A 144,179-nucleotide genomic window follows, 5' to 3' on the forward strand; every position below is an offset into this window, starting at 1 on the left:
TCAGCCTATCTCCCCAGCATTATGTGTGGCTGGCTGTAATCACAAGATAAATGCAGTGTGCTGATCTATGGTAATGTTCAATAATACATTCTCCGCCAGGCTCAATTCATCAGGGAGTTTCAGTAGGGGAGGTATTTGTTATTGGCTGTCTCTGAACCTCAAGGATAACATTTCTGTCCTTTTGATTGGCTGCCTCGCTGCTGCAAGATTCTAACCGTCTTATTTTGATGATGAATATGAAGGCGCGCTAAGCCGGGCTGGAGCGGAGTGTCTCCGAGGCTGTGCTCCATTCAGAGCCCAAGGACTTACAGCTTCCTCCGCTGCCTTCCTGTGCCAACGACCCCCCAAAAGTTGTGATGCTTTTCTTTACACAGTGCTTTGGGGCTGTGTTGGATCTCATTCACCTCCGGTTTCAGCACTACAAGGCTAAACGGGTTTTCTCTGCTGCTGGGCAACTTGTCTGTGTGGTCAACCCCACCAACAATCTAAAGGTGAGTCACTTCCCCTCAGCTTTCTGCCATCCCCACGGGGCCTCCAGCCCTTTCTCAGGAGACTTCTATCAGGAGCTCATGCAAATAGTTTGCTAGTGCTAGGACCCCGGGCTGGGGGATGCTTGCCTCATTCTCGCTCTCTGGGTAGCTTGGTGACTGTGTGGTGTTTTCTGGACTGGCAAGCAACAGAAGAGTGGGCATGTAGTGGCTTCCGCACACGGTCCTCCGGGGGGCGGGGAGGGGGGAGGGAAACAGGGGGAGGGGTAGAAGGGAGGGTGAAGGGAAGAGTAGGGAAAAGGTGTCCTTACCTCCCTCCCAAGCATTTATGGGCCAGTGCCGAGGAGGAAAAAGAAATCTGAAAAGTTACCGAAATTGCTGTCTGTTCCGCTGGTCAGTGCAAGGATTTGGCCATGCAGGACTGGGGCGCTTTAATACAGGACCCGGGAGTTGGCAAGGGGCCGTTTCTGCAAGAGTTTGCCCTTGTCCTCAAACTGTGTCAAAGTGTGTGTGTGTGTGTGTGTGAGAGAGAGAGAGAGAGAGAGAGAGAGAGAGAGAGAGAGAGAGAGAGAGAGAGAGAGCGCTGTGTGTTGCTGCTGGGAGGAGTTTAGCTCCTTTCCCTCCTGCCAACTAGATGTGAGCCTCCACTGAGGAGAGCAGTCAGAGGAGGGCTTCTCTTCAATTGTGTAATGAAACCAGCTAGGAGCTGCTGCGGCTGCCTGGAGCCTGCAGGCGGCTGGCTCCTGAGCTGCCAGTGTGGCTGCCTCACCTGCTCGCTTGGTGCTGCCTTCTCCCTGTTCACCCTTTTATGTCAATGTTCTAAGGCAAAATGCAGGGCTAGAAGGACCTCTACATGTCATGGTGCAGATGAAGAAATTAATGAAGAGACACTGCCTAGGGATGTGGGGAAGATGAGGAATGGGGAAAGAGCATGCTGGGACAGTACAGCTAAACTCCCCAAAGGTGGAATTGTCTGAAAATCAACTACAACACAGGAGTCATTAGACAGCGGCTTGCCTACCTTCACTGTACGGCGCACTGACGACAGGGGGAGGGGCTGTGTCTGCAACTGAGTGTGGGACTGTCTAGGAGACTGAGGCTGTGATTCTGACCCCTGTGGTTCAGCGGTGTTGAGCGACGCTTGTAGTGGGTTAATGCTGTAGGATAAACTCTCATGGTCCGATGGATGGTCCTCAGCCCTCTTGCTGAAGACTGGTGTTTACAAGTGTTCCCACCTCCATTCCTGGAAGTCTTTAAACTGACAGCTATCTGGAGCCTCTGAGGTCATATTCCAGGGGCAACGTGATGGAGGGAATGTGGACTATACTGAGAACCCAACTTGCTTTCCAGTGGTACCCAGGCTGTGACAAATCCTCGAATCTCGCCGAAGCGTCCGTGTGTGCTCTCCCTGTCTTATGCTCGCTCATTCGTCTCTTTCCTCTTCTGTTTTCTTTTTTTTTTTTTTTTTGTTTTGTTTTGTTTTTATGGCTTGGTTTTATAAATGAGGATTCTCCTCCAGCCATCCTTGGCAGAACAAGTACACAGTAACCATATTAAAAATACTCTTGAATTCCATTCCAGGGCCACTTTGGAGACCTTACTCCATCCCATTATTTTGTCAACTCCTATTAGTTACTTCCCTGCGGCAAGAAATATTGTTTACTCCTGTTTTGCATTTTAATACCTTTTGAAATTATGTGACATAACAGCTGTAAAGTTTGAATTTATATGGCTCACTGACTGCCCAAGGATGGGGAAGGGAGGGCGCTCGGGTCCTGCGGGACAGCAAGGGGAATCGCTTGTGTATGTTCTGTAGTGATGACTGCTTATTGACCACAACAGTCTTGTTGCCCCAATGCAGGGGCCCAGGGTCAGGGTAAAAAGCTTTGAGTTACCTTGGACAACAGTGTAACTGAATGACTCAACCTTTCTCAGCCTTCCCTTCCTCATCTTGAAGACAAACCTAGAAATATCTGTCCTGCCTTCTCCATAGTTTTCTGAAGCTGCCAAGAGATAATATGGGGTGAGGGGAATGAATAAATGTGTTTGTAACAGTCTCTCCTCTAAATACACACACACATAAATGCACACACATATACACACACACATACATACATACATACATACATATACACACAAATACATGCACACACATACACAAACACACATGCATATATAAACAAACATATGCACGCACATGCACACATACACATATACACATACATACACATACACACATACATACACATATACACAAACATGCACACACATACACACACAAACACATGCACACACATACACAAACATATACACACACATACACACATACACACACAAACACATGCACACACATACACACACACACACACACACACACCCTGCATGTAATTTATAGGCTTCTCAAAGAGTGTCACTTAAAGCTTTAAGATAACTTATGCTCCCATAATCAGGAACAGAAAAACATGTCATTTGCTTTTAAGGAGTGATTGTTCATGGTGTAGTGTGTGTGTGTGTGTGTGTGTGTGTGTACACGTGCGATCATTTGGCTTTTCATTTTCCATTAAGTTCCTTAGGAACTTAGCTCATCAGAGTCTCACTGTAAGTAAGCATAGTGTTGTAAGCCACAGTATTTGGGTCCCATACACAGGACTTGGAGGGCCACTGCTGGCAGAGGGACCTACCCAGCAGCCAAACTGCTCTGGGGGTCTCTGTCAGCTCAGCTCCAGCACCCAGGTGACAGAAGGTCAGCAGACCCACCTTTCAACCTGAAGCTAGCAGACCTTAAAAATAAAAGCACCATTGCCCTGCTGATTAAGCTAAAATGTGCACACAAATTCAAAGAGTTCTCTCCCTAAATGTTCCATAAATAGACCACTCCCTACCCCCAAAAAGTCTTTGCTATAATAAGCTGTGATCTATTGGGGGAGGGGATTCCTTTTTTGGAGGAAAAAAAGCTGTGGCAATGTTAACCCAGAATAGCTATTGATCTGTGGTGCATCCCCGCACTTTAAGACTGGCTGGGACATGAAGTGGTGACCTGCTATGTCCTATGTGGCTATGGAGCATAACCTTACTCTCCTGGGCTGCCTGGAGCTACAAAGGCCGCTGTGAAGACTGTTGGGAAACAGATCTGCTCTTTCCTGAGAATCCTAACAGCATCTCAGGACCGCAAGCAAGTGCTGAGTTATAATTCACCAGCTGCACAGAGAACACCACGCAGCTTCTACAGGTCACCCTCATTAGCAGTCTCGCTAACCCAAGAATCCTTTAAGCTGATGCCTTTCCTTGTAGATGGAAAACGGAGCCTTCCAGGGATTGCAGATACTGTGGCTAAAGCTGTCATACCCATAAATCCATTCTAAAGGGTCCTACAGAATGTACAGCCAGCTGACCTGAAACACTGGGCTTTAAATGCCTGCTTAGAAATGGGAGCGCCAGACTCACTCCTTGGATTCCTCTATGTCTGTTTTTGTCTATCTGTACTTGTAACACTTTGCCTAGATCAGGATTTCAGATGGTGCTCACTCCCTGCTCCCATTTACTCTCCACCTCATGGAGAGTGCTTCTGAGGTGGCCAGCTTTCAGGCTACCATCTCCAGATGCTGCCCATCCCCACACAAAGCAGCCTTTCTCTCCTGGTTCATCTCCCATTGGCCTACCCACCAGAAGCCCTGCCCTGTCTGCAGACACATCCTTTGCAGAGTGTCCCAGCCAGTTCCTGCAGCCAGGGTTCTCCAGAAAAGGGTCTGCAGGCTCAACAGAGCCCCTCTGATCCTAGCCCTCAACCCTTCCCAAGGCCACAGTGAGCTGAGGTGGCTGGGTGACTTCCTCCTCTTAACCACGGCTTTGATAAATGAGTTTTAAAAAAGAAATGCTAGCAAAATGCTTTCTGGCAAACTTCCGAAAGGCCCTGTCTAATGCGCCACCCAGTGTCCTCCTCTGCACTGGACTGAAGAAGATTAGTACCCCACTTCCCTGTCTTCATTCAGCTAGATCCCTGCCATTCTTCTTATAACCCATTAATCTTAGATTTACAAACAGAACACACACACACACACACACACACACACACACACACACACACACACACACAGTGGTGGTGGTTTTAATTTAAGTGCCTGGCAGATGCGAAATCTGAAACTGGAGTTGTTCCAGGTCCATTCCTTGCAGCATCTATGTGCCTTTCGTTCTGAGAGCAGCTTGTGTGGGTGAATGTTGAGCGCTGTGCTGAGGGAGAAGAGAGGGTTGTAAGAGGTGGGAAAGGGAGGAGGGGGCAGGAGATGAGGAAGAGGAGATTAGAGTGAGAGGGAGATTAGAATGGGGAGGGGCAGAAAAGAGGGGCCAGGAGAAGAAAGAGGGGAGAGGGGAGGAAAGAGGGGGAAGGTGAGGTGTGAGACTGGCGAAGTCCAACACGGCTTCTGCCTCTGTTGTGTGGAGATCTTTGGAAATGCTAAACTGCCCTGGGCCTTCGCTTAACTCCTCGGGACAGCACAGCAGGGCGTGTAAAGAGAGCAGAAGACCTGAGTGGTTTTGGAGATTGAGAGGCAGGCAGCCTTTGGAGTGATCATCGCGAATGCCCACTTTAAAGCAGTTCAAAGCTTTGTGACAAGATTGCTGAAGAGCTGGTATGTGGGTTACCCAGTTCTTCCCTGCACGGCCACATCAGAGGGTCGCTGTTCCCAGTCTCTGACATCTCCCCAGGTTCTCTTCCAGCCCAGTTTAGAGCTCTTTCAAGGGTGTTAGGACTGAGAGGTTGGGGAGGAGGGGGCGGGGAGGGAAGGTTAAGGTCCACACTCTCCCACTTTTAAACCAAAGGCTCCTTAGCCTCTCTCAGCCCCTTGGTTTCTGCAAATATTCTATGACGCCATGGGCACCAAAAAGCTACACAGCTTTTCTGGTTAATGGTGACTGCAAATGAGGCTCCTGAGCCGTGTAACAGCCGGCCCAAGGCCCCGGGCAGTAATTCAGTTAGCCGCGTGCTAGCGATTCTGTGTCAATACAAGCAGGAAGCTGGACAGAGGTGGACAGAGGTGTGCAGACTCCCTCCATTCTGCATTTACCCAGCATCCTCCGGCCCATTTTGTGAAATTCCCCTAACGAGTCTCTCTCTACCTACAAGGACTGTCTGGGGAAATGACACAACTGATAGCTTAGACTCCCTCTGAAACCCACAGCAAGATCAGAGATACTCGAGCACTTTTCCCAAGTCGAGACAGACTACTTTCCTAGCAATTAAAACGGAGAGAGGGTAGGGAGCAACTGTCCAAGACGGTGTTTTGTACTTAAAAAGTCATCTTGCCCTAAGCAGTGCAGTGACCTGTTCAGATACACAGTGTCATAGACAAGATGTCCTGGGGAGGGGAGATGTGCCTCCACATGGGTTCTGTAGCTCTAGGAATGGTTAAGAGCTCGCATGTCAAAGCAGGGAAGCTACAGTTCATATGCAGCCAAGGAAGGTGGGAGCACAGAGGGGGGCTCCCCGTGCTAGTTTTGCTAGTTGATGCTGGTTCCTGGTGACTGCCACTAGCCACCAATAGCAGAGCTGGGAAGGAAGTGTAGTGTCTGAGCTGACTGTGTGGATCCAAGGCCACTTTCCTTGAGCATCTCTCTTCCCAGTTCTGAATGGACGTGCAAAGTTTATATACATTTCTTGGATCCAGGACAATAACTCAATTTGTTACATGGTGCACCACGATCAAATCATAGTCATTACCATTTCCAGCACTTTCCCGGCTCCTCCAGCACTAATTATTTTGGGGTTAGGGACCCCTGAGTTTGAGTGATAGATATCTTTGACCTTTGTGAACCTTGTTTCTTTTTATTTGTGAAAACGAAGGTGTGTGTGTGTGTGTGTGTGTGTGTGTGTGTGTGTGTGTGTGTGTATGTGTGTAACAGTATGGCTCACTTCCCTACCATTACCATTGGTGATCATGCCTGCTGTCAGTGCTGTTGAGCGAATCAGAAATGCCCTTCTCACAAATTAATGGTATACCATGGCTCATCCCAGGGTGGGCTGGGATCACATTCTGAAGCGTTTGGCACAATGTAAACACAACCCAGTCCTCGAGTTAAACTCGGATGGGTAAACCAACCCCTCAAATTCAATGTTAGAAAGCATGGTAGTTTGAAAGAGATGTCTCCCAGAATTCTCAGCCCTCTGAATACTTGAGCCTCAGTTGTTGGCCGTTTGGGAAGAATTAGGTGTGACCTAACTGGAGGGGGAATGTCCCTGGGATGGACTATGAGGTTTCAAAAGACTTGAGTCACGCCCAGTGCTCTCTGGGTCTCCCCTTTATGGCTCCCGATGTGAGCTCTTGGCTTCTGCTCCTGCTGCCCACCACCTGCTACCTCGGTTCCACCATCATGGACTCTAACCCTGTGGAACAGTAAGCCTCAAACAAACTTCTCCTTCAGTGTTGCCTTGACCATGATGATCTGTCACAGACAGGAAATTACAACAGCAAAGCTAGGGCAACTGAGGGACAGTGTTCCAAAGCATGCTCTTTAAGGGAGGAGGATTAGAACAACGTTCCAATTCAAGTCTAACCCATGAGGCTCCAAGAGCAAGCATCTAGGGGCTGGAGAGATGGCTCAGTGGTTAAGAGCATTGACTGTCCCGCCAGGGGTCCTGAGTTCAATTCCCAGCAGCCACATGGTGGCTCACAACCATCTGTCATGGGATCCGATGCCCTCTTCTGGAGTGTCTACAGTGTACTCACATATATAAAGTAAATAAATAATTCTTTTAAAAAGAAGATCAGGCATCTAGTCCAAGGTCACAGCTGGTGGAGCTGCAGTAGGCACAGGTCTGACATACTCCTGCTCTTTGTTCTGACTCTGCCTGAGGCAATACCATGGGAATGGGCACTTCAGTGCAGGAAGGTCCTAGAGGAGCTTAGCTCTCAGGACGTTGCCAGTGGGGCCACCATGGGGCATCAAGAAAACTGTTCCTTATACCCAAATTGCTGATGCGGACACATGACTCAGGCACAGTGAGGGTTCATAGGAAGTCACTAGAGCCAAGCAGCCACCACTTCAGTTAGTCAAATAGCGGGACAGATCAAGTTCTGTTACCAAAGGCTACATTTTCACTTTGGCCATGAGCCCAGAATGAAAGCGCTCTCTCTCTCTCTCTCTCTCTCTCTCTCTCTCTCTCTCTCTCTCTCTCTCTCCCTCCCTCCCTCCCTCCCTCCCTCCCTTCTTCCCTCCCTCCCTTCCTTCCTTCCTTCCTTCCTTTCTTCCTCTTTTTGTGGATAATTTAGAATTATGGTCTAAGTGGCAATGTCAGTTATACTTTTAAAAGATATTGTATCTCTTAATATAATTTCTGGGTCCATTGAAGTATTGTTAAATCAGGAACCCATAAAGAGGAATGTGCGCTGTGCTGCCAGGCTATCTCCACTAGCCCTGGCATCAGAATTCCATCAAGAAGAGAGTTGTAAAATGGGAGGGGTAGGCCTCCCCCCCCCAACAAAGCAGGAGAGGGTACAATGTGGGGCATCATCAAAAGCCAATATTTGGGGGCTGGGGATTTAGCTCAGTGGTAGAGCGCTTACCTAGGAAGCGCAAGGCCCTGGGTTCGGTCCCCAGCTCCGAAAAAAAAAAAAAAAAAAAAAAGAACCAAAAAAAAAAAAAAAAGCCAATATTTGTAGACGAAAAGACAAGATTATCTTACCTGGAAGGTCCCACAGAGACAGAACCCAAACCAGTACAAAATAGGTTTTACAGCAGGCCGACCAGCTAACCCTACTACCTCCCGGCTTAGTACCCAGACATCATGGCTCCTCAAAGTATGCCAAAGGACACGGCCAAGGTGTGCCAAAGAGTCCTAAGCAAGTAGCCACTCAGAAGCTCAGTTCCCTTTGCCTAAATTAGGTACTCATGTGACATATTACAGGCTGAGCCAGGCCACATATCCTGAAACGCACACAGTAGTTTTCCATTGTCTTGTACATACTAAGGTTAATATGTCATGACAATAATAGTCACAAAAAAACTACCATGTACTCAAGGCCAGCTGTGTGCAGAACTGTTTAGTGCAGAACTGAGATTTAGCTGTCTCTAGGAAGGGGTGTATAATTATCACACTTCACCTTATATAATATCAAAGCAGAAAGGTTAAGGTGCTGACCCAATATGGGTGAGTTCTTGGTGAGTAAGCTCTCTCTTTCTTTGATTAAAATCCCATGCCTTTTGACACTTCTTGACATGGTTCCGTGTCATAGCTTACAACCCAGGCTACTTGCCAAGAACTAATATTGAATACACACACACACTCTGCATGCATGCGTGTGTGTGTGTGTGTGTGTGTGTGTGTGTGTGTGTGTGTGTGTGTGTAGAATATCGAGCTGAGAGCTGGTTTCGTTCATCCTCATGTATATAAACACGGGTATGATACTCTAGCCCCTGCTGGGCAATCCTGGGAGGTTTTCTCTGTGTCTCTCAAGGCTACAGGTGGGGCTAGACACCTGCAGATTGCATTAACTTTGCTCCCTTCCTCTGCTTGCTACAAACTCCCCCAAGTCAACTATTGCCTCAGAGTCCTTATCTTGGCTTCTGTTGTTGGGGAAGCCTGTGCGTATAGATTTTAGATTGTGGATTTTTAAAAAATTAAACTACATTTATTGAGCACATACTAAGTACTAAGGACCATGCTACAGAGTTTCTGAATTGCTTTTAACAACAAAAAAAGGGGGGAGGGGAAGTGCTTGTAACCCTTTAAAGACAATTAACCAAAGGGGTTGTGTATATCTTATTGATATTCTTTGTAAGAGAGCTCAGAAAATTGGTACTGAATTCCTGTCCTCCCAGCAAGCAGGAGAAGCAGGTAGATGTACGTGTAAAATTACGGGAATGTGGATTCACAGTGATGATTCTAGGGGATGCAGCTAGGTCTGCAGTTTCTTAACTCAAAGAAGGGGATTGCGTAGTCTTTCATACATGGGAGTGGATGCTAAAATTCGAATGTATGTGTACAACACCCATATTTCAGCCTTCTCTGCATGAGGTCACACCACAAATTATTTCTAAAACCAGAGAGTATTGAAGTTGAAAGGAAAACTATGTCACCTGCTATTCTGCCACTCTACTTGGAGTCTCTGACTAATACACAGACTTGGTTAGCCAATGGGAAGAGGATTGCCCAAACACGATGCCTCTCGCAGGGTGAGCCCCATCAGAAACTTCATTGAAAAATAGCAAGGATCTCAGAGCTCACCTCTGCTTTCCCTGACAACAGCCCCTCTCTCCCAAGACTGTTAGCCGAGGCCCTCACACCGGCAGGCACAGGTCTGCAGAGTGCTGTAATCATCCAGACTCAAGCAAATGGCCGAGCCGTTCAGAAAACTTACATGGTATTGATTTTTGAGAGACTCGGTACAAATTTCACCGAGAGATGATAGTTAGGAGTGAACACGTGCGAGCGCGAGGGAGGAGAAGCCAATCACCAGGCTTTTGGATTGAGCATGATTTAAGTCCCTCTCAACAGACAATTTAAAAATAATCACAAGCTATGAACATAACTGCGTCTGGAAGTGACATTCAGTGCACCTTTTCCAAAAGACCACTTGGAGAAAAATACTTATTTTCTCAAATACCAGTTAATTGCTAGGTTTGATGGCTCATACCTGTAATCCCAACACTTAGGAAGTTGAGACAGGAGAATTACCATGAGTTTAAGACCAAAGTGGACTACCCTAGTGGCTTTCAGGCCAGCCTGAGCTACAGAGCAAGATCCTAGCTCAAAAGATAAATACGAATGTATAAATAAAAATAAAAGAATCAGTGAATTCTCATATGACTTTTTAAATATCTATATTAGAGTCCTAATAAGTTGTAAATTAGCAAGATTGTTCTGTCGAATGATCTGTATTTATATAAATGTTAGTCATCTCAGTTCTTAAATACCAAAGCAGCAAGCAAGGTCAAGAGCGTCAATGCAATTACTTTATAATTAGGAGATGGTTCCAGTACCATTTGTGTGGCTGTGATAAAACACTTTGACAAAGAACAACTTAAGCTTGAAAGGGCTTGTTTGGTTTATGATTCCAGGCCCATGGTCCTGGGGAGGTCAAGGCCGGAATTCAGTTGGAGCAGCTCTTCCCCGTTCATCCAAGAACAGAGAAGGAACAAATGTAGACAAATGCATTGTTCGCTTGTTCTGAGTTCAGTCTCTCCATTTCTATATCGTTCAAGAACACCCTGTCTAGGGAATGGTCTCGCCCACAACACCAATGAATCAAAGACAACCCCTAGAGATACGCCAACCACCTGTAGACATTTCTTATTGGGGACTCTCATCTCAGGTCATTCAAAGTTGTGTCAAGTTAATAAGCTAACCATCAAAGATAAAACAGAGGCTGGGAGGATCTTCCCTCAGCATAGCTATTCCTCAAAGTGTTCCCCGTTTTCACCCCATCTAAAGTGCATTTTCATTTAGGAATAGAATTGGTTTGAGGCAGGGTCTCTCTCATTGTTTCTGCTACCTGTGTACTCCAGGCTAGCTGACAGGTGAACTTCTGGGTTATTTTCGTCTCTATCTCCCATGGGGCCACAGGAGTGCTGGGGTTACAGATGCTCACCAGTGCGTTTGGCTTTTGAGGGATCTGAGAATTGAATTCAGGTCATCAATCTTGTCTGGGGAAATGCCTTAACCTGATGAGCCTGGTGATGGGTCTCACCAGCCCAATGAGCTTAGCAATTTAACCAGAGAATAAGAATGTGGAAGGTTAGATTGTCACCTATATAACCAGACTAACATCCACAAGACACAGGTCGATGGTGTAGCTCAAATTCTATTCCTCTCCTACGATGTTTGTCCATGTGAAGGTCCTTCTCTTGCTGATGTCTGCTTTCCAGTGTCAACTTGGGCTACGTAACCTGTGCACTGATAAACCTTTACAACTTTTAAACTTCCAAATAAAAAGTTTTATCAGCTAGATGGGTTCCTTTTAGAAAGCTTTTGAGAGTATTATTCACATTAGCAAAAGCTTTCTGTTAGAAAAAAGTGAAGCTTATGGCTGGCGGCAGTTCTCTACTGGAACCTCTCACTGGGATGTGTTTTACACACACACACACACACACACACACACACACACACACACACAATCTACATTGTGCCTTCCAGTTAATTATAAACTGGAAATTACACAGGAGCCCTTACTTTTCTGTAGTTACATTGAGGAATGCCCATAGAAGAGAGGTCCCTTACACAGAGAAGCAAATATTGTTTATAATGTTAATGTAGAAACAAACACACATTAATAATCTGATGTATTGTACAATATCACACATCATGCAGCCTCTAGAAGATGCCACTTGAAGTTTGAATGAGACTGGCCTCCAGAGGCTTATGTGTTTGAATACTTAGCCCCCAGTTGGAAGAACTGTTTGGAAAGGATTTGGGGGTGTGTCCTCATTGAATGAGCTGTGTCACTAAGGGTGGGATTTGAGGTAGCAAAAAGCCCAAGTCATCCTCATTTCCAGCATCTCTCTCTTTCCCTGCCTCCTACTTATGAATCAGCATGTAAGCTCTCACATACTGCTCCAGGGCCACGCCTGCCTGCCTGCCTGGTGCCATGCTTCCAACCACAATGGTCATGGACTCGCCTGCTGAAACTGTGGGTAACAAAAAAACTGTTTCTTTCGTAAGTTGCCTACATCATGGTATCTTAGTATAGAAATAGAAAAGTAACTAAGAAACCATGACACGCGCATGAATGTTGAAAACGAAGAGTATGACATGTATAATTGTCATGAAACGTGTTTGGTCATTCCAGACTTCCTGAACAGATCCAGGACCCAGACGCAGTGATGTTCCTGGTGGTGTACTAGCCTTAGGATCACAGACTGCTGGTTACTGCCTCCTTCTACCAACATTCTGAAGCACTGTATCAAAGGTGGGGGCCACCTTTGTACTCCGGGATGAGCTTTTGGGATGTGGTAGAGTTTCTGTTCTACATAAAGCCCTGCATTAGCATCTCCCTAAGACAATAAAACCCAAGAATGACAGGAGACAGTGTCACATAACCTGCCATCCTGGACCATCCCTTCCTTTGGAAGTCTACTTCAAAGGTGCCTCCTTCCCTGGCTCCCAGTCTGTCACACAACAGAGGTCTTTGCATGGAACAGGGAGGGAGATAAGAAGTGCCTCTCCGTTTTGCCCGGGAAAACACATAATAGAAAATAAATACTCACTGCTGACAGTGTTTACACAGCAACATCTGAGTTGGCTCTAGTGAAACAGAAATAATGACTTTCTCACCAAAACTTCTGAAAAATGGCAAAATCAATGAATTTTACCTTTCAGATGGAAAATAAACTATGGTGATTGGAAATCTGTATCACATAGGCCTACTATAATGAGTTTTATTACATAATTATAAGCAATATTTGTTTTCCTGCATATTTCTACAAGGGAACTCTCTTATAAGGGTGTTTCTTAGGCACCTACAGAAAAGCATCCTTAGTGTCCAGTTTATAATTAACTAGCTGGGGGAGGGCGAAAAAAATAATTAACTAGCTAGAAGACACAATGGAGATTTCCTATATATGTATATACATACATGTATGTAAAACACACACGAACACAAATAAATTAACAATAATAAGTTTAAAATTACTATGCTTCTCAAGGTCAAAAACTTACAATCATTCAGTATACTCTTCATGGTGTTTGTATATAGAATGTGAAGTTATACATTAATTTTAGTGATTATTTAAGTATTTAATATCTTACTAAAGTGTTTTGGTACAATCGGTTACAATTGGTTAAAACACTGTGCCTAAGGATAAAATGTCCTTAGACAAATGGGCCTACAGAATATAATTTACATTTGTTATAAAATAGTCTCATGTAGATTTAAAATATCCCAGAATAAAGCCCCAACTCTATGCCTCATCTCTTTGGTGCGGATTTGATTGCCATGAGAAATCACCTTGACCAAAAGCAACTTTTGGAGATAAATCGTATTTCATTTTACATCTTGTCACTCATTAAGGGAAGTCTGAGCAGTCACTTAAGGCAGGAACCTGGAGGCAGGAGCTGAAGCAAGGCCATGGATGGGTGCTGCATACTGGCTTGCTCCCCATAGCTTTCTCAGTCTGCTTTCTCATAGAACCCAAAACCACCTACCCCAGGGTAGCACCACCCACATGGACTACGCCCTCCTACATTAATGAAAAAAATGTCCCACAGCCTGACCCACAGGCCAATTTAGTAGGGGCATTTCCCCAGCTCCTGAGCATACCTGGTGAAGAAAGTCCACCTAGAGTACAAGGGTAAAGCCGAACCAGCTCTCCTCCTTGCTCCCCAGAGGGGTCTGAGCACTCAGCCTTGGTCTCTCCATCTGTCAAGTGACAGGGGTGACACTTGTTCTTTGCAACCCTCCAAGGCAACCTTGCTGACCCGAGCTGGAGATTTGCTGTTGGACTTTAGACACTGCCTCTATTTAAAAGAAAATTGAAAGCTAGATATGGTGGTGCACACCTCCCATCCTGCTTGTGAGACAGAGACACGGATATCAGAAACTCAGTGACAGTTTTGGCTACATAGTGAGTTAGAAGCCAGCCTGACCTCCGCATGAGAGCTAGCTTCAAAAACCCCAAAACCAATCAGTTTAAATTTGAGGTAATTTGCACCAAATGGTGGAGTGATAGGAGAAATGAGATGAGAATGGATGGAAAGGACAAATAGGCTGATTGTACAACTTAATCCATTTTATTAAAGGTGACAGAGATTTAGTAGGAAAAATCCAAATATATGTTGAAAAGATCAAACACTGTAGATGGGTAGCTTAAATTGTCAACTTGACACAATCTAGAATCACATGGGAAGAGACTCTCAGTGGCAAATTGGTTTGGCCTATGGACCTGATGTGGAGATTGTCTTAATTGTAGTAACTTATGTGGGAAGACCCAGCCCACTATGGGTGGCATCATTCCCTATGCAGGATGTCTTGAACTGTTTAAGAGTAGAGCACAAGCAAGCAAGTATGTATGCATTAATTTCTTTTCTGCTTTTGAGCGTGGATGTGATATGATTAGCTGTTGGGAGGGGGGTGGTCCTACCTTGAATTCTCCACTGACCTATAAACTGAAATCATAAGCTGAAGTCTGCCCCTTCTAAGTTGTTTTTTGGTCAGGGTATTTTATCACAGAAACTGAAATAAAACTAGAACATATACCTTTGACTCAAATGTGACTTCAGGTTTAGTTCTGATGTTCCTAACTATGGCAAGTTACTTACTCACCCCGAATTTTGGTTCCTTCATTTGTAGTGAGACACAGAATATGAGGGTAACAAGGGCAGATGAGGTGATTATATATCACTGAACCTAGCAAGTACCTACTCAGTACCTGGTACATAGGCATGCTTATGAAAAATTTCTCTTTCACATTCTTCTCCCATGTCAAATAAAGAATTGTCAGGGAAATATCTTCCCTTATTCAATTAGTAACCTCAGGAAGAATTTCTGGGACTGAAAGTTTCAAATTACGGAAGGAAGTAAACCATATCCCTAAGGAAGCTGCAAATTTTCAATGCAGCAATGTCTGTTAAGTTAACCCATCATCCCCAGATGTGTCTGTTAGAGCCTTTGAGTTTTGTTTGATTGTTATATACATATATCAGATATATCAGGCAGCTGAGACTGTCTCGCTACGTATCCCTAGCTGAGCCAAAATTCTCTATGTAGCCCAGACTTGCCTCAAACTTACAGCTATCCTCCTGATTCTGCCTCCCAAGTTCTGGGATTACTGGTATGTGCTCCCACCCCGTGTCTGGCTTATTTCGTTATCTTGTTGAAGAATTAATAAGATTGGTTTCTTTGTGTATTCCTCTGCACATCTCCCTAAGAACTCCCAGAGTAAAAACTGGAAACTAGGAAGATAATTTCCCTCCACGGAGCTGGGAAAATTTGAGATAGACATTGTTGTAGTAGGCCAACGGACACAAGTCCAGACGGATGTGTCTGACTTCACATTGGACAAACTTCATACTGGACAGCCCAGCAGGCTCTGAAACCTGCTCTTCCCCCTGTCTGGAGCTGGCGCAGGAGTCTGCATAGTTACCACTAATCTCACAGAGTCAAGATGGCAGATGTGGCAACATAGTCTCTGAGGTCTGAGGACTGGGTCTATATGAACAGATTGTGGTGTCTGCAGAGTGGGCACCAGCGAGTACCTCAGAGAACTGGGGACGTCCAATGGTAGAGGGCAGGGCCATAGCCAGAGATTAGAGCCAACAGTGGACTTTCCAAGACCCAGTCCTGCCTCCTTCAGCGAAGGCTTTCCTGACCATCCTGTCTCAGAGGAGGATCAGGCACTACTTTGTCTTGGGCCCAGGAGAGCTTCAAAGCCCAGTACTCAGGCTTCATCCCGCGCTTCATTGCTGTGGCTGTGTCCTTCTCAGATGATGAATCCCCAGGGCCCATAGCCTGAGCTTGTAGTGTAAACAAAATGACTAGCACAGGGTGGGCTCTTAGCAAATGGACCTAGTGTTAATAAACAGAAGCTAGTGGCTACAAGAAGAAGGCAAGAGGTGGCAGATATGAGGGACTTGAGATGTGCCTCAGCCAGTAGAATAGTTGCCTGCTATGTGCAAATCCCTGGGTTCAAGTCCCAGCACCACCACCACCAAAAAAAAAAAAAAAAAAAAAAAAAAAAGAGGTATAGCCTCATATAGACCTGCAGTTCCAGTATGTTGAGTATGTTGGAGGTGAAGACAGGAGAATCACAAACTCAAGGTCATCCTCAAATGACCCATCCTATCCCTCCCCGCCAATAAAAGAAAGGTAAAAATCACCTGAGCAGGTGAGCTTGTCCCCTGGAGCATGCTATGACGTGAAGTGGTAGTGAGTGGTAGGTTCAAGGCCAGGGGTGGATGAACAGTAAAGCCGCTTCCCACCGCTGATGTCAGCCTTCACTGTTACACAGAGCAGAGAAGCCAGCAGCGATGAACTCATGCAAAGTGCCAAGCACAGCAGGTTTGCTTACAAAAGCCTGGAATAATTGCTTCAGCCTCATTGCTGAGAAAATACGCGGTTGAGTCCAGGATAATTCTTGTACGAAATTGGCATTCAGGGATTAATTGTTTAGGTAGTAATGACTGCTGCAACCAAACTAACAAGAACTGAAAGGTTTCCAATTTGAATATCATGACGGAAATGGGCTTTGCCAGGCTGAATGGGACTCAGAGAGTAGTTTTTGTGGGAGGTGGGGGATGGATTTTTTTAGGGGGAGAGTTTTTTGGGAAGACTAGTGAGAGCTCATGCAGCAGCCTCAGGAAAACTCTTGATTGATTGTTGCAAGCTTGGCTGAGTTCTTACCAGAGGCTCTGGGCAGCTTTGAGTCAACAGGGCCAAAGTGAGTCATCTGCTTGCTGGGAGAGGAGCCCATTCAGGGCCTGGAGTCAGACCCTCCCTGCTCTACTAAGACCTGACCTTCACCAGACACCTTCCTGTCTGCAAAATCCAGCTGGATGGCAGCACTCACCTTGCCAACCCCCGTGGTGGATTGTGGGTAGCAAATAAAACTGTCTGGCACATTGCTCAGCACCTCGGATCACTAGGCAGTGTGGGGAAGGTGATAAAGATTCACACATCACCCATTTCTGGTCCTCTTCTCTGCCCTGCTTTGTTCCAAATGGGACTCTGACCAACCTGCTTGTGTGTCTGTAGCTTCTTCTAGACCTCTGAGCACCGTGAAGAATAATTGGAGTAGCGAGCAAAGATTCAGAATCAAAGAGACCTATCCTGGGCTCAGGTGGTGGTTCGGCAGGTAAAGTGCATGCTGGGTTTGCTCGAAGACCTGAGTTCAACCACCAGTACTGTCATACAAGGCCATGTGCAGCAATGTGTACCTGTAATTCCAGCAGTGGGAGGCAGGAACTAGAGAATCTCAGAGCAGGGGTTGGGACGTTAGAGCTTGATGTCCTGTTAGCTTAGGAAACTACTGAGCAGTTTCAGCAAGAGACTGTCTCTGAGACAGACAGACAGATGAGACAGACAGACAGATGAGAGAGACAGACAAATGAGAGAAACAGACAGACAGATGAAGAAACAAAGATGAACAGACAGGGAGTCAGAGACAGACAGATGAAGAGAGAGAGACAGAGAAAGAGAGAGATACAGACAAACAGACAGATGAAGAGTCAGACAGACATGAACAGAGAGGGAAAGAATCAGAGACAGAGAGATGAAGAGAGAAAAAGAGACACGGATGGAGAAAGAGAGAGAGAGAGAGAGAGAGAGAGAGAGAGAGAGAGAGAGAGAGAGAGAGAGACGTGGGATGGCTTGCTCAGACCAGCTAGATCATTCACTGAGAGCCCCGGAAGGGACTTGGTCTGCTGAAAGGAGCCTGAGAAGACTGAGCTTAGGTTTTGCCTTGATTCAGGGACCTAAAAGTACTGCAGATCACAGATGGAGGAGAGGTGGGGCACAGACGATGGAGCAGCTTACGTGTTCTACGTTATGTTGTTGCCTTGAGTAAGTTTTTATTTATTCTGTTATGAGGAATAGAGCTCTAATGGGAGGTTGAAAGAGTCCTTAGAAGATGGTCCCTGTAACAGTCATCTACTGGGGAAGTCCTGAGTTCTTCACCAGCCTTCCAGTTCTATGGCACTTTAGATATGAAATGTTCTTGGAGGATCAATGTTTGAATGCTTGGTCCCCAGGGTAGCAAAGTTCAGATGTGGAGCCATAGAGCAGGCCTCTGGCCTTGTCACTGAATTAATCTCTTGAGAAATGGGGCCTAGCTGAGAAAGTCAGTCACTGGGGACATGTTCTTGAAGCACCTCTTTTGTCTTTGGTCTATCTCCCTCCATCGTCTCTCCCTTTTTCCTATCCACTGTGAGATAAATGGCTCTCTGCACTGTGTGGTCCCCACCAAGACCTTGCCACAGCCTAAGAGTAGCAGAGCCAGGCAACATGGACTGAAGCCTCTGGTCCCATGAGGCTGACCCAGTTTCTTACCCAGTGTCCTCCTGGTTTTGATTCTTTCTATCATTGGTGATAGGAATTCAGAAGGGGTCTCGAATTTTCCCACTGACCAGAGGAAACTGAGGGCTCAGTAGAGACTGCATACTTGGGTGATCAGAGGTTCTAAAGGGATGTAGACCTGGCACACTAAAGGTACAGGAGAATGACAAGAGATGCCAAGAACCCAGAGAACTTGGAACCATGATACATTGTTGGAAGGAACGAAAATGACCCAGATGCTATAAAAAGTCATGTGGAGTTTCCTCTCCAAAAAATTAACACAGAATTACCATATGACCTAGAATTTAGCTTCCAGCTCTATACCTCCAAGAATTAAAAACAGAAACTGAAATAAACATGTATGCATGAATATTAATCACAACATTACCCACAATGGCTAAACAATCTATATTCCCTTCAATAGATCAACCAACCAGTAAAACATAGTAATATATATAGTAGAATAGTATTTAGCCATAAAAATGGAATTCTTATGTACTCTATATCTGAAAGATTTAAACCTTATGCTTTATGAAATATGCTAGAAACAAAGAAACAAGCAATATCCATTTCCATTTGTACGATTTATATAAAATAAGCGAATCTATAGAGACATTGGGTAGGTAATGAAGGCGAGGGGAGGAAGAAGTGGGTGTTACTGCTGGTGGCCACAGCTCCTGTCTACAGTAACAAGCCCCCTTTGGGGACAGTAATGATGGCTGTGTAGTGTGAACTCAATGCCACTGAATTACACACTCCCAAGCAGTTATGATGCTAAGTGTTATGCCAGATACATTCACCAAAATAAAAACGTGCTCTCTATTTAAGAGACAACAACAGCGGCCACAGAGGATGGGAAATCAGACTCCTACAGCCCAGATGGGGGTAGTGGCAGGGAATCTCCAGATCAAGCTTGCCTTGCTAGCCATATTGGTAAGCTCTAGGTTTATGTGACCCTTCCTCAACTAATTAGGCAATGAGTGATTGAGAATGGTTTCTTTCATTAACCTCTGGCTTCCCCCATACACTTACACACAAGTACACAGACACCCACACGCACGTGTGTCCACATGCATGGCACATCACAAGTGCAGGGACTTGGGGGGAGCATGGGGAATGAGTGGCAGAACAACAGAAACATGGTCCCTGAGTCCGCATGGCAGACCCCTGCCTGCTGGGTGACTTCAGGCAATAGCTCACTGCCTGTCACCCTCCAGTCACTTAGTACAGTTATTTCTCCTTGACACCTCCTGCCATGGGCCTAGGAATTTTCTTTAACCCCCACCCTCACCCTCAAAGCAACCTTTGCAGATACCAGTCTAGGTTAAGCTCCTTGGCCATACTCTGTCAAACACCTCCCTTTTCAGAATGCAACCTAGTGGTGGGCGAGACACATACATGATTCCCACTATATCCCATGATGGGGATATTGTCTGAGACGAGCAGGAGTTGGCAGTCCCATAATCATATGATTATCGTAAGAATATTTGACAAACTGGTATAGGGCAGTCTAAGTTTACATACCTGGTACAGCTTGTTGCTCTTAGGGTACAAGTCTATACAGCATGCTGCAGTACGGAATGATGCAGGCTTATACCACACCGCTATTTGCATATTTAGACCACATCTATACCCAGAAAATGTACAGTAAGGATACTAACCCATGAATATCATTCAGCTCCATTATAGTCTAATAGAACCAGTGCCTTGAACACCTATCATTGACGTATGTGTTCCAGTGTGGTGCGTGACTTTTAAGCAGTGTCTGAGTCTGCCATGAGACACAAATGCCAAAAAGCAGGACTAACGTTTGTATCATCTCTCCGTGCTAGGAACACTTTCCTAGGCTGGCCCTCGGTAAACACATACCTGCGGCAGAAACGCACAAACAAATGAGCTTCTCTGTCGTCTTTGATCCTGTCTCCTCTGTCCACTCTCTTCTACCAGCCATCATCCACCATACTTATGTCCATCATCTTTAGTTTGTGTTATTTATGCCTATGATGTCCCTGCCTTCTCATTAGAATGGAAACCCAGTGAGAGCAGGGACCGTCTCTGCCCTTCCCACAGCAGTATCTCTAAATAGATCAGTGCCTGGCATATCCCAAGGGCTCCATGCATATTGATTTAATCAGTTAATAATCAGGCTTTTGTTAATCCTTACATACCACACACACACACACACACACACACACACACACACACACACACACACACCACGGCGGGGGCTGGCCTTGAACTCCTTATCCTCATTTCGATGCCCATCCCATCACTGGGTTTACAGGGTACACTACCATGTCCAGCACTTCCAATTATCTTTCTCTCAGATCTTGCTGTATTGGTTTCAACACCATATATCTACATATGTCATTTCCTGCCTGTCCTGTGCTGCCAGAACCCGCCCCCACCCCCGTCTCTCTAAAAGGGAGACATGTGCCTGGCCCAGGCTAGCCTCTTGTGTTTCCTATCTCACAGACCACCCACCCCACCCCCAATGATACAGACTTTACTAGGTACAGCCTTCTATTCTCCCCACAAAATACCCTTCCCTGCTTCCTCGGTGAGTTCTAGCCCCCAGGACCACGAGTGTGTCATCTCAGGCCAGAATCTCTCCCTAAGTATCTTGTCTATACGTCTGTCATGGTACAAGACTGCTAAGCTTCTGCTCTCTCCTCCCACCAAAGTGGAGGCTCTGAGAATCTGCTACTAATGAGTCCATCTTCACACATGGCCCATTGTCTGGTGGATGCATGGCCAGCTCTCAGTGAAGCTAATTGTTGTGGTTGTTGTTATGAAGAGAATCCCCTCCTGACTGAGATGGATGGCCTCATGCCTGTAGATCCACTCTTGTATGAGGTGCCTGAGATGATTCTCTGAACCTCACGCTCTATAGGGCTTTGCTGCACTTTGGGGACGAGGAAGGCTCTCTTGTACCCCAACCCCTTCTTCTGGGTCCCTAGAACTCATCATCCATACAATCCCCTGCTCCAAACACGAACTATGCCAGCAGCAAGCATGGCCCTCTGCCTGATGGCAAGACTGGACAGACCTCAGATGCACATCCCAGGTGGAAAAAAGCCAGGACTTGGGACAGTCGTCGGTGTTGCACTATCTCTCCTTTGCCACATGCTAGAGCATTATGCATGGAATCTTCACAGTCTCAACCCAAACGTGGTCCTCTAAGATGCCCTTCTCACAAAGCACGAGGGAAAAAATGCTTATTTATTTATTAGTTTAGTTTAACAGTCTGCTGGCCTAGTTTATTAACACCAAAACATTTAGATAAGTACTGTATGGGTCTTGTAGATGTTAGAGGTAGACAAAGGGATAGAGACACAGCACACGTTAACTACTGGGCATAGCTCTCCTGTCCTCGTTTGGTTCTTTTTTTTTTTTTTTTTTTTTTCCCCGGAGCTGGGGACCGAACCCAGGGCCTTGCGCTTCCTAGGTAAGTGCTCTACCACTGAGCTAAATCCCCAGCCCCTCCTGTCCTCGTTTGTATCCGAGAGGATTAGCCAGCTTCAGAGGCTGCTGCCTATTGGTCTTCTGTGAGGGACAAACAGTGCAGACAAAGAAGGAAGCCAAATTTACCTGACAGTCGTTGCTGAGGATAGATGTCAGTGTGTGTGTGTGTGTGTGTGTGTGTGTGTGTGTGTGTGTGTGTGTGTGTGTGTCAGTGTGTGTCTGTGTGTGGGGTGGGGGCTGCCTCTGTTTTAAGATGCAGCATGACAGACCCTTCTAGCCAGTAGCCAGTGTTCAACCTCAGGGCCTGAGTAACAATTTCTGGAGCACGTGGACCCTGCGGTTCTCAACACTACATACACACTTGAGATTCGTGCACTCCACGTGCAGGCATGGGCTTGCTTGCCAGCAAGCTGCTCTTAGGTAAGTGACTGGGCCTTGGAAACCTCCATTAACTTGATTGCAAAGTGGGTTAGACCAGCGCACCGCCCTCATGGCACTGCAGAGACGACAGGAGTTGGTGGTGGCAACTCCATGTTCACCGCCATTGAAGTCGCTGTGTAGGCTTCTCTCGTACTGAAACACTTAGAGTGGAAAAAGGCAAGCTGTTGTTTAAGGTACAGTTTTTCTAAATGAAAAAGAAAAAAAATGTAGTTCTTTCTGTCCCCAGAGTCTCCCCTGTACTGTCTGCCACTATTTTCTCTATGACCAATTCAGTTTAAGCCACTAGGTCTAGATGCTGACTTCTTCCCTGGACACTATCAGCTTCTTGGCACAGCTTCAGCAGCCTGAGGAAGCCCCAGTAGCTGCAAAGCTGCAAACACCTGAGTTCTGAGGAGAGAGCTCTGAGGAGAGAGCTCTGAGGAGAGAGCTCTGAGGCTCAGCAAGGCTAAAACATGGCCTAGTTAGTCTCCAAGTGGAAGCTGGGCTGGCCATGTCATTGGTGGGATGCAGTGCAGCAGAAAAGCAGGGACTTCTTGGTGACAATGAGGACTCTCACATCAAGTCAAGGGAGGACAGTTGTAGACCCAGGCCTAGGAAGCGCCAGTTGGATGTCCACAGAGTCTGCCCAGTGTGCAGGACCAGCCAATGCCGGTCAAGAACACTAGTAAAGCAAAAGGCTTTATTGGCGGGGAGCAGCAGTGAATCAGAGGAGGCTCCAAGTCTGACAAATGCTCTTTTTACTGAATGAATCAGAGCACATGTAAGCAGGAGCTTCAAGGTCTCCGAAAGCCTGTGAGGCCCAGGAGTCTACCCTGCAGCAAGCCACCTGCACTGAGGGTGGCTATCAATCCCTGTTATCTAGAAGTCTCCACATCCCTCAAAGGACTGTGAACTGCTGGACCATCTCTAGGTCTTGACTGGAAATGACATTGTAGATCTATATCACTTAATTATAAGATCAATCATAAACAACAGGACAAGCAATGACATCTTAACCAAATGAAATTTATTTTCTTGCAAAACTGAATCTAGGGGGTGGGGCTGAGCAGATGGCTTAGAGGGTGAGAGCGCTTGCTCTGGAAGCACGAGTCTGAATCCCCAGCAGAGAAACCCACTGGTCTATATATCCATCCATCCTGTTATTCTTCTAGTCACTCGTCCGTTCATTCCCCACTCACCCGTCTACCTACCCCTCTCTCCATACATTCACTCACCCAGCCACCCAGCCAAAGAATAACTTCTTAGCACCCACTGTGGGCCCAGCCTTAGGAGTACGGTAGTGTGTGAGATAAACTCCCACAGAGTTTACAGTCCAAAATCAGAAAGGAATCTTTAAAACATAATAGACAAATGTATTGGGTAAATGTATTACGAAGTATGAAAACAAACCTTTATGGGCCGGATCATCCAGGCAAAGGGGTCTCTAGAAAGGAAATGAGAGTAGCTGAATCACAAATCCGGGGTTTGACTGAGGAGTCCTGCCTCAAAGAAAAAATGGTGGGAGAGCCACCGAGGAAGGATGGGTCTCCCTTGTGAGGAACACACACACACACACACACACACACACACACACACACACACACATTTGGAAGAAAAGAAAGACAAGAAAAGACACAAAAGAAAACGTGATGTGAGCTCACATCTCATGCTGGGGACCAGAAAAGGAAGAAGAGTTTTCCAATGTCGTAGGGTCTGTGTTTGAAGAAAAGCAGGATAGTCCAGCAGGCCAGGGAGCAGTAGAGAGGAGTAGCCATCCAAGCCTACCCCTTGGGAACTCCAGAGAGAGTACTGTGTTAGCAGCGAGGAGGGCCTGGAGGTGAGGTAACTGTAGACTGCCACAATATCCAGAGGGATGGAAGGACCTGCATCCTAAAACAGGTGGCAAGCACTGTGAGTGCAGCAGCTAAGTAGGAGGTAGGAATTCGGCAAGCCATCTTTGAAGGCTGTCCTCCTGGAACGTCACCTATTACAAATGTATCCACAGGCTGCTGAATAAATGCATGGGTGAGGAGCCCACTCGAGCTGAGGGGCAGCAAGAGGAGAAAGAACTGCAGAAGAGGACATGCGATCTCCTCTGTCGCTCACAAAGACGCTGTGTAAAGGCACCGATGTTCTGTTTCTTTAGCAGAGAGGGAGCTGGGAGAGGGCTGTTTCCAGAGGATGAGCCTCTGGAGTTTTAAGAGGATCAGCCCAATGTGGTAACCTGCACTGTTACACTGAGCTTGGGCAGGAGCTCTGCTCCTGGTGTCATGGGGTCAGTCGATTCCTCTGCACTTCCTGTGAGGGCTGTGGGGTAAGGCACTGGTGTCAGGGCCACACATCCATCCCTGCCTCCACCATTCACATCCCCTTTTATTAGCATCATGCTCCCAGAGTTGAGATAATGATTTAAAAGCTCTAATTGTGTTACATTCCAAAGCCTGGCTGCCATCAAGGCTGATTGTAATGAGATTTGGGAAGGAGCCTGGCTCTTAGCCGGGGCCAATTCATCTCGGGGAGAAAGTGCTACCATCACGACACCCAGGAATTATTAGCACTTAGAGGAAAGCTGAAGAGACCTATTAATGTGAGGTGCCTAGGGAGGCCTGAGGTGCGAGGCACAATTATATTTCTTATTTATTTCCTCTGGTCTCATATTTAAGGGTGAGGAAAAGATGGGTAGGTAAGACCTCGTGAGGATCAATAAATATGTATTAAGCCCTATAATGCTGTCATGCTGCCTTCCCAGGCATGGTGTCAGCATCCTCTAGTGCAAGCACATTAGCATACCACCTTGCTCTCTCGGTTCTCGGTGCCGCCCTGAGGAGTACAGACTGGTTGTTATTTATTTTATTTTATATTTCATAAACAAGGAATCTAAGGCTCAAAGAGAATAGGTCCCTCTCCCTACTAAATGTAGACTCAAATTTTAGCCTAGATTTTCCAATTCTGGCATACAGTTTTCTAAGTAGACTCCCGGGGCTTCATGTGCCAGGTGGTGTGTGTCTGGGGACTTCAAAGACATTTAGCACATGGTCTCCTCTCCAGCAGTGGTTTTTCAATCTGCCAGAACGTTATTACCCTCATGGAGGAAGCTGCACACAGAAGCAAAATACTGAAACCCGGGCCCCGTCTCATAGGCACTCTGCTTTCATCAGCTGAGTCTGGCTCCAGAGCTGTCAAGTGTCTAGAGAATAGGAGAGCAAGGGGAGACTGGTGACTGACAAGGAGAGCGTGTCCCACGCCACGTCGGCCACCCTCTGTCCTCCCTTTTTATTAGTAGCAACACTGTATTGCCAGGAATAACAAGCAGCTGAGTGCCCCGCCCCACCACACACTATCCTTCCGTCAACTCTTAGACACGGGGACACGACCAGTGCCTTTCAAAACCCAGACATGGCACAGTAGGCAAGCAAAAGGCTTCTAGAAATAAAGGAACTGGAGGAATTGACTTCAAAAGCAAGCTGGGCCCATTTCTACTCTGCGAGTTTGCAGCTCACACTGATGGTCGCAGAAAGCTCTCTGAGTCAGACTTGCAGTGTAAAAGCTGGCCCTAAGGTACAGTCTTGTGGACACGAAACGGAGGCAGGTGTGGATTTGGGCTTTGTAGGGACCACTATGGAGACCATTAAAGATACATTCTCAGTGCTCCTGAAGAAGCAAGAGCTAGGCCTTCAGCCCCGGTTTCATCAACATCAAACCCCACACCACAGAGCCTTCTAAAGAACCAGAAAATCATTTTCCCAATCCCTGCCCAACCCTGGCTGCATGAAAAAGAGGATAAGGTTTTACCAGTACCAGAGACACGAGAAGGCTCTTCTGGTGTCTTTGTAAAAGGAGAACGCTGAGACCAAAATGTTCCAAACACTCACGGAATGAGAGTACGTCGGGCTCTCAGGAGCTAAGAGTTTCTATTCGGAGTTTTAAGGCTGAAGGGTCTATCAACTGTAGGTTTCATGAGAGAAAAGAAAAATTGAAGAAACTGCAGAGGCAGAATGAGGTTTAAGGTTTTAAAGGAGCTGCTATAAAAAGAGCTGCCTAGGGAAGTAGGGCAGACCTGTACTGAGTATAAGGATTAGCTGAGACAGTGGACAGGACAGCTCTCTGCACTGGCTGCATTCTGAAATTGCTGACACAGGAGACCCAGCACAGACTAATTGAGTCAGCATGGTAACACGGGCAAGGGCTTTGGTATAAGCTCCTGGACCTTTGTACAGCTGGAGTTGAGACTCCATCACTCTCAAGCATCCTGCGAATATGAATTGTAATAATTTGGTTTGAGCAAGCCCAGGCTGCCTTAGTATAGGATACTACCTTCTACTGAGGCTCACACAATACCTTACAGCATCATCTCTCGTGCAGGCCTGGGCTTAACTAAAGGAGGAGATTCATGTTGAAGTGAGGTTAGGAACTCTCCAAGTGTTTGACTCTCTCTAGGGCATTGGTTCTCAACCTCTGGGTTGCAACCCCCAAAGGATTGCTTAATAGATATTCTGCATATCAGATATTTACATTATGATTCATAAAAGTAGCAAAATTACAGTTATGAAGCAGCAAGGAAATAATTTAATGACTGGGAGACACCACAACAGGAGGAACTGTGTTAAAGGGTCGCAGCATTAGGAAGGTTGAGAGCCACCATACTTGTTCCTAAATAAAGAAAGTCAAGAGACTCTCATAAAGTGACTTAAAGCTGGGGCTGGGCTCATGGGAATAGAGGTAGGTACAAGAAGATAGCAGCTTCAAATACCTGCCAACCATGTATAGGAACATATTCTTGAAGGAATGACTTTTTTCCTTAATATATATATATATGACTATGTATATATAAATACATGTGTTCATTTTAAAAATAGGAAATTAAAAATGTAAGAAATTAAAATGACCCACAATCCTATTTCCCATAGGCAATCACTATTAATACTATTTTTGGGGTTTTTTCCCTAATCTTTCCTAATCGTATTTGTTAAACTTTAGCTCACTTTTTCATTTGATTTTATTGCTTTTGAGTGATAATTCAGAACTTAGCTTCCGTCAGAAATTCCAAATTCAAATGCAGTTTGCTTAGCTACAGATCAGTTCCTCTCGTTCTAGTCTCTTCCCAAATGGGAAGATGCTACCTGCACTCTGGGCTGAAACTGCTCGCCTTTAGGAAGACTGTATCAGAACAGAAGAACACAACCCCAGACCACCCTCAGAAAGCCTGCCTGTTCTGGGTTAGGGCAGTGGAATACTGCACAGGTCAGAGTCATGACCCCCGTGTCTCAAGAAAGCATCCTTTCTGAGCAGGTCCTGGTGAGCACGGGCCACGTTCTTCTGAGACACCAGAAATCCATTTGTCATTTACAGTGGGAACACATGGTATGAGAGCATAGGCAGGTAGTGCGGGCTACAGACACACGGGTGTGAACATCCTGACAAGTCACTCCTGACTGGCACCCAGACCTTCATCCCTGGACTATTGGGGGGGGGTGGTACTGAGGCCTCCAGACATCAGTTTAGCCTGTGGAAGAGACTCTCCAATGATCCTAATTCTTTCCTTCCTCTACTGTGGGCATGGAAGCTCAGGAGGCTGTTCTGTCCCAGCCTCATTGATTAGCAACCCAATGATTGAGAACAGCTATTTCCTGGGGGTAGGGCACATCTCCATGATGTTATAATTAAGAGGGTCACAGGGTTATTTGAATAGCACTCTCTCATAATTAGAATCTTTGTTGAAGTTAATTAGGACAATGGTTATGATTCTCTATGGTAGGGGTGTGTGTGTGTGTGTGTGTGTGTGTGTGTGTGTGTGTGTGTGTGTATACGTATGCACAGAAAGGCCTGGTGTTTTCCTCACTCACACTCCATACACTTTTTGTCTGGTTGTTTGATAAAGGGTTTCTCAGTAGCCCGAAACTAGGCAAGTTTGCTAGCTTTGCTGTCCAGTGTGACTTAGAGATGTGCTTGTCTCTGCCTCCCCAGTTCTGGGATTGTAAGCCTGTTCCACCACACTAGTCAGGTTTCTACACAGATTCCGTGAATCTAACTCAGTTCCCTGTATTTGCAAGACAAGCACGTTACTGGCTGAGGATCTCCCTAGCCCAGGTTGTCCACTGTGAAGACGGCTATTTCCACAGCACCAACACTTATTGACTGCCTACTGTGTGTCAGGCACTGCACTGGGTATGAAGGCAATATGTCCCAAACCCTTCAGAGGTTGATGGTATAGTCGTGGAAACAAGGTGTCTCAGTTATTGTTCTATTGCTATGAAGAGAGACTGTGATCAAGGCAACTTATAGAAGAAAGCATTTAATTGGAGGCTTGTTTATGTTTCAGAGGGTTAGTCCATGATCATCAGGCAGGCAGTGTGGCAGTAAACAGAAAGTACAGTGCTGGAGCAGTAGGGGAGAGCTCATACCTGATCCGCAAGTTGCAAGCAGAGACACTGGGCCTGGTACTGGCATGGGCTTTTGAAAACTCAAAGCCCACCCCTCCGGAGACACGCCCCTTTCCAAAAGACCACATCTCCTAATCCTTCCCAAACAGTTCCACTAACTGGGGACCAGACATTCAGATATATGAACCTTCAGGAGTTAATCTCATTCAAACTACTATACAAGGTGTCAGCCACATGCTGTGATTACACTGTCAGGACAGGTAAGCATGCTTAGCAGCAGAGATGTGCTCCATCCCGGCACGTCCCAGCATGCACTTACTCAGACCTAGGCAAAATAGCACATGCATGCAATGTAGCCTCTTGGTGCATGCAGGAGACCCTGCAAGTGATGTATGTAAGGCTGCTGTCAACAGAACATAGCACTATCTACAGTAAATGGTTTCTACATGGAAAGGGAGCACTCTAGTGATAAAATGTAATAAAGGCATAAACAGTTCTATAGTCATTTGTTATTATTGTCAAGAATCACATGCTGCTCACAGTTTTCATGCGCTATATTTTCACAAAACTGATGGCACAGTAGGTATGTTTACAGCGCGTTGACACTAACATGTAAGTAGTACGGTGCACTATGGTCCTGGCATAGTTACTGCAGGCACTGTATAGGGACTTTTCAGATCTACCACAGTATTACAAGCCTCTGATGACTGGAGTGTCCTGTTATTCTTCAGGTGACTATAACTTAGTCACTTGGACGGTAAAGCTTTAGGATCTCATGGTCCTGGAAGCTAGCATTTAGAAACCAGGTGCTGGCAGGCCTGGCAGCTTACCGCAAGTTCCTATTCACTGTAGAGCTCTGCCTCTTTTCAATGAAATAATTACCTGGATGCTAAGAGGCACTCAGCACATCTCTGTGAGTTGTCATTGTCACCACTAATTGCTGTTACTTGTAGGCAATGTTAGTTACAGCTTTCTTCTCCTGGTGGTTGACACCATCCAGGCCGTCATGCTGGCTTGACTGTCCCAGAGTAGCTTAGAACAGTTAGGAGCCACACAAGTGTAGGGAGGCCTGGGCAGCCTCGGTGGGGGAAGCAGGTCGAAGTAAGCAGAGCGAGGCAGATGCACTCTACTGGAGGATGTGTAATTACAGAGTCCTGCACAGGCTGTCGCTGTGAGGGTCATGTTGACATTTACATCGCTGTGATTGCCCTTCCTCTACCTTTTATAACACCGCTGTCCTAATTTATAACAGGACTTTAAAAGTAGATGTGCATTATTCTTCAGTGCAGATGTTAGTGGAAATGACTGACTATCACACACATTCTTCTGGAGCTGAACAATTACCACATTTTACTGGGTAGGTCTCTCAGCAGAGTCTTGACTGTGGTCTAGCCATTGGCCTCTCAGGTGGAAATCCTAGCAAAACCAAGGCCACTGGGTAGGAAAGTCCCTTGAGGTTGGGTGACATGATGGCACAGAGGAGAAACGTCAGTTACAGTAATGTGAGCTCCTCTTGGTGTTCATCAAAGTCCAGCAGATGTGGGAAGCAGAGGGCCCAGCTTGGACCACAAGGTTCCCAAGATGCACCCAGTTGCCTATGGGAGAACACCTAGGCCAGGCAGCTGAGATTCTCTGGGCCTCAGTTTCCTTGTCTCTAAAATGGGGCTGATAACGACTCCCAACTCTTGCCTCTGTTGTGAGAACAAATGAGAAGATACGTGCAATGTGTTTCTTGTGCGGCTTGACTCCTGGAAAACAGGATGCAGGTCTACGTGTTATCATCATACTGTATGAGCCCACCTAGTGCCATGTCACGCTAGCCTTCATTAACTGGGTCACAGACAAAGAACCCCAGGAAATTCATCAACTGGTCTAGACTGTAGTCTAGACCGGGACAAGAATGGGATTCAGGGGTGCCCCACCACAAATTCTCAGATCACACTGTGAACTCCTGAAATCTTCAGGAATCTTCAGCCAAGGAGCCTGGATCTTCCCCAGGGTCAAGATGTGAGAATTTCAAATGTTAAACAGCCTAAAGTGCTTGGGCTGTTGCAGGGATGGCCAAGGTTCCCCAGGGAACAGACAGTGAGCAGGTACAGACAGACAGACAGACATCCTTCAGTATAGGGCATTGGCTGCAAACCCCAGTATACCCAAATCCACAGGCTCTCGTCTGTCTACAACTATACAACACATATCCTATATACATTCTTCTCAATATTTGTGGATCTGAATTATTTGTAAAAGATAATGTTAGAGCCTTTTGAATGGTTGTCACTGTTGTATTGAATAGTGGTAGAAAAATTCACACTCATGTTCATGAAAGACCATCACAGGCCTCCATATAAGCTCTACCTGTAGGCAGTCAATCTTGAAGATTCAGAAATGCTGTATAGATTTATGGATACACTGGCGTTACATGTACACAGTATGGATATATTGGTCCCCTCCTGATTCATAGATCAAGACCTACTCTACACCGTGGTGGTATTATGAAGTGGGTGCCCTAGTGGATAGCTTCACATCCATGCATATATGAGACGTACTCACTGGATCAAGGGGTTGTTAACCAAAAAAATTAGAACCTGAAATTGAGAAGGATATGGCAGAGCTCTAGGAGAGACAGACTGAGGTGTGGCCGATGGATATGGCCAAAATGCATCAAATAAATATATAGAAATTTCAAAGAATGAATAAAACATTGGAGAGTGCTATCTTGCCCTGTACTGCTAAAGACTTGATCTTGAACTCGCAGCCTGCAGAACTCTGAAAGAGAATAACCACTGTTTATATCAATTCCTCTGTTCAAGGTATTTTATTGTAGTAGCTGGAATGGACTAAGTCACATAGATGACCACAGGCACACACTACAGACACACGCAGTTAGAGAGAGGTTGACCTAAGGCATTAGTTCATGTAGTTGAGAAGTCCAGCAAATATTCAGGGTAGGCAGCTAGAGACAATGTTAGAGTTTGAGTTGAGAGATAAACTGAAGGCAAAATTTCCTCCCCTTTTCAGGATCTCATCAGTCTGTTCTCTTTTGAAGCCCTCAACTGACTGGAGGAGGCCCACCTATGTTGGCTTTATTGTAAGTCTGCTGGCTGAAATACACACCTCAGCTAAACACTACTTTCACAGGACAATTAGACTAATATTTTACCAACTCTCTGCTACTGTGACCTCACCAAGTTGATGCATAAAAATTACTCATTGCTTCCCCAGACATATACAGCAGTCCTCACCTGCAAGAACAAACCACGCTGTTTGCTTTTCGTTCATGCGTGACTCTGAAGGCAGTAAACCCGTGACTTCCCAAGTATTCTAGAAAGATCCAAGCAGTGTAGTGTTATGAGAAAAGGATGAGAACCAGAGACAGTGAGAAGGAGGTGACGAAGGAGGCTACCTCTTCTTGGCATGTGCTGCAGCGGTGTCTGCACGCTGCTTTGCTCACCTTTGCTTCTCTGGCTTTTCCTCACCCGCCCACTTGTCACTTTGAAACCCTGGGATAGTGCTGTCTCCTGCCGAGCCTCCCCTCCAGCCCCCAGCTCCTATGTCCTGCACTTTTATATAATTACCTGTTTACTGGTCAGTACTCTGAACTGTAATTTTTTGTGGAGTATGTGCCTAAAATATGCTTCAACAGCTGTAGGGTTGTTATGGACTGAGAAACCACATTCCTTCAAAGTCATTTACTGAAATCCTAGCCCCTGCTGATACGAGACTTTGCAGAAATAATTAGGTTTTGGTGAGGTTATGAAGATGGAGCTCTCTTGATCATATTTCCCTGTAAGAAGAGAAAGAGCGCAGAGTGCTTCCTACCTCCTGTATCTCTCTTCTCCCCCCACCCCCATTCTCTCCATTTCTCCTCTGTCTGTGTCCCCATCTCTCTCCTCCTCCTCCTCCCTTCCTCCCTTATGAACCAGGAGAAGAGTGGGGATGTGCTGTCTGTAAACCAGGAAACGGGTTGCCCAGGACACCCATCTGCCTGGGTCTTGATCTTGCACCATAGCCATCAGAACTGGGCAGAATCATTATCTGTTTCTCAGCCACCCAGAGTGTGGCATTCTGTTGGGGCAGCCTGGACTGACTGAGACAGAGGCTAGGTGGGAAGTCTGTGACCACAAGGCGTCCTGGGCAACTGGACCAGGGACAATAACACTCAGGACCCTAGAGACAACGTTCTATAGGTGCCTTTGACACCAAGCCATGGGCTCCTCCTCTCTGCACTACTGAAGCCAGCAGGCTGCCTGCTCGACTTCTCCTTCTCCTTCATCTTCATTTCTGCCCTGTGAGAGCCACTATGAGAGACGTGGGGACAGCTGCTACTGGGACATGGTCCTGAGGGGGCTACACATGATCCCCTAGGCTTGCCTTGGTCTCTTTTCCTGTGTTGATAGTGCAGACAGCTAACGAAGGTACCCCTCACTGCCCTACATCCTAGTAGAAATCTAGAAGGTCTAGTAGGCTTCGATACCACCGACTCCCTTCCCATTTCTGGGAAGAGTTGTAGCCCCGGTTTGTAGCCCAGGATGTGCTCAGCAGCCACATGTGTTGCCTGCATGCGAGCTTGTGGAAACACCCCAAAACCTTCCTTGGATGTGCTACCTCCCCATGCCCACTCCTGGCAGAGCCTCTTCAAAGGCTTTCCTGTCGCTGGTGCACCAGAAGAATCTTAAAGAACTCCTGTGCTTGGACCACAGACCGTGTCCTCATGGTTCTTAAGGATATTTTGAAATAAGAGTGTCTGTATCACACACACACACACACACACACACACACACACACACACACACTCGTAAGTATACATGCACCTACGCATATACCAGGAGAATGTGGCATTAAGAAACTGTATCCCAGACTCAGTGACGGGATGATGAGACCGATCATTCTAATCTTTGTATATTAGTCATATGTTTCACATACATGTGAAGGTTAACAAGACGCCTTCCATGCTGCTGTGGGAATCTTTTGGAGAAAGCTCTTAAGCAAGCATTATTTTTAATCTCTTTTGAAAATGTTTTAAAACACGGTGGCTCCCATTTACCCACTACCTGCCATGTCCTCCGTGGGGTACTTTAAGCCTGTTGTGTCATTTGTAAATTCAGCTCTGGGTCCTGTCTGTCCTCACAACACCTGGGATTTGGGCAAGGATAGAATGAGAAGCTGTGAGTGACTGTCACACAAAGACCACAAAGCCAGGGTTATTACCATGCCTCGTCCTGAATCCTCAAGCCAAGTCTCTCAGTCATACAGCGTGGAGATCGCTGGTCGTTTGTCTTCAGTTATCCCTGTGTCTAATCCACATACTCAGACTAGGGCAAGAACAGCTCTCTGGCTCCCCGAAGATGGGGCTGCCTTGCCTTCAAGAAGCCACCTCCAGGGGTTGGGGATTTAGCTCAGTGGTAGAGCGCTTGCCTAGGAAGTGCAAGGCCCTGGGTTCGGTCCCCAGCTCCGGAAAAAAAAAAAAAAAAAAAAAAGAACCAAAAAAAAAAAAAAAAGAAGCCACCTCCAAATGACCTTGGACCCCTACACCAGCAGAGGAGAGTGCTCACAAGGAGAAACAAGAGCCCAGAGCAGTAGATTCTAGCAGACTAGCCGGGACATTCCGGAAAAGAGTGAGAGTGGGTGTCAAGGCAAGTGGCCACACCTTCCTACACTGCCCTCAGAGCCAGCATGAGAGAGCAGCTTCCCTGGTAGCAAAGTGTCACCCAAAGAGTTTCATTCAGAGGCCAGTGAAGCTGCTGACCAACACATTCCCTAACAACAAAGCCTAATTCTAGAGCTCTTAAGATCTAGTCAAGCTGGAAACACTCATTTCCCTTGAGAAACATTCATTGCTGCCACCATGGCCAGAGTGCTCTGCGTTTCATCTCCTCACACTTCTGCCTCTCTGAATTCGCAGAGGAACCATGGCAATGGCCAGCACCAGCACTGGCACCGGCTCCAGTGCCAGCGCCACCCCTCACTTACCATGTCCCAGGAAGTGTGCTTACTTAAAAGGGAATCTTTTAGTTACTGAGATTATCCCATGACAGAAACAGGCAAAAAGTCTGTTTTTTTCGTTTATCCTTCACAGATAAAACTCAGAGAGGTTAAGTGTTCCTGGACCACACAGCACAGGAATGACTGCACTAGGACTCCAAGCCCATTCTCAAAGCTTCTACACTGTTTTGCCTCTCTTGGGCACCTTCATCCCCATCCCCTCAGAAGCCAACCATTGGGTAGTGGTAAGCAAGCTTCACATGCTTGCTTTATAGAATGCCTGTCCGAGGCCCTCGTAGGTAGTGCGTATGCCAATGTTTGCTCTAACTAAAAGGTCCATGGTGACAACCAACCAGCGAAATGTGCCTTTTCAGCCCCAGAGGTGTGTGTAACTAACTAGCAGTGACAATATAGAGCCAACCTTTATCAGTCAAATTTATTCAAGTTAATCATTTGTTGACAGTCCCACCTGTACAGCAATATGCTCTGCTTCTGACTAAACCCAGCGTGGAGAAACTGACCAGCCCTACGCAAATGCACTGGCCTAAATTTCTTGTTCTCACTGGCCCCAGTCACAGAATTTCCAGAGGACAACTGGAACTTATTCAGGCCACACCACTAGCCCCTGTCTGAGCCACTGAACACCAGCTGCTGGTGTCAGAGTTTGAAAATCACCTCTCAGGTTTTAAGCATCCAGAATGGACTGCAGGGGTACTATATCAGCCCACAACACATGTGAGAGCCGAGATATATGTGAGCGCCTGGCGTGGGCAGTTCCTCACTCGGACGCCCGTGCTAAATACTGGTTCATCCATCCCTTCGCCCACCAGCAAGAGTCAGTGAATGTGGGGTGGTGCTGATCGAGCCTCTCTCGCTTCCATTGGCAGTTGGAGGTGGGTTGAGCATCTGAGGATCCTGATGTCTCTTATGGGAGGGCACAAGGCTCTAGGTGTAAAATGTCAGCAGCAGTGGCTTTATCTGAGCTCCACTACGCTCAGTGGCCTGCACCTTCAGCTTGGTGCTGCAGCATAGGATGCAGGGCCATGAGTCAAGGCTGAGCAACAGGCATTACCATCTTTGGGTTGTCCTTCCTTTGTTTCAGGACTCCTCCCTCAACAACATTATATTTAAAATAATGCTTATCTTTTTCCAACCATAAAAGTAGTGTGCTCATGCTTTGTAAATACATGTGAAAATATTTGAGAGCCATACTGCCTGTAATTCCCATCCCATTCCCCGGTGTTGGTGCTTTTAGTCATTTTTAAACATAGTATGTCTAGGTTTTGTAAGAGAGATTACATTACCCATGTATAGTTATGCATTGCTTTGTGTGTGTGAGCGTATGTGTGTGTGCGCATGTGCACGTGTGCATGTGCGTGGGGGAGGTCTTTTCATATGCATGTGTTCAGGGACAGGTAGAGGCCAGAGGTTAACTTCAGGAGTCTTTTCCTCAGACTTTCATCTTATTTTTTGAGACAAGTCTCTCCCTGGCTTGGGGCTTAATAAGCAGGCTAGGCTGGCCGGCCAGGGAGCCCCCAGGATCCACGTGTCTCTGCCTCACTGGACTTACAGGTCCTCTCTGCCATGCCTGGCTGTCTCAGATGGAATCAATCTGGGGACCTAAACTTACTGTGTGAGTACACAAGCACCACCCGAGCTAGCTCCCTAGCCTCCCGTCCTGCTTTTTTTTAAAGGTGATTTGTTGTGCCCAACTTTATGTTATGGAAACAGAGCCTTCTCTGGAGAGTAGCCTGAGGCCTTGTCAGCTCAGAATTCTTTCATTTGAGGCCTAACCAATCTAGAGGTAGATGACCTAAGCCATTGATCCTGTCATGCAAAGTACCAAAGACTCCAGGCGAGAGCAGGGGCCATGCCTGACAATTCTCCACCAAGTACAATCCCTAGTGAGCACACATGACTTATCCGGGGCCTCTGTTACAATATCCACAGATTCTGAGTCTGTGGGTCTGTCAACCCAATGAAGCATGCTGCTAATGCTTTCCAACTCACAATCTACAAATTCTCAGTGTAACCTGAAGTACGGAATGGTAATTATGAAGTGTATTAAAAGGTCTCGGTTCTATGGAACCCCCAACACCCTCACTTCCCTCCAGCAGCTCAGCCAATTACCTGAAGGCAGCAGCTGCTGAAAGGTCAGAGGTCAGGTGGAGCAGCCTCAGGATTTATATCCACTTCGGGATGCATTGACCCACATCAGCTTCTTTTATGAGTGGAGACCAGGCAGGGACCATCAATATTGTTACAACAGGACTGTAACAATTCCCTCCCCAAGCGGAGCACAGCGATGGTGGTGCCTCACAGCCTCTTTGCTCAACTCAGCCTCTGGATGCAAAATGGGAATAAACTCTGAGGACACTCAGAATTGGAGATGTGCAGTAAAGGGAGTGTCTTAGTCAGGGTTTCTATTCCTGCACAAACATCATGACCAAGAAGCAAGTTGGCGAGGAAAGGGTTTACTTAGCTTACACATCCACATTGCTGTTTATCACCAAAGGAGGTCAGGACTGGAACTCAAGCAGGTCAGGAAGCAGCTGATGCAGAGGCCATGGAGGGATGTTACTTACTGGCCTTTCTTATAGAACGCAAGACTACCAGTCCAGGAATGGCATCACCCACCATGGGCCCTTCCACTCTTGATCACTAATTGAGAAAATGCCTTACAGCTGGATCTCATGGCAGCATTTCCCCAAGGGAGGCTCTTTTTTCTGTGATAACTCCAGCTTGTGTCAAGTTGTCACACAAAACCAGCCAGCACAGGTGACATCCTTCCCTTTAGAGCTGAGTTTAATTTGGAGTAGAAACTTAGTCTAGCCAAATTGGAGATCCCTAACTTTGCTCAGAATAGGGACCAAGTTTTGGAGACATGTTAAAGGACATTTTGGCAGATGTTTAATAATTGTCTCTTCTGGAGGAAAATGTGTGCATGTGTGTTTGTGTGCGCGTGTGCACGCACGAGTGCCTGTATTTACATTAGCATGCAGATCTGTGTGTGTGCAAGTGTATATAGGTACCTCTATGTCCATGTACACAATTATTATAAAATTCGAGAACATGATAATTATAACACAATGTACAAGTAATAATGACATGCATGATAATCTTCATTTAACTTTATGTCTGTGTGTGATGTGTGTGTGTGTATGTCTGTGTGTGTTTGTGTGTGTGTGTTTGTGTGTGTGTGCACATGAAAGCTGTAGGTTGCTATTATGTGTCTTCTTAACTGCTCTCCACCTTATTTTTGAGACAAGGCCTCTTCCTGAACCTGGAGCTCACCGGTTTGGCTAAACTGCTATCCAGTGAGCCCCAGGGATTCTCCCGCATCCCCCTCCCCACAGCTGGGATTACAGGCGTCGGCCACTGCACCTGGCTTCCCACATGGGTGCTGGGGATCTGAACTCAGGTCCTCACGCTTGTACAGCAAGCAGCTCACTGCCTGAACCGTCCCTCCTGATTCTCTTCATTTTAACTCCTGTAAAACCACACAAGAGCCTTCACTGGTTCCCTTGAATTCTTGTTTTCAGACCCAACCTCCACTGTGCTGTAACCATCACATAACGATCTCAGACCAATGATTCTCTAGTGTAGGAAGGAAGTCACCGTGTCTCGTGTGTAACTTCAATGGGAATGTTAGCTGACATTTTCCTGTATGTTAACAAGGTAGAAGTGAAGGAGCAAAAACACACACCAGTCTATCACCCACTCCTGAGTGACAAGACAACTTCTGAGCTAATCACATGACAGTTTTAGACACAGAAATAACATGTCCTCTGTCATTTGTGCTATCCAAAGCCACTTCATCCGAACACACAGCGTACTTTTAAGTATTACTACTTTGGCTGATTTCAAATTGCCAATGTCACATTGTAGGACATGAAGTTAGGAAGCAACGCTTAACATTACGTAGCTGCAGTGCCATCAGATGCCATCAGATGTAGATACGGCACAGACTTACAAGACAATTAAATAAGCTTAATGTACTTTGTCCCTGTATTTTTAATATAATCTGAGTAATTCTACATTTATGTAATTTCATTTTAACAATGGATATGCACACGGACGGATACATTGCAGACAAAAGTGGATGGATTTGGTAACATCCTTTCTTGTTCCTTTCCTTTATCTAAAAGCAAATCATGCCATATGTAGACTTTTGTAACTGAGTTCTTTCCCTATCTTGAGGGGTCCAAAGTTTACACATGTTGTCGCAGATAATAATAATGGTGATAATATTGATATATAAACAATAGCTTACAAAGAATGATGAGACCACATAAAATATAAAGTGCTTCTAATTTTTAAAATATAATATGCAAAAGCATTCTATTTGTCAGCGTTCCCAGCACAGTTTACTTCTCAGGAAATCTACTTATCTACTCTTCTTTCATTGGAAATAGATTATTTTCATACAATATATTCTGATTATGGCTTCCCCATTCTCAGCTCCTCCCAGAGTCTTCCCATCTTCCCTCCTGTCCAAATCCGCACTCCTTTCTGGAGTTAGAAAACAAATAGGTCTCTAAAGAATAATGGTCAGGTAAAACAAAAACAAAAAGAAACCTGAATAGGACAAAACAAAAAAAGAAAAAGAGCCAAAGAAAAGGCATAAAGAATACATATAAACACAGATATGTACACAAGCAGATGCACACACAGAGAAATATCGTAAAAACACAAACTGAGAAGCCATCACGTATAGGCAAAGGAAATGCAAAGTTAAAAGAAATTATCCTACAAAATATCAGCCAGCGAAGCTCCAAAGATGACAACGAGTTTGTTTTGTGTCGGCCGGGCATGGGGCCTGCCGATGAGACGTCTTAAGCCTCGTCAGAGGAAGCGAGTTTCCATTTGTGAGTGGTTGTCAGTTGGAGAGACTGGCTTAGGGACGGGCTTGTGTCAACTTCTCTCAGCACTGGGACCCCCTCAGACACAGACCCATGCAGGCCCTGTGCGTGCTGCTAGTCTCTGTGAACTCTCGTGGGCTTCCTTTGGTCCTACTATGCTTAGAGGGCCTTGTTTCTTCATGATCTCTGTTCCTTCTGACTCTTACTGTCCTTCCACCTCCTTCCCATAGAGGTTCCTGAGCCCTAAGGGGAGGGATTTGTAGGTCTCCTACTCCATGCACCTTGTCCAGTTGTGGATCTGTGTTTATTCCTGTCAAACTTCTCTAATGAAAGTCAGCAAGAAACTGACTGACGAGTACAGCAGAATGTGATAAGAAGTCATTTGACGGCTATGTTCCTTTAGCAGAACTGTAGTACTCGGTCTTCCCCTAGGTCACTGGTCTATGTGGTCTCAGGTTCTCAATGACACCAAGAGTGTCAGGGACGGGTTCCATCTCATTTACTCCAGCAGGCTTTGTGCCATGACTGCAGGAGCACACCTTACAGGCAGATCAGCTCGCTAGATTAAAGGCTTTGCAGCTGGGCTAGTGTGCCCCCCAAGCCCCGTGGTAGTGTGCAGAGTATCTTTACCATAGTCACTAGCCTATAGAGGCGAAGATTTTAAGAGGTCAGCAGCTCACCTTCTCCATGTTCCGTGAATTGCCTATGTGTTCTCTTCAGCAACAGGGCCTTACCGTCAATTTGTGGAGTGCAACCCATAGCCGTTTTGTCCACAGATGCTTCAGTATCGACCCATGTTCTACTGCCTTTTGTTTTGTTTTGATTTGATTTGGTTTTAGTTTTTGAGGCAGGGTTTCTCTGTGTAGCCCTGGCTGTCTTGGTACTGAATCTGTAGACCAGACTGGCCTTGAACTCACAGAGGTCTGCCTGCCTCTGCCGCCTGAGTGCTCGGATTAAAGGCGTGTGCTCCCACTGCCCAGCTCCTGTTTGCTGTCTTGAACTTCCTACGCATGGTGAGACAGCCGCTCACACAATGCAGATCTGGAGCCAACTTGGGGCTCCGGTGAACCACACCAAGGCTTCTGGTCTACAGTTGAGAATTCAGCATAACCAGCTACTTGTCCCAAGGAATGAGCTCTCGGGGCTCTTGGTGACAGCCAAGAGAGAGTTCCTGTCCAGAAAAAAGACTAGCTCAGCAAAATTCAATCCCTGCCTTGCTCCATAATAGCTCAGCCTTTGTCATGCAAACTCAATGACTGAGAGAAAAATAATCACCACTTAACTGAATGTTTACGTTGTAATAGTTCTCTTGAGAAACATCGTAGTTTCTAGAAAAGATGTTTTCATCTCCAGCTACCTGTGTCATGGATGGGCGTGAACAGACAGCATCTCCACAAAAGCTTACCTCACCACCCTCTTATGTCTCCGTCAGCTGGCCTAGACCAATGCCTAGGACACAGAGACTGCCAGTTAGCAGTGGTCATCCCCTGGTCATCCCCTGAGCAACTGTATTGGTAATTTTTCTTGTCTCTGTCACACAACACTTGACAAGAACGACACGAAAGAGCAAGAAAAGGTTTATTTCATTTCAGTTTGAGAGTTCAGCCAGTCACAGTGAGGAAGTCATGGTAATGGGAATGAAGCAGCTGCCCTCAGCCTGTTCACATGGAGGCATCAGGAAGAGATGGGTGCTGGACATTCTTCTCATTTTCTCCTTCTTATTCAGAGATGCAAGTCCATGGGGTGGGTTGTAAAGTCAGTCAAGTTGACCTGAAGATTAACCATCACTGTAACCAATGCCCTTGGTCTTGCCTAAGAGATTATAGGAGACACCAGGTATGAGAACACTTTATATTACTGAAATGGCGTCTCAAAGTAATAGTTCTTTATAGAGATATCAAAAGGATGCATGCAGCTCCATGAAAGGCTATATACATACTCCCATTGGCACATGTTGGGGCTGGAGAAATGGTTCCATGGCTAAGAGCACTGGCTGTTTCTTTAGAGAACCTGAGTTTAATTCCCAGCACCTACATGGTAGCTCTCAACTGTCTGTAACTCCAGCAGATGCACATATGTAATGTGTGTGCAGATAAAATATATACATACATGAAATAAAATAAATAAATCTGCTTTTAAAGGTCATATGTCCACTTGTATATCTAACATATGGACCAACTAAAAGTGTGAAGAAAGCACTTCCACTCTTTCAATTCTCCTCTGGCTTTTAAAGTGCTCTGTTCAGATGGTCCCAAACTTACGGTCTTTCAACTTCATTAGTGTGTCAGGAGTAATGCACCTTCGGTAGAACTTGTACTCCGAGTTATAACTGTGGTCTTTCGGGGTTGAAAGGGAAACGATATTCCACATCAGAAGAAGGCCTCTGACCCTGTAAGCCAGCCCCAATTATTAGGTTAGATATAGCAGGCATACTTCAGACTCAGGAAACATTTGCCTCATGATGGGACTCTTAGGACATAATGACATGGCAAACTGGGGAACGACCTTAATCTGCCTTGTTTCTCTGTGTTTTGCTGGAATCAGTTTCGGAAAAGACCAAGTTCTCCCTCTCCCCAAGATGTTTCCCATCTGTGCTGGTTTAAATGAAAATGACTCCCATCAACTCATGGGGAATGATACTATAGAAAGTACTAGGATATACAGCCTTGTTGAAGTAGGTGTTGTCTTGTTGAGGTTTCAAATGTTCAAGCCAGGCCCAGTCTCTCTCCCCCCCCCACCCCACCCCACCCCGCTGCCTGCCCGTCCAGATGTCTACCTCTCCAGCTACCTCTCTTGGCTACTCTCCAGCACATGACTACATACTGCTATGCTTGTAGCCATGGTGATAATAATAGACTAAACCCCTCAACCTATAAGCCAACCCCAATTAAATGTTTGCCTTTAAAAGCTGCTGTGGTCATGGTGTCTCTTCATAGCAGTGCAAACCCTAAGATACCATCCTTTGACAGTTGCTTCCCACCCACAATTTAGACTAACTTTTTATCCGAGGCTCATTTTATTGTTACCTCTTACACAAGCCCTCCCTGAACATCTATGACCGTATCCCACTCAACATTTCTAGTACGTTCTAGGTGCTCCGCAGGCATAGAGAAGTTATGCTTGCCTGTAGGTTCATAGTCATTTCCCCAGGGTCCTGAGGGAACCTAAAGGTCAGAAGTGGACCCTGGCAGTCTGCCCTTCCCATGGGGTGATTGTGGAAGGGAATCTTCACCCCATTGTCTGCTGTGAACACAGCCTTAGGAGAGGTTACCCACAGAGACAAAGATGTCCTGTCTCTACCAAATTCAGTTCCCATGGAAGCCTTTGCCAGGACCCTTAATTTCTTGTGTTAAAACAACAAACGGGGTGACCCCACTACAATCTCTAATAAGTAGCATGGGTCAACAATTATTCATTTGAACTAGAGCTTCCTTCTGCCTGACAGGCTAAGATGAAAATTTGTGTTCTTACCGGCAAGAGCTATAAATTAGTTTTATGCCACTGTTAAACCCAGAGGCAAAACAAGACAGGATTGAAAGTGGGGGAGGGTCAGCATGTAAAGCCTGACTGCTTTTAACCAGCCACTTTGGGGACCATGTGGAGAAGACAGAATGAAGCAGGAGAGGTCAATGAGATTGAGACAAACAGAAATTCACACAGGGACTCTGGGAGAGGACCTTGTCCTCTTGGAGGATTTGAACGAAACTTCTGTGTTCTGTTTTAATGAATGACCAAATAGATGGTGGGCAACATCAACCAATCCCATATACAAATAAAGCCAATTATATCCCACCCGTGTAAATTACCCTTGGGTTCTCCAAGTTCAAGGGAGCCCGTAAAATAGTGCTTTTTATTTACATTTTTGACACATTATTTCATGACCATCAAATTGCAAAAGTAGTTCCCAAGAATATCCATGCAATATCTAGGTATTTGTGTTAAAAGACATCTTTTAACAGGCAGGGGTGTGCCTAGCAAAATGTTACTAATACTCCCGTTAGGGTGGTGGCATTGTAAGAGTATGCTACTCTTGACTTTGTGCAAATGCAGAATTTTCTAAAAATTTTTGTGATGGGAACACATTATCTCCAAATCAGTAAGCAGTGGGTTTGAAAGCAATTCCCCACCAGCCCACTGTGATTCGGGGTAGATAAAAAGACCTCTGATGTGACCCATCTAGAGGAGGTGGGAATCACCCAGGCTTGGCTTTGGAATGGTACAGACATCCTTTCTCTGCAGAAGATTTATCTTCCTCATTGTGCTTGCTCTTTACTTAACATTAGGATTAGATCCAGGTCCCTGGCTCCGCTGCCAACCGATGAGCTAAGCAGGATAAGAAGGAAAGCCGGCTCGGAATGAAATGAAATATGAGCTGCACAGAATCTACATGGGGCTGATTGAGTGTGGCAGCCAGATAAAGAGGGGCAGGAGGTGCCCCCCCAATGCTGGGAGATCCCGCCTTCTCCACTCTGTCAGAGTGTCCCTGTTTGTCGGCTACTGGTGGAGGCAGCCCTGCCCCCTCCCAGCTGTACGGTGAGAGAGGTAGAGATGTTGGCACAGGACGTGCTTAGGATGTGCCCTTTAGAACAGTATGTGACTCAGGCACAGCCCTCCGTGATCTCCGTTCACCTAACACTTCCCTCGCAAGCCAACTTTGTTTTTAAAACATCATTTCTCATACTGCGCAGGAGAGAGGTGAGCATCATTTCCACTTTGAGTCATAGAAACTGAAGTTTAAAGGAGAAAGGGGCTTCCCCTTCACCCTCAAAGTCCAGGAGAGTTGGGTCCACGCGTGTACTCTCTTCCTCATGGAGTCCCTGTCCCCTGTGTCATCAGTCACCACTGAGTCTGCTTGCCATGCTTTAGCCCCCTTCTTACCACACACAGGGAAATCTAAGCTTCATTCTGGGACCTGCCCATAAGGACTTGTGAGGTTTACTCAGGGATTAGTGTGCAGTGAGCGGTGACGATCAAGTGCCGGGATGAAGAGTTCTAGCTATGGTGAGAAACTAAGGAGGCTTGGGTTCTTTCTGGCTGCTTGCCACACAGCTGGCCTCAAAGACCTGTCATTTCTTTGTTTCCTGAGGACAGCTTGGGTGCCGTTATCAGCTTGCCTTTTGTCAGAAATAGTCTCCAGTATTAGCATCATGGGGAAATTTTAGAGGTAGCCATGGAATTGGAGAAGGGATAGGGAGACAAAGTCCCTCCTAACCACCTTCTTTGGGACACAATTTATGCAGACATAAACTGTTTTCAGGATGCCCTAAAGAAATCCTACCCCCCTTTCACCCATTGAGCAAGGCTCTGCCTTCTCCCTTTCTCAACTTCCTCTACCACTGGGTTGAGAAAGCAGAAAGGCTGGGACAGTTTGCACTCACGTTAAAACATATTCTTTTGATGTATGGAAGATTTGAAAGGGTTTGTTTGAATAGACAGTAAAACTCTGATCAAAGTGGGTGGAAGTGGCTTCTGGGAAATTGTCCTAGGATGTGGAAGGAAACAAATAAAGGATTCAATTGGTTGGAGTATGAGCAGTTGCCTTCTTTAGTCATCCTAAGAGTTCAGGGTATGTAATCAATGTCCAGTTGACTGCCTGAGATTGGCTGGGCTTCTTTTATCTGGCTAGTACAGGAGTCCAGTGTGTTAGAACCATGTTGATTAAGAGCCCTTTGGTTTACTCAGGGTTCTCTAGAACAGAATTGATAGAATAAATATATATATTGAGAATTTATTAATTCAACATATGCTGAAAAGCAGCAACAGCTTTCTAGTACCTGAGAGGCTGTGAACCCAGCATGTGCTGTCCTTGAGGCTGGTGCCTCAGCAAAGTGAGTAGTCTGACAACAGCTGTCTCACACCAGAGATGCCAACAGCCTGTAGTTGCTCAGAGCACAATGCTGGGCCCACCTCAGTAGTCCCGATCTTGTGCCGAGACCCTAGGTCTCAGTCAACGGTGTAAGCCTGAAAACTGTGACTCTAACTTCAAGTGAAGAAAGCAACAGCAATGAGCTACATCAACTCAACGGCTCAACAGTGAGAGGAGCCCAAGCTAGCAGAGACAATCTTCCTTCAGCCAGGCCCTTTCATTTTTGGGCTGCTAGCAGGTGACACCCATATTTGGGGTACATCTTTCCCACATTAATTAACACAGGCAGAACAAGTCCTCAGCTGAGGGTCCCTACTCAGGTCATCTAATTTGTGGCAAATTGACCTTAAAAACCAGTCATCATGTCTGTGGTGATTTGAATGAAAATTCCCCACAAAGACTCATAGGGACTGGAACTATTAGAAGGTGTGGCCTTGTTGGAGTAGGCATGGCTTTGTTGGAGGAAGTGACTGGGGGTGGGCTTTGAGGTGGGTTCAAGCCAGGCCCAGTCTCTCTCTGTCTGTCTGTCTATCTGTCTATCTATCTATCTATCTATCTATCTATCTATCTATCTATCTATCTCTTTCTGCTGACTGCTGATCCGGAGTTAGACTCTCAGCCATCTCTCCAGCACTATGCCTGCCTGTGTGTTGCCATGCTTCCTGCCATGATAATAATGGACTAAACCTGAACAGCCCCAATTAAATATTTTTCTTTATAGGAGTTGGTGTGTTCGTGGTGTCTCTTCAAGGCAATACAAACTCTAACTAAGACAACATCCTTCCACTAAACTATTCAAGCAACCTCTGCCAGAACCTGACCAAGATAACCTCTGACCTTTCTCTTTCAAGTGGAAATATTTTCCTTCCCTTTGAGAAAAGTAACCTCTTAGAGAAGAGGGAATGCACACACTTGGTTTGTTCACTGTCTTATCCCCAACACTTCAAACCTCAACATAAAATGCACAGGGATGGATGGATGGATGGATGGATGGATAGATGGATGGATGGATGGATGGTTGGAGAGATGGGTGGAGAGATGGATGGTAGAGGGAGGGAGAGAGGGAAGGATAGATAGATGGGTTTATTATATAGAGGGGTATGAAAATCAGTAGACCCTGAAGAAAAACACATTTATTTGTGTCTTATTACTTAAGGGAGGGAGAGATAGAGAGGGAGAGAGAGAGAGAGAGAGAGAGAGAGAGAGAGAGAGAGAGAGAGAGAGGTGAGAGAAGCTGCTTTGGAACTCTGCACATGAAAACCCCATTAAGCTAATTAGTAGAAAATTATGAGCAACTATAAAAATGGATAATTTATTAGTTAAAGCCAGTTCTTTACTAACATAGGAATTTAAATACTGTGGGAAGAAAGACGGTTAAGGAACTTCCCATTCTGTGGATAAGAATCTCTCAAGGCTCTGCTTTCTCAGTTCCCCCTGTGAATTCCAGCTTTACCAGCTGTCTGCAGGGCTCTGGTTGACTACTAATCAGGCAGCGATCCAACTCAGAGTACAACCCCATTGCCTCTATTGTAAAAGGACAATGGAGCGCCTTGGGACGTAGAGGTTGTTAAAGAATCAATGATGCACAAGGTGATGGCTGGAGTCACTTAGATACAAAGATGTGGGGTGGTCAAGGGAGTGAGCAACCCTCTCGCCAGCCCTTCGAGCTCCAGCTTCTTTGAGAGCCGTCCTAGACTCTCTGAGGCCAAGTTTACACTAACAAGTTGCCGAAATGATCTGTGTGCTCACCGCACAGGATTGAGGACTGTGGGTCTAGTCCACAGAGGAGTGAAAGGGGCGTTCTGGCGCTTATGAAACTGCTAGGAATGTTGCGTGTGAGTTACACACATGTGAACTTTGGGATGGGGTGATCTGTAGATGTGTCCTCCACTCCACTGATCCCCAAGGATGGAGCGGAGAACAGGAAGTAAACCCACTCTCCTGCGTGATTCCAGGAATCTCAGGGATACAAGACAAAGAACTTTAACCCAGAGGAGGCTGAACTAGAGACTGTAGACTTAATCTCTAATTAAGAGACCAGGCCTTTTCGGAGTGTAAAAACTGCATGGAAAGTGAACACTCTCCAATGGGGACAACAAAACAGACCAAGGTGGAAATGGAGCCGTGGTGGATTCTGGGAAGAAATACATACATGGGACAATTTGAATTGCCTTGAAGTCGCACCAACTAATTATCTTAAACACTAATAAACGTGTCCCTTAGAGACACACTGCAACTGTAATAACTCAGAGATGAACAGCAGATGAGTCAGTTATGTGGGTCTGGATGGATGGCTAAGCTCCCCAGCCCAGAGGGTAGCAATTTCCCCTTCTCCCCTCGTACCTCCCTGAAGCCTGATCTTTATTAAATATGCACCTAGCATCTGGCAAAGATCTAGACTTAATAAAACACCTGCCTCTCCTCACTTATGAGGATACTCGATGGTATCAGTAGCTCGTTGAGGATGCACTGTTCCTCAGGTTGGGGTGAGGGAAGCCACTTACGCAGTGAGGTATTTATTTCCTTATTTCAGAGCTGAGCCCTTTAGTCTGGTCTCAGAAAGGAACCTTCTGACTCTAGGACCATAAGACAAGTTCTATACTCCTGCAGGGAGGGCTGTGCCAGTATTCAACTTCCCAGGTCCTATGGCTCTCTAGAACTGACCTACAGGGCTCTTGGTCTCCATTGTTCTGATCCAAGTGTGACTCTCAGGCCTTTCTTCTCATCCCCCAGCTAGGTATAAGCATCACAGGCAACCAGGTAGAATCTCCAACAGAGAGCCAAACAAATGGGAAAGGTGAAAGACCTCTTAAATTCTTTTTTTTTTTTTTTTGGTTCTTTTTTTTTTTCGGAGCTGGGGACCGAACCCAGGGCCTTGCGCTTCCTAGGTAAGCGCTCTACCACTGAGCTAAATCCCCAGCCCCTTAAATTCTTAACCCTGTGAGACAGTCCCATTTATCAGTGACCTGGAGACCACACACACACACACACACACTCCGTTCCTTCTGTTCAAGAGCCTTGAAGGAGAGACACTCAGAGAGGAAAGAGATAGCTGATGAGTATTATAGGAGGATGAATAGCTCGATTTGTTCATAGGGTTGTATGAACTCACAAAGCAGCTTTGCCTTAAACAAATGCTTGACAAGGATAATGACTGTAACAGTGGTAGTGAGAGCAGTGGTGATGATGGAGGTGAGGGTGATGGTGGTGGTGGCAAGGGTGGTGGTAGCAGCTTTCATTTGTGAATTACAAATTACATTACTCACACTCTACTAGGCTTGTTCTGTGCACTGTAGCCAGTAGTCTCTGTCTAGTGACCAGGTGGAAATATTCAGCGAAAGACATTAGCTGATGAAGACATTAATCCCAGCTAAGATTATCAAGAGTCTTTAAAGGATATCTAGGAAGGGCATTCATGATTAACCATCTCATCTACTTTAGGTATAATGCTAGACATTATGGAAAATGTATGTCATTAGCTATGCCCCAGTCAATGAGCTGTGGCTTTCTTACTTCGGTCTCTAGTATTTATTACACAGTGTTCTCTGAATCCCACTCAGTCCTCACCCATAGTCTGTGAGATCTTATAATTCTCACTTTGTAAATCAGGGAACAGAAGCATGAAGGGGTTAATTAAAGAGTCCAAGATTCATACTCATATTAGTGTGACTTTGAAAATCAATTTTCTTTCTATTCTACATCCCTGATTTCACACTCACTCCTGATAACATGGCACATAGCCCATTTTAGAGATAAATTCTTATGAAAGCCTAAAGTGGTTATGTGAACTTAAGCCTGCATTGGAGGATAGGGTGTGTGTGTGTGTGTGTGTGTGTGTGTGTGTGTGCGCGCGCGCGTGCGCGTGCGTATGTCTATGTATCTGTATGTGCGAAATAGCATGGCCCTTTGTTCAAGCTTTGTGTGATTCTGGTTGATAGCATGGTCTGTGGGGTGACAAGCATTCTGGGAAGAGCCTCTGAGCTACATCAATGCCCCAGTGTAGACACCACGTCTTTTGATAGTGACATCAGGTTTCACATATCAAGAGTCAAATACTTAAGTAAGAAATCAGAATTCTAAGCAGAGACCCCAGGAAGGCTGGAGAAGGAACCCTTGCTTTTCAAGTAGTCTTACTGTTGGGGCCTAGAAGGCTTTAAGGAATGTGTGCTTGTAAGCATGGGTTCACCCAGGGCGGGAGGTCTGGAGACAAACGAGGAGGTAGGTTCAGTCGGATCTAATGTTATATCTTAGTGAACTGTCTGTCACCTGAGGGGCTGGCTGAGCTTTGGTGTTTGATGTCATTCAGTCAGGACTGCTTCAGCTTCCCTTTACTTTGATCCTACAAAGCAGCAGTGTGGAGACATGGCCAGGAACAAGGACACAAGTGACTGAAGAAATACATTGGGTTCCAGCCTGCCCACTTCCCCCCAGAGCCCTATGAACCCAAAGCTCCAGAATCCCTATGGCCATCTCCTGGGAGAAACCTACCAGGTCAGAGATGAGCTGAGTTTTGACTTTGTCTTTGGAGGAGAGAGGTGAAGACAGCAGGTTCAAGCTGTTATAAACAGTCACTGGAGCTTTGTTTGCGGCCTTAGGGTACCAACACCCAGGGACTAGCATTACTGCTTCCAAGATTTAGGCATAGGGACCCATGACTTCTGAAACCTTGGTAGCCCTCCTGAGCTCCTCTTGTAGCCTTGGCTCCTTGGATTTCCTCATACCCTTTAATCTTCAGTAGTTTTAATGGCCCCACCATTTCTGCTTCCTCAAGACTTCCGCTGCCCTTCATAGCTGTGAGTCCTATAGATTGTGTCTTCTGACGCTCCTTAAAATCTGCAGTCTCTTCCTAGTGTTAAGACTCTGAGCTTTGGTGTTCAAACCCCTGAGCACTTCGTAGCTCTCTGAAACTGATCATTATCTCTTAGCATTTCTAAATGAACTTTTTCTGGAAAATTGTTAGCCATTCCTTTGCTATGGCTGTCACTGCCAAGTATAGAAACCCTAGGGTTTGGTTTGCTCTGTGGGTGTGATGGTTGGTATATGCTTGGCCCAGGGAGTGGATTGCAAGGTGTGTCCTTGTTGCAGTAGGTCTGTCACTGTGAGTGTGGGCTATAAGACCCTCATCCTAGATGCCTGGAAGTTAGTATTCTGCTAGTAGCCTTCAGATGAAGATGTAGAACTCTCAGTTCCTGAACCATGCCTGCTGGATGCTGCCATGCTTGGATGATAATGGACTGAACCTCTGATCCTGTAAGCCAGCCCCAATTACATATTTTTCTTATATGAGTTGCCTTGGTCATGATGTCTGTTCATAGCAATAAAACCCTAACTAAGACAGTAGACAACTAGATGATTCTATTTTATCAATGATAAAGACCACAAGCAGACAAATAACTCATGAAGCTTTTATTATAGCCCAGTGTTACAGTGGGTACAGGGGTACAGGAGAATCTCAGACTAATTTAACAAGACTGAGAAATAGCCTGCTTGTATAGCTAGTGAAGGGGCATGGTGTGCACAAGTCTCCCAGTCGCAGCCTTTCTTTAGTTCCTCCAACTCTAACTTATGAACCAATCACAAGCCTTACATCATGCCAATCTCCAGGTTTCTTGCTGAACACCTCTGGAGGCTCCATCTCTCAGCCAGAGCGAGCATAGGATCTTCTAAAGTTTGTCAAGAGTTGCCTTGCCTGGATTGGAGTCATTCAGAACAGTGCACGCTGCTTGAAGTGGTTGTTTCGGGAGCAAGGTTTCCTGAAGCCTGTGGTATCATGATCTCGGCAGTGGCCATGGCTGTGGTGGTTCTTCCGCCTGGAGTCGAGTTTCTCCAATGTGGCCATTGAGAATCCAAAGCTGCCAAGCCAAGAAAGGGACTGTTTATTGACAACTTCCTGCTCAAATCAGGCAGTCATGGGTGTCTAGCAGAGCTGCACAAGCAGTTAACTGGTCCACTCCTTATTTTTGCTCATTTAAAGCATCAGGATGTGTCATAAGGAAGATCTAACATGAAATTAACATCATGAACAGCGCTCAACAGTGCTTAACCTCAGTCAAATACCCCTAGGAAAGATTAGGCCCTCTGACCTGTCTCAAAAGGTGACATGGAGTTTGTTCAGCACATTCACAAAAAGTATTGAGCCCTTTTAGGTACCAAATAATGTAATAGATACAACAGTCCACAATGAAATTACTAACCTCAAGACATTTATATTGATATAAGGAAGACAGAGAGTACACGAATATAATTCTATGACCTATAGTTTCTACATATACCTTTAATATGCATCATGAATCAGGATCAGACCCTCTAGCCTGACTTGACTGACTGATCAAGTATGGCTATATCAAGTTCCACAATTCCTGAAGAGAATCCCCCATCACCCATGTCTCCTGCTTTTGTCTCCCTGAAGAAGAATTGTCATTGGATTTAGGGACCATTTGTATAAACAGAACGATCTCATCTCAAGACTTAATTAAATCATACCTACAAAGACTCCTTTTCCCAAATGGAGATATCACAGTCACAAGTTCCAGGGGATTAGCATGTAGACATATGTTTTGAGGGTCCCCCTTCACCACATTTATCTAGTGAGGAAGCTACTGTAGTAGTCCTGAGAGTTAATGCAGATAATCTGCCCCGGGCAGTGGTCTCAGAGAGTGAAAGGTGTTTGCTATCATGGTGTGTGTGTGTGGGGGGGGGGGGTCACAGGGAGGTTCATTTTCTATGTCACACATATTTATCCAGCAGCTAGTTGACAGACATGTGGCTCACCTTTCTTTCTTTTTTCTTTTTTTTCGGAGCTGGGGACCAAACCCAGGGCCTTGCGCTTGCTAGGCAAGTGCTCTACCACTGAGCTAAATCCCCAACCCCGTGGCTCACCTTTCTAGACTTCAGGCCATTGCCAAGAAAGATGCTGGATAAATAAATGTGTTATGTGTTACAAGGAACATGGAACAGACAGACCTAACCTTGCTAGAGCAAGAGGCCCCTTGTGGATGAATATACTGTACCTGATCCAAAGAAGGCTGGGGACTTGGGACAAGTCAAATTTGTATCTTCTCTCTCTCTCTCTCTCTCTCTCTCTCTCTCTCTCTCTCTCTCTCTCTCTCTCTCTCTCTCTCTCTCTCTCTCTCTGAGACAGGATTTCTCTATGCAGCCGTAACTGCACTGGAAGTCACTCTGTAGACCAGGTTGGCCTCAAACACAGAGATCCATCTACCTCTGCCTCCTGAATGCTAGGATTAAAGGTGTACACCACTCATGCCCTGTTGGGTCATAGTGTCTTTGAAGAACTGAGAAGCCTTCCTAGCTTTGGGACAGTTTGCCACCCAGGACACCCTTCTGCCCACTCAAAATCTATAAGCACACCTGCTTCCCATGGTTAGAGTTGTATATGTAACAGTTTCTAGAAGCCTGCCTTCTCCCTATGGTGAGGGCATTCGGTCAGCTGCAGCCTGCTCTGGTGTTAATGGATCAACACTACTGCCCATAGTCTGGAGTTGTCCAGATCTGCTGAGCTTGCTCTCCCAGTAAAGCTCAACACATTGCCCTCCATCATCCTCTACAGGGATGCTTCTAGTTAATTAAATTTTAACCTTTAAACTGCTCACGTAGGCCTCGTTTCCCCTTACCAGCTGCAATGTAAAAGTTTAACTTGGCAAAAAAGTTGCTTCTAAAAAAAAATCCTTTCATCTGTAAGACTCATTAGCATGCTCCAAGTCTCACAGATAAAAATCAGAGCCAGAGATAAGTGGAGAGAAAGAAGCTATCTTCCAGCTATGTGCTTTGACTGCAGGTCTGTCCTGAACACCTGCAGGGCTCAGGGCAAAATTACAAGTGAAAGCTCACACAGGCGCTCGCGCACGCGCACACACACACACACACACACACACACACACACACACATACACCTACCTAAAATACTTCAAAGTAAAAACTTCAGCTATGATACTCAAGTATATTTCATGTTGCTAACTAAATAATACCTTTACTATGTGTACAGTTCCAGACAACGGACCCCTTTCTTCCACGTCTGGCTCACCCCACACTGTGAGGAGCTTCACAGAAAGCCCAGTGGACATTCCAGCACACATCCAAATTCTTCTTACCTTCCCTATATATCCACCCAGTGGCCACTCTTTGTGCCTAAGAATTTGTCTTCTGGTTGTTGGATCCCTGAATAGCATAGACTGCAGGGATCTGTCTCAGCATTCCAGTATTCTACTTATGCATGGATGGAGCATGGGACTATGGATGCAATGTGGTATTTATGGGGCTCTGGGTAGACACAACCCTTTAGTTTCTGTCTTAGTCACTGTTCTATTGCTGTGAAGAGACACTGTGACCAAGGCAACTATTATTAGAGAAAGCATTTAGTTGGGGGCTTGATTACAGTTTCAGAGATCCAGTCTGCCACGGCAGGAAGCATGACAGCATTCAGGCAAGCATGGTGCTGGAGAAGGATTTGGGAGCTACATCCTGATCTGCAGGCGGAGAGAGAGAGAGAGAGAGAGAGAGAGAGAGAGAGAGAGAGAGAGAGAGAGAGAGAGAGACAGACAGACAGACAGACACAGACAGACAGAGACAGAGACTCTGGACTCGTTGAAACCTCAAAGCTCACTTCTAGTGACACACTCCTTCAAACAGGGCCACACTTCTTAATTCTTTAAATCCTTTCCAGCAGTGCCAGTCCCTGGTGACTAAGCACTCTATGAGCCTATGGGACGATTCTTATTCAAAGCACAGCCACTCATCTTCTGGGAGGATAGACATAGAGATCAACAATAATCTTTGCTTGTGCTGAAGTTATCTCTGTGATGGATAATAGGTAAGGAAGTGTGGGGTTCTTCAGCCATCTGTTAGGTCAACGATCCTGTCAAGGTGCATGAGAGAAAATCAGTCTAGATCTACCCAGGGAATGGGCACATTTCCCATGTTAATCCAGCAGACTGCACTTCTCAATCTATTTGCCCCTTACAATTGAAAAGCAAATGATTGATGCTTTCCAGTCAATTCTCAAACGTAAAAGCAAAATAAATGCTTCTCTGTCTTGTGAAGTTTCTTCTTCAAGGCTTCCCTTCTACTTCCCACCCTAACAGCTAGAAACGGGTCTGAGCTTCGCCTCCTTCTCAAGCTTGAATCTTTGTCCCGTTCCTGTCACGCTCAGAATGAGAAGCTTCCAGGACTCCATCCTGATGAACTCACCATGGAAAAAGACACACACACACACACACACACACACACACACACACACACGTACATACACATGTATACACACATATACACACTCACACAGACACTCACGTATTCACGTGCATGCACACATTCACACACATACATGCACACACATGCATACACATGTATACCCCCACACACATACATATACACATGCACACATTCATACACACATGCACATGCACACTCACATGCATACACATACACACACGTACTTACACAGAGAGAGAGACACACACACAGACACATACACATTTCCCCAGGAGCTGAGGCGCCAAGGTGGAGGACAGAGCCACCAGAGCGTGTGTGCAAGAAGGGGGCTCAGTTGATGTTTTCACTCTTTCATTGCTGTCACATGTCCTTACTGAGCATCTATTAGCCACCTGGAGCTGCAAAGTGCTAGTCTTGCCCAACACAGGACATGGCACTGGGCAAACTAAATAAAATCTCTCTCATTAACAACTCCAGCCCAACTAAGGAGGGAAAGTCATCAACCAGTGACTTTAGTGGAGGCTGAATAAAGAGAGTTGTCTGATGCTCAGTTGCTATTGACCATATCACGGGCAGAGGGCAAGATAGTATTTCTACCCAGAGTAGATGATTGGCTCAAGCAGGCATCAGGCTGGGACCATGTCTCACGCAGCTTCGTAAGGTAAAGGACTGAGCCAGTGATAGCCCAGTGGAGGCCACTACTAGTGTATCTATGCTGGGAAGGTGTGCCAAGCATCTGTGCGTAATGCAAACCATACTCACATCCACAAGGATTCTAGTGAGGAAACAACATGGATAAGTCAACTCAATTCTGCTCCGGCGAGAGACAGGGAGGACCTAGAAGCTAAAGGAAAGGCCTGTGATCTCAGGGCTAGGGACTCAAGGATGCCTTTTGCTGTGGTTTCCATGGTGTCATCCAATTTTTCTTTCCCATCCTTCACATAAAGAGCTCTTCCTTCTAAGAGGAGCAGCCTGGGAGGCTCTGAGAGCACAGACCAGTGTCTATGTGGCCATCCCTGTGGATCTCTTATGTTAGTTGTCACTCATAGGTCTCAGTTTGAAATAGATTTCTCTGTCACAGTTGTTGTTTTCTTCTGTCTACAGTAGCATCCTGCTTCCCTCTCACCACTGATGGTGCCAATAGATCCTGACTCAACTGTCTCCAAACCTTCTTCTGGGATTTTAGTCGGTTAGAAAGGAGCTGTACTGGGGTAGGGTTCTTTGTGTCTGCTGGGGGCAGGGGTTTGGGATCTCCCTTCTCCCACCCCCTCCCTTCCTCATTCTTTGGCAGCATCATTCATGTATATAGTGAATTTCAGTCATTCTCATTGCCCTCCCATACCCCTCCCTCTGTGACAAGGTCCCGCCCACTCCATGGCTTCCTTCTGCATGGGATCCACTCATTCCGTTAGCCTTGCTTACATGAAATGGGTTTTTGTCTTCTGGCACAAGAGCCACGGATCAGTGGCTACACCACTGAAGAAAGTGACACCTTCTCACACAACACAACTAACTGTCAATAGTTCCTGCTTTCCCATAAGGTGGAGGGCCTCCTCCCACCCATGATGAAATGTTAGCTGGACCAATCTTGTACATGTAACCACAGGTTCTGCGAGTGTGTGAGGGCAGTGGCCATGTCACTTCACAAGACGGACTCCTGCCCATCCCTCACCCTCTGCTTTTTATTCTTTCTACCTTATCTTCAGTGATGTTTGTTCCCTGAGCCTTGGAGGGAGAAACAGAGATGTCCCATTCAGGGGAACGCACTCCACCATCACCTGCTCTTGGCACTTTGACCAGTTTTGAGTCTCTTCAGTAACTGTTCCTCTCTGCTCTAACAAGCTTCTCTGACCAAGGCTGAGCACAACACTAATCTATGGCCATAAATGTGAATATTGAACATTTGACAAAACAATTGACAATTGTTTTGAGGCAGGGCCTCACACTATAGCCCAGGCTGACCTCAAACTCATGGTGATCCTTCCGCCTCAGCCTCCCAAGTTCTGGAATTACAGTATGCAGTGAAGTAAAATCTGAACTCTTAAAGGCATCCAGCTACCGAAAGTCCCATCTCAGAGGCTGGTTACCAAACATTTAGAGAAGGAACGTTCAGGACCCATTCACCAAAGGAGGCATTTGTCTGACTTCCCTCAACTGATTCTCACACATCATAGAGAGTCCATTCTTAGCATCTGTTACACTGATTGACAAGTAACTAATTTCCCCAATGAGAACCCATGGTAAGTGTTAATTAGAAGCATCTGGTGTGAATCAGAAATACAGATACCAATTGAGGCAATTGTACTCGTTATCTCTGGGGTATGTCCTTTCCCAATAAAATGTTAGGCGATCATGCTGAGGTGTGAATTCCAGAACCAGACGGCACCCGGAGCATGGTGCTAAAAGTATTATGCATTTAGATCCCATTCTCTATATGAACATATTTTAAAGAAGATTGCAGGCATGGCCCCTGGCCCACAGGAACATGCCACCCAGTCATGCCCTGAAATTCAGCTGAGAGCTGAATCTGGGGAGGTGTGCTACACTGCGGTGCCCACCTCAGTGATGAAGCCTCAGTGTGGCTTCTCATCTCGCTTTGCTTACTGTCTGTGAAGAGACCCAATGCCCCCTACCCCGCCCCCAGGTTTGTGATGGTCACAGCCACTGCAGGTTTTGAGGAATAAAGAAGCAGAAAATCTAAATGAGCAGCATTTAGCTTTTCCCTCTGTTCTTTCCAGAAACAGAAAACGTCTGCAGGCTAAAGCACATTCATTCTGACTTCTTGGCTGACCTGTGAACGTGGGGTCAAGCCTTGACATTACCCCATTCTCTAGCCCTTGCCCCAAATGCCATGCCACTCAACCTGTTTGCTCTCCCACTCTTGAATAAAAGGTGTTGGCAACATTGAATCTGTCACCTCTGCCAGGGTTCAGTCCTCCGGCCACCAGCATGAACAAATGGCAGAGCATCATTAAAAGCCGGGTACAGAATCCTCTTTCTCTTCAAGTAGTATGGCCCAAGTCCTGGAGGTGAGTGGAAAGGAAAAACAGCCCCTTGGGTGATCCTTCTGACCACAGGGAGCAGAAGCTGCAGAAAGGGTCACGGATAATCATTCCAAGGACAGGTTTCCTCTTCTGAAGCCAGGATTCAGAAGGGCAGCCATTACCACCAACCATAAGAGTGTGGCTGATCAAATTAAGAAATGTGTTTTAAAATTCAATTACACCCTTGGTGGAAATAGCCTCGCTAATGGTTAGGGATAGAATTATACCCAGTCTATAACGCCTAACATTTCTAAACCCAATTTTGTGCATTATTCTAAAGGTTAATTCAAAACCCCTCTTCCAAATGGGAAGTTAAACACAGCCAATGGAAGGCTGGCATCCGATGACTGGCTGAGGGTTTATCAGTGGTAAGAGTTCATTAGTTTTAATTAGTGTAATCACTAATGTTGCATTAACAGTTTAGTGAAGGAAAGTAATTACTCACACATCCACTGTATTAGATAGGGAGATTAGAATTCATTTTCCAAAAACGATTAGCATTTTGCCAATTAAACGAATCCCTTCTCTGTGCCAGCAGCCCTGTGACCTCCCTCACCCGGGATCTTTTAAGTGAAACATATTTTTGCATCAAAAGATGAACAGGGAGAAATGAGGAGCTAAGGCTGCACTTGTTTCTAGTTCTTTCTCAGAGAGCAGAGTGTAGAGCTCTCCGAGAGTTCATGATACCCTACTCTATTTGCATAGTCACTCGCTACGGTCTCCTCTGACCGTGCCCCTGTCTACCACGTGACACGAGGCAATTAAAACAGAAATGGCTAGTGACGGTGGAAGATAAAACCAAAAGCAAGGAGCTAGGAAGACGAGGTGGAAGGGTTGTCACTTGGGTCCGATATCGGGACAGGGCACAGATAGGCTGCTGGTTCCATTCTAAATGCCAGTTTGGAGCAGGCTTATCTCTTGCCTTAAAAATGCCTGGCTACCCACTGCAGTTCCTTAAAGTTAGCAACTGAGTCTCCTGCTACTCCCCTCTTGGCATGGAGGTCATTCGACCTGGCTTACAGGAGCTTAGCAATATGACCTCAGTACACGCCGTCTACACCAGATTGCTCAGCTTCTAGGAAAGCTCTCAACGTTTCTTCCAGTGCACGCCGTGCTCTCTCTGGCTTCTCGGATACATCCGTTCTTGCTAGAGAAGCCACCTTCTATGTTCACTCAGTGTAATGTCACCTCACACTAACTTCCAAAGCTGCCCTTCCAGTGTGACCTTCTAGAGCCCCATGGCATGTGGTCCCCTTTTAATACCTACGGGTCTTAGTCCCAGAACATCCTCTCCCTGTGGATACTAAAGTCCTTGAATTTTACTATTGTTTTATATAAGGGAGTTGAGCATCTGTTATATAAATAGCCTAGTGTTTCATATAACCCACAAACCTCCTTCCGAATACTTTAAAGCAGTGGTGCTCATCCTGTGGGTCACGACCCTTTTGCGAGTCAAAGATCCTTTCACAGAGGTTGCCAAAGACCATCACAGAACATAGATATTTACATAACAATTCATTGTTACAGTTATTAAGTAGCAAAATTACAGTTATGAAGTAGCAACAAAAATAATTTTATGGTTGGGGGGTCACCACAACTGTATTAAAGGGCCTCAGCATCAGGAAGTTTGAGAACCACTGCTTCAAACATCTCCACATTCTACATTATAACAGCTAACGGGGCACACCACATACCACACAGAATGGAGAAGACGGGACACTGACGGGAAAAGCATGTGAAAGATGATATGCTCAGAGACGGGACCCTTGGGTCACTCCGCTGTCCTGAGCCAGCACTGGGGTAGCCTGAAACAACAACAAGACTAAGGCCTCTGGGATTTCATGGTGGCCGGTGTTCAGCCAAGTTGCTGCCCAGTGCAAAAGTTAATCCCTCAAGGTAGAGCAGCAAGTGACGATCAAGAATCAAGGTCACCGAAAGTCACTAAAACTTTCACTCATATCTAATAGTGGTATAACGGTATCTCTTGGTGGGACAGGAAAGATGGGGTTATTTGTTTGGTTGGCTGATTTCCCCTTTTTTGAGACAAAGTCTCATATAGCCCAGGCTAGCCTGGAACTCGCTATCTAGTTGAAGGTGAACGTCTGCTCTCAATGCTCTCACTCCAACTCCTGAGTGCTGGTGGTACAGGCACCAGTCACCATTTTTTACTTGACTTAGTTTTTAATAGCATTTTACAGGCATCATCTCATAATATCTCCTGACAATACTTTGATGGAAATATTTTCCCAAAAAGAAAATTGACTTAATCAATGCTGTTGGACTCATAGATAGGGAAGCCAAGAAGAACCTCCCAATACTCCGCTAGCAATGGGCCAAGTGCGACTCCAGTTCATTCAGTTCCACTCCCAATGTAGCCCTATGAGTAGAGGTTACCTGTTAGTTGATTGTTCCTTTCCTAAAGAGTAAATCAAACCCATTGCTAGTAGGATTCTGGAACCCAGCCTGTCGCTTCACTGCTGAAGACAACTGTTCCTCTTGGAGTGGAGTTAGAAGAAGAAGAAACAGTGGCCGTCAATAGTGCCGTGCAAGGGTTATCAGACGCGCCCCTTATAGCTCAAGTCCTACAAGAGCGCACACACCGCTTCTGAAACTCATAACTTGAAAGCAGAGCCCCTCTGTCACCCACTGTCCTGTCAGTGACAGTCACTGCTAGGAGGCCATGGCCATGGATTGTGTCTATGTGTTTATATGTTCAGTGTGTGCGTCACACATCAGTGCTTGCATAGACTTATGCATGTATATGCCATGTGTGCCTGTGTATGTATGTGTTCGTGCATACCCTACAGAAAGGGAAGCCAGATGTTGTGTGCTTGTGTCCAGAGTCAGGAGATGTAAAATTGAACCCTATGCTATTGTTTACCCTCAGAAGAGTTACGTACCCTCAGGCTTGTTACTAGTAAGGCCCATTTCTTCTGATAAAAAATACAAATCACAGTTCCTATGTCACAAGGAAGATCCTCGTCAAAACTGAAATTAATTAGAATTGAATTGTCGTCTGTGCCACACTCACACTGAGGGACACTATGTCTATTTTGCTCATAGCTATATACCTATATATCCGTTGCCTGTAGTGTCTGCCCATAGCAAGTGCTTAAGTGTTTCCGGATGCCTGGGCAGAAGATGTTGCCATGGGTCTGATTTTGAGAGTATTTATGGACACATTGCCACGAAGAAGAGAAAATAGGGGTTCCCACGATAGGGGCTACAGAGTGGAGAGGCAGGAACAGGGTACAAATCTGTCTGTCAGGAGAGCGTTGGGGGTCCCAGGTGGTGTCCCCTTTGGAGGCTGTGACTGCACACAATCTCCCCTACATCCCACACGTTGACTTAGGACTTAGAAGAGTGACTGAGATAGTGTGAGCTCTGGGAACACTGGAAAGACAAACGGCTGTTAGAGGCTTCCTTTTCTGTACAGTAACCATGATCCAAGGGAAAGACATCTGTGGATCACCACTGACTACGTAAAAATCAGCAGCAAACATCAAGAAGCAATGAGTCGGAGGAGTTGCTTACGATGCCTGGCTATCCTGTGCATGCCGTTTGAGGGGGGACAGCACCTATACTTGGGGACTTTTTAAAGAGTCAGAAAGACATAAACATTGAATTTTCCTGGTTAAGTTTTCAGAATCCCAATCCCTCCCTTCCCTAGGTATCCATGATGTCCCTCATTTCTTGATATGTGCGTATGTGTGGTTGTATGTTCATGTGTGTATAGACGTATGTTCTGTATATGTGAGTGCCAAACGACCCGTCAATGTTATTTCTCAGACCCATCCCCCATTTTTCTTCTCCCCTTTTCTCGAGACAAGCTTTCTCATTGGCCTGGAACTCACCTTGTAAATTGGGAGAGTCACAGGCCAGGGAGTCCCTGGGGTCTGCCTGTCCTCATCTTTCAGCGCTGGGATCACAAGCGTGTGCCATTAAACCCAGGGACTGTTCTGTTTCAATGTGGGTTCTGGGAATCAAACCAGAGTCTAGCACTTTATTTACTGAGCACACAAACCCGTGTGTGTGTGTGTGTGTGTGTGTGTGTGTGTGTGTGTGTGTGTGTGTGTGTGTACAGCATCGCAGTACATGTGGGAAGGTCAGAGGACAACGATTTGCTCCCTCCTTCTGCCCTGGGGATCCTATGGCTGGAACTCAGGTTATCAGGCTTCATGGCAAGTACTTTTCCCCACTGAGCCATCTCCCCTCACTTCTCTCATTTATATTATTACTCTAACATTTTTAATTAAAATATAATTATATCATCTCCCCCTTCCCTTTCCTCCTTCCAAACTCTCCTCCCTTTCCCTCCCCCCTCTCTAATTATGGCTTCTTTTCCTTTGTTAGTGTTAAATATATCTTTCTATTTTCTATCTATTATATATCTATAAATATATAACTACCTACTGAATCTGTTCCGTGTTGTATTACGGACACAATTTCAGAACTGATCTCTTGGTATTATCTGATTAGTGGGTTCATCCCTGGGAAGGTCATTTCCCCCTACCCCAGCACTCCTTCCTTGCCTGTTTTTGTGGTGGGGGTGGCCCGTGAGCCTTCCCACTCCGTGTTAGTGTGCTTACGGGGGTTGTTCCTCAGGCCTTGTTTAGGCAGTCACGTTATTGCAACATCACATCATTTCTCCGTCATTTCTAGGAGACACAATTCCACAGCAGACATCCTGACCCTCTGGCTCTTAGGACCTTTCGCCCCTCTTCCACCAAGTGCAAGAGCTGTGCTGTAGATATTCCAGTTGTGGCTGGGCACCTCATGACCAGTTGCTCTCTGCGTTTTAACCAGTTGTGGTTTTGTATATTGGTCTTTATCTGTTGCAAACAAACTTCTTTGATGAAAAATGAGTTACGTTTATCAGGCAAGGCTGGTTTGAGAGCTGTCCTGTGATTATGAATATAGAGTGGGGGGTTAATCCCAAGAAAGAAAGAAAGAAAGAAAGAAAGAAAGAAAGAAAGAAAGAAAGAGGGAGGGAGGGAGGGAGGGAGGGAGGGAGGGAGGGAGAGAGAGAGAAGAGAGAGAGAAAGCAAAAGAAGAAATTAACAAACTATCCATGCCTGCACTGTACTTTCTGCCCTTTTTTTTTTTTTTCGGGGCTGGGGACCGAACCCAGGACCTTGCGCTTCCTAGGCAAACGCTCTACCGCTGAGCCAAATCCCCAACCCCGGTACTTTCTGCCTTTAATACTTCTAATATCAGGAGAGCCACACTCCGCGCCGGAGACAAGCCTAACATCCCACTAACACTTTTCTCTCTCCTTCCAGTATGTGTCTAGTAGACGGGCCATCACTCAGAACTCTGCTGAGCAAGGTAGCTTCCACCAGCACCATCTTCCCCACCACCATCGCCACCACTGTCACCACAACCACCTGTATCAGCATGCCCGTCCCCACCACCTCCACCACCAGGAGCCCGGACTGCACAGCACTCAGATGACACCCTGCATTTGCCCCCTGTTCTCCTGCCAATGGGAAGGGCACCTGGAGGTGGTGGTCCCTCACCTGCGGCAAATCCACAGGATCGACATCCTGCACGGGGCGGAGATAGTGTTCCTGGCCACGGACATGCACCTCCCCGCGCCAGCCGATTGGATCATCATGCACTCCTGCCTCGGCCATCACTTCCTGCTGGTGCTCAGGAAACAGGAACGACATGAAGGGCACCCTCAGTTCTTTGCTACCATGATGCTGATTGGGACCCCCACACAGGCCGACTGCTTCACCTATCGCCTGGAGCTCAACAGAAACCACAGGCGTCTCAAATGGGAGGCCACCCCGAGATCCGTCCTGGAGTGTGTGGACTCAGTCATCACCGACGGGGACTGCCTGGTTCTCAACACCTCACTGGCCCAGCTTTTCTCTGACAATGGCAGCCTCGCCATTGGAATCGCCATCACTGAGACGGAGGTCAGAGCCAGGGATGCTGCTGAGATGTGAGACCAGGAGCGGCCGGATCTCCTGTGCACCTCGGACCTCTAGACAGCAGGACCTATTAATTACCCTTCTTTCTTTTCTTTCTTTTTCGTCTCAGGTAATTTGAGGTATTAGTATTCGTCTGCCATGGGCATTATATTATGTAAACAACTGTGATTCAAGATCTTGGTGTGAAATCTGTCCTGTGTTGTTGGTAAAATTTTGTAGAACATTCAGAAGAGTCTACCAGAATAGTTATTTCCCACCATTGTTAGTTCTTTTTTTCACTGCCTCCAAAGGGAACACGTACCACAGTTACCAAGAAGCAGAGCACTGGAGTTAAAGGCTCCCAAACACATCCTTCTTTCCCTCTTCTGGCTGCTTCAGACAGAGCCTGCCTTGTCATGGGTGAAGCAGCATGTCTCGGGAGAAAACCCTGACAGCCATGATCGACCCCTTTCCAGGAGCCTTGGGCTCAAGGCTAAGCTGCAGAAGCATGAGACAGTGTCTCCTCCACAGACCGTGGCGTCACCTGGAGGCACCCTTTGTGTCAGAAGCACTCATTTGATCCAGGGCTGGAGACAGTGGTCAGATTAAAAGCCTTCTCCTTTTTTCAGGTTTTCCTGGCCTCCTTACTGAGCCATGCCTTTCCCTTTTACTTTGCAATTAAAGCCCGGATGTTCTCCCTGCTTTTCGGAAAATCGCTTTGCCTCTGCTGAGATGCAGGCTAAGTAAGATGCAGGAGAAAAGCAGCCAGAAAGAAGGCATGGAATTAATTTTCTAACAGAGGGTGCTCCTGCCTCAGTGAGACCTTTCAAGTGTATAAATTATAAATCCGTCAGCCCCCCTCACTAGAGTAACACTTTTTGTATCAGAGAGCCAGCCACTCTGTTCTTGATAGTTTATAAATAAGATCCATCATCAAAATAAGGACCCCAGAGAAAAGCAAAGCAGGACCTCCCGCCTGGAGAGCTGGCCCTGATACTTGTCCCCCACCCTGCTGGCTTCTTTCCTTACTCTCTAACACACTCTGTACATAAATATGGCTGCTTAGGAGTTAGCTCTGCATGTGCAGAAGGGAGCGTCACCTCACCCTCCACTTCCCTCCCCTCCCCAACCCACCAACCCACAACCTTACCACCACCCCCTCCACCTTCTTCACCCTCACCCCCTCCACCTTCACCCTCACCCCCTCCACCTTCACCCTCACCCCCTCCACCTTCACCCTCACCCCCTCCACCTTCACCCTCACCCCCTCCACCTTCACCCTCACCCCCTCCACCTTCACCCTCACCCCCTCCACCTTCACCCTCACCCCCTCCACCCTCACCCTCACCCCCTCCACCTTCACCCTCACCCCCTCCACCTTCACCCTCACCCCCTCCACCCTCACCCTCACCCCCTCCACCCTCACCCTCACCCCCTCCACCCTCACCCTCACCCCCTCCACCCTCACCCTCACCCCCTCCACCCTCACCCTCACCCCCTCCACCTTCACCCTCACCCCCTCCACCTTCACCCTCACCCCCTCCACCTTCACCCTCACCCCCTCCACCTTCACCCTCACCCCCTCCACCTTCACCCTCACCCCCTCCACCTTCACCCTCACCCCCTGACACCCTCTCCAGAGGTTGTTTCTCTTGGTTTGTTGTTAGAACCGTGCATGAGCCTCTAGAGGAAGGCCTTCGAGCACTGGAAGAAGGGGGAGGGGCTTCGCTCTGCCTTTTTTCTGCTCTAACTTGGACACCTTAAAACCTTCCCAATGGGACCACGTGTCCACAACTCCTTTCTGTCACTGGCCAAGTGCTACGGGGAAACATGGCATCCAAATCCAGCACAGCTCTCTCCCTGGGACTGTGTGGGCCTCTTTCCAACTCATTCCCTTACCTCAGGCACACCAGCTGGGCCGGGCCAGCCTCCAAGCGAATGCTTAGTTTGAGGCAGATTGTCCTGGCTGGCCATCAGCAATCTTTTCTCTACCAGAATTAATCCATCTAAAAACATACTACCCTTCCCCCACCCCCACCCCAAACTGAGTGATTTTCCAGCCATTTTTGCTGTGGACTCCCACCCGAAACATTGATAGAAATATGAAAATGCAGTTCTTTCCAGTCACCCAGTCATTTTTGGGACTCTGAGCCCAGGCTTCATCTATCTAGGGCTGGAGAAGCACAACTAACTTTGCCCATAGAGGAGCACAAAGACGAAGCTGTGAGTTCCCGAGGAAAGGCTTGCATGCGGCAGGAGCTATCACACATGCAGCTCCAGGCCATTAGATTCCAACCATGGATGGCCCAGACCCAAGGCTCGTGGGTCAGCCCTGGGAGGGAGCAGCTTCTGTGGCTCCTTGCCTGCAGCCCAGGCCTCCATAGCCATCTAAAGGCGTCAGAAGCCGCAGTTCCTTCCTGGCTTCTGACGGTCATTTGGAACATCATAGGTGCCCCAACTAAACACACAACACCTCAAGAAGACGCTCAGTGCTTACACATCCCGGGACTCCTGCAGGTTGCCTGTGCCTTCCACTGAGCCGAACTAGGAACAACTGCAGGCTGTCATTAGTGCACACTGTACTATGGGTAGGTCATCCAAGCACAGATTTGAAAGGTGGTTCCTAAGATCTCCAAAATAAAGGCTAGGAAATGTGTCCTTTTCCTCCATCTACGGTGCTCCCAAAATGGCTTTTCTCTCCAAACGAGTAAGTGAGAACAGAAGACAAAGGAGCCAGCTAAGGCCAGTGAATTGGAAACCAAAAAAAGTGTGCATTTGATGTCATTGCTACCAAAAGGCTCTTTTCTTTAGTCTTGAGTAAATCCTCATCAGGTTCCTCAACACACAGGTTCAGAGATGCATCATGACCTTCTCAAGGTCAAACATCAGACCACAACTAAAATTCAGCCCCACCAACCCAGATTTAGTGTTCTCGATATAGGAAGACGAACCCCCGATGTCCAGCAGGGTCTTGCTTCAGCAGTGGATTGGAGACTTGAGAACCGATCAGGTCTTCACCCTGGATGATGGAGAATCCAGATGATGGTGGAGAATCCAGAGGGAAGACTGGAGTGGAATCCTTCTTTAGTAGCTTCTTGGCCATGTGAAGTAAGCTGGTCCCAGGGCTGTGGGAGGGAAGAGGTGCATGGAGGTCTCAGTAGCCTGGTGTCCCTTTGTCCCCTTCACCCACTGTCAGGCAAGCGTCTTGCTCCTCCAGGTTGCCAAGACACTCAATGGTACTCTTTGAGGAATATGTGTGTTTTAATAGAGGGTCTAGACAGACAGTAGCACTGAAGAGAAAATGGGTCATCTGTATTTGAATTGGCAATTGTGAGCTGTTTGTTGGGAAGGTGTTTTAAGGGGAGCCTGCCTCCCCTTGAGTCAGAGCCTAAATGAATGACTGCTGGAGGTTCACAGTACAATGAAGATTGTACATACATGTGTCAGTCAGTACATACATGAGCCTGTCCCCGGGGTAGACCTAACTTTCCTGCAGCTCCTGGGGACATTGAGAAATGGGCCAGGATAGTTGTCACAGTAGGCCTTGTGGCTGCCACTGACTGGAAGTTTCCCATATGACCCCGGGGGATATTATCCCATGTAATCCTCAAAAGAATCACACGGAGCTGCTGCTATGTGTAATATGTTGTACCTATGTAACTGAGAAATTGCAGATAGCAAACAGTAAGACTGGTTCCACAGTCTAGGCTTTTAACCAATTCCATCCATGTCATTTCTATGAACTCATGTTGCAGATTCTCAGAAGGACCAGTCTGGACGGCATGGAAACGCTGCTTTAGTGTTTCAGTACTAAGTGTATCTTTTTGCTTCTGTTCTTCCAGTCTGATAGCTGACTTGTATTCAGATTGTTACATTTTTAGAATTTTGTAGGTCAGTTATTACAACCATTATTGAAGATTAACTTATATATAATCTTACAGTTAAATAAATTCTATTTAAGACAAGGAGAATACTCCGGCGTCATAGCTTTCTTTTCTGTGCTCTAGATGTCATTTGTCCCGTATCTACAAGGAATGTGCTTACAATGGTGCTGACCTTAGGATTCAGCTTACCTCCACGGTGATAGGCTGGAAGGATTTGCAATTAGCCAGGATGGAAGGATTTACATTACAGTCATTGGCAAATACTATAAGCCAAAATATTCCCAGAAAGTTAATTCTTAAGCCATGCGTGGTGACAAGAATTCATAGCACAGTTGAAACGTTGCTGATGCACTCGGAGTGGGGAGAGAGACTTGGAAGGACCACACACATGACAGTCAAACGGCAAATTGTTCAGGAAAAGCAAATCTTCTGGGGAAGAGACCCTGAGGCTTCCAAGAGTGTCTCTTACCCAGAACACCTTTCAAAATTGCCCCCCACCTATGTCCCTGATCTATGCTGTTGTGCAAAATCCTATCTGGTGGCTTTTGTAAAGAACCGTGACCCACAAAACCAACCGTTTTTTCCTCCATCCGTTTTTTCTCACAGGTTTCCCATCCTCTGTCTCCTTACCTGTAGGTCAAAATGGTCTCTGAAGAAGACGTTTTACTTTGAAACTAGAGATTGGGAACATCTGACATTTGAGAAGACCATTAGTAGTGGTTTCGAATATCACACAAAATATGTTGCCAAGGAAGGAAACTGAGACCCTGATATGTTGTAGAGGCAGGGGGCAGACACAGCAGTGGGTGAGGGATGTCATGGGAAAGACAGAGCCCAGCACCTTCTTTCCTGCTCTACCTGATACAATCCAACAAGGACTTAGCCAGGGCCATTGTTCCCATGGTCACAAAAGTCACGAGACCCGGAAGTCCTGTGCCTGAAGCCGGCAGGTACTCAGAGGTGAGAAGTGAGTCAAGGAGCTTGGAGAGGGCTCAGTCAGGAAAGCACTCGTGTGGTAACTAGAATCTGAGTCCCCAGCACTCACATAAAAGCCAGGTGATGCAGTATGTACAGACATGTAATTGCAGCAATGGGGAGCAGAATAAGGAGGATCTCCAGGGCTTGCAAGTCAGATTGTCTTCCTGAATCAGTGAGATCCAAGTTCAGTGAAAGGCCCTGAATCAAAAATTAAGAGATTAATTACCTGTCATTACTTCCATCACACATGCACGCGCGTGCACACACACACACACACACACACACACACACACACACACACACACACACACACACGCACGGAACCAGAACCTCTGAGTCCATTGGTTTCCATGTGACAGAAGTAAGGCTCTCTGAGGCTGCAACTTGGACCTGGCTTCTAGAAGGGGAAGGAGGGTCACAGATGAAACATAAAACCTGGCTTTGATTAAAATCCAACTATAAATAGCATCAAGAGTGATGTCTCCTAGTCAGATTGTCAAGTTTCTCATTATTTGTTCTGAAGATTTCCTTCAACGCTCAGCTGAAGAAACACCACCGAAAAGAGACCCGGGAGATCCATTGTGCATCCGCATTCGTTTCCCCAACAGCAGAACACAGCAGTTACCATGCAGGCTAGAGTTTGTCTTTCCAACATTAGGTGAAAATATTTCACTTCGAGGGCACCAGAAACATCCCCTTGTCCTTTCAAAACCTTGTCTGGGGAATGGCAATAAAGAAGAGGATGGATATTCAGAGACATTTTGCTCCCTTCTAATTGACCTACATGGAACTTCCTAGGTTTTCTTAGGGTGTCGCAGACAAGAAGCAGTACCAAACCACCCCTTCCTCCATGGAAAAGCCATTAAGCTTTTTGGTACCACTTCTCTGAGCCCCTTGGAATGCGTTTGTTCTTTCTGTTGTCTGCAACATGAGGGGACAGCTCCAGAAAGTTACCCAGTGAGTTCAATACCCAGTGGGTCACTAGCTGTCACTCTTGCCTTATGCCTTGTTATCTTCCTCCCCTTTTCACATTTGCCTCCATTTAAGGTCATAATTGAATGGAAGAAAGAAAATGCTACCAGCGGTGAATAGAAACTGATAACTCCCTCGTCCCTGGAACAATTTCAGCACCTTGCATTGAGGACCCTGAGAAACAGGACCACTGCCTGCCCCCCCCCCTCTGCATTCTAAAGAAAGAAATGGGTTTCACCCCTGCCCTGGCCGCCCGGAGCCCCTTATCTCTGCTGTCCCCTGCCTCTGTCTGACAACACTGTCTCTGAAATTTACTTCTGAGTCTATCAGATCGCTTGTCAAAGAAGTCTTCATGGTTTAATTCTTTAATTCCAGGCCCCTGTTAGTTACTCCCAGGACCAGAATTCAGCATGGTTCTAATCCTATTGCCTGTCAATTCATTTTAACCTCAATCTTCCTGCCATCTTATTTCCAGAACCCATTTCTTGTTCTCACAAAAGCTTGGGGGAAGGGGGAGTTTGAATCAAATTGATATGAATGATCAAAAGTGACCAGAAGGGGGTTGGGGATTTAGCTCAGTGGTAGAGCGCTTGCCTAGGAAGCGCAAGGCCCTGGGTTCGGTCCCCAGCTCCAAAAAAAAGAACCAAAAAAAAAAAGTGACCAGAAGGTTAACTTGACTATTCATGTGCTGGGACACCTTTCAGGCCATGTCACTGACTGTCTTAACACCGCATCATTGCCCAGGCACTTACTTTGTCTCTCTTCATTTGTCCTCAAAGGCATACAGTAATGTTGCTCAATACAAGGGAGAGAGTGTCCCCTAAATGAAGGGGAAAGGGAGGAGCCTTCCCAGAACTCAGCCATTGGAGGAAGGCACATGTCAACTGCACCCTGGAATCTAGGGGTTGTTTAAGGACTGATTGCCTGGAGAATTCGATTTCTAAGCCCCAGAATCTGCAGTTCTGATTCAAAAGCCACAGTGGGGCCCAGGACTCCGTTAATATTCTCCCCGGTAAGTTCTAAACTCCAAAGCTAGGGTCCAGTGAGGAAAATGGGGCACAAGAAACAGAAGCAGCCAAAGTCTCCAGAAGAGGAGACCTGTGACTGTAAGAGGAGGCAGAGAGGAGGAGGCGACTGGAGATGGACCAGGCAGCATTTAGCTGGGGGAGGAAGACATAACCCGAGCTCCAAAACAGTCCTGAGCTCCAGACCATCCCGAGCCCTTCTTCGTCATCCAGTGTTAATGGAAGTCTCTGTTCTTGCCATTGGGGGATGGCAGTGAAGGGGGCCAGGGGAGCGGGAAAGGCTGTACAGGCTGATGGGGATGTGTCAGCTTAGCAGCCAGGATGGATGGATGAAGAGCTGGTGTAGAACAGTCCTCAGTGCCAAGCATCTCACAGAAACAGTTGCCTGTGAAGTGACTACAACTGTAAATCTTCCTCTGAGCCAAGGGCGTTTATCCTTTAAATCCCTGCCTGGTGGGGTTGGGAAATTATATTTAAATCTCTGCCCCATTTCTGACCAGGAGTTTCCCAGCAAATCCCTAAGAAAGGCAATTATTTACCCTGAAAATCCCAGGCTGCCCGAACACGTTGCTGTCCAGGGCTTGCCCTGGGTGATGTGAACTATCAATCTCTTTCTTCCAACAGCTCAGAACTAAACCCCACATGAGCTTGGCCTAGAGGCAGCAGAGAAGGGAATCTCTGAGCTACTTCCTGTTAGCCTACGTGAGCTACTCTCCATTGGCTCTGCAAGGGGGTGAGAGGGGAAAGCATCCACTAAGCATCGAAGTCGGAGGCTTCGTACCACCGAGTTACAAGGGCTCTTCCATTCTGTGCCTCTTCCTGGGTACCGATTCAAGTTCCACTAACACTCCGGAGGTGAATGTTTCCCATTGTTAACACTGAGGTCCAAGGAAATAGCTTTCAGTTGAATTTATAGTAGGGATTCTAATCCTCACACACTGTATCAGGACACCACAAAGAAAGCAAGCTGAGAAGAGGACTTCTCGTTTTGATGGATTTCCTAAAAGGTTGTTTGGGGAGGCAATTCATTGATTGGACAGACATTCTAAATCACAAACCCATTTTGACTGGTTAATAACTAAGTTCATTTGATAAAAGACATAGACGGCCCACCTGTGGGTACGGACTTCACTGCTTTACCTAACTCTCTCCCTGTAGTTTTTATCAGCCATAGTAGATTCCAGACACAAACCAGGCCTCACCTGCAGTAACAGAAGGAGAGCGTCTCTGAAAGTCCCACACAGGTCAAGGCAGATCCCTTCACTGCAGAAAGGATTTCAGACTGGTTGGCAGGTGGACTGGGATCCCCCTGTCCCTACCCTCAACTGCATGACTGTTAGATGCTTACCAGTGTGCTCAGCTTTAACATCGGTGCTAGGTAGGGACCCACGCTTCTGCCACCATGCTTGCATAGCAAGATTTTACTGAGCCATCTCCCGAGCAGCCAGAGTTGGATTTTATTAAAAGAAAATTTTAACCGTAGATTCAAGCGTAAGAATTAATGGGTAGAGAGATACTCTGTGAGAGACCAGGACATACTCAAGTGTGGGGTGGACCTAATATCTTTATAATAGCCGTATAAAGAAAGCTGGTGGGCTCTGAAGTCATTACCTTTAGAGGGTTGTTAAGTTAAATGTGATCATAGAAGGACTGCCAGGTATACGAGAGGCTCACAGAAGGTGAGGTAAAATCATAGACCAACCAGAGTAGTAGGGCAAGCTAGGGTGTTCTCAGTGTAATAAAAGTTTATAGTTCTGGTTGTGAGGTTCCCAGAGAGTATCAGGTTTATGTCTGGGAAAGAAGTAATGGGGGGGGGGGTGGATTTCTTGAGTACAAAGGCCATCAAAGCCATACCAGGCCACTGACTTTCGGGTCCTTTGTCCTGCAGACTCAGAATGAATTTTGTGGACAAAGGAAGGGTGAATTTCAGAAAGGAATTTTATCACAGTTGAGTATAAGAGAAAGGAAGCAGACAGGGCACCTTCAGAGCAGGAGGTCTCCTAGAAAGGGCTGCAAACAGGGGTGGGAGTCTTGAGGGTCCTGCTATAGGTTAGTAAGGCCCTATTGGGCTGAGATGTGGGGGTATGAGTTGGTCAGTCCAGTTGTCCCACTCACAAGGTGGGACTGGAGTTTTGGACACAGGTTCCAGGGCATCTGGTCTCCACAGATGCCCTGCTTCTAGGCAAATGCTCACTAAAGTTGCCATTGATAAAAGGAGAAGGAAGACAAAACCAAGAAACCAGAGCTTGAACCAGCCCCCTTCAGCATTTTGCTATTTCTGGGCTCTGGTCAGGACAGTATTGCCACTAGAACCAAGGACATTTCCAGCTTCTAGACAGGATGGAACTAGTTGTCATGGACAAGAAGCAGGTGTGCTGGCTTTCAAGTCGCTGCACGTAAACTGACTGCTTTCTTTCTCCTGTTCTCAGGAGGAACAAAGCCACACTTGAAGGTCATATTCTCTGAAGCTTTGAGCACACCCCGCTGCTATTTTAACATTTTTGAAAGTTATCTTTATATAACAAGAATATTGCCTCTGTGTAGACAACTGTACAGCAAAGGTTAATTTTCCTAGAATTCCTGATTCTCAGCTGCCAGAGGCTTCCAGCAGACTCCAGGGCTAGGAAACCTCTTCTTCTTCTCAAACCTCCATAATTTTCATGGACTTTCTATCCAGCCTCAGTCTGGGGGTGCAGCCACAAGTGCCATGCTCCCATGGTCCCCCAGGTCCACTTTAGGAAGACTCTGACTCAGATACCACACAATTCTAGGAACGATAGATTTAAAACATAACTCACAGTCAAGTCAGAAACCGAAGACCTCAGAAAGCTTCCCAGTCTGTCAAAGGCAAATCCACTTCCTGCTTCATCGCTCTGCTTCCCTCAAACAGCGACAACGTCTTAGGGTGCCCGGACGGCTGCCTCTAGTCCCTGAGCAGTGACTCTGCAGCTTCCCCACCTCAGAAAAAGAGTTCAACAGAAAAGAATACATGGACCACCCCCCACTGGAGGTGTGAGACAGGCTTCAAGTGTTGCTGAGTTTAGGAGAGAAAGGTATGAAACAACATTGCTCGACAGTATATGTAGGGAACACAGTTAAATTTGTATTTCGGAAAAACAACAACCAGTTTAGTACATCTCATGCAGCAACATTTAGGATGTCTACATTTCAGTATTGGCCTGAAATTCCAGTTTAACTGGGTGTCCTGCGTTTTCTATTTGTGGAGTCTGGCAAAAAGTAGTCTAATAAAAATCTGTTTGTTTGTTTGTTTGTTTGTTTGTTTCAAGGCTAGAGTTGTAGCTCCGTGGTAGAACATTTATTTGCCCAGCTTACACAAGGCCCTGGATTTGACTCTCAATGCTGAAAAGACAAGTCATACCGTCAGGAGAGTAGATTGCTATCTGTATCCTTCCTGCTGACTCCACTCCTTATGTGGGGAGCCCAGTGTGTGGCCCCTCCTTTCTGGCCACAAAACTGTAAGGTCCCAGGCCTCTTTTCTAGCTGAAATGGTTGGGTTGTTCTTGTCTCTGCATCTTAGTAAGATCAATGTTGTTAGCATTCTGTCTAAGCTCCACCCCCACAGTTACCTGGCAACAGCCCAGGTGTGCCTGACTCACTATAAAAGGGGTTGCTTGCCCCCTCCTCGTTCTCTTGCTCTTGCTCTTCCCCTCTTCCCCTTTGTCCCTTCTCTCCACAGTCCCTTCCCTGCTTCCCTCCACGTGCTTATGTCCGGCCTTTACTCCTCTCCTCTTCTACTCTTCTCTCATTAAACCTTTCCACGTGGAATCATTTGGCCTGTTGTGGTTTGTCCGGACTTGAGCCGAGACTTCTACCCCAACAAATGTGCCTTGTTTGTTTTGTGTATGTGAGCATGTATAAGATGTGTGAACATGCCTGTTTGTGGGTGTGGATGTGGACATACTCAGGTCATGCTATACACGTAGAGGTCAGAGGACAATGGCCTCAACTCAGTCTTCATTGTCCACCTTGATAGAGACAGAGTCTCCTTCCTGCTGCATAAGCCAAACTAGTTGATTTGTGAGCTTCTGGAGATTTTCCTGTCCTCACCTCTTTCCTGTAGGTGGCCTAGGATTACAAATGCTTGAGTGACTGTGTCTGCCGTTTATGTGGGTTCCAGGTCCAAAGGAAGGCAGTCAGGCTTTCGCACAAGCACTTTTCCTCACTCAGACTTATCTCCCCAGCTCTGTGTGCCTTTAAATCCCAGAGTTACAGATAACAGAAGCATTCAAGCAGACGGAAGCTATCAATGCAAAAAGTGGTCCCCAATCTTCTTGATCAGGTAAGAAGAGAGTTTGGGGGCAGGAGGGATATTTGAACACCAAAACACTTGTCTATTATAGCAAACAGGATGATCAGATGGGGAGAGAAGGTGCGGTCCCCACCCTCAGGAATTTCTCAGTGTACTTGAGGCAAATTCAAGCAGCCATTAGGTTCATCCTAGCACACAGCGCGCACATACAGGCCATCAGCCGTTCCCAATTAGCGATTGCCACAGCTGGGCTGGTTTGCATGCCTCTGAAGACTGGCAAACAAGCAGAAAATGCACCCAAATGTAATAGACTATTAATTACAGCACTGGGAACATTTGGGTGCAGGATCCCTGCGTGCCCAATTTAATAGGATAATGCATCAGGAGCTGAGTGTTGCTTTGCACACACAATGCATGTGCATTAAGAAAAGCACCCAGAGATGAGGAGAACTCTGATTTTATATCGGATATAAGCAAACTCACCAAGCCTCTCTTCTGGTAAAGAGGGCAGGGAATGTGAATAACCTGGAATGCTAACATCCCGCTGAGGAGCCAGTTTTCTTCATTACTATAAACTAATCTGGTCCAGAGGGAGTCACTGCATTTAGATACACAGCACCAAAAACATATTTCTAGAGGGGCTGGGGAGATTTGGGTCACCAGTGTCCCCATAACACCCAGGTGTGACAGCATGCACAAAATTAACAAAGGAAATCTTGAATCCATTGGTGTCCCTAACACTGAAAGACTTTGTCCAAAAGTGAGGGGCACCCATTGATGGAAAGCCCTGTGAGTGACTTCCAGGAGGCAGAAGGCAGCCATGCCACCAAGGCTCTGTGATGGGAAATCCACTTTACGGCAAGAGACAAAGTCTTCAGAAAAACATTACCGTGTGCCCTAACAACTTCACTCTCTGTGTTTTTAAGATTTGCACAGGATTTATTTTCCTTGGCAATGATAAGAGCTCAGACATAGACACAATTGCATTTACAAGAAAAGCTTAATCCTTTTATTCTGGGAGAGGACTCTCTCTCTCTCTCACACACACACACACACACAGAGAGAGAGAGAGAGAGAGAGAGAGAGAGAGAGAGAGAGAGAGAGAGAGAGAGCGCGAGAGAGAGCGAGCATACAGAAAAGACGACCAGGGTCCACCAGGAGGTAGAAGGATGGAGGAAAGCCTGGGCTAGCCGCTCTGTGCTGCTTTTGCTGGAAGGACAGTGGAGGCAGAGAAGGAGTCTGATCAAGCCTGCTGTTGGCCAGTTTGAATAAGGTGGGAGGGAAATGGGTCCTGGGCGCTAGGGTTAGGGTCTAGCTTGGGGTGATTTATGGTAGGAAACAGTGTCCCAGATAAATAAGAGGTGAGTATATGGGCTCTGGATTAATTGTGTTGCACACTAAAGGTGATCTGTCTTCTATCCTAAGCCTGGGAGGACAGTGTCTGTAAGACCCAGGTCTGTAAGACCAGGTATCAACACATCAAAAAGTATAGAAAAGGATAAACAGGACTAATGTAACCTTCCCTGTAAAAATCCCAATTTTCTGGACAAATGAAACCATAATCTAAAAGCTTTCATCTCCTGCAGGAAGGCCCTGTGGGTGGAAGGAATCGTAATCTCTATGGAAAATTCTCTCTTTACAGTTGGCTAGCCAAGTGGGGTGAAGCCCAAACAGAGACCATGGGATTAGCAGAGCTTAGAGAAAGTCTGCAGCCTGTCAGGAGAAGCATAAAGATTCATAAGATGACAAGTTATTCTGTGATGTGCCCCAGGACAGGCAAGAAAAGGAAGACAAGTCAGCCAGTTAAGGTTTCTGGTTGCAAACAAAATCCACTTCAGCCAACTGAATCAAAACATACAAAATATTAAGGCCATGTATGTTAATTGTAGCACAAAAGAGGCTTATAGAGAAAGATTTCAAGTTCAAGGCAGCCTGGGCTACATAAGGATGCTCAAAGCAAAAGGAAGAGGAGGGGGAAGAGGAGGAGGAGGCACAGAAAATATCTACAGGATATTCCAGGGCTAGAGAGTTGCATTGCCAGAGACTAAACAGTTAAAAACAAACAAAACAACACCCAGCTACACCATATAACTCTTTCTAGCAGAAATACCATGACTATTCCCTTTTCTGCTAGATACCATGGTCCTTTGTGAGGCAGGATAGAAGGAGAGATGGTGAAAATTATGGGAACATGAGGTGAGGGGCAGAGTCCAGCACCCAGGATTCTGGTTTAAGTCTTTGATCTTCTGAGAATTGAGAACTCTGGTAAAACTGCCAGCATTTGCCATACCAACTGTACCAACTATACTAACTGTACCAACTGTACAAACTGTACCAATGGTACCAATAGTACCAACTGTACCAACTGTACAACTTTACCAACTGTACCAACTATATTAATGGTACCAATGGTACCAATTATACCAACTGTACCAACTGTATCAACTGTACCAACTGTACCAACTCTACTAACCATACCAACTGTACTAACTGTACCAACCGTATCAACTGTACAACTGTACCAACTGTACCAATTGCCTACACAGACACACCATCCATTTTTATAAAGGTATTTTCAAATAAGCACATTTGCTTAAGGCTTTTCTCTCTTCCCAACTCTAAACCTACAGTTTTCTAGGACTCACAACCAGAAATCCCATTTACAATTAAAAAAAAAAAAAAAAAAAAAAAGTCCTGAGCCCTGTGCCCAGCCCTAACGGCTCCTGATTTTATCAGATAATTCCATCCAAGGCTCCTCTGTCATAACCCTACAATCTCACTTATCAAAAAGACAGAGAAAAGGAAAAAACAAGCTCTTAGCAGTGCTTTGAGATGTCCTGAGAGCCACCAAAAGTGCATGCGTGGCTGAAAGAACCCTATATGGCTCTCCCCTGAGACGCTCGCACTGACACTTGCGTGTCTCTTTTTCTCCCACGGGCACCTTTCTTTCCTTAACCCCTGTGTTTAACGTATATGTCTTTAATAATTTGGAGCTCTTCCTGGAAGACCACACCCATGCTCTCTGTTCTTTCCTCTTCTCTGAGTAGCTGACTTTTGACTTTTAATAAATTTCAGCTCTGCTGCCTACTTCCTTATCTTGATATGATTTTCTACACTGACGCTGAGTGTCTGGTTCTATATGAGCTGAGGTTCCCTGCTAAGAGATCAATGGAGCGCTTCTGCTCTTCCGGTGACAGTGTCAAGTTGAGCTGCTGCTGTCATCGGACCTGAGTTCACTTGCTCTGGTCCAGCCCAGATACCCTAGAAGAACTGCTATTCCTGCCTTCAGGCCTGCAACAACAACAACAACAACGTCAAATCCTCCCATAACATACAGAGGCCTAAATGCTCAGGAGAGTAGGGAGCACAAGCCCTCAGGTGCAGCTTTACCTCAGGAGGTCAAACCAAGAGGGGACTGAATTTGGATTAGTCAACTTGGGCCAGTTCTCACAGTGTTGTATTGAGTAAGAAATTTACCCCCCATGGGTGGACATGTTTGAACACTGGGGTTCTAACTGGGAGTCTGTGGTGGAAGGTGACAGAACCTTTAGCGCGTGTGTGCTACCTGGCAGAAGTGGTAGCCATCCTGGAGGCTCTCTGCTTCCGCCCCCACCTGAGCCCTCTGCTTCCTGATGTGCCAGATGTGAGGAGTCCACCACCTACCATTAAGTCCTTCTGCTGGGTGTGTGGTTTACAGAGATAAGAAACACAACCAGTAAAGGACTGCAGTAAGAACCAGACTCCAGCGTTCCAGAAAACCAACGAGATTAGAAGCAACTGTGAGCATCCAGTCCTCTTTTTTTTTTTCCAGAGCTGGGGACCGAACCCAGGGCCTTGCGTTTGCTAGGCAAGCGCTCTACCACTGAGCTAAATCCACAACCCCTATCCCAAAGACTGACCCTGGACTCTGACCTCATAGGTAGCAATGCATATCCTAGTAAGAGCACCAGTGGAAGGGGAAGCCCTGGGTCCTGCTAAGACTGAACCCCCAGTGAACTAGACTGGTGGGGGGAGGGCGGCAATGGGGGGAGGGTTGGGAGGGGAACACCCATAAGGAAGGGGAGGGGGGAGGGGGATGTTTGCCCGGATACCGGGAAAGGGAATAACACTTGAAATGTATATAAGAAATACTCAAGTTAATAAAAAAAATATATATATATATATAAAAAAAAAAAAGAAGCAACTGTCAGGTGTGTCAGGTGCTGCGCTGTGTCCGTGTTCCTGTGAGCAGGGCAGAAAGGCTGAGTAATCGGGTGGGAGGGGGCAAAGTCACCAAGACCCTTTAAGTAAGTACACAGCATTTTGCCCACAGACATATTCCTGAAGCAATGAACTAAATCACCCACTAAGTACCACATATAATATTTATCACCCTAAGCATCCTGCTGTGAACCCTTTCACAAAGTGAATAACCGCCCTCCCATATTTCTTCTGTGTGAAACTAGATTTAATATATTGAACTTTCTTAAATCAAGCAGTGCCATCCCCCTGGAACCTTTAAAAGAATGGGAGATCACAAATTTCATGGAAAGGAGGCCGTAAAAAGTCACAGCTTTGCAGTAACCCACACACACGTGCAGCCAGAGGAGAGCTGCTGGCAGTGTCATACCTGCCTTCTTACTTTAGGTCACAGGAAGCTAGTGACCTGTTTATACAGCCAGCAAGATTTACCTAATAGTCACGAGGGTGTCAGGTCCCACAGAGCCGCACTGTGAACGGCCACTCTGAGGGCTAAAGATAGCCCGAGATTATTTGTCTGGACACCTGCAACACACTGACTTTCTGCCGTCATTGAAGTTGTTTTTCTTCTTTACATTGGTGTGTGTGTGTGTGTGTGTGTGTGTGTGTGTGTGTGTGTGTGTGTGTGTGTGTGGTGTGATGTGTGTGTTTTCGTGTTCTCAAGTACTTTTGCTCTCAGACTCCTGAAGCTAGATAGAGTTCTGCTGCTGGGAACCAAACAGGTTTTCTGGAAAAGCAGCAAGCTCTCTTAACCACTAAGCCATTTCTCCAGCCCCCCTCACTACAGTTTGATCTTAACACTGGCCAAGCCCAGTGTGCTGCTAAAAACTCTTTGGGGTACCCAGTCACCCCAAACAGGCATGTGCGTGCTAGAGAAACAGGTAGTCATTGTCCTCACAGAAGGCAGCGGGGACATGGTAATTGATACCTCCCGTTGGTTTGCAACAGGCAAAGCAAAATTGCTGAGATAGTGGTGGCTGTGTAGAGTGGGGGCTGGGCTCCCCCGGACTAGCCTCAGCCTTTTTCTTATTACTTTTATCAGTCTGGCCCTGAGACCTGGAGGCCAAACGCTGTACCTAATGAAAGATTTCTCTGCTGGCTCACTCAAATCTCAGCTCATAATGGAGACAGGCTCTTGCTAATAGATTCCTGTACTCTTTCCCCAGTGCCTGTCAGATAATAGCACCATCGAAGCAATGACAGAGGAGAGTCCGACTGACACATCTCCCACGCCCAACATGGGGGAGGGGGTTTCTCTATGGCACTTTGTGGAGCAGAATCAAATTATTTATGGACCATTTAGATGCAAATGTATGGTGCATTTAGCAAACAGGCCGCATATGCAGACAATTTAGCCACACAATGACTGCATAAGGACGACCCATCTAATCTCCCAGCATCAACTGTGTCTCTTCAAAGGGGATTTGGATTTTCTCAGAATTGATCAAACTTGACAAGCAATTTCTACCTAATGTTCAGGCAGGCCTCTTTTCTCTTCTCCATCTGTAGGTGAGAAATCCTATTTTCTGCTAGTGTCCGAGTAACGAAAACAGCGGCTGCAGACGCAAGTTAGGGAGAAAAGAGAAAATATTATGCTCAGGGCTATGTCGCCTCAGAAAATAGGTTTTGGTTTAGTAGCTTCGAAATTACCAAACATTCCCATTTGACACGGCTTCGTCGGCCCTCTCTGTGCTTCCTGAGTGGATGATGAGAGGTGAGAGGACGCGGGAGACAGCTGAACCTCCTCTGGACAGCGTGTTCCTGCGCACGCTCCCACCCGGAGGTCTGCATCTTGCCCAGGGCTTGGAAAAGAAACACCAGTGTTCCAGAGACTCCCAGAATCAATGAAAACTACATTACAGAAAAGAGAGACCAAATTTGAAAACTCGACTCTGTCTGGAGTTTATTATCAAAATGTCTGCTTGATTCAGTTGTCCTAAACAATTGGGCGAGCACAAGAGAGGAAACCCAATAAGCACTGTAGATTGGGGGGGGGGGGGTCAAATGGCGTTGCCTGGCTTTTTCTGTGGCAGGCTGAGAGAACAGGCTGCCTAGAGGCTGTGCTACCTTTCAGGGAGTCCTGACAGCAGCCGGGAAGCTCTACACACCGACCTCCCAGCTCCAACCTGGTGGGTTTATATCCTGATGCTACATAAGTGACTTGAAAAGTGAAACCCACTTTGTCTTTCATCTGGGGCCAGGGGAGAATTTGTCCGTTTTGTCCATTTGTCCGTGGCCTTCCTAAAGACTCTGCTGAGAGAAGCTCTGGCCACTGCAGGCAGCCCTCTGACTCTGATACAGGGGATGCAACTACATTTACATACTTCTCTAAGAAACCCTCCAGCTTCCTGGAAGACCAACTAATGCCTTGATTCAAGAGACAGTGATAAAGCAGGGACCCCGGGCTAAGTGCCTTTTACACTTCTTAAGAAACAAATAGATTTTTTTTATAATGTCATTGAAAGAAATTGAGATAGATATTTTAGAAAGCTTTCTATTTGTGAACTTAGAATTGTAAATGCCCAGAGCACAGATCCCAGTAGAACCCACAGTACACCCCTTTTGGGAACAGTCTAGAGACTCTTTTGAAGATCACAGGAGAAGTTCAAGTGGGAGAAGCAGTCTATGTGTCAAGAATAATGGCTAACTGCCAGACGTGGTAGCCTGCGCCTTTAATCACATCACTCAGGGCACTGAGGCAGGTGGAGCTCTGTGAGTTCAAGGCTACCCTGGTCTACAAAGCCATTTCAGACCATCTAGGTTTGCATGGTGACTGGAAATTTTTATTTCTACCACTCATTGGTGGGCCCTAGTCTAGCCAGTGTGTCTCCATTTGACTCTAATTCTGTCAGATTCGACGCTGTAGGTGCTCATGGATGCCGACAGAAGGCCCACTTGTCTCCAGTCCCACTGACCTCCCTGCAGCTCCTTGCTGCCCTGAGGTATCCCTGTATCTCTCACTCCTGGGTGCCCTAGTAAGGTTAGTGGTATTATCCGCCGCTAAGGGATGGGAACCACACATCATTGTACTGTTTGAAGCCTACGATCATTGAATCACATATTTTTAAAAACCTCTATTTATTTACTTACTTATTGTGTGTATGCACATCTATGTGTGTGCATGTGGAAGTTAGGGGTTGACATTAGGTGTCCTCCATCTTTCTCTACCTCATTTTTCTGAGGCAGAGTCTCTCAATAAACCCAGAGGTTGGCAATTCAGGTATATTGGCTGGCCAGCAAGTCTCGGGGATCCTCCTGCCTCTGCCTTTTCAGAGCTGGGAGAACAGGCACACTCCACAGTGCCTAGCTTTTTAACGAGTGAATTCTGGGACTCAAGCTCAGGACCTTGTGTTTGATCAATAAACACTTTACCAACTTAGCCTTCTCTCTAGCCCCAAACCTGTTTCCTTCCTGAAAGTATTTCGTTGTAGTAGCACAGAAAGAATTATGAGCCATGACTTTAAAAATGAGTAAATGAGGGGCTGGGGATTTAGCTCAGTGGTAGAGCGCTTGCCTAGGAAGCGCAAGGGCCTGGGTTCGGTCCCCAGCTCCGAAAAAAAAAAATGAGTAAATGTGTTTGTAATCTCTAAGGTGCAGGCTGCAGAGGTGTATGTTAGGATTAAGGTACAAGAAAGGGCTGCCAACATACGCTACAGCCCTCGTCTTAAAGGCAATAAAAAAGTAGTTCATCCTGGTGCCATTTTGAGTGACGACGGCCCAAGGACACAGATTTGAGCTACCCCAAATTCCATGTTCCGTCATGGAAGCAGTTTCATGAAGTTTTATGTTTTTTGTTTTTAGAACAAAGGAAGTCATAAGTCAGGGTAAGTCTAAGGTTTGCGGATGAATATATCAGAGAGGCCGATGGATAGAGCAGGGAGGCTTGTCTATAGATAGACCAGACATTATCTGATGACATTCTTAGCTCTGCGATTGGTGGAAGATGGTGGGTCTGCTAAGGTAATATGTACCAAAGGTTTTCCCCCTAGTAGTCGCAGGCAGTTAGTTCTGGCACAGAACATTTGTTGGGCAAGGAATGGCTGTCTGGGTCTAACATCCAAGATAAGGAAATTAGCCTCTGGGCCTGTAACATCCCAATCTGTCCATAGCACGGAAGTTTTACTCAGTCAGTTCTTATTCACAGCTTTATTCTGTGTCCTGTTCTTACGGAAAAGCTTAATGCAAGATGTCGAACATGTTCTTTCCAGTTGCAGTATGTTACTGGATATCTTAGTCACTGTTCTATTGCCGTGAAAGACGCCATCACCAAGGCAACTTTTATAAAGAAAGCATTTAATCGGGGGCTGGCTCATGGTTTCAGAGGGTTGGCCCATCATCATCATGGTGGGGGGAAGACAGCCATATCATTGGAGCAATAGCTGAGAGCTTTGCATCCTGATCCACAGTGGCAGGAGGTAGAGAGACACTCTGGGTCTGGTGTGGGCTTTTGAAATTTTAATGCCCACTCCCAGTGCCACACTGTCTCCAACAAGGCCATACCCCCTCCAACAAGGCCACACCTTCCAATCCTTTTCTAAGAGTTTATCAGTTTGGGACTAAGCATGAAAATAAATATATGAGCTTATGGGAACCATTCTCAATCAATCAATCAATCACATTTTATTTCAGTAACTTCCTTTCACTTTATTTACAACAAAATGTTTAAAAGATTATAGTTAACACTGTGTTTTCAATTCTGCTACTTCAGTGAATTCCAAAGCATATACTTATCTACATGTATTCAAGTGTTATCCAAAGATAACATTTAAGTGGTCTTTAATAATAATAAAAGCTAAAGATAAAATGGAATAGAAAAATCATAAAAGTTATATTTATAAGTTGGTGTTTGTATAATCACTTTCATTGCCGGGGAAAAATCCAATGATATCCTTAGTGAAAATTCCCTAGATAATTATTATTCTTTCCCCAGCAAGAGTGTGTGTGTGTGTGTGTGTGTGTGTGTGTGTGTGTGCGCGCGCGCGCACGTGTGTGCACGCGTGCACGCATGCACTCATGTTCGTGTGTGTAAGGAGGTATATATGTGCACACATGCATGTGGAAGCTATTGTGAGGAGAGTCTCAGGTCTCATTCCTTAGGGCTGCCAATGCACTTCATTTTTTGAAGCAAAGCCTCTCACTGGGACCTGAGGCTTGCCAACTAGGGAGTAAGCGAGGCTGTCTGGCCAGTGAAGTGCAGGGATCTGCCTGTCTCCTCTTCCCAGAGAGGGATTACTAGCACACTAGGGAATTGATTTTAAGTCCTCATTTCTACACATCAAGCATTTTATAGACTAAGCTAGCTTTCCTCATCCTTCCAGCAACTTTTACTTTTTATTTTAATACTCTTGGTCTTAAACTTTATCTAAACTTTTCATGCATGGTACAAAATGAGAACATTTATTTGGAAAAAAGTCAATCCCTGGAAAGAAATCAGTGGTTGGAAGCATTCCTAGTTAAATATAATTAAAGCAATGATATAGATAATAAGCCTAGTGTGGGTTTCTTTTGTGCAGACTCAGCAACCATTAAAGGCAAGATGCCCAGGGTTCCATGCCCTCTCTGTGCCCATCATCCTTACAGAACCTGATATGCCCACTATACAGGAAGCTCCTGTGGTAACTTGTTTTGGGCCTGTCATCACAGATGTGTGTCTGCTCATGATGCTGTGTCCCTAATCCAACACAGGGCTGGGCGTGCAGCAGAAAATCAATGGTTGTTTGCTGAGTTGAAAGGAGAAGGCTGACTAGATTGGTCTGCAAATGCATTGACTGTCTACCACATGTCAGACCTTGTTCCCAAAGGGCAGGAGGACCCGCCTTGGCCATGGTGGACTGGATACCTGCTGTCAATAATTTTATATTCCAGTGGGAAGAGACTTTTTAAAAATAAATAAATACATGAAGGCAAAACATACTTACTCCACATAATACTATTTTTGAGGAAAAGTTGAAGTCTTTTCTTTCTTAATCTGTTCAGGCTGAGGAAGTTATATGGCACGTCTCCTGTGTTAGGGTTCCTACTGCTGTGAAGAGACGCCATGACCCAGGCAACTCTCATTAGGAAAATGTTTAATTGGGACTGTCTTACAGTTTCAGAGGTTTAGTCCATTGTCATCATGAAGAGAAGCAGGTGGCACACAGACAGACATGGTGCTGAGCTTCTCTCCATCTGGATCCAAAGGTAGCAGGAAGAACAAGTGAGTCACTGGGCCCGGCTTGTACTTCTGAAACCTCAAAGTCCACTCCCTAATGACACACCTACTCCAATGAGGCCCCACCTCCTAATACTGCCACTCCCTGTGGGCCAATGGGGGCCATTTTTAGTCAAACTACCCACTACCTGGACAATCTTAGGGTAACATATGCAGCAGAAAGCTTCCCAGAAAGCTTCAGGCAGGGCAGAGGAGCCGGGGAGCAGAGGAAATGTTCTTTGAACTAAACGTAAATCTCTGTGTGCTAACCACGGGGTAACTCCAGAAGGCTCTGACAGCCCTGAGTTCTGTGAGAAATCCGGTAGCCTACCCCATGAGGGGAGGAAGGAGCAAAGGGTAATTTAGAGGCTTGATGAATGTTCTAGGGGCTCCTCTGATTAACACCCTGGATCCACAGCTCTCTACCTAATCCCTGTAACAACAGGAGGATTAGCAAGGGTCACAGTCCCAGTAACTCCTATCTCTCTAAGTTGCATGTAAATTTTTCCTGCATCTCCCTGGAGATCCTCGGGTAGCCGACTTCCGTTTCTCTCCCACTAATTGCAAAACCGTAATAAGAAAGTAAACATTGGTGGTTCTGTAAGAACTTGGATAATGGAGCAGCCAGCCTCACACTCCCTCATCCCTCTACTTCTTTATTGAATAAGCTTGTGTGACTTGAAAGGACGGATAATGGGAATGATTGCCTGGCCTCGATGTCACAAATTTTTCATTGTATTAAAACAATAATGTCTTCACTGAGAGAGGTCACTTGTCCAGAAATCCTTTGGATGCCCATGGGCTGGAATAGAGGCTTTATAAGTTTAGACAACTCTGTCTGAGGACATAAAGACGTCCAGTTTCTTTGCCCACAATGGAATTAAGCTACAGCGGCAGGAGGAAGCAGGCAAGCATGGGTGCTTGGTTAGACTGTTGTGTCTTCCTTCCTTGTGTCCTGTGCTGTTCCACACCTGATGTTCACAGAGTCTCGGGATGCGATAGCTGTGTGTGGCAGAGGAGGCCATGTTGGCTCCAAAGGAGAAGTGGGGCTTGACGTTCCTCTGTGCAGAATACACGAGTGAAGACTAACTCTGTTGCCACCATCCCAGGTCCTGCCCCCCTGATGCCCAAACAGGCCACAAGGTCCAGAGAGCAGTAGGCCAGTCAGCCTGTTTACAAGACCCAGCCACCCATATAGAGCTCCACTAAAGAAGGAAAAGCCATGCCACACATCCCCAGCCCTAGTTGCCCTTTACCAATCAAATGACACTATTGGAACCCAAAGACTGCTAACCTAGAATCTATCGACTGTCTAACTGATGTATGCCGCAGAGTATCCTGTGAGTCTCACTCACTTTGACTGATTTCTGTAAAGCTAGTGAATCATGGGAATGGGACAGGTGAGTGCCTGATAACTGCTGGGTTTTTCCTTGGTTCAGTCATTCCACATTCTTTTCTCTTGCCTTAACTTAAAAGATATTAGCATTTTCCAGGCTATTCAAACAGTGGACAGACAGCATTGGTAGAAAAGCAGGATGGTGCTTTTAAAGCATCACATTTAATATACCCACGAAAGGCACTAATGAAATTTTAATGAGAAGTCAGCCTGCAGTCATTTCAACTGATGACTCTCTTCACTGTAAAAACTGTCCAAATAACTGGCACCAGGAAGGCACACATAGTCACCAGAGGTATGTAACCAAGACAATCACCCCACAAGTAGACTAAGATGGTTATTTTCACATGAGCCTGCCAGAATGCTAGTTGCCAAATCTGTCTAAGGCTTTACAAAAGGGAACTCATGGGTTGGGTTTTTTTTTTCCTGAATGGGTTTCTAGTTTGGGAAAATTTATAAGAAGAGATGCCTGTGGTGCACCCTCAGGCACAGCACAGGACACAAAGGATGCCACTGCTTTCCCTCCACCCAGAAGGACACCTGAGCCAGACGATCCAGGCCCTGAACCCAAGAACTAAGGGTTTTGTTTTGTTTTAAGAAAAACAGGATCTCTTTCCGTTTGTCACCTTGGTTGATCTATAACTATGTGCTTCAAGGTAGTCTTGAACTCATAGAGATCCTATTGCTTCTGCCTTCTGAGTTCTAGGACCAGAGACATGTACCACTATGGCTGGCCTCTACTTACTACTTATTTATTTTAGAAAGTGTGTGTGTGTGTGTGTGTGTGTGTGTGTGTGTGTGTGTGTGTGTGTGTGTGTGTGTGTGTGTGTGATGAGTCTCCTCATGGATCCAGGTGGGGCTTGAACTCAAGGTAGGATGATGTCTTCCTGTCACAATAATAACTGGAGCTTATTAGAACAATATTTTTCAAATTTCAGTAGGCATGAATGATCTGGAACTTGTTGAGGTGGTGATTCTGACTTGGTCCTCTTGGATCAAGAATTAAACTCCTGTGGTTCTGGTGAGTTCATTGGTTACATTGAATGCTTACACAGTGCTACCATGATCCAGGATCCATGTATCATGGATACAAGGTCTTAGTGTATTGTTCTTACTTGTCACAACAGACCTCAAAGGTACAAACTGTTGGGGGTTTTCCCCCCTTTTATGATTAGAGAAACGTAGACACAGAGAGTAACTTAATATCCATAGCCAGTAAGAAATAAGAGTTTGCCCTCAAAACAGTTGAGTACCAAAGTCAGGATGTCTTTGACAGCTAAGTTAAAAAAATAAACCATGCCTAATTCTTAGAGTTAAATTTCCCATACTCACTCTGGCACCATGAACTCCTACATGCTCAACTGAGTGCTTCTGGGCTTTTCCCTGGCACCTTTCCTGGAGATGCTGTTAAGTAGGTGCTCCCAGCCGGCTCTGGGCTAAACTTTGGGGTTATAAGGAGCAGGCCTAGCTTCTCACAGGCCTGGGAAGGTAGGAAGCATAAAGAGCAGTAAGTTTATAGCCTACTGCAGTGTGACCCACACGGGACTCTCCCTAACTGGGTCCCCTTGCCTCCCCTCCCGCCCCTTCCCCTCCTCTCCTCTTTTGTCTTCACCTCTCCCTTCTACTATGTTCTCCCTCTCTTCCCCTCTCTCTCCTCTTTTCTCCTTTCATCCATTTTCCTTTTCTTTATTTCTATTACTGTTTCAGTATTGGGGTCTTACGTCTGCTAGGTAAGAGCTCTACACACACACACACACACACACATACACACACACACATACACACACACACACACACACACACACATATACACACACATATCCTCCAGCCCTTTATATGTGCCCACTGTGTGTGGCTGTGGTCATGTATGTGTATGTGTGCATGTGCGTGTGCATGCGTGTGTGTGTGTGTGTGTGTGTGTGTGTGTGTGTGTGTGTGTATGTGTCATTTTTGAGGCAGAATCTCCTCAGATTGCCTAGGCTGGTCTTGAACTTGTGATCCTCTTGTCTCAGCCTCCTTGGTGACCTGGATTACATACAAACTTATAATACACCCCCAGACCTGACTCACATCCAAATTTCAGGCGGCTGGCCCTAGATTATTGTAGAGTCTTCCTGAAGTAGAGAGAAAGAGAAGGGAAGGCAAACTATGGGTGCTGACACTCTTGGTTTTTGGTTTTTCTGGGTTTTTTTTTTCAAATTCCTTTTGTATTTTGGCTTGGCCGTGTGTCATCTCCTTCCTTACCTCATCCTGAATCCTACTGTTCCTACCCTGAAGTAGTATCAGACACGGTCCTACAACCAACCAAGTGTGACTGACATTTGAGTTGATGACTAAATGACTCCAAAGTGGCATTTTCCCATTTTACTGTTCTGGACCCCTGAGGAGAAACTTAGCAGCAAAAAACAACTCTTTATGTCCTTAGTAAAAAGCCACAGTGGAGGTCTTCCTTGATTCATGATTACTGGGGTCAATCAAAGGTGGGTAAGAGTGTTGGGCAGGGGTGGGGTCATTACAGCTGGGGCGGGAGGGGATGCTTCCAAAGGGGCTTCTGCTCTCAGTCTCATGCTTGGGCTGGGAAGACTTAAAAATGAATTTGTTCCACCATGTCAGTCTCAGATAGAATGAGTCGGGGGCCCACAAACGAGTCTTTACACCAAGGACGTGGGAGATGCATTGCATCTATTGTCCCACCCTTTGGAGTCACACAGGATCACTACATTAATCCTATATCACACTCAGATTCAAGGCAGGACATAAAGCTTATCTTATAACCAGATATGTGCCTAAGGACTGTGACTATTTATTAAAGGTATCACAAACATTGCCACCTGAGAGTCAACCTCGTTTGTAACCCTGGGCTCTTGAAACCAGAAACCTTTACACAACCCAGAACGAGGTAATAAGGGTACCAAACAGTACAACATGGATCTATCTGGGAGGCTGGAAGATATCAAAAAATGAGTCCACTTCTAATCCACCCTGCAGGAGGACTGGGCACAGTCAGCTCCCAGTAACACCCAGATCACTATGGAATGCTCATGCAGGGACTGTGGATAATAAGCAAAAACTGGTTTTATCTAATCTACATCTTTTCCTACTGGTTTTCACAGTGTTGGGGATTGAACTGAGGGCATTGTGTATGCTAAGCACATGCTTTAACTACTAGGCCACACTGCCAGCTCTTACCAATGTATTTCTTGGATCTAACTCCATACCATAGAGAGTAGCTCCTCCTAGATCAGGAATGGGGAAATATAAGCTTCCACATCAGGCTCAGATAAACCCCAGAACCCCTGAAAAGGGACAGGTCTCTGGCTTCATGGCTGAATACCCAAGGCACTAAGAGTTTGGTCTCTAGGGCACCCTTTCTCAGTGGGCAGTTGGTTTCCAGTAAAGATGCTGCCTTGGCCTGAACTTAGAGCTGTCTCTTCTACTCTTTCCAGAATCCTGTGGCTGATACTCCCTAACTTTGACAGCCTGACAGAAACAAAGAAACTAGTCACTATTCAATATGGCCTCCAGGCTAGAGCACAGATAGGAACTGATGGGAGATCGATTAGACAGGGAACCATTCATCAATGTAAGCAGGCACTGAAGGCCACACATGAGCTCACTCAGAAGCCGTCAGTGAACTGAGATGCCTCTTGTATCCGTTTTCAAACATTTATTCTCCTTCCTTTCTCTCAGAGTGATTTTGTGTTGATTTCAGTCTAGAAATTTCTACTTTTCTAAAAAAAAATTGTACTTATTTTTATGCATAATTATTTTCCCTGCATGTATGTCTGTGCCCCATACGCATGCCTGGTGCCCAGGGGAGGCTAGAAGAGGGCATCGGATATCCCTAGACTGGAGTTACAGAAACTGTGAGCCATCGCGTTGCTGGGAACTGAACTCTGTGCTGTTAGTTGCTGAGCCGTCTCTCCAACTCCAACAACTTTGATTTTCATATTTAAAACTTCTCCCGTTCCCTCCCTCTCCTCTCTACTTCCCTCCCCTTCTCCCTTCCTTCCTTTCCTTTCTCTCTGATATTTATCTGACTCACAGGTATCCCAACTTTTGACATCGTGACGTGGTGTTGTCAGATACAAACATGTTGGGACACCTTCAAATGAAACAGAAATCCCTCACTTAGTTTTTGTGTTCTGACTGGAAGCAGACACATCAGTCAGCACAGCAGGCCATACTCACAACAGGAAAAACATGGAAAGGAAATTGAGAAAGGCAAGAAATAGTAAAAAAGAAAAAAAAAACCGTAGGACAATGGGCAAGCTTACAAACCCCAGTGTAATGGTATATTTTAAATCAAATGTTGAAGGGTGAAATTGATGGGAAAGATGAATGAGGAGGTGAAGGAATAGAGTTTTCCTCAGGAATCTTGAAGAAGATGAGAGCCAGGTTGAGCACAGCAGTGCCCTGGCTTTATGGCTGAATAACCGAGGCACTAAGAGTTATGGGGTGAATGGAAGAGAGCTTGTGGGGGATGGGGGAGGGTGAAGCTATTGTTTTTGTAAACCGATACAATGGCAAAATCTAACGGATTCTCAGAAAATGACCTTGTTTGTTTTATTGAGAACAGAGGAGAGGAGAGGGAAGGAAGAACAGAATGAAGGAGATGACTTATGAGGCCATTGCAGAGAGGCTGGAGAGAAAATGGTGGCCAGGAGAGGGAGCCATTCACATAGATGCAGGGATGTGGTCCATCACAGGTAGGCCTCAAAGATAGGCAGTGAGAAGATTGATGGAGCAGATACAGAACAGCACAGCCCAACATTAGGCACAGCCCACGTCTGCTGAGGAGAAGGAAGACAGAGCGGAGGACCAGAAGGGTCAAGACACCAGAACACTGCCCACACAGACCTGACCCATGGGAAGTCATGAGATCAGGGAACCTATGGGGTCTGACCTAGGTCCTCTACCTATGTGTTATGGCTGAGTAGCTTGGTGTCCTTGTGGAAATCCTAACAATGAGAGCGGGGCTGTCCCTGACACATTGCCTATTAGTCACCCTTCCACCCCACTGGTCTGCCTTCCCCAGCCTTGATGCGTAGCTTGTTATGCCACAGTTGTTTAATGTCCCTTGGAGGCCTGCTCTTTTCTGAGGGGAGTCAAGGAGAGATATGGGGGGAGAGGCTGTGGGGAGGGTGTGGAGAGGAAACTGCAGTCGGATATATGAGAGAAGAATTTAAAAAAGGATAACATTCATTTAAAAAAAGAGATGGGGTTGGGGATTTAGCTCAGTGGCAGAGCGCTTGCCTAGCAAGTGCAAAGCCCTGGGTTCAGTCCCCAGCTCCAAAAAAAAGAAAAAAAAAAGAGAGAGAGATAAGCTTGAGAACTTGTAGATTAGATATGGGGTGTCTGAGAGGAATGGCATTAAGGAGTACCCCAAAAGTTTTTGGGTCCCTCTGGAGTAGATGGAAGAAGATTAGGAGTTCTGCTGGAGCATGTTACGTTAGAAACCTCCCAAGAGCCTATGTCCATTAGGCAGTTAGATGGCATGGACACTGCCTCCCAAGGCTAACCATCCTGGAAGAATGCTGGGAGCTTACTGGTGATTGGCAGCCCAAGCAGCTCCCCCTAAAGATGTGAAGTCTCTAACCAAGGAAGTAAGTAAAAGGTCGTCTAACTCTTAGCACAAGACACAGGACCCCTTCCCCTTTGGCAGTAGACCCATGAGATCAGGAGACTCAAACCATGGATCTCTCCTCCAAGGGTTTGTGAGAGCCAGTGGAGTTGACACACAGTCTGTCCACTGATAGCTGAAACATAAGCAAGGGGCAGGCAAGATCAAGAGTCACCTTTGGTAAGAGGAACAATATCAGCCCGTGACATTTTAAGCTTAATTCATAGAAACTACAGAATGGTAGTAAGAGAGAAGTTGGAGAGTCCTCTGCAAATGTTCTTTCTTGTGACGTTTATTGGGACGTTGAGTGGAAACCTGAGGGAGGTGGACACCGACTTAGGTTCCCAGAAGCTCCATGACCCGACCCCTGATTCATAAGCCTTCCATGATGTGAGCTTTCTCTTTGCTGGCCTTCAGAAATCTCAAACCCTAAATTGTTGCTTTTCAAACATTAGTACATTTTAGAACTTGTAAAAAAAAAAATTTAGACTCCTGGATCACATCTCTAGGGACTTTGGTTAACTGGGTGATTTTTCTTAGTCAGGAAATCCTAGGAGTATCTAACTATGTGACTGTCACTACCATGACCATAAAATATGCCAGCCATCACTTCCAGAAATAAATAAAATTAACTAAAATAAGAAGCTCAATAGGCAAGACTTTGTTCTCTATGGAAAGCAAGTCTCTAGGTGTGTGCCTCTGTGTGTGCGCCCACCCACAGCTACAGACAAGGAGGAGAAGGGCCACCCGGATGCTGAGGATTTGCTGTTTGTAGCGAGGGCTCAGTCAACAGAGCTTAAAGCAAAGCTCCGCTTTGTTGTCTGATTCTTGAGATTTGACGATGTACTGAGAGCTGTGTCTGCTTCAACTGAACGTTTTGTTGCATCTTTCGCTCTAATATCTAAACAGCAAACAATCCTTTTTTCTATAAAATGCAGAGGATATATTCACTTTGCACTAATGACAGAATGAAAACTTTTCCCTGGGTTGGATTTGCTTCCCTTCCTGTTTATAATGTATTTGTATGTCACAGCTTTTAAAGTCTTTTTTTAAAAAATCACATAATTTATCTATGTGGGTGTGTATGTGGGTATGTGGCTATATGTGTACCACAGTGTGTAGGTGAGAGAACAACTTTCAGTACTGAGTTTGCTCCCTATTATGTGGGTCGCAATGACCAATCTCAGGTTATCAGGCTTGGAAAAATCACGTTATCGCACTGAGCCGTCTCCCCAGCCCAGGCGGTTGTAGTTTACATAATCAGGCTGTTAGAATGTTGGTGCCCAGTTGGCTGTTGTGGCCTGTCTTTTGTTTAGGTGAGTCATGTGTATTTATCCTATATGTTGAAATGCATTAACTTGAAAGGAAGGAGGTTGTCATGTAAACACGTGTCCCAAACAAACCTGTTGTCATTTTCCTCTGATCCTTAGCACACCGGAATGACAAGGCTGTGAAAGACTCTGTTTTCTTTATTTCCTGTATGCTTAAGGGGACCAAATTCCTGAGCACTTATTAAAGAGAACAGATCTGCTAAACATCATAGAATTTGACCCAACATTTATGTGACCCCCCAGAATCAGTTCCCTCATCTCTTTTCCTTATAGAGAACAAACCAAGGTTGCCCACGTTTTTCATTCAGCAGTGTATTAATTCTTTTCTCATGGCTGTGACACAGTACTCAACAAAGCCACTCCAGGAGGAAGGTTGGCCTTGACTCACAGTCCCAGGGCACACAGTCCATCCTGGTGGACAAACCCAGCGGCAGAAACTTGAGGCCACATTGCACCATGGTCAGTCCTGGATCTCAGCCTGTGGGATGCTGATCATAGTTAGAGTGGATCTAGAAACTGTCTCCGAGACATGCCCAGAGTTTTATTCTAAACGCCATCAAGCTGATAACGTTAGCCATCCCAAGCATTTCCCACAATCAGTCACACTAAGAAGTGACAGGTCTCTTTACTCCTCCTGCTGCTCTTGGTCACTTTAGACTCACATGTGATGGAAGCCTCTGTGGAAGAGCTACGTCTTGCATCCACCAGAAACTACAGACAAAGGTTAAAGGCCCTACAGTGGAGAGGCGGAAAAGGAAGCTCCCACCCTGGAAGCCCCCCTTTTCACAAGCACCATCGGAAAATGTACACAAAATGTTTGCAGACTCATCTTTGCTCCTCATCCTCCTCATCCTTTGCCGTTGTGGATTCACTCAGCCTTTTAAATCACAGGAAATAAAAGCTTCCCAATGATTGGTCTGCTGCCAACATATCAGCCTCACTGTTAACAATCCCAAGACCTGAGTAGATGGGCCATGGAAGAAGGAGCAATGCGGGGGGAATGGATGAAGGAATCCTTGAAACCAGGAAAACAAGCTAAATTGAGTGCTTCCTGATTCAATGCACTTAAGTCAGATTCAATGAAGCCTGGCACTGATCCGCGTTCTCTTTCTGAAAGGCCTCAGGGTGGGGCGGCTGTCCTGCCTCTCAGCTGCCCCTGGAAACCACAGTCACGGCTCAGGTCCGGTTTCTCCATCTGCCCTCTGTCACCTGGGGCCTCCTCAAGCAACGAGAAACAAACTACTTGTTTTTTTGTTTAAATTAGTATATTGGCTGCTTTCTGAAATCCTTTTCCCCATCCTTGTGAGAAATACGAGGTCATTGCTGCTGTTTGCCTACTATTTCTGGTCTCCTCTGGTTAAGTGGATTAAGAACATATAGCTGGTTTGGGTTCATAAATTAGTTAGGTTTATTTATTTATATTTATTTATTTAGTGTGCTTGGGTATGTTTATGTTTGAGCATATGCGTGACATAGAGGTCAGAGGACAAGTCCTAGTGATTGAACTCTGGTCCTAACACTTGGGGACAAATACCCATTCTCATCTCACTGAAGCATACTCATGCTTGGAGTCACGCTTTTAAACCCGAGAGGAACAGGCAAGGAAATTAGCCATTTCAAGACAACAGGACACCCCCACTGATGTGACACCTAAGATTCCAGGTGTCAGCTCCAGAGAACTGCCGTCAGACCCAGAGGCTCTGCTGAAACCTACATGGGTTCAAGGGCTGCCTGTGCCTCAGGTGACTGTGACTTTTCCTGCCTGAAATGCCGCCGCCCCCTGCAGAGACAATCAGCAGACAGCACTGCAGACCGAGAGGCAGCTGAGGATGACCTCACAGACAGTCCTTCCACCATCCGCCCACCGCCTCCGGCATGACATTATATGTGCACATTCAGGAGCCACGCCGACAAGGGCCATCCAACTCTGTCACTTACCAGCTTCGTAATAAGACAAGGGCAAATTGCTCAGTGCCAGTTGGTTTGGTCGTGAAGAAAGAAAACTACTGCTTACCTCCATGGGATAGTGGTAAAGAACAAAAAAGGCAGGGGCAGGAGGACGGGTTCTGTTAGAAAATTGCTCACTGTGTAGCATGAGGACCATAGTTTGGTCCCCAGCATCCAGGGGAAAAGCCAGGCGTGGTGGCCCATGCTTCTAATCCAAGTGCTGAGGTTTGCTGGTCAGACAGCCTAGTTTAACCGGTTATCCCCAGGTCCCAGTGAGTGATGCTGTCTCAAAAGATAAGGTTTACAGTTCTGGAGGATGGACACCTGAAATATCTGATGTATGGTCTCCACGGTCTCATGTACTCACACATACATATGCACATATGCACACACACAGACGCACACACACAGACGCACACACACACAAAAACCAAACTGAGCAAAGAGCTTGGACCAATGCCTGCCACACGTTGAGCATCTTGTCACACAGGAACAATTATTCATACTAACGTATGTTAGCTGACCTGGAACAGGTCAGCCTTCAGTGTCCTTTGGTTCCCAAGTGAGGGGGCCAGGAGATGAGAAGATACAGAAGATGGAAACCCGGCCTTGGAAGGTTTTGCACGAGCTTTGTCTTCAGCAAAACTTTTAAGGGGTGCAGCATCTCATGTACTATTTGGGGGCAGGGGGCGGGGACAGAGTCAGCAGAAAGCTATCACAATGAGAATGTCAGTGGGAAGCGAATCGAGCAATGCTGCAAAGGGGAATCCAGGATTTCTCAGATGAGCACAAAATAGCCTTGGGTACATAACTCCAGGTCTCTTAGGAAGAAAAACCCAGTTCCCAGGAACCAAAACCTTAACTCTTTGAGGCCAGGCGTGGTCCAAGCTCCAGTCTGGACGCTGGCAAGTCTGCTCCTGAGCAAGAACACAATTAGGTTTTCTTTGTCCTCTCACCAGGGCCTCAGAGAGAGCCTCAGATCCCACCTCATCAGTGTTACCAACTCTCTTTATTTCCATCACTGAAAAAAACATGCCTTTGCTATAAGACTGGTAAGTCTGAGTACATATATGAAAATTTTTATGATCAAAACATTTTGAAGCAAAGATAGATTCTGAATATTATCTTTCCAGTCCCAACGTTAGCTGTTCAGATGGCTTGGTAGAGTGATGTGTTTGCACAGGTGGTACATATGTGGAGCAGGAGCAGGAAACATTCAAAAAGCTGGTCTTTAGTATTTATGCAACCCTCAGGTCATGTGAGCAGAAGAGTTTCTAACACACTTGAAGGTTTCTTGTACTTCCCAGAAATACCAATTCTCCATAATTTTGGTAAATATTGCCTTTGCTTTTATTATTACTATTGTTTATTATAATTAATTATTAATATTATCAATATGTGTATCTATTCCTAAACAATATAGAGATTGGCTTTGTATGCTTTTATTGTGATTGTGTCTAGGGCTCATCAGAATTTTTTGAAGACTTATAGTCCAAATAAAACCTAACCAGTGCATGGCCACATACCCATGTATATGTGAGCATAGCTAACAGAACTTAGTGGTTATTTTTAAAAAGAGACATGAAGTTGGGAGGGAGATGCCTTAGAGAAATATGAGGGAGCTGGAGAGAGGGAATGGGGACATTTATGCTATTTATCAGTGTGTCTATGAAATTCTCAGGAACAGAGGAAAAATAAAAGATAAATTTATAAAAACATGCATTTTTGGCCTTTGGACACCATTTTGGGCGCTCTCTTTGCTGTGTCTTACACACACCTCTTTAGTTCTCTTGGGCCTATTGAGACACTCAAGACATTTTGAGATAGGCTTCATTTTTAACTTTGAGCTCAATACTCAGTTTTTAAAAGTGAGCCACAGGCTGAAGAGTTATAGATAATGTCAGAGGTCCACCAGGCAATGCTCCGACATTGCTTAGGTCACACTAGGTCCCTTTGAACTTGACTTTTAGCATAAACATCACCAATGTATCTACTACCTTCTGTTAAGTGTGCTCACCGCAGGCGCCAAGAACTCCAAGCTTCCCTTGCTGATCCCCCTGCTCCCCTCCAAGGCACTAGGGACCATTTCACAGCACAGAATGTGCAGAGCACCAGACTCCGTTCTGCTTAGGGACCTGTGACAGCCAATCATCCCACATCCTCCTCTCACCCAACTCTGCCAGGTTTGGTCTCTCCCTCCAATGTGAGCTCTGCTTTCTGGGTCACAGTGAAAGCAGCAAAAGAGAAGTCAGTCCCCATTCCGTCCCTAATGATCTGTGTTGGTCACCTTTATAAATCTAATTTGTCGAGGTCCAATGAACACATACTAACACTTTCCCTTCGTAAACATGTAGTTCTTTTTGGCAGAGTACATAATTTTGTCCCACCAAGACTGTGTTTCCATCCAACTGTTCAGAAATTCCTTAGGGGATCTTCAAGGAGATGCCAGGGAGTCTGCCTAGGGTTCCAAATACAGCTCAGGTTATGTTCTCAACCTCCACCTCCCAGGCATGTGACAAAGCCACTTTGAATACTCACAAACAAAAGCCACGTAGGCCTCAGTTTCCTGTAAAGCCTGAGAGACCAAGATGTCCTTATTCTCCTCAGCAGGGTCTCTTATGCGACAGATCATCATTTTGTGTAGGCCTGGCGCTCTGACATCTGGTGATTTGCTGATTCTTGCAGTGTCTGGGGACATTGCAACAACCAGGTCCCAAGAGATGTATCCATACTATGTGTTGCCATCTAATACCCTGAGTACCCCAGACCAGCTATCAGATAACCAGAGATAGCCCCTAAAGTCAGTGAAGTTGGCCAATCCTAGCTCACTCACCACACCCTGCCTTGCCTATTTAGACCACAATCAAGACCCAAGTCCTCCTCGTACTCTCTCTACCTCCTGACTGACGCTGTCCCTCTCCAGGAGGCTGTACATGGCATGGCATGGCCTCTTGACATCTATGGGCAGCTACTTTTCCAGTGGTAGCCATCTTCTTCTGCCTGTTGCTTTTGCCCACATTTTTGTGAAGATTCTATAAAGCACAAGTCCAAGTGACTACGTGGAGGGTTTTAGTGGCTATCTCCACAGTCTTTGTTCCTAGCCATGCAGCTGACAGATGGGCCAATTCTGGCTTCCAATCATAATGTCACTGAAAATATTAATAACTTGGAAGCCGTTTCATGAAAGATAATATTAATGTATTTGTGTAGGTCTTTACTGTGTATTTGGTATGGACCAGGTTCGTGGGTCTTGGACACTGAATCAGATCTGAGACCACCAAGAGCTTCCAGTACTAGAGACAGTAGCTACCCCACCCTGAGGTACCTGAAGTAAAACAGTCATTGTAGAGTAACCACTAGTTATGGGGTTATGGGAGGGGGGAGCTCTGAGGACTGCAGCAGTCAGAAGGGTACAAAGGTCATTAGCAAACACAATTGAAGAATGTAAACGCCTTCCTCTCCATGAATCCCCCTTGCCTCATTTTCCTCCACCTACCCAGTTATCTCCTATATTAGCATTTACCTTAGAAGTCAGGAATTTTTTTTAAGATAAGGCACTGGCCCCTTCTGGATAATGGGATGCAGTATGTTCCTGACCCAGCAAGGATGGACTCAAGCTAAAAAGATTGCTGGACTGGGAGGCTTTCACAGCGGAGAAGAGATTGGTAGAATGGTCCAGTAAAGGACAGGTTGAACAAGGAAATTTTGCTGGTCATGCCTGCTTTTCTCCAGCCCTTGCCAACTCAGGTTAAAAACAGAAGGGAAACGGGTGCCTCGTGGATCCTTGTGGTTGGATGAACCCTCTCAAACTATTCTACTCAATAAAATACAGTGGCCGAGCACTGTAGAGCTGCTGGGTCCAGTGTGGTCTCCACTAGTCGCACGTGACTGGGAGAGCTTGGTATGTGGGTAGTCCAAATCGAGAGTCTCGGAAGTGAAAAATATACGGAATCATGAAGATTTAGTATGGAAATGCAAATATAATTTATTAATGGCTCAAAATTAATAGTATTTTTGAAATTATCTTAGGTGAAATAAAGACACTATTAGACTTGGTCTCATCATCTTCATTTTTTGTTTGTTTTTTGGTTTTGTTTGTTTGCTTATTTAGAGACAAGGTCATAAAAGCGTTATCTTGAGGCAACACCTCAACCCGCTGTGAGGGTCAGAAGCAAAGAGCTGGCCCTAAGAGCAATGGTGAATCACTGTGCTAGTCTTGACCTGACTGCCTCTGAACTGTTATGTGAGAAAGGAAAATACCAATTTTAAGCAATTGAGCCACAATAGCCCCAATCAGAACAGGCAACGAGAGTCACAGCACAGCCATGATAGTGGCGGGTAGTGGCATCTGGCATCATATTCAACTTCAAGACCAGAAGAGGAAAAGGGGAGGAGCTAACTTAGTTCTTTCTCTGCATTAGGGATACTGGGACAGATGCTCTGGCCTGGACTGGGCCTACAATGGAGAAAAGAATGGGCCTTGGTTCAGGCCTCATTAGCTTGGAGGGAGGAATTTCTTTGTCTTCTTTTAATAATATGTTCTAAAGCCTTTGTTGATGCTAGCAGTATTGTGTCTAGTTGCCCTGGTTGAAGAGCCTCTCCATATTCCTCCTGGGATGTTCTTAGTCAGGTGCAGCAGTCACTCACTGTGTGGAAAACAATGTCTTAAGTGTTAGAGTGCATAGGCCACAATGGGTCTCCTGGGTCTATACCCAGCCGCTTGCTGATCCCTCTCCTCGCGTCTTCCTTCTCCCATCACCAGCAGCAGCAGCTCTACCCAAACACACAACAGGCTTTAATCCTCTGCTGGTTGAATAATGGCAAAGCTTCCGTTTCTTGTGTTGATAGATTACTGTGGAGACATCAGAAGCTTCTAGAACTCAGCCTCCTAAAACCTAGACAGCACAGCTCAGGAGGAAACATGCTTTCTCCCCGCCGCCCTCCCTCTGGTTCTGGCAGCCAGCCAGTGGCATTGTCCAACACTTACTGTTCTGAAGGGGAGCTGTGTTCTCAGGTTCAGCAAAGACAATGCTCTCGAGAACGTCTTTGCCTGATAAATTGCCCTGCAGCCAGAAGAGCTGGCGCTAATTTAGTGCTTGCTTCTCATCAGCTGAAATGTTTTTATTTTGGGAGGGAATAGGCTAGCTATAATTATTATTGATCGTGGAGACGACAATCAGAGAAAGCTTGCGTGTGTCCCCAATGAGCAGGGCCAAAAATGGATGTGGTGTCCTGTTGTTCTTAGCCAATCATAGCTTCTTCTTGCCCTCAATTGATCTCATCGCTGACTTGCCACTTAAAGAACCAAATTAAGTCCTACACAGAGAATTTGGGTGTCTTAATCCTCACCCTCCCACACCCCATCAGCATTTAGAGAGAAGCCACTGGGGTCCTGGCGTATCCTTTTAGAGAAGGCCTCACCTGACTGGCAACAGATGGACGCTAATGGGATATTTATTTACAGAGTAAAATTAAATTGGAGCTGCGTCTTAATGCACGATTTACATAATCAACTTTGTTCTGAGCTGATGAGCTGTTTTCAATAGCACTTGGGACCTTTCTGTCACAGTTGTCTCAAAGCAGCAGCCACTGAGAATGGAGATTCGGTAATTTCCAAAGCGAGAAGTCTCGATGATGCTCTATTATCCCATCCTGGAGACCTCATAATTTCTCTAGATACTGGCACGGGATCAAAGACTCATGTTAGTTCCTTGCCACAATATGGGATCAAAGGGAAGATGTTTAATTTGCAATGAGAAAGGGTTAGACACGCAGGCAGTCTCTGCGCCTGCCCTCACTTCTGCAAAAAGGATTTGCAATGCCTTCCACTCCCCACAACAGTCACGTTTACTAATGTGCCACACCGAGCGCTTCGAGAGCCCGGAGGATGAATGTCACTGTTGTACTGTGTGCACATGATTCTGGTTCAGGGACGAGCAGGTCACAGATGAGCTGAACCCCCAGCCTGGAGAGCAGGAAGGAACATATACTCCAGGAGAGAGCAGGCTTGTCAAGCCTGGATCCTTAAGAAACATCTTGTGTTAAACTGTTACCTTCGCACCCCTATACCAGCACAGAGGGAACTAAGTGGCCTGATACTGTTCATCTTTCCGAATCCACTGACCAACTCTATGAAGGCTAGCATTATTTCCTGAGAAAAGTCCTAAGAACAGACACTTGCTGGAAATTCAAGTCCTCTAAGCATGCTTTAGCCCCGGGTTTCCTGTACCCCTAACTAAAGTAACTGTGCTTGCTCCCTATCTTTTGCAGACTGGAAAATTGAGTCCCAGAGAAATAAAATGAGTACCCTCAAACCTCTAACTTGTTAAATGAGATAACCAAAACTTGGATTTGGTCTGACTGGATCCAAAATGCAAAGCACTTGCATACTGGGCCACATGAAACCTCACAAGGCAAGCACTGTAGGCCACTCTATTAGCAGAAGTGAAGTGAGTGCCCCTTTATTAATAGAAATAAAGGATGTTTAAAATGAGATCTCTATCCCTTGAGCTATAATTACTAACCTTGAGCATCAGGCAAACACTCCAAGTCCTTAAAAGGAAAACTGATCTAAATTATTTATTGCCCCTGTCATTTGCTCGTCACAAATGGTTCTTTCCAAAGTGCACTGCAGTTAAAATATGATGGGGAAATCAAATCCACTTCTGTCTGAAAGCCAACTCTGTAAAACTGGATCTCAAAAAACCTGGGACTTGGTAAAAACTGGTTATCAAGATAAGACCAATTCTAACAGTGCTTTGTATACATGGAATCTGTTCCTACATTCCACTGGGGTCATTAGAGACCATCACTGCAGTAGGGGAGTATTCCAGTGGGACTCTGAAGGCTACCGTTCACTAAGCATGCTCATAAGCATTTCCTGATTGTCTAAAAGGCTACATCCTGTTTGAACTTAAAAGCCAAACTCCTCTATGTACTCTTGCTCTGGGAAGATCCACAGATACTCAAGGACGAGACTGCGTGATTAATATAGATTCACTACTTAACTCATCCCCGTGACAGAACACCCAGCAGAAACAACTGGGAAGGAAGATATATTTTAGCTCATGGTTTCATGGTGGTTCAGTCCATCGATTATGGGAAGGCACGGCAGTGGGAACAGCTCAATTCATGTTGGCAGGCACATGACACAACTGGTTACATCGTGGCTGCCGTGGTTTACATGAGAAATATCCTCTACAAGCTCGTGCATTTGAACACTCAGTTCCAAATGATGGAGCTGTTGAAGGAATTTTAGAAATGCAGCCTTGCTAGAGGAAATAGGTCACTGTGAGCTGACCGTGAGATCTCATAGCCTCACCCCTTCCCGTGCACTCTCTCTGCTTAGTGCTTGTCCTTGAGGGTGTGAGCTCTCAGCGTTCTGCTCTGGTCACCATGCCTGCCTGCCATGACAGGGTCCTTATCCCTCGGCAACCATTAAGTCTCAATAAACCCTGCCTTCTGCAGGTTGCCTCGGTCTCCGTGTTTTATCACAGCAACAGAAAAGCAAGTGATACAATGACTGACAGGAAGCAGAGTACAGGACAGGGAAGGAGACAAAGTCAATAGGTCCCAAATAATCCACTTCCTGTGATGTGCTTCCACCAGCCAGGCCCCAACATCCTCCCGGTTAGTTCTACAGCGTCGTAAATAGCACCATCAGCTGGGGAGCACAGCCTGCAACACGAGCCAGGACTCCATGTGTCCAGGAGAGTGACACACATTTTTTTTATTATTAGATATATTTTTATTTACATTTCAAATGTTATTCCCTTTCCAGGTTTCTGTCCATAAGCCCCCCTCCCCCTCCCTATACGAGCGTTCCCCCATCCACCCTGCTTACCACCCCCCTTACACTGGAGGCCCAACCTTGGCAAGACCAAGGGCTTCCTCTTCCACTGGTGCCCCGACAAGGCTATTCTCTGCTACATATGCAGTTGGAGCCCTGGGTCAGTCCATGTATAGTCTTTGGGTAGTGGCTTAGTCCCTGGAAGCTCTGGTTGGTTGGCATTGTTGTTCATATGGGGTCTCAAGCCCCTTCAAGCTCTTGCAGTCCTTTCTCTGATTCCTTCAACGGGGGTCCTACTCTCAGTTCAGTGGTTCGCTGCTAACATTGACCTCTGTATTGGACATGCTCTGGATGTGTCTCTCAGGAGAGCTCTATATCTGGTCCCTTTCAGCATGCACTTTTTAGCTTCATTGATCTTATCTAGTTTTAGTGGCTGAATATATATGGGCCACATGTGGGGCAAGCTCTGAATGGACGTTTTTTCAGTTGCTGCTCTAAACCTTGCCTCCATAGCCCCTCCTACAGATATTTTTTCCCCTTTTAGGAAGGAGTGGGAGCACCCGCATTTTGGTCATCCTTCTTCTTGAGCTTCCTGTGGCCTGTGAATTGCATCTTCGGTAATTCGAGCTTTTTGGCTAATAGCCACTTATCAATGAGTGCACACCAAGTATGCTTTTCTGTGATTGGGTTACCACACTCAGGATGATATTTTCTAGTTCATTCCATTTGCCTTTGAATTTCATGAAGTCATTGTTTTTGATAGCTGAGTAGTACTCCATTGTGTAGATGTACCATATATTTTTAATCCATTCCTCTGTTGAAGGGCATCTGGGTTCTTTCCAGCTTCTGGCTATTATAAATAAGGCTGCTATGAACATAGTGGAGCACGTGTCTCTGTTGTATGTTGGAGCATCTTTTGGGTATATGCTGGATCCTCAGGAGAGTTATAGCTGGGTCCTCAGGTAGTACAATGTCAAATTTTCTAAGGGACCTCCAGACTGATTTCCAGAATGGTTGTACCAGTCTGCAATCCCACCAACAATGGAGGAGTGTTCCTCTTTCTCCACATCCTTGCCAGCATCTGCTGTCACCTGAGTTTTTTGGTGATTCTGACTGGTGTAAGGTATAATCTCATGGTTGTTTTGATTTACATTTCCCTGATGACAAAGGATGTTGAACATTTCTTTAGGTGCTTTTTATCCATTCAATATTCCTCAGCTGAGAATGTTTTGTTTAGCTCTGTACCCTATTTTTTAATAGGGTTATTTGTCTCCCTGCAGTCTAACTTCTTGAGTTCTTTGTATATTTTGGATATTAACCCTCTATCAGATGTAGAATTGGTAAAGATCTTTTCCCAATCTGTTGGTTGCTGTTTTGTCCTAATGACAGTGTCCTTTGCCTTACAGAAGATTTGCGGTTATATTGGGTCCCATTTGTCGATTCTTGATCTTAGAGCATAAGCCATTGGTTTTTTGTTCAGAAAAATTTCCCCAGTGCCCATGTGTTCAATACTCTTCCCCACTTTTTTTCTATTAGTTTGAGTGTATCTGATTTGATGTGGAGGTCCTTGATCCACTTGGACTTAAGCTTTGTACAGGGTGATAAGAATGGATCAATTTGCATTCTTACACATGCTGCTAGCACCATTTGTTGAAAATGCTATCTTTCTTCCATTTAGCAATGGACAGTTTTAGCTCCTTTGTCAAAGATCAAGTGACCATAGGTGTGTGGGCTCATTTCTGGGTCTTCAATTCTGTTCCACTAATCTATCTGCCTGTCTCTGTACCAATACCATACAGTTTTTATGACTATTGCTCTGTAATACTGCTTGAGGTCAGAGATGGTGATTCCCCCAGAAGTTCGTTTATTGTTGAGTATAGTTTTCGCTATCCTGGGTTTTTTGTTATTCCAAATGAATTTGCAATTTGCTCTTTCTATCTCTATAAAGAATTGAGTGGGAATTTTTGATGGGGATTGCATTGAATCTGTAGATTGCTTTTGGCAAAATGGCCATTCTTACTATATTAATTAATATTAATCCTGCCAATCCATGAGCATGGGAGATCTTTCCATATTCTGAGATCTTCTTCAATTTCTTTCTTCAGAGGCTTAAAGTTCTTGTCATACAGATCTTTCACTTGCTTGGTTAAAGTCACACCAAGATATTTTATATTATTTGGAACTATTATTAAGGGTGTCATTTCCCTAATTTCTTTCTCAGCCTGTTTATCCTTTGAGTAGAGGAAGACTACTGATTTGTTTGAGTTAATTTTATACCCCAACACTTTGCTGAAGTTGTTTATCAGGTTAAGTAGTTGTCTGGTGGAACTTTTGGGGTCACTGAGGTATACTATCATATCATCTGCAAATAGTGATAATTTTGACTTCTTCCCTTACAATTTATATCCCTTTGACCTCCTTTTGCTGTCTGATTGCTCTGGCTAGGAATTCGAGTACTGTATTGAATAAGTAGGGAGAGAGTGGGCAGCCTTGTCTAGTCCCTGATTTTAGCGGGATTGCTTCAAGTTTCTCTCCATTTAGTTTGATGTTAGCTACTGGTTTGCTGTATATGGCTTTTACTATGTTTAGGTATGGGCCATGAATTCCTGATCTTTCCAGGACTTTTATCATGAAGGGGTGTTGAATTTTGTCAAATGCTTTCTCAGCATCTAATGAAACAATCATGTGGTTCTTATCTTTGAATTTTTTATATAGTGGATTATGTTGATGGATTTCCATATATTAAACCATCCCTGCACTCCTGGGATGAAGTCTACTTGATCATGATAGATAATCCTTTTGATGTGTTCTTGGATTCGGTTTGCAAGAATTTTATTGAGTATTTTTGCGTCAATATTCATAAGGGATATTGGTCTGAAGTTCTCTTTCCTTGTTGGGTAGTGCTCTGTCTGTTTCTATTTTGTGGAATAGTTTGGACAGTATTGGTTTGAGGTCTTCTATGAAGGTCTGATAGAATTCTGCACTAAACCTACCTGGTCCTGGGCTCTTTTCGGTTAAGAGACTTTTAATGACTGCTTCAATTTCTTTAGGAGTTATGGGGTTCTTTAGATGGTTTATCTGATCCTGATTTAACTTTGGTACCTGGTATCTGTCTAGAAAATTGTCCATTTCCTCCAGATTGTCCAGTTTTGTTGAATATAGGCTTTTGCAGTAGGATCTGATAATTTTTTAATTTCCTCAGATTCTGTTATTATGTCTCCCTTTTCATTTCTGATTTTGTTAATTTGGATATACTCCCTGTGCCCTCTGGTTAGTCTGCCTAAGGGTTTATCTGTCTTGTTGATTTTCTCAAAGAACCAGCTCCTGGTTTTGTTGATTGTTTGTATAGTCCTTTTCGTTTCTACTTGGTTGATTTCAGCCCTGAGTTTGATTATTTCCTACCTTCTACTCCTCTTGGGTTTATTTATTTCTTTTTGTTCTAGAGCTTTTAGGCGTGCTGTCAAGCTGCTGACATATGCTCTCTCCTATTTCTTTTTGCAGGCACTCAGAGCTATGAGTTTTCTGCTTAGGACTGCTTTCATTGTGTCCCATAAGTTTGGAAATGTTGTACCTTCATTTTCACTAAATTCTAAGAAGTCTTTCTTTCTTTATTTCTTCCTTGACCAAGTTGTCATTGAGTAGAGTGTTGTTCAACTTCCATTTATATGTGGGCTTTCTGTCATTATTGTTGTTATTGAAGACCAGTCTTAGTCACTGCCGATCTGATAGGATGCATGGGATTATTTCAATCTTCTCATATCTGTTGAGGCCTGTTTTGTGACCAATTATATGATCAATCTTGGAGAAGGTGTCATGAGGTGCTGAGAAGAAGGTTTTACCTTTTGTTTTAGGATGAAATGTTCTATAAATATCTGTTAAATTCATTTGGTTCATAACTTCTGTTAGTTTCTCTATGTCTCTGTTTAATTTCTGTTTCCATGACTGGTCCATTGATGAGAGTGGGGTGTTGAAATCTCCTACTATTATCATGTGAGGTGCAATGTGTGCTTTGAGCTTTAGTAAGATTTCTTTTATGAATGTAGTTGCCTTGCATTTGGAGCATAGATATTTAGGATTGAGAGTTCATCTTGGTGGATTTTTCCTTTGATGAATATGAAGTGTCCTTCCTTATCTTTTTTAATGACTTTTGATTGAAAGTCAATTTTATTTGATATTAGAATGGCAACTCCAGCTTGTTTCTTCGGGCCATTTGCTTGGAAAGTGCTTTTCCAGCCTTTTACTCTGAGGTAATGTCTGTCTTTGTCTCTGAGGTGTGTTTCCTGCATGTAGCAACATGCTGGGTCCTCTTTACATATCCAGTCTGTTAGTCTATGTCATTTTATTGGGGAATTGAGTCCGTTGATGTTGAGAGATATTAAGAAATAGTGATTGTCACTTCCTGTTATTTTCGCTGTTAGAGGTGGAATTATGTTTGCTTGTCTCTCTTTTGGTTTCAATGCATGGAGACTATATTCTTGCTTTCTGTAAGGTGTAGTTTCTCTCCTTGTGTTGGAATTTTCCATCTATTATCCTTTATAGGACTGGACTTGTAGAAAGATACTGTGTAAATTTGGTTTTATCATGAAATATCTTGGTTTCTCCATCTATGTTAATTGATAATTTGCTGCATATAGTAGCTTGGGCTGGCATTTGTGTTCTCTTAGTGTCTGTATGACATCTGTCCAGGATCTTCTGGGTTTCATAGTCTCTGGTGAGAAGCCTGGTGTAATTCTTATAGATCTGCCTTTATATCTCACTTGACATTTTTCCCTTACTGCTTTTAATATTCTTTCTTTGTTTTGTGCATTTGGTGTTTTAACTATTAAGTAACAGGAGGAATTTCTCTTCTGGTCCAATCTATTTGGAGTTCTGTAGGTGTCTTATATGTTTATGGGTATCTCTTTTTTTAGGTTATGGAAGTTTTCTTCTATAATTTTGTTGAAAATATTTACTGACCCTTTAAGTAGGGAGTCTTCACTCTCTTCTATACCTATTATCCTTAGGTTTGATCTTCTCATTGTGTCCTGGATTTCCTGGATGTTTTGGGCTAGGAGCTTTTTGCATTTTACATTATCTTTGATGTTTGTGTCAATGTTTTCTATGGTGTCTTCTTCCTCTGAGATCTTCTCTTCTATCTCTTATATTATGTTGGTGATGCTTGTATCTATGACTCCTTGTCTCTTCCTTAGGTTTTCTATCTCCAGAGTTGTCTCCCTTTGTGTTTTCTTAATTATTTCTATTTTCATTCTTTAATCCTGGATGGTTTTGTTCAATTCCTTCACCTGTTTGGCTGTGTTTTCCTATAATTCTTTCAGGGATTTTTGTGTTTCTTCTTTAAAGGCTACTACTTGTTTACTTGTTGTCCTGCATTTCTTTAAGGGAGTTATTTATGTCCTTCTTAATATCCTCCATCATTATCATAAAATGTTATTTTAAATCTAAATCTTGCTTTTCCAGTGTGTTTGGATATCCAGTATTTTCTTTGGTGGGAGAACTGGGCTCTGATGTCAAGTAGTCTTGGTTTCTGTTGCTTAGGTTCCTGCACTTACCTCTAGACATTGGGTTGTCTCTGGTGTTTGCTTGTCTTGATATTTCTGAGAGTGGCTTGACCCTCCCATAGGCCTCTGTGTCAGCATTCCTGTAGAACTGTTTTCCTGTTTTCTTTCGGCCTTTTCTGAGAACAGGTGCTCTGATTTCAGGTGTGTCAGTGCTCCTGGTGACTGTCCTTCAGCTCTAGGCATGGGCAGGAATCAAAGGGTCCTGCCCCTGATTGCTCCTAGGTCCTTGCACCCAGGGGACACAGTTGGCACTAGGTGATTCCCTCTTGGGTCTGGAATGTGGGCAGAGGGTAGTCTCCTCTGGTTTCTCAGGAGTGTCCACACTTCTGAGGATCCAGCTCTCTCCCCTACAGGATTTGGGTGCAGGGAACTATTTGGCCAGTTCAGTTCAGTCCTGGGTGCAGACCAGAACTGCAGGTACCAGTGGCTGACTGTTCTATATTCCTTTGTCCTGAAGCACTGTGAAGTTTCCCCTTGGACCAGGGATGTGGGCAAAGGTGTGCAGAAGTGGCAGGATGTCTGCATGTCTGGGTGTTCAGATCTCTTCCCCATGGGATTTTCATGACTACACATTTTTGAGGCAAACTCACTTCCAGATTTTCTTATTTCTCATTCGTGGCCCCTTCAGTGGAGGCTGGAAGTCTCCAGTCTTCAACTTAATACTTCGAAGTATTTACTCCTAATGCACCACAGCAAACCAGTGCTGCCTCTTGAAGCTTTGCTAAAGCTCCTTTCCCCCCTTCCCTCAATGTCCTCCTCCCTGCCTTATGCTATTGAGCTAAACATTTAAGTGACCTTTCTCAGTGATGTGGGACTGCCTAGAGATCCAGCATGTACGTCTCAATGTGTTTCTGATTGGTTACAATGTCATACCAAGGCAGAAAGCTGGGAGGGAGCTGGCCATATAAGCAGGTAGAAGAGAGGTTCCTAAAAGGAGACGCCTGTGCTCTAACTCCTGGGCCCTGTGGAAGGGATCATCTTTGTAGTGATAACTAACTTGGGCTCTCAGGATGAGCTCATCCTTATTTAACCAGTTGAGCCCTAACCCAATGGCAAGAAATGAAGAGAGGAGATAGTCCAAAAGACTGCAAAGAAGAAGAGTCTGAGGTAATATAGCCACAAGCAAAGGCATGCCTGCAAGCTGCCCCATGCTGAGAAATATAAGGAAGCACTGTCACACACACACACACACACACACCTGCACACACACACACACATATACACACACCACACCAGACACACCATGCACACACATCACACACACACACATATACACACACCACACCAGACACACCATGCACACACATTACACACACACATATACACACACCACACCAGACACACAATACACACACAAGCACACACCACACACACATACATACACACACACACACACACACACACACACACACACACACACACACACCCTGAGCCTGGAATCAACGTGATTTCAGGCTTCTGGCCCCAGAGCTATGAGGACAAACTTCTATTGTTTTAAGTTGGGAAAGAAGAGAAGAAAGGATTCTTGAGTCTCCAGCTTTGGGAAGAAATCTCAGAGGATAAAATACACAGCACCAGGGCATCTTGGTTGAGAGAGAACAAGTGTTTCTGCAGATAGCAAGAGACTCAACAAAGGGGAGTGGTGGGTTAAAGAAACCGCAGGATGGAAATGAAACAGACAAAAGGGCAACTGCAGGATGACATCCACAGGTAGATGAGAGAAGACGTCACTCAGAACTGTTTAGCCGAAACAGTCAGCAGGAGCAATGTGGGTCATGTATGTGTGTGTGTGTGTGTGTGTGTGTGTGTGTGTGTGTGTGTGTGTGTGTGTATGTGTGTGTGTGTGTATTTGATAGGGGCTGGGTTTTCTTGAAATTCACTAAATTCACTCCTAGCCAAGGACTCACCCAGAATAGATGAGCCTTCTCACCTAAATGAACCCAATCAAGATAATCTCCCACACGTATGCCAGAGGTCAATCTCTCAGCCAGTTCCAGATCAATCAAGTTTACAAATGATACCATCACTCCGACATGAGAGGTTCTGCACAAGTCCTTTCACTTGCTGAATCATCATATAAGCAAACACCAATGTGTTCCACTATTGCATTGTCTATGTCATCTGAATTGGAGATAGGAGACACCCAGAAAGAATGTGGGACTCACTACCATACTGTTTCTATCACTGTGACACTGTGTACAGGTGAGGCACATGCCACTGTATCTTTGTCACTTCCATTACCCAAAAGAGTAAGTAGTTCCCACTTAGAGTGTAAGGCCTTCCACTCCTGTGTGCCCGGCTGGCCCTCCAACGTCCAGGCTATGGATGTATCTGTCCTGGTTTGCAGCCCGTGTCCTCTTCCCTTCTTACCATTCAGTTCCAGCTACCCAAGGGCCTTTGAATGTGCCATTTTCCTGCCTGGAAAAGTGTCCCAAACTCTTTGTGTGACATCTCTTTCTCTTCATTCACATCTCAGACAGATGTCACACAGGAGCCCACAGGGATCCTACTTCTGTTTTTAAATTCAACAAATAAAGTCCTCAGAAGTCATCGATTCTCGCCTCGTGGGAGGTGGGCTTTGAAACTGACAATCAACTATTCTTTTTAGATTCACAAAATTGAAGTTACCTGATCACAGAAAACCCCCGCATCAGAAACCAAAGGGAGACAGACAGTGAAGTCACAAAGCACTAGAACTAAATCCTCCTTTGGAAATTGAATGCTCCAGACAAAAATTGGATCATAATTGATGAATTACTGGGACTTTATTAGACACTTGAAAATTAGACTTGAAAATCTCTGGAGAGTGGGTGGGGGTGTGGGGCTAGAGAGATGGTTCTGTGACTGAGAGCACTGGCTACTCTTGTGAAGAACCAGGGGGTATGGTTCCCAGCACAAACTCACAGTGCTCTGTAACTCCAGTTCCAGGGAATCCATTCCCCTCATGTAACTCCTACAGGCACCAGACATGCAGATAATCATGTAAAATTAAAAACAAACCAACAAAAAATAAGCTTCTAGGGACCCCAGTCATAAGCACACCCCATCTTCATGCCATTGAAGTTTTATCTTTAAAAACCTGCCCAGGCTCACAAAAAGAAAATCAGAGAAAAGCCCCTGGCACTGGGCCATTTTGAAATATGACATCATTTTGTTTGTGTTGTTGGTGTTATTATTTTGTCTTTTTTAATGGGTGGTGGGTCTTACAATATAGCCCAGGCTGGTCCACAACCCACTATGTAGCTCAGGATGTCCTCACACTCATGATTGTCCTGCTTAGCATCCTTAGTGCTAGGATTACAGGTGAGGGCCATCACATCCAGGTTATTCTATTACTCTTCCTAAGAAATGGTTTTATTAAACCATAGCCTGCTGGGAGTTTCAGCAAAGACTAAATTACCTAAAAGAAGAAAGATACCATATCCCACTGTAGCTCTCTCTAGTCATCCTTTCCTTCCCAGCGGATGAGAGGTAGAACTGGGAAGCACTTTGCAGTACCAGTGGTCTGAGCGGGTACCCCCAAGTCATGTAGCCCAACTCACATACTGGACTCCAATACCGCTGTGATGGTATTAAGGAGCCAGGGACTGAAGGATGGCTCAGCTGACAAAGGACTTGTCATGCAACCATCAGGACCTGAATTTGGACCCCAGTACTCACACACAAAAAGCTGGGCACAGAGGTGCATGCCTGCAATCCCAGGGCTAGAGAAATGAGATAGGAAGGTCCCTCGGGCTTGCTGGCCAGCCATTCTAACCAAATTAATGAGCCTACACTTCATTTAGAGACTCAGTCAAAAAACAAGGTAGAGGGAGATTGAGGAAGATACCGGATGCTGAACTCAGGTCTCTGCACACGGAAGCGAAAGTCTCTCTCTCTCTCTCTCTCTCTCTCTCTCTCTCTCTCTCTCTCTCACACACACACACACACACACACACACACACACACAAGCCTTAGTCATGATTAAGGGATTTGTTCCCTTTTTAAGAGATTAAAGGCTGCCTTGTCCCTTCTGGCCCCGGCAATGTAGTAGGAAGTTATTATCTTCAAAGCAGAAAGCTAAATTTCCCCAGATTATGAGTCTGCCAATGCCTAGATGTTGAGCAAGAGTTGGTGTCATTTACAAACGACTTCGTCTGAATTATTCTTCACAGCTAACTGAACAGATCATGACAGCATCTCAGATCTTAACTAACAAGAGTCCCCTTAGAGTCCTCTCCTGATGATGCTGTCTGCCACAGTCACCGCTGACTCTCACAGATCATTCTCCTCCTGGGACTACTTTGCTCATGTCCCTCCCTGTCTATCACTTGTTTGTCCTATTAGACGGAAAGCTTTTGCTTGTTTTATTTTTCATTACACACCATAAATCTTGGACATGTTAAATGCATGGTAAGTGACTGAATAATTAAATAAATGCAGACTCCCTGGTACGTGTCTCATCCCATGCCTTTGCCATGAAGTATAATTTTTTTTGTTTTTTTTTTTTGTTTTTTTTTTGTTTATTTCTATATTTTTTTTATTAACTTGAGTATTTCTTATATACATTTCAAGTGTTATTCCCTTTCCCGGTATCCGGGCAAACATCCCCCTCCCCCCTCCCCTTCCTTATGGGTGTTCCCCTCCCAACCCTCCCCCCATTGCCGCCCTCCCCCCACCAGTCTAGTTCACTGGGGGTTCAGTCTTAGCAGGACCCAGGGCTTCCCCTTCCACTGGTGCTCTTACTAGGATATGCATTGCTACCTATGAGGTCAGAGTCCAGGGTCAGTCCATGTATAGTCTTTAGGTAGTGGCTTAGTCCCTGGAAGCTCTAGTTGGTTGGCATTGTTGTACATATGGGGTCTCGAGCTCCTTCAAGCTCTTCCAGTTCTTTCTCTGATTCCTTCAACGGGGGTCCTATTCTCAGTTCAGTGGTTTGCTGCTGGCATTCGCCTCTGTATTTGCTGTATTCTGGCTGTGTCTCTTAGGAGCGATCTACATCCGGCTCCTGTCGGTCTGCACTTCTTTCCTTCATCCATCTTGTCTAATTGGGTGGCTATATATGTATGGGCCACATGTGGGGCAGTCTCTGAATGGGTGTTCCTTCAGTCTCTGTTTTAATCTTTGCCTCTCTCTTCCCTGCCAAGGGTATTCTTGTTCCCCTTTTATTTTTTTTTTTTAAAGATTTATTTATTATATATAAGTACACTGTAGCTGTCCTCAAACACACCAGAAGAGGTCATCGGATCTCTTTACAGATGGTTGTGAGCCACCATGTGGTTGCTGGGAATTGAACTCATGACCTCTGGAAGAGCAGTCGGGTGCTCTTAACTGCTGAGCCATCTCTCCAGCCCTTGTTCCCCTTTTAAAGAAGGAGTGAAGCATTCACATTTTGATCATCCGTCTTGAGTTTCATTTGCTCTAGGCATCTAGGGTAATTCAAGCATTTGGGCTAATAGCCACTTATCAATGAGTGCATACCATGTATGTCTTTCTGTGATTGGGTTAGCTCACTCAGGATGATGTTTTCCAGTTCCAACCATTTGCCTACGAATTTCATAAAGTCGTTGTTTTTGATAGCTGAGTAATATTCCATTGTGTAGATGTACCACATTTTCTGTATCCATTCCTCTGTTGAAGGGCATCTGGGTTCTTTCCAGCTTCTGGCTATTATAAATAAGGCTGCAATGAACATAGTGGAGCACGTGTCTTTTTTATATGTTGGGGCATCTTTTGGGTATATGCCCAAGAGAGGTATAGCTGGATCCTCAGGCAGTTCAATGTCCAATTTTCTGAGGATTCTCCAGACTGATTTCCAGAATGGTTGTACCAGTCTGCAATCCCACCAACAATGGAGGAGTGTTCCTCTTCCTCCACATCCTCGCCAGCATCTGTTGTCCCCTGAGTTTTTGATCTTAGCCATTCTCACTGGTGTGAGGTGAAATCTCAGGGTTGTTTTGATTTGCATTTCCCTTATGACTAAAGATGTTGAACATTTCTTTAGGTGTTTCTCAGCCATTCGGCATTCCTCAGCTGTGAATTCTTTGTTTAGCTCTGAACCCCATTTTTTAATAGGGTTATTTGTTTCCCTGCGGTCTAACTTCTTGAGTTCTTTGTATATTTTGGATATAAGGCCTCTATCTGTTGTAGGATTGGTAAAGATCTTTTCCCAATCTGTTGGTTGCCGTTTTGTCCTAACCACCGTGTCCTTTGCCTTACAGAAGCTTTGTAGTTTTATGAGATCCCATTTGTCGATTCTTGATCTTAGAGCGTAAGCCATTGGTGTTTTGTTTAGGAAATTTTTTCCAGTGCCCATGTGTTCCAGATGCTTCCCTAGTTTTTCTTCTATTAGTTTGAGTGTATCTGGTTTGATGTGGAGGTCCTTGATCCACTTGGACTTAAGCTTTGTACAGGGTGATAAGCATGGATCAATCTGCATTCTTCTACATGTTGACCTCCAGTTGAACCAGCACCATTTGCTGAAAATGCTATCTTTTTTCCATTTGATGGTTTTGGCTCCTTTGTCAAAAATCAAGTGACCATAGGTGTGTGGGTTCATTTCTGGGTCTTCAATTCTATTCCATTGGTCTATCTGTCTGTCTCTGTACCAATACCATGCAGTTTTTATCACTATTGCTCTGTAATACTGCTTGAGTTCAGGGATAGTGATTCCCCCTGAAGTCCTTTTATTGTTGAGGATAGCTTTAGCTATCCTGGGTTTTTTGTTATTCCAGATGAATTTGCAAATTGTTCTGTCTAACTCTTTGAAGAATTGGATTGGTATTTTGATGGGGATTGCATTGAATCTGTAGATTGCTTTTGGTAAAATGGCCATTTTTACTATATTAATCCTGCCAATCCATGAGCATGGGAGATCTTTCCATCTTCTGAGGTCTTCTTCAATTTCCTTCTTCAGTGTCTTGAAGTTCTTATTGTACAGATCTTTTACTTGCTTGGTTAAAGTCACACCAAGGTACTTTATATTATTTGGGTCTATTATGAAGGGTGTCGTTTCCCTAATTTCTTTCTCGGCTTGTTTCTCTTTTGTGTAGAGGAAGGCTACTGATTTATTTGAGTTAATTTTATACCCAGCCACTTTGCTGAAGTTGTTTATCAGCTTTAGTAGTTCTCTGGTGGAACTTTTGGGATCACTTAAATACACTATCATATCATCTGCAAACAGTGATATTTTGACTTCTTCTTTTCCGATCTGTATCCCCTTGACCTCCTTTTGTTGTCTGATTGCTCTGGCTAGAACTTCAAGAACTATATTGAATAAGTAGGGAGAGAGTGGGCAGCCTGGTCTAGTCCCTGATTTTAGTGGGATTGCTTCGAGTTTCTCTCCATTTAGTTTAATGTTAGCAACTGGTTTGCTGTATATGGCTTTTACTATGTTCAGGTATGGGCCTTGAATTCCTATTCTCTCCAGGACTTTTATCATGAAGGGGTGTTGAATTTTGTCAAATGCTTTCTCAGCGTCTAATGAAATGATCATGTGGTTTTGTTCTTTTAGTTTGTTTATATAATGGATCACGTTGATGGTTTTCCGTATATTAAACCATCCCTGCATGCCTGGGATGAAGCCTACTTGGTCATGGTGGATGATTGTTTTGATGTGCTCTTGGATTCGGTTTGCCAGAATTTTGTTGAGTATTTTTGCATCGATATTCATAAGGGAAATTGGTCTGAAGTTCTCTTTCTTTGTTGTGTCTTTGTGTGGTTTAGGTATAAGAGTAATTGTGGCTTCGTAGAAGGTATTCGGTAGTGATCCATCTGTTTCAATTTTGTGGAATAGTTTGGATAATATTGGTATGAGGTCTTCTATGAAGGTTTGGTAGAATTCTGCACTAAACCCATCTGGACCTGGGCTCTTTTTGGTTGGGAGACCTTTAATGACTGCTTCTGTTTCCTTAGGAGTTATGGGGTTGTTTAACTGGTTTATCTGTTCCTGATTTAACTTCGGTACCTGGTATCTGTCTAGGAAATTATCCATTTCCTGAAGATTTTCAAGTTTTGTTGAATATAGGCTTTTATAGTAAGATCTGATGATTTTTTGAATTTCCTCTGAATCTGTTGTTATGTCTCCCTTTTCATTTCTGATTTTGTTAATTTGGACGCACTCTCTGTGTCCTCTCGTTAGTCTGGCTAAGGGTTTATCTATCTTGTTGATTTTCTCAAAGAACCAACTTTTGGTTCTGTTGATTCTTTCTATGGTCCTTTTTGTTTCTACTTGGTTGATTTCCGCTCTGAGTTTGATTATTTCCTGCCTTCTACTCCTCCTGGGTGTATGTGCTTCTTTTTGTTCTAGAGCTTTTAGGTGTGCTGTCAAGCTGCTGACATATGCTCTTTCCTGTTTCTTTCTGCAGGCACTCAGCGCTATGAGTTTTCCTCTTAGCACAGCTTTCATTGTGTCCCATAAGTTTGGGTATGTTGTACCTTCATTTTCATTAAATTCTAAAAAGTTTTTAATTTCTTTCTTTATTTCTTCCTTGACCAGGTTATCATTGAGTAGAGCATTGTTCAATTTCCAAGTATATGTGGGCATTCTTCCTTGATTGTTATTGAAGACCAGTTTTAGGCCGTGGTGGTCCGATAGCACGCATGGGATTATTTCTATCTTTCTGTACCTGTTGAGGCCCGTTTTTTGACCAATTATATGGTCAATTTTGGAGAAAGTACCATGAGGAGCTGAGAAGAAGGTATATCCTTTTTCTTTAGGATAGAATGTTCTATAAATATCCGTTAAGTCCATTTGGCTCATGACTTCTCTTAGTCTGTCTACATCTCTGTTCAATTTCTGTTTCCATGATCTGTCCATTGATGAGAGTGGGGTGTTGAAATCTCCCACTATTATTCTGTGAGGTGCAATGTGTGTTTTGAGCTTTAGTAAGGTTTCTTTTATGTATGTAGGTGCCCTTGTATTTGGGGCATAGATATTTAGGATTGAGAGTTCATCTTGGTGGATTTTTCCTTTGATGAATATGAAGTGTCCTTCCTTATCTTTTTTGATGACTTTTAATTGAAAATTGATTTTATTTGATATTAGAATGGCTACTCCAGCTTGCTTCTTCTGACCATTTGCTTGGAAAAAAGTTTTCCAGCCTTTCACTCTGAGGTAATGTCTGTCTTTGTCTCTGAGGTGTGTTTCCTGTAGGCAGCAGAATGCAGGGTCCTCGTTGCGTATCCAGTTTGTTAATCTATGTCTTTTTATTGGGGAGTTGAGGCCATTGATGTTGAGAGATATTAAGGAATAGTGATTATTGCTTCCCGTTATATTCATATTTGGATGTGAGGTTATGTTTGTGTGCTTTCATTCTCTTTGTTTTGTTGCCAAGATGATTAGTTTCTTGCTTCGTCTAGGTTATAGCTTGCCTCCTTATGTTGGGCTTTACCCTTTATTATCCTTTGTAGTGCTGGATTTGTAGAAAGATATTGTGTAAATTTGGTTTTGTCATGGAATATCTTGGTTTCTCCATCTATGTTAATTGAGAGTTTTGCAGGATACAGTAACCTGGGCTGGCATTTGTGTTCTCTTAGGGTCTGTATGACATCTGTCCAGGATCTTCTGGCCTTCATAGTTTCTGGCGAGAAGTCTGGTGTGATTCTGATAGGTCTGCCTTTGTATGTTACTTGACCTTTTTCCCTTACTGCTTTTAATATTCTTTATTTTGTGCGTTTGGTGTTTTGACAATTATGTGACGGGAGGTGTTTCTTTTCTGGTCCAATCTATTTGGAGTTCTGTAGGCTTCTTGTATGCCTATGGGTATCTCTTTTTTTAGATTAGGGAAGTTTTCTTCTATGATTTTGTTGAAGATATTTACTGGTCCTTTGAGCTGGGAGTCTTCACTCTCTTCTATACCTATTATCCTTATGTTTGATCTTCTCATTGAGTCCTGGATTTCCTGTATGTTTTGGACCAGTAGCTTTTTCCGCTTTACATTATCTTTGACAGTTGAGTCAATGATTTCTATGGAATCTTCTGCTCCTGATATACTCTCTTCCATCTCTTGTACTCTGTTGGTGAAGCTTATATCTACAGCTCCTTGTCTCTTCTTTTGGTTTTCTATATCCAGGGTTGTTTCCATGTGTTCTTTCTTGATTGCTTCTATTTCCATTTTTAATTCCTTCAACTGTTTGATTGTGTTTTCCTGGAATTCTTTCAGGGATTTTTGCGATTCCTCTCTGTAGGCTTCTACTTGTTTATGAATGTTTTCCTGTGTTTCCCTAAGGGAGTTCTTCACATCTTTCTTGAAGTCCTCCAGCATCATGATCAAATATGATTTTGAAACTAGATCTTGCTTTTCTGGTGTGTTTGGATATTCCATGTTTGTTTTGGTGGGAGAATTGGGCTCCGATGATGGCATGTAGTCTTGGTTTCTGTTGCTTGGGTTCCTGCGCTTGCCTCTCGCCATCAGATTATCTCTAGTGTTACTTTGTTCTGCTATTTCTGACAGTGGCTAGACTGTCCTATAAGCCTGTGTGTCAGGAGTGCTGTAGACCTGTTTTCCTGTTTTCTTTCAGCCAGTTATGGGAACAGAGTGTTCTGCTTTCGGGCGTGTAGTTTTTCCTCTCTACAGGTCTTCAGCTGTTCCTGTGGGCCTGTGTCTTGAGTTCACCAGGCAGCTTTTTTGCAGCAGAAAAGTTGGTCTTACCTGTGGTCCCGAGGCTCAAGTTCGCTCGTGGGGTGCTGCCCAGGGGCTCTCTGCAGCGGCAGCAACCAGGAAGACCTGTGCCGCCCCTTCCGGGAGCTTCAGTGCACCAGGGTTCCAGATGGTCTTTGGCTTTTTCCTCTGGCGTCCGAGATGTGTGTGCAGAGAGCAGTCTCTTCTGGTTTCCCAGGCTTGTCTGCCTCTCTGAAGGTTTAGCTCTCCCTCCCACGGGATTTGGGTGCAGAGAACTGTTTATCCGGTCTGTTTCCTTCAGGGTCCGGCGGTGTCTCTGGCAGGGGTCCTGCCGCTCCTGGGCCCTCCCCCACGGGAGCCCAGAGGCCTTATACAGTTTCCTCTTGGGCCAGGGATGTGGGCAGGGGTGAGCAGTGTTGGTGGTCTCTTCTGCTCTGCAGCCTCAGGAATGCCCACCTGACCAGGCGGTTGGGTCTCTCTCTCACAGGGTCTGGGCATGAAGTATAATTTAAGCAGGTTGTTTTTTTCTCTTTTTGTGGATAGTCCAAAATCAATATTTTCATTTTTCTTGTACCTGCATGTGTTTATGTACTTCATAAATGTATATGGATAGATAATTCAACTCTAGCTCTGTATGAGGAAGAACAAGATAGGCATGTGCATATTTACCAACAAAACAATTTTCCTATTAAAAGATGTCAACCAAGGTCACTGAGCAGTCTCTCCCTGGTACACCTTCATAGAGAAAAGCAAATTTAATATATTAGGGTAGGGTTGGGGATTTAGCTCAGTGGTAGAGCGCTTGCCTAGGAAGCGCAAGGCCCTGGGTTCAATCCCCAGCTCCGAAAAAAAGAACCAAAATATATATATATATATATATATACATATATATATATATGTATATATATATTAGGGTAATAGTTAGGGTTTCTGTAATTTGGAAGGATTCTTCCCACAGTTTTCTTTTACTCACATCTAACTTTATTTTACCTTTTCCTTCTGTGATGGTTTGTATATGCTTGGCCCAGGGAGTGGCACTATTAGGAAGGTGTGGCCCTGTTGGAGTAGGTGTGTCACTGTGGGCATGGGCTTTAAGACCCTCATCCTAGCTGCCTAAAAGCCAGTCTTCTCCTAGTGGCCTTCAGATGAAGATGTAGAACTCTCAGCTCCTCCTGCACCATGCCTGCCTGGATGCTGCCATGTTCCTGCCTTGATGATAATGGACTGAACCTCTGAACCTGTAAGCCAGCCCCAATTAAATGCCATCCTTATAAGAGTTGCATCAGTCATGGTGTCTGCTCACAGCAGTAAACCCTGACTAAGACATCCTCCATCCTCCCCTTCCCTGTTCTTTGCAGTAGATCAGTGTTTTGATCCATTTCCGGTATGGATGTGCATTAATGGTGGAGAATAATTAGCTGGAATATCACCAAATCCTTGGAGTCCCTGAAAATAGACAAATGAGCTAAGCAGTAATGATCCTATCTTTCTCCACTACTACACAAATTGACTGGGTCATGGGATTCCCAGGTAGCTAGTAAAACATTACTTCTTGGTATGCCTACAGGAGATTAGCACAAGGAAACAGATCAGTCCAACTAAGTGGTATCCAGTCTTCAAAGGGCAGACAGAGCAGAGCAGAGGTAGAAGAGGGTATCTTCTAAGCTTGGACATGCATATTTTCCTGTTCCTCTCTACCTCTTGACCACTCCTCTAGCCTTCAAACAGAAAGTACAGTATATGGCACGGTGGTTTGAATGAAATGGCCCCCACAGGCTCACAGGGGTGGCATTATCTGAAAGGATCAGGACATGTGGCCTTGTTGGATTGATGTAGCCTGTTGGAGGAAGTATGTCAGTAGGGATGGGCTTGAGGTTTCAAAGTGCAAGCCAGGCCCAAGGTCTGTCTCTCTCTCCCTTCTCTCTGCCTGCCGATCCAGATGTAGAACTCTCAGCTCCTCCATCACCATGTCCGCCTGAACACTGCCATGCTTCCCACCACGATGATAATGGACTGAAGCTCTGAACTGTAAGCCAGCCCCAGTTAAATACTTTCCTTTATTAGAGTTCTGTGGTCACGGTGTCTTTTCAGAGCAAGAGACATCCTAGCCAAGACATACAGCCATCTTTGATTCTACAGCCTGCAGATGGCAGTCTCAGAATCTGTAACTCTGTGACCTAGCTCCTGTTCCTTCTGGCTCTTCGTCAGTGGATAACCCAATACTCATTGTAAGAACGGCAGTACCGGAGACCTCACCGCCTGAACAGGTGGGCACTCCTGAGGCTGCAGAGCGGAGGAGACCACCAACACAGCCCACCCCTGCCCACATCCCTGGCCTAAGAGGCAACTGTATAAGGCCTCTGGGTTCCCGTAGGGGAGGGCCCAGGAGCAGCAGGACCCCTGCGCCTGAGACACCGCCGGAACCTGAAGGAAACAGACCAGATAAACAGTTCTCTGCAACCAAATCCCGTGGGAGGGAGAGCTAAACCTTCAGAGAGGCGGACACGCCTGGGAAACCAGAAGAGACTGCACTCTGCGCACATCCAGACGCCAGAGGAAAACACCAAACGTCATCTGGAACCCTGGTGCACGGAGGCTCCCGGAAAGAGCGGCGCAGATCTTCCCGGTTGCTGCCGCCGCGGAGAGGACTTAGGCAGTGCCCCACAAGCAAACTTGAGCCTTGGAACCACAGGTAGGACCAACTTTTCCCCTGCAAGAAAGCTGCCTGGTGAACTCAAGACACAGGCCCACAGGAACAGCTGAAGACCTGTAGAGAGGAAAAACTACACGCCCGAAAGCAGAACACTCTGTCCCCATAACTGGCTGAAAGAAAACAGGAAAACAGGTCTACAGCACTCCTGACACACAGGCTTATAGGACAGTCTAGCCACGGTCAGAAATAGCAGAACAAAGTAACACTAGAGATAATCTGATGGCGAGAGGCAAGCGCAGGAACCCAAGCAACAGAAACCAAGACTACATGGCATCATCAGAGCCCAATTCTCCCACCAAAGCAAACACAGAATATCCAAACACGCTAGAAAAGCAAGATCTACTTTCAAAATCATATTTGATCATGATGCTGGAGGACTTCAAGAAAGACATAAAGAACTCCCTTAGAGAACAAGTAGAAGCCTACAGAGAGGAATCGCAAAAATCCCTGAAAGAATTCCAGGAAAACACAATCAAACAGTTGAAGGAATTAAAAATGGAAATAGAAGCAATCAAGAAAGAACACATGGAAACAACCCTGGACATAGAAAATCAAAAGAAAAGACAAGGAGCTGTAGATACAAGCTTCACCAACAGAATACAAGAGATGGAAGAGAGAATCTCGGGAGCAGAAGATTCCATAGAAATCATTGACTCAACTGTCAAAGATAATGTAAAGCAGAAAAAGCTACTGGTCCAAAACATACAGGAAATCCAGGACTCAATGAGAAGATCAAACATAAGGATAATAGGTATAGAAGAGAGTGAAGACTCCCAGCTCAAAGGACCAGTAAATATCTTCAACAAAATCATAGAAGAAAACTTCCCTAACCTAAAAAAAGAGATACCCATAGGCATACAAGAAGCCTACAGAACTCCAAATAGATTGGACCAGAAAAGAAACACCTCCCGTCACATAATTGTCAAAACACCAAATGCACAAAATAAAGAATATTAAAAGCAGTAAGGGAAAAAGGTCAAGTAACATACAAAGGCAGACCTATCAGAATCACACCAGACTTTTCGCCAGAAACTATGAAGGCCAGAAGATCCTGGACAGATGTCATACAGACCCTAAGAGAACACAAATGCCAGCCCAGGTTACTGTATCCTGCAAAACTCTCAATTAACATAGATGGAGAAACCAAGATATTCCATGACAAAACCAAATTTACACAATATCTTTCTACAAATCCAGCACTACAAAGGATAATAAAGGGTAAAGCCCAACATAAGGAGGCAAGCTATAACCTAGACGAAGCAAGAAACTAATCATCTTGGCAACAAAACAAAGAGAAGAAAAGCACACAAACATAACCTCACATCCAAATATGAATATAACGGGAAGCAATAATCACTATTCCTTAATATCTCTCAACATCAATGGCCTCAACTCCCCAATAAAAAGACATAGATTAACAAACTGGATACGCAATGAGGACCCTGCATTCTGCTGCCTACAGGAAACACACCTCAGAGACAAAGACAGACACTACCTCAGAGTGAAAGGCTGGAAAACAACTTTCCTTTTTTTTTTTTTCTTTTTTTTTTTTCAGAGCTGGGGACCGAACCCAGGGCCTTGTGCTTGCTAGGCAAGCGCTCTACCACTGAGCTAAATCCCCAACCCCGGAAAACAACTTTCCAAGCAAATGGTCAGAAGAAGCAAGCTGGAGTAGCCATTCTAATATCAAATAAAATCAATTTTCAATTAAAAGTCATCAAAAAAGATAAGGAAGGACACTTCATATTCATCAAAGGAAAAATCCACCAAAATGAACTCTCAATCCTCATCTTCGGTTGGTTTATGTACAAGTGTGCAATTTCTAGGCTTGAAAGTAAAATGATGCTATCTGGTGCTGGATAGAGGAGCCTTATTTTTTATTATGGCAGCTTGCTATTTTTGTAACATGGTGATTTGGTTGAACACAATAAAGTACAGTAGTAACTGATCTCCCCTTCTTCTTGGATGAGTGAGGAGATGATTAAATGTTGATGTCAGCATCCTTGAGCATATTCAGATGAGCTTCTGCTTCTGTTGAAAAGGATGCTGTGTTTGATTGTGGTCCGAAGCTTTGAAGCACTACTTGGCATCTCCTTCCTTGGAGGTCTCACTGTTTAAACATAACAGATTTGATAGCTTGTTGGTAAGGTGAGGTCCAGCTTGTCTCCACTAGGTCATCTTCATGTGAATCCGGTGGTTATACGGTTTTGTTCTAGGGATATTTCATTTTTTTAATAACGGTTTTAGCTGACATTCATGGAGAGAATGAATCCTTAGAACTGTGCCACTAGTGAAAGGAAATCCTGTCTAGAGTGTTTCTTTACAAAGCTGTGTCACACCATCCTTTGGGCCCTCTGCTGGAAAAGTAGAATCAAGTCTCAAATAATGCCTTTTAAATTGTATCCTCTAGTATTATAGATGTAGGACAGTACTGTATCATACCTCTGTGGATGTAAAATAGCTTGTACCTGCTTTATGATACGTAGTAGTGACAGTGCTTTATCAGAGCTGTTTTTAATGATGTTGCTCAGAATGTTTTCTTTCCAGATGATGATTGAGAAGCTAATTTAAAAAAAAAATGGTGCCAGGTACCACAAGAGTAACAGAACTGTGCTGTTTTCTCGGGTTTTGTTTTTTTACTTTTTTTTTTTAATGGAGTGTGCTGGATGTCTCTACAGTTTTGTTCAGATGACTGCAGAACCTGGAAAAGCTGTTGCTGCTGTTGATGCATAACACACTGCTATTATTGGTCTTTTTATATAAATATAAATATATATATACAGATATATAATTTGAATTTTTTTTTTTGGATCTTTTTTTTCGGAGCTGGGGACCGAACCCATAATTTGAATTTTTTGAAACTTTAGCTGTGCTGTCAACTTTGGAAAAAAGTATCCCCGTTTACTGTGTTGAGTTGGCACTGTACAGAAATTAACAGCCATATTGGTCTAGAAATGTTGAACTTAAGTTTTTTCCATTTGTACAGGGGTAACACACTGTATTAAATATGTAAGGTCTTATCTACGTGGGTTTGATTACAAAAATAAAGTATTCTCTAAATTTAAAAAAAAAATAAAAGCAGAAGAAGGAATTGCTTTTCCTCTAGACAAAAAAAAAAAAAAAAAAAAAAAAAAGAACGGCAGTACCTAGCAGACTATGATGGTTCGTAAATGCTTGGCCTAGGGAGTGGCACTATTAGAAGGTGTGGCCTTGTTGGAGTAGTTGTGTCACTGTGGGTGTGGGCTTTAAGACCCTCACCATAGCTTCATGGAAGTCAGTATTCTGCTAGCAGCCTTCAGATGAAGATGTAGAACTCTCAGTTCCTCCTACACCACGCCTGCCTGGATGCTACCATGTTCCCACCTTGGTGATAATGGACTGAACCTCTGAACCTGTAAGCCAGCCCCAATTAAATGTTGTCCTTATAAGAGTTACCTTGGTCATGGTGTCTTACAGCAGTAAAAGACTCAGACAGTACACAGACACTTTCTGGTTCTACCTCTTCATGTTGTGTACATCCTGTAGAAGTTCATTCTTCTCTACCAGGAACCCCTTAGTCAGAAAATCACCCCCACAGTTTTTCCAGCTTCTTTTCACTCCAGTACCTGAATGCATCCACATTCCTTCCTCAGCAGGGATGATGCTGGAACCGACCTACTTTGGGATATTTAAGGCACTGATGCAGGTAGGGTATCTCTGAGCATCTCTCCAAGCCCAGCATCCTGGGTAAAAGCCTCTGTAGTCATTGAACTCCAACAAATTAGATTTTCTAAAAGTGCCATGTTCTCTAACTTCCTATGTGTGGGGATGGCGAAGGAACACAGTATCCAATAACAAAATGTGAAGTTTTCATAAAATGACTGTTGGATGTTAGACTTGTTTTCTAATAATTGGTTCTGTACCTGTGTAGTTGAACACATATAATCTTAAAGATGGATATTTGCTAGCAGCTAATAGTCTACAGCCTCTAACAGGTAAAATAATGTTCTCAAGGATGTGAGGATAGAGAGAGGCACCCTAGAACCAGATGGTACTCATTCTACCCCAGCCATCCTCACTTGCCTGTCACTCTGTCTGGGGGACCATACCTCTTCGTATCCACTGCTGTTTGAAATATTGAAGACAGCTGAGAAGTAGAGAATGTTTGCAGTCTATTCTTCATGATACTCACTTCAGCACTTTTGATGCCTAGAACTTAAAATCTTAGCAAGTTATGCTGATGAAATTTAAATAAGACAGGAGGATTGAGCCTCGAGTTTTTAGTTCTGCCAGCACAAAAGTGAACATCGTGCCCAACCTCCAAATGTTCCCTCAAATTTCTAATTTAATGAGTATCTAACATGTGCTTGGCAGGGTGCTGGGGAGGAGATAACTAAGTTTGACTTCAAGGAACTCTTAGGCTTGAAGGAGAGGCAGACACACAGAAAACTGCTTCTTAGTTATATAGTGAGGCCCAAGGTCACAGAGGACCTAACCCTAAATCTAACCCCTAACCTAATCCTAAACTCTAACCTTCCCACTAACCTCTAACCCTAACCTTACTCCTAATTCCTTGCTCTATTCCCAGGGAAGAAGGGAAAGAACAAGCCAGTCATCCTCAGCCTGACCTTAACCTTCTAGGCTAGTTCCCTGAAATAAATGATTCCCGATTGAGTCTTGAAGGATAATTAAGATTCCAAACACATAAACAAGCCCAAAGAACATTGTAGCTGCAGATAACTACAAGGGTAGAGAGAGGTGCCCAGGGCTGCATTAGTGCTGCACAAGACAAGGGAGCAGACAATGGACCTAGCAAGAAGAGAGTGGTCCAAGCATCTCGGATTCTCTTCTACACATCTTCCCACATCATGACACCTGTAATAATGATGCCTCTGTGAAGTGGAGGTCGGGGCAGGAATGAGTCAGTGAGGCTGCTCACAGCACGGCCACTCTTTGAGCGAAAGAAATCAATATGCCCACACAGCTGTAATTGAACCCAGTGTACTAGCGAGAAAGCTCACTGAAAGAAATAATGAGCTATTAAAGGCACCAAAGAAAGGTTATGGCATAGCCAGGGCTGTATTTTTAAATTGCTCATGTGGAACAGGGTTGTTTTTTTTTAAATGATTAACAGGATTTGACCCTCTTCATACAGGCAGTAGTAGATGAGGCCCTAACTGGGTCAGCAATCAGAGAAAGAGAAAAGGACACATTTAGGAAGCAGGGAGGGAGTAAGGGAGGGGTGACTTTGTAGAGTGCTTACCTAGAGTCTTAGTTAAGACTTTCTGTTTCTATGATAAAGACCATGACCAAAAGCAACTTGCAGAGGAAAGGGTTTATTTCATCTGGTGCTTTCGGGCAACACTCACTAATGAAAGGTCAGTCCAGGAACTGAAGACATAAGGGAATGCTGCTTCCGGGCTTGCTCCCCATGGTGAAGTAGAAACGTCTAGTTTCTTTGTAGGGTCAGTTATGTCAAATGATGTTTGGCTGGAGCACACAAGAGACCCTGTCTCTTTCAGACACAGAAGATACAGAGGAAGTAGAACCGGCCAGATTTGATGACTTCATGGTCATAGGAAATAAAGGGAGAAACAGAGTATAGGGTAATTGCCTGGGTTCTGACTCATACTGAATGAAGACAGAAATCTATCCTGTCTAAAGTTTAAAATCTTTCCCCACTCATCAGATCACTGAACTAAAAAAAAAGTTTAAAGACTTTCTATGCAGACAAGCAAAGAAAGCTCCCTGAGGACATTTGAAATATCCCTTTTTCTTCCTTAAAGTCCTATAAATGACAAGAGCTCCTGATAACAGAGACACACTGAAAGGAAGAAAGGAGAGGTGAGGAAGCAACTAATCCAGTTTCCTGTATGGCAACCTGATATGAAATTGAGACTCTCAGCCTGAAAGGTAGCATGTTGGAGTCACACATTGATGGCCCAAGTCAATGACTCCACTTTACAGCTCCTGCCCTCAAAACAGTAGTTCACATCTCTTCCACTTCAGCTGACTTCTTGACTTCTTACCTGTAGAATGTGGTCATTGGAAGTGACCCATTTTAAGCCTAGGTTTTGGGGGTGATTGGAAGCTGTTGCTTTGTCTCTTTTGGATCTTTGTCTATGCCTGGGATAAGTTGTTGAAGGAAGAGAGAACAACAGTCAGCTAGTTTCTAGAATGAGAGCCAACTAGTGACCTGCCTGCTTATTTAAGACATTAGGGAACCCAGCTAAGACTACAGCTTCTGGGGTAAACTCAGTCTGAGTTGCCCAACTGCAGACATGTGAGCTAAATGGATGAATATTGCAAGATGCCCAGTTCAGAATGGGTTACAATATAATGAGTAACCAATGTGGGAGGGCCCTACCATTGACTTCACTTTGCAGATGAGGCAGTACTTACGGGGAGTAGAATAGGGTAGAAATCAGTTGTCAGAGAAGAAAATAGAAAACACTACTGCCACTGAAGCCAAGCTGAGATAGAGCATACGCAAAAAGTTCTCACTTTACTTACTAACCTAAAAGGTCCCAATCCATGGGACACGGGATTCTAACCTTTCCTCTAGCTCTGGCCCAATTCCTTCCTTGGAAGTAAGTAGGAGTAGAAGCCACACTTGAGGTGTGCCAGACAGAGAACACATCTGTCATGAAGGTGATAGGGAACTCAACTGGAGATGGCTGCAAGTCTGGGTCTGGGGAAGCCAAGAGGGAATATAGATTCTAGTAAGAAATGACTCAGGAATCAAAAGAGAGTGTGTTAAGCCACAAGGAATTTTGGAAGTGGCCTAGCCATCCATTGAGCTGTTTAAGGCACATTGAAATATAAGGCTGTGTGTGTGTGTGTGTGTGTGTGTGTGTGTGTGTGTGTCCTTCATTCTAGAACCCAGAACACTGGGGCAGGAAATGAGGCATTCAGTGCCTCAGCCAGGATAAGTTGATTACAGTTATTTGGGTTCAGCAACAGATGTCAACCAGCAGACTACATTAGCCAGAACTGGATTTGATCAGTGTAAATAGATAAGTGGACAGGTTCTAAGGCTGACTAGAAATACTTAGTAGAGATAGTTATCAGGTAACTGCATGGATGAGGAGAGGAGATGGTAAAGGTGGGAACCATCTGAACAGACTTACAGAAAGTAACTAAGGGAACAGTTTCCAAAGGGACTGAGTTATCTGCAAAGAGTAAAGACAGCCTTTAGGGGAAGCAGAATAAATTAACCCACCACTTGTCTTGACAGCACAAAGAATAATGTCACCTGCCCCTAACTTTGTTCCTGGTTGCAAAGGTCTTCATATGAGTGAATAAATGGAAAAGGAACTGAGAAGAGTCCAGGCTGGATCCTTCCAGTTTCTGCCTGCACCCAGAGGTGACCCAGTCCCACAGATCTCTGTACACAGATCCCATGGGGGAGAGAGCTGGACTCTCAGAAGTGCAGACAATCCTGAGAGCACATGGGAAACCACCACTTCTGCTCACATTCCTGGCCCAAGAGGAAACCACCTGGAGCCCTCTGGACACAGGAACCTAGGAACACACTGGAACAGGATCCTTCTGGTGTCTGCCTGTGCCCTGAGCTGAAAGCCAGTTGGCAGGAGCACTGACATACCTGAGAGCAGAGGTAAGAACACCACTTCTGCTCCAAGGGACCTGCTTGGAGCCCTCAGGAAACAGGAACTGAGGAGCAGTCTAGGACAGGATCCTTCAGGTTTCTGCCTATGACCGAAGACACAACTGTGACACAACTCTCTGTGCCCAGATCTCACTGGGAGAAAGCCAGTCTCCAGGAGTGCTGACAGGAAGGTCAAGCCACTGTCAGAGACAGCAAGACGAGCTAAGACCAGAGATAACCAGAAGGCTAGAGGCAAGCACAGGAACCTAAGCAACAGAAACCAGTTCTCCCAACAAAGCAAATACTGGATATCCCAACACACTGGAAAAGCAATATTTGGGGTTAAAATCACATCTCATGATGATGATAGAGGACTTTAAGATGGACATAAATAACTCCCTTAAAGAAATACAGGACAGGGCTGGAGAGATGGCTCAGTGGTTAAGAGAACTGACTGCTCTTCCAGAGGTCCTGAGTTCAAATCCCAGCAACCACATCGTGGCTCACAACCATCTGTAATGGAGTCTGATGCCCTCTTCTGGTGTGTCTGAACACAACTACAGTGTACTTATAATAAATAAATAAATAAATAAATAAATAAATAAATAAAATACAGGACAGCACAGGTAAACAAATAGAAGTCCTTAAAGAAGAAACACAAAAACTCCTTAAACAATTACAGGAAAACACAACTGAACAGATGAAGAAATTGAACAAAACCATCCAGGATCTAAAAATTGAAATAGAAACAATAAAGAAATCACAAAGGGAGATAACCCTAGAGATAGAAAACCTAGGAAAGAGATCAGGAGACATAGATGCAAGCATCACCAACAGAATACAAGAGACAGAAGAGAGAATCTCAGGGGCAGAAGATACCATAGAAAACATTGAAACAACTGTCAAAGAAAATGCAAAATGCAAAAGGCTCCTAACCCAAAACATCCAGGAAATTCAGGACACAATGAGAAGATTAAACCTAAGGTTATTCTATAAGAGAGTGAAGATTCCCAACTTAAAGAACCAATAAATACCTACAACAAAATTATTGAAGAAAACTTCCCTAACCTAAAGAAAAAAGATGTCCATAAACATACAAGAAGCCTACAGAACTCCAAATAGATTGGACCAGAAAAGAAATTCCTCCTATCACATAATAATCAAAACACCAAATGCACAAAACAAAGAAAGAATATTAAAAGCAGTAAGGGAAAAAGATCAAGCAACATGTAAAGGCAAACCTATCAGAATTACACCAGACTTCTCACCAGAGACTATGAAAGCCAGAAGATCCTGGGCAGATGTCATACAGACCCTAAGAGAACACAAATGCTAGCCCAGGCTACTATATCCAGCAAGAATCTCAACTAACATAGATGGAGAAAGCAAGATATTCCATGACAAAACCAAATTTATACAGTATCTTTCCACAAATCTAGCCCTATGAAGGATGATAGATAAAAAAAAAAAAAAAAACTCCAACACAAGGAAAAGCAAGAAAGTAATCTAATTTCAACTAACACAAAAGAGAGACACACAAACATAATTCCACCTCTAACAACAAAAATAACAGGAAACAACAATCACTATTCCTTAATATCTCTTAACATCAATGGACTCAATTCCCCAATAAAAAGACATAGACTAACACACTGGATAGATAAACAGGGCCCAGCATTTTGCTGCATACAGGAAACACAGCTCAATGACAAACAGATACTACCTCAGAGTAAAAGGCTGGAAAACTGTTTCCCAAGCAAATGATCTCAAGAAACAAGCTGGAGTAGCCATTCTAATATCGAATAAAATCAACTTTCAACCAAAAGTTATCAAAAAAGATAAGAAAGGACACTTCATACTCATCAAAGGAAAAATACACCAAGATGAACTCTCAATCCTGAATATCTATGTTCCAAATGCAAGGCACCTACATTCATAAAAAAAAAAAAGCTTACTAAAGCTCAAAGCACACATTGCACTTCACACAATAAAAGTGGGAGACTTCAACAATCCACTCAGTAATGGACAGATCATGGAAACAGAAACTAAACAGAGACACAGAGAAATTAGCAGAAGTTATTAACCAAATGGATTTAACGGATATCTATAGAACGTTTCATCCTAAAAAAAAAAAAAAAATACAATATACCTTCTTCTCAGCACCTCATGATAACTTCTCCAAAATTTACCATATAATCAGTCACAAAATAGACCTCAACAGAAAATTGAAATAACCCCATGCATCCTATCAGATCACCACAAGCAAAGGCTGGTCTTCAATAACAAAATGACAGAAAGCCCACATACACATGGAAGTTGAACAATGCTCTACTCGACGATAACTTGGTAAAGGAAGAAATAAAGAAATCAAAGACTTTTTAGAATTTAATGAAAATGAAGGTACAACATGCCCAAACTTATGGGACGCAGTGAAAGCTGTGCTAAGAGGAAAACTCATAGCGCTGAGTGCCTCCAATAAGCAACTGGAGAGAACATACACTAGCAGCTTGACAGCACAGCTGAAAGCTCCAGAACAAAAAAGAAGCCAAACCACCCAAGGAGAGTAGACAGCAGGAAATAATCAAACTCAGGGCTGAATGATCAACCAAGTAGAAACGAAAAGGACTATACAAAGAACCAGTAGCTGGTTCTTTTAAAGAATCAATAAGATAGATAAACCCTTAGCTAGACTGACCAGAGGGCACAGAAAGAGTATCCAAATTAACAAAATCAGAAATGAAAACGGAGACATAACAACAGAATCTGAGGAAATTCAAAATATCAGATCCTACTACAAAAGCCTATATTCAACAAAACTGGACAATCTGGAGGAAATGGACAATTTTCTAGAGAGATACCAGGTAGCAAAGTTAAATCAGGATCAGATAAACCATCTAAACAGTTCCATAACTCCTAAAGAAATAGAAGCAGTTATTAAAGGTCTCCCAACCAAAAAGTGGACCAGGACCGGATGGGTTTAGTACATAATTCTACCAGACCTTCATAGAAGACCTCATACCAATACTATCCAAACTAGTCCACAAAATAAGAAATAGAAGGAACACTCCCCAGTTCCTTCATGAAGCCACAATTACACTGATACCTAAACCACACAAAGACCCAACAAAGGAAGAGAACTTCAGACCAATTCCCCTTATGAATATTGATGCAAAAATACTCAATAAAATTCTTGCAAGCCGAATCCAAGAATGCATCAAAACAGTCAGCCACCATGATCAAGTAGGCTTCATCCCAGGGATGCACAGATGGTTCAATGTATGAAAATCTATCAATGTAATCCACTGTATAAACAAACTCAAAGAAAAAACTACATGATCATCTCATTAGATTCTGAGAAAGCATTTGACAAAATTCAACACCCCTTCATGTTAAAAGTCCTGGAAAGATCAGGAATCAAGGCCCATACCTAAACATAGTAAAAAGCAATATACAGCAAACCATTAGCCAACATCAAGCTAAATAGAGAGAAATTTGAAGCAATCTCACTAAAATCAGGGACTAGACAAGGCTGCCCACTCTCTCCCTACTTATTCAATATAGTTCTCGAAGTCCTAACCAGACAACAAAAGGAGGTCGAAGGGATACAGTCCTAATCAGACAACAAAAGGAAGTCAAAGGAATACAGTCCTAATCAGACAACAAAAGGAAGTCAAAGGGATACAAATTGGAAAGGAAGAAGTCAAAATGTCACTATTTGCAGATGGTATGGTAGTATACTTAAGTGACCCCAAAAGTTCCACCAGAGAACTACTAAGCTTGATAAACAACTTCAGCAAAGTAGTTGGATATAAAATTAACTCAAATAAATCACCAGCCTTCCTCTACTCAGGAAGGGAAACGACACCCTTTACAATAGTACCAAATAATATAAAATACCGCAGTGTGACTCTAACCAAGCAAGTGAAAGATCTGTATGACAAAAACTTCAAGTCTTTGAAGAAAGAAATTGAAGATCTCAGAAGATGGAAAGACCTTCCATGCTCATGAATTGGCAGGATTAATATTGTAAAAATGGCCATCTTGCCAAAAGCAATCTACAGATTCAATACAATAACCATTAAAGTTCCAACTCAATTCTTCATAGAGTTTGAAAGAGCAATTTGCAAATTCATTTGGAAAAGCAAAAAACCCAGGATAATGAAAACTATCTTCAACAATAAAAGAGTTACTGGGGGAACCACCATCCTTGACCTCAAGCTTTATTACAGAGCAATAGTGATAAAAACTATATGGTATTGGTACAGAGACAGGAAGGTAGATCAATGAAATAGAATTGAAGACCCAGAAATGAACCCACATACCTATGGTAACTTGATCTTTGACAAAGGAGCAAAAATCATCTAGTGGGAAAAAGAGCATTTTCAACAAATGGTGCTGGTTCAACTGTAGATCAGCATGTAGAAGAATGCAAATTGATACATTCTTTTTTTTAAATGTAAAGACAGTTTATTGAGAAAGGGAAAGTACTCTCTTCTTTTTTTTTCCTTTTGTTCGGAGGTGGGGACCAAACCCAGGGCCTTGCATTTGCTAGGCAAGCGCTCTACCACTGAGCTAAATCCCCAACCCAAATTGATACATTCTTATCGCCCTGTACAAAGCTCAAGTCCAAGTGGATCAAGGACCTCCACATAAAACCAGACACACTCAAACTAATAGAAGAAAAAGTGGGAAAGTGCATTGAACACATGGGCACTGTGGAAAATTTCCTGAACAAAACACCAATGGCTTATGATCTAAGATCAAGAATTGACAAATGGGACTCCATAAAATTGCAAAGCTTCTGAAAGGCAAAGAACACTATCATTAAGACAAAACAGTAACCAACAGATTGGGAAAAGATCTTTACCAATCCTGCATCCGATAGAAGACTAATATCCAATATATACAAAGAACTCAAGAAGTTAAAATCCAGAGAATCAAATAACACTACTAAAAAATGGGGTACAGAGCTAAACAAAGAATTCTCAGCTGAGGAATATTGAATTAGTCATCAAGGAAATGCAAATCAAAACAACCCTGAGATTCCATCTCACACCAGTCAGAATGACTAAGATCAAAAGCCAACAGATGCTGGCAAGGATGTGGAGAAAGAGGAACACTCCTCCATTGTTGGTGGGATTGCAAGCTGGTACAACCACTATGGTAATCAGTCTGGAGGTTCCTCAGAAAATTGGACATTGTACTACTTGAAGACCCAGCTATACCACTCCTGGGCATATACCCAAAAGATGCTCCAACATACAACAAAGACACATACTCCATTATGTTCATAGCAGCCTTATTTATAATAGCCAGAAGCTAGAAAGAACCCAGATGTCCTTCAACAGAGGAATGGATACAGAAAATGTGATACATCTACACAATGGAATACTACTCCACTATCAAAAACAATGACTTTATGAAATTCATAGGCAAATAGATGGAGCTAAAAAATATCATCCTGAGTGTGGTAACCCAGGCACAAAAAACAAACAATACAAACAAACAAAACACACGGTATGTACTTACTGATAAGTGGATTTTTGCCCAAAAGCTCAGATTACCCAAGATACAATCCACAGACCACATGAAGCTCAAAAAGAAGGATAAGCAAAGGGTGGACGCTTCAGTCCTTTTTAGAAGGGGGAACAAAAATATTCATAGAAGGAGATACAAAGACAAAGTTTGGGGCAGAAACTGAAGGAATGGCCATTCAGAGACTGCCCCACCTGGGGATCCAACCCATATACATACAGCCACCAAACCCAGACAATATTGCTAATGCCAAGAAGTGCATGCTGTCAGGATCCTGATATAGCTGTCTCCTGAGAGGCCCTGCCAGAACATGACAAATACAGAGGCAAATGCTAGCAGCCAACCATTGATCTGAGAACAGGATCCCCACTGGAGTAGTTGAGGAAAGGATTGAAGGAGCTGAAGGGGTTTGCAACCCCATAAGAACAATACCAACCAACCAGAGCTCCCAGGGACTAAACCACCATCCAAAGAGTACACATGGATAGACCCATGGCTCCAGCTGCATATGTAACAGAGGATGGCCTTGTTAGGCACCAATGGGAGGAAATGCCAAGGCTGGACCTCTCAGTGTAGGGGAATGTTAGGGCAGGGAGTCATGAAGGGTTGCATAGATGGATGGGGGAACACCCTCATAGAAGAAGGGTATGGGAAATGGGATAGGGGGTTTATAAATGAGGAAACCCAGAAATGGGATAACATTTGAAATGTAAATAAAAATATCCAATTAAAAAACAAAGAGTTGGGCTGGAGAGATGGCTCAATGGTTAAGAGCACTGACTGCTCTTCCAGAGGTCATGAGTTCAATTCCCAGCAACCACATGGTGGCTCACAACCATCTGTAATGAGATCTGGTGCCCTCTTCTGGCCTGCAGTCACATATGCAGGCAGAATGCTGTACATAAAATAAATACATCTTTTTTTAAAAAAAAAAAAAAAAGAGTCTGGGCTGCATGTGAATGAAAAGTTAGTAAGATACAAGTACAAACTTTCAGTTTGCTGTAAAACACTGCATTAGATTGAGAGGCTCCAAATTCTGAATGTGTAAAACCCATTTCCATCAGCAACTCTCAGCAATGCATGAAATGACTTTGCTTCACAGTAAGTCCTTTCCCAACTGATGAGTCAGAAGCTTAATGCTGAAGACAATAAACTATTCATTGAGAAGGGCTTGGAGATCACCCAACCTCCTCCATCAGACATTTATGCCATCAGTCTCTCTCCCTCTCCCATGAATTCTGGAGCTGTCGTTTCTGTTGTTTAGCTATTTCAGACTGTGTTCTCCACTGACCCTGACCTTCAACTTTTAGCTAGCTAATCCTATGAACAGGGTCCAGCCAAGGCAAAGAATTATAGTTGACTGTAGCAACCAAGAAAGCCAGACAAGCCAATGGCCAGGTGATAGAAGACAGATGTGACCCTCCCTGCTCTCAGTGATCATCAGCCAACATCAATCCATGAGGGAAAAGGGAGCAGAGACAATGGCTGGGGGGTAGGATGGGGAAGGAAGCCCTGTGAGTACGTATGGTAAATGATAACACCAACACAGGAACCAGATTCAGGAAGGCAGATCAAATTTACTTGGTGTGATACAAAGCTTATATAATTTTGAGGATAGGGGTCAAAATATCCAGGATGGGCAAATGTCGTGGCTTACAGTACTGAAATGCCTCATTACCATGGGGAAGCATTTCAGGAATCTCAGTACCAGCTGAACAGGTTCTTTTCTGGAGAAAGGAAGTTGAACCTGTCTGTAATCTAACCAAGGTAGAGATATCTGGTGTATGGGGGATGCTGGGGGTGTTGAACTCCCCAGACAGAGTCAGGGAAGGGGAAGCCATGCTAATGAAGGGAATCCACCATATTGTGCCGAGCTCCAGAAGGCTATCTGGACAATGGCAGATCCGACCTTTATTAGGAGGGCAACAGCAGGAAAGGTGGTATGTTTAGCTCTCTAAGATCTTTGGGGCTCAGCTCTAAGACCCACCTTACAGAGAGAAAGCTTCAACTATTTGATAAGGGTCTAACATTAGATAGAGGTGGATCTAGAACTGGGATATTGGGGGAAACCTTCCTGTAGGAGCAAGCACTCACGCTGTTGCACCAGAATTTAGATTCCACTAGAGTGCTGGAAATCGTTGACAGATTACACTGTACTGCATGGTGAAGCAGTGTTCTAAAATAAATTTCCCCACTCCATAAAAATGGCATCTTATGGCTTCTCTGACTCATTTTTTCATCCATTTAGATTCTGACCCACAGAGAAAGTTGACACGGCTAAATAGTATTAAGTTCTCTGAGCACTCTCAGCTCATGAGACAACCACCAACCACTGTTACACAGATCAATCTGAGCTAAACGCCGGAAACACAAACCTTAAGAGAGTGTGTCTTTTGTCTTCTTGTTGTCTAGAATAACAGAATCAATTTGGTTTCGTCAAAAGACAAAAGTAATACCCCACACACTCACACCCTGGGGTTATTACACCGACTTAAACAGGTGTGATGTTTTATGATACCCTGAATGATAAATTAATTTAACAAACAGAGGAGGAAAAACTACTAAGGCCTAGAGGCCCGTCAACAATCAGTTCCCATTTTTCAGATTCTGGTGACATAAGTAAAATAAATTACCAGCTTCTTCCTGTGCATCCATCACCGTCTGCCCTGTGCAGAGTAGACATGACGCTAACAAGTGAGACTAAACCGCTCATATTGTCCCCCCCACCCCCGCTGGGATTTCTGATGCTGCTTTTGGGGTAAGCCTTTTCAAGTTCTTAAATCTGGAAAGCGGATACCAAAACAACTTTTAATTTTTAGAGACAAGGAAACTAGCAGCAAGCGTCATGAAAGAGCCTGACCTTGTTGGACGGCCCTCGATGTCCCCATCTCTACCTGTCAGTCAGTAAATGGCTTGGAGTTCCTGCTCCCATGTCAGTTAGAGATGGTAGAGCCCATCACATGGATTCTAAGGATCCTGAGTGTCACAGTCAACATGCAAAGACGTCAGGAGAGGAGTGGGTTATGGTTCTTGGCTCATTTCCTAAAGAATGTAACCCGAGGATCCTAACTAGGGACTTCATGTGCTAATGACAAGTCCATGTGGATTCCCCAATTTTTGTAGATTTTGGTAGGGGGTATTGATGGGCAGCGGTCTACAGGAACTCTGGCTTTCAGCTCAATGTCATTCTAAAAAAAGTCGGCCTGTCGGTCTGTGGCCTGTGCCCCATCTCCTAACCCCTTGCATTTTGCAAAGCCATTTTTTTTTTACTATGTAGCCTAGATAAGCCTTAAGTTCACAATCCTCCTGCCTCAGCCTCCTGAGTCTTAAAAGAGTACAGAAATGTACCATGATAGCCAGTTAAGACTGAAGAAGGGGAGAGAAGGTACAGGGGCTGAAAGAAGAGAGAGGGGGACATGTTAATGAGATAGTTAATGAAGGAGGAGGGGCAGGAGGAGGGGGAGGAGGAGGAGGGACAGAGGGAAAGAGGTAAGACGTTAAAAGAGCAAGAAGGAAGGAGAAGGAGAAGCCATAACTCCACGGTGGTGTTGGCTGGCCCCAGCCTCCTCTGCCTTTATTGTGTCTCGGGTGGATGATGGCCCTTTCTCCGCTGTCCCACAGGCACGCACTGCTGGGCCAACACAAGGAAGACAAAGGAAGGTTGAGGATTCTCTCCGGCCTGGTCTTGGCGTCTATGTCCACTGCCGAGGCCTCAGACCCTGCTGGGCTTTTTGGGATCTTTGTTGTTCTTGGCCGGCATGAAGGCATACAACTCCTCAATAAGCATCTCCATACGAGCTGTGACCTCAGTCACCGTGTCGATGACCAGCCGCTGCTGCAGCTTCAGCTTGTTGTTCTCCCACAGGGCCTTGTTCTCCTCCTGGAAGACGCGATGCTCCTCACGCATGGCGTGGAGAGCCCTGTTCTCCTCCTGCAGCAGCCGGTTCTCCTCCCTCAGGGCCTGCAGTGCCTGATTCATCTCTCTCAGCAGCTGCAGGGGCTGAGCGCTGTCAGTTAGATTAGGGCCTGCCTTGCCCTCTTCTTCCCCAGATGGCCCGGACAAGTTGGTAACCATCTCCCTCAGGGCGCGCAGCGTCTTCGAGTCCTCCTGTGTTGTAGGGGACGCTTTGGGCTCCTCAAAGTGGGAGGAGTGGCTTGTGCTCTGATCTGGCAGAAGCCCTGAATTATGGGGTTCCTCCTTGGGTGAGGAGGTGGGCTTGCCCTCCTCAGCAGAAGTCGCACTCTCTTCTGCCTGTGCCCAGTAGGCCTGCCTCTGCTCCAGCAACTGCTGGAGGGCCCGGTTCTCCTCTCGAATGAACTGTAGGGTGTTCTCCTTGCTACGCTGGGCAGGCAAAGTGGCGTTGTCTTTCTTCACTACTTCCTGGGAGGTTGTGTCTTTGTGCAGCAGTGGCGAGGAGGTCTGACTCTCCTCGTGGCCCAAAGTGACCTTGTGCTCTTCCCAAAAGACCTGTAGAATCTTGTTCTCCTTGCGGAGGGCCTTGTTCTCATCCCTCAGAGCCCTGTTCTCATCCCGAAGAGACTTGTTCTCTTCCTGCAGCAGGTACTCCTTGGCCATCCTCTTGTGGTGCAGTTTATGGTGGAAGGAGGAGGAGGGAGAGAAGTAAGGTGACTGCAGGCGGCAGCTCTCGTTCACCCAACGCCCATCTTGGAAGACAAACATCTCGTCGCTAAGCTGCACTCGGGGAGGGTTGTAGTCTAGTTCCAGGTCGGCCTGGGAGGTGGGGCGCTCCATGGGGTCAAAGGGCATAGAGGAGAAGCGGTTGAGTGGGTAGGAGTGCTGGCTGGCTACCCTGCGGCTTATCCGGGGCATGGCAGCCTGCCTGGAGCAGCGAGGAGTGGTGTATAGGTTGTGGAGCCTCAGGAAGGGCTCCGTGCCCCTCTGTGGGAGGAAAAGCAGGGAAGCTGTTAATGGAGAAACTGTTAAGAGGACTGCTCAGGGTGGACTAAGAGGCCTGGAGACCCCCTCATATGACCTCCAGGGATCTTCACAAGGAAATATACCCAGCCTTTGCTATTCTGGGTAGCATTCTTCTGAATTAATGATCACGGAACCATGGTTCCTAGGGGGAAAAATGGGGCAGTTTCATCATAAAATTTCTGTCGACTGACCAGATAGAACACCGTGCTTCTGTTTAAAGACACTGTCATGGATACGCAGACTGACAGTGGGTGCATCATATACCATGAGCAGAGTTTATCTGACAAGCTCGCTCTTCGGGGCACAGCACAGACCGTGGTTATTAAGAAGAGTCTTTATTCGGTCCCCAGCTCCGAAAAAAAAGAACCAAAAAAAAAAAAAAAAAAGAAGAGTCTTTAACTGTATCTGTAGATGCCACTTTAAACGGTGAAGCCAACAAGGAGCACAAAAGTTTCAAAACCAAGCTGGCTTATAAACTGAAAACAAGACCCTTTGCCAGGATGAGTGTTCAAACAAGGGGGAGCACCCGAACCACAGTTCTTGGCCGCATACCCACATACAAACTCTGTAGATCCTAGAGAGACCACAAATACTCTATGAGCACTAAAGCTGGTGTAGTCAAAAGGTCCATACATTCAGTCATAACTATAAAACCTATAAATAATTAACCGTGCACTGGGCAGGCCTATAACCCCAGATACTCAGAGACAGTGTAGAAAGGAATATAAGCAGAACTTCCAGACCATACTGGATGCTTTCTATAGCAAGTCCCGACCAGGACTGCATAAAACAAGACCCTGTCTCAAAAAAGGAAAAGTCACACATAATAAGACCCAATCATGTGGCAGAAATGAAAGGTACTTGTTTTTTTTTTTTTCTTAACCTCTGGCCTTACCACTTATCAGTTATATGAATCTGGGCAAGTTGTGTGAATTCCAGTTTCTACAGTGTTAACCTGGGATAACTGCACCACCTTGAAGAAGGCATCAGATTTCTCAGAGTCGATGTTACAGGCATTTGCAGGAAGTCCAGCTGGTTATGTGGCCGCATTTTACCTGTATAATTCACTTAATCCTCATAGCGCTGGCAAGCGAAATACTATTTTAGCTTGAACATCCCTAATCTGAGAGTTCTTACTTCCAAAGTGCTCCAAACTCTGAAGTTTTCTGAGCATCTATGTAGTGTCTAAAGTGAGAAATCCCACACTTGCCTTCACACAGGTCCATGAAGTGGTAAAATTATTGTGAGCTGTATATGATATATAGATAAATAGGTAGCTAGGTAGATGATTATATAAATAGATATATACATAAATAGATGATTGATAGGTAGGTAGATAGATAGATAGATAGATAGATAGATAGATAGATAGATAGATAAGACAGACAGACAGGCAGGCAGGCAGGCAGGCAGGCAGGCAGGCAGGCAGGCAGGCAGATAGATAGGTTGTTTATGCACAAGTTCTATTCCCTGAGAAGCCTCATTTCTTCTCTCCAAAATCAAAACCAACACAGCTCCTGAACATAGCATTCTAAGCATCCACGATGGGCGGGATTTAATCATCAACTTGACACAACCTAAAATCACCTGGGTATCTCAACGAGGAATTAATCTGGATTGGGTTGTCCTGTGGCACACCTGTGAGAGGATTTTCTTAATTGGACTAATTGACGTAGGAAGACTCAGTCCACCATGGGTCGTACTACATATAGTGGTTTGGGTCCTGTACAGAATAAGAGTGGAGAAAGCAAGCTAAACATTAGAGGAATGTGAGCAATTAGTCTCCCTTTGCCCTTGACTCCAGATGTGACCAGGTGTCTCACATCCATGCCTTGACATCCTTACAGTGACAAGCCGTGAGCTGTAATTGTAAATCAGATAAGCCCTCTCCCCTAAGCTGTTTGTATAAGGACATTTTACCACAGCAAAGAAATAAATCCAGGACGGCAGCCACGTCATCTTCTTGAACCTAGAACCCAAAACACGGGTCCCGAGCCCCAAGAGCTTTGATCTCAAAACTCCCATGATTGAGTCCTACCAACAAGTTCTTGTTTCTCCGTTGCCTCTGAAAGGAGCCTAAACATGGCTGCTGTGCCTGCTTTCTGGGTTCCTAAGAGGACAACTAGTAGATAAGCCATCACAAAGACCAGAGTCCTGCTGGTGCCATTTAACAATTCCTGTTCTAAACCATGAAATGCTGAATAAATTGCTTTACAAAAAACTCTGCCAAAATGTGGGAAACAAAGGTGAGCAAGACATAGTTCAAGACCTTGGGCTCCCTTACCCAGTGCTCACAGCCCTCCTGTCTGTCATAGTAGAGGAATTAAGCCTGGTAAGTGATAGTCCCAGATTTCTTCCATTGGCTGAACTAATCTGATGACCTGGGTCCTGACAAGAGGTCGATCTGTGCTTGTCACATTTTGGAAGAGTCTACTGAACCTAGAAGTTTCAACCAGCAAAGGAAAGTCTCTTCTTGGTCTTTGGGACATCATCTCACATAGTGATAGAGATCAACAGGTGAAAAAGGACAATGTTGGCTCCTTCATAGCAGAATGGGGAGCCAAGTTGTAGGAGGGGAGGAGCATGTGGTTCTGAGGCACAACACATCTTCTCCATTAGGTGTTTGAGAGGTGACCGAGAGAATCTTCAGGAGCAAGAAACAAATAACGTACTCATAGCTGTACCTAACAATGGGTTGGTGCTGGGGATCCAGGAAGAGCCCCTGGGTACAGACAAGGCCTTTGCAGATGCCTGAGATCCTGCCTATGGGTTGAAGTTCTTCCTATACCCCTCTTGATATTGAAGCCCTTCTTTCTAATGAAGATGCTTTAAATCACCAATAAGTGTGTGGCATACTCTTCCCATGGCTCCCGAGGAGCAGCAGAGCAGACGACTGAGAAAAAAAAATGGAACAAAAAGCAACAAGAAAAGACACCGACAGAATCTTACTGCTGCTGTATGATTTCTAAAGACTCTGCCCAGACAGAGTTATTGGGGTGGTAGCCTTCTACCTAAAGAGTTTGGGAATGGACCTGGACAATGAGCGGCCAAACTTAGCTGACACTTCTGTGGTTTGAATGTGTCCTCTACATTTCATGTGCTGGGAACTTAATCCCCAAAGTCACATGCCAATGTTGTTTGAGAAGTGAGCCCTCTACGAGGCAGATTGGGTCTCGAGGGGATGACCAAACACATTCATGGTCAAGGGGATGTTGCAGGAACACATTACGAAGTGAGCTCTTTGTGCTTTGCTTGCTCACCAGAGATGCCCTCCATCTTGTTCCAACACAAGAAGGCTCCTGCCAGAAGATGACCAGAGGCTACTATAGTGCCATGATCTTGAACGCCCAGCCTCTATGCTTTGTAAACTGCCTGGTCTTGGGCATTTTGTTATAGTAACAGAAAACTGAGGAAACAGCACCGAACTTCTCTCCCCTACTTGTAAGACATAGCTACCACCACCCAGATGAGATATCTACATGCTGCCAGAAAGCCCAAGCTGCTTGACCAAGCTTTTAAAGCATCTGCTTTGCCAACACTATTGACAGTTAATTGGTAGAGAATGCATGTGAAACTAAAGGGCACTAGGGTCCTAGAAGGAGAAACCACGGTGCTAACTTCACAGCTGAATTCCATTGTCAATAAAAAATAAAGAAAGAAAGAAATAACTCACCTCTCTAGTAGTATGCTTAAAATACAATGTTTGTTATAATAAATGCTAACAGATGAAAAGATAATTCACAAGGTAAATGCGATTGGTTTTGATAGAATTTTAATGCTAATAGCAAAGAGAATAAAGGTCTCAGATGAAGTCAATTAATCATTTGATAGAATCTCCTAAAATCTTGCTCTTACACTATTCTAGTTGGCATTGTCAAAAGAGGAGGAGGAAAAAGGTCTGGAAAAATAGCATGGGCACTAGGAAGTACTATCAGAGGTCATTCTGATCAAGATGCACATCTTTTTTTGATGACCT

At 45.0% G+C, this 144,179-nt stretch overlaps 2 protein-coding genes and 1 long non-coding RNA gene across 7 annotated transcripts in view; 1 reads left to right on the forward strand and 2 right to left on the reverse strand.

Moving 5' to 3' along the window:
• The first annotated feature begins 232 nt into the window (after positions 1 to 232).
• Positions 233 to 67,596, forward strand: Siah3 (siah E3 ubiquitin protein ligase family member 3). Its single transcript, NM_001191118.2, has 2 exons — positions 233 to 491; positions 62,990 to 67,596. The coding sequence occupies exons 1-2, from the start codon at positions 357 to 359 to the stop codon at positions 63,659 to 63,661; spliced, it is 807 nt and encodes a 268-aa protein (NP_001178047.1). The 5' UTR covers positions 233 to 356; the 3' UTR covers positions 63,662 to 67,596.
• Positions 50,830 to 78,754, reverse strand: LOC120097040 (uncharacterized). The gene is made up of 3 exons (XR_005494112.2): positions 73,864 to 78,754; positions 73,283 to 73,442; positions 50,830 to 51,290 (listed from the first exon to the last, which is right to left on the reverse strand). It is a non-coding gene; the product is annotated as an uncharacterized LOC120097040 (long non-coding RNA).
• A 60,053-nt stretch (positions 78,755 to 138,807) lies between these two features.
• Cby2 (chibby family member 2) overlaps positions 138,808 to 144,179 on the reverse strand; it is a 94,868-nt gene continuing 89,496 nt past the window's right edge. For all 5 annotated transcript variants that reach the window (XM_008770895.3, XM_008770893.4, NM_001017506.1 and 2 more), the window contains one exon: positions 138,808 to 140,164. In XM_008770895.3, the coding sequence (XP_008769117.1) occupies positions 138,977 to 140,164 (1,188 nt within the window). In that variant the 3' untranslated portion in view covers positions 138,808 to 138,976. The remainder of the gene's footprint in view (positions 140,165 to 144,179) is intronic.

The sequence above is a fragment of the Rattus norvegicus genome, chromosome 15, assembly GCF_036323735.1.
Source record: "Rattus norvegicus strain BN/NHsdMcwi chromosome 15, GRCr8, whole genome shotgun sequence".
Lineage (NCBI taxonomy): Eukaryota > Metazoa > Chordata > Mammalia > Rodentia > Muridae > Rattus > Rattus norvegicus.

Bases quoted from the DNA above. Each gene is read 5' to 3' on its own strand.
- Siah3 (NM_001191118.2), top strand. From the start codon at position 357: ATGCTTTTCTTTACACAGTGCTTTGGGGCTGTGTTGGATCTCATTCAC. The intron at 492-62,989 runs GTGAGTCACTTC...CTCTCCTTCCAG, and splicing joins ACCCCACCAACAATCTAAAG to TATGTGTCTAGTAGACGGGC.